The following is a 126,792-nucleotide window of genomic DNA, read 5'->3' as shown; positions in this document are numbered from 1 at the left end:
CGGCCAGTCAATGTGCTGTTGATTCAAGTCAAGCAGAGTTAGATCCAAAGAAATCATAGATTAATTTTAAGCTATAACTATGTGTAGGAGAATGTCAGAATTTTAGCCTTTAGATAAAATCTGTGTCATACTGGCAAACTTCTTGAGTGCACTTGATCCTTGTGAAGGCCTCTGTCATTTCCAACCCAGTAAGATTCAAAATTGTGGTCCTCAGCTTCTCTACAGATTAACCTCATGTTTTTCAACTTTCTTATGCCAGTAGTTAATATCACAATTCTGCCAGTTTCTCAAAGCTAGAAATCCTGATGCAATTCTTATGTGACTAAGAGGTCCTGCTTTATCAGCTTAAGGACATAATATGAGGTTGTATAGCTTTTGATAGTAAAATTAATAGATTACATTTGCATCAAGCTACCAAGTTTGTGGTCTTTTTATTTTTTATTTTTTTTTTATTTTTTTTTTTAATTTTATTTTATTGGTGCACTGTATTTATACATCATAGTGGGATACAAACTTTTGTAGACATACATGCACACATCGCCCAGTCAGCCCCCACCCAATCCCCACCCCATTCTCTCCCCATCCCTCCCCATGCTTGGCTTATTGGTTGACATCTAGTATTATAGCAATTTATCCAAAATTAAAAATGATAATCTCACATAACAGTTTCATTTGTCTGATACCATGCTTTTGATGACTTAAAGATAACATTTCAATATTTCTTTTTGCTTTCTTTCTTACCAGAGAATATTTTTTTCTTTTTTTTAGGTGAAACTATCATATATTTATTTTTCAGAAAAAAATCTATCCTGATATGGAATATGGACTCTAGATACCCAAAACAATCTCAAAGCAAAAACAAAGCTAGAAGATGTATATTTTCTGATTTCAAACCATATAAAGCTACAATAATTGAAACAGTGTAGTACTGTTCTAAAGGCAGATATATAGACCATTGGAGTTAAATACAAGCCTAGAGCTAACTTCTTCCCTATATTGTCAAGTTATTTTTGACAAGGTTTCCACGAAGATTTGGTGGTGGAAATAATAATCTTTTAACTAAATATTGTTGAAAAATAATAATTACATGGAAAAGAATAAAATTGGACCCTTACCTAATCCCACATACAAGTATTAACTCAAACTAGATAAAAGACCTAAATATAAATCTTAAGACTATAAACTTTTAGGAGAAAATCTGGGTCATAAAACCTCACAACATTGAAATTGGCAGTGATTTCTTGGATATGATTTCAATGGCACAGGCAACAGAAGAATATAGAAACTCCCTAAAAAATAAAAGAAAATATTGTATATCCAAAGACAATGTAAACAGAGTTAAAAGTTACTAATAGAATTGGATAAAATATTTCCAAATGCTATATTTGAAGGTATATTAATATTCCAACTAGAAATCCTAAAAATTAACAACAATAAAGGCAAACAATACAATTTAGAGATAGGTAAAAGACTAACATAAATAATGAATCTCCACAGATAACCAATCTTAGTTGTCTGTTGGATGGAAACTCTTGTTTCTCTGGTTCTGGTGAGTGTTACCTATTTCTTCTTTGTAGTTAATCTCTTTGAGTATTTTCTCTAGCGCTGGTTTTGAAGACATAAATTCCTTCAGTTTCTGTTTGTCATGGAAGCTTCTTATTTCTCCATCTAATTTGATAGAAAGTTTTGCTGGATAGGAAATTTTTGGCTGGAAGTTGTTTTCTTTCAGAGTTTGGAATATGTTACTCCAAGCCCTTCTGGCTCTCATGACTTGGTTTGGGAAGTCTGGAGTGATTCTAATTGGTTTGCCTCTGAATGTCACTTGGCCCTTTGTTTTTGTTGCCTTTAAGATTCTCTGCTTGGCTTCCACATTGGTCATTTTGACAATTATATGGCGTGGGGATCCTCTTCTCGGATCCTGTCTAAAGGGAGTTCTATAGGTTTCCTGGATCTGTGTATCAACCTCTTGCTCTATATTTGGAAAATTTTCTGCTATTACTTCCTTGAAGAGATTGTTGATACCTTTGGTATCACTTTCTTTTCCCTCCTCTATTCCAATTATTCTTAGGTTAGCTCTCTTAAGATGGGCCCATATTTCTTCAATATCAGATTCCTGCTGTTGGATATCTTTTTCTAGATTAGAAACTATGCATTCATTTTTGGATTGCTCATCTTCTAAGAGCGAGATTCTGTTCTCCATGTGGTCTAATCGGTTGTTTGTGCTTTGAATTGAGGCCTTTACTTCATTAATTGCATCCTTTATCTCTTTTTGGCTCTCTCTGAGTTCTTTTCGAAGCACCTCTATTATTTCTACAGTTATTTTCCTGATTTGATCTTCTAGAAATCTCTGATTTTCTGTTTTATCAGGTTCTGATGCTGTGGGGTTGTGCACATTCATTACTTCAGTGTTATTCCTCTTTCCCATGATTTCGGATGTTTGTGCCTTCTCTGGGTTCTTCCCTTGGGTCACAATGGCTTCACTTAAGGTGCTCTGGATCTCGAGTCTGTATTATCTCAGACCCTACTACTCCTTTACTGGGTTGTATCACAGAGTCTCCGACCCAGGGAGTCGATAGAGGCTGCTTTAAACTATGGGGGGTGCCAGGTTGCACGCTCTCCTATGGTGTGATATCTCTGCCACCACCACTCCCTCACTGGGTCAAGTCCCAGGAGGCACAATACTGGGATTTCTCCTCTGTGGCCCGCAATTTGACTCACTGTTCTTGAGTACGTAGATGTAGCTGTACTGGACTCGGTGAATTCACTGCTGCTGCCGCCGCCGGTGACAATATGGCGCCTCTGCCACGCCCTCGGCCATGAGGCTGGCGTATTTTTTCTTCTCTGGTTTTGATTTCCACTCTGAATCCCAGCAGCGTGTGCTGAGCTCAGCCACTGGGAGCTTTAAATGCTGTCTGCGCCGAAAGATCCCGCCTGGCTGTTCCGCATCGGCTCACCTCGGCTTGCTGTAGCCGTCCGCTGAGTTCGCCGCTGCCGCCGGCAGTATGGCGCTGCTGCCGCGTCCTCGGGCGCGTGTGTCTCCTCTGTGGCCCTGAGCTCTGTTCTCAGTCCGCTTTCTCTCTGGAGCCTGGTGGTTTTTTGTTTTTCTGATGATGGTGTTTTCTGGCTATGAAAGGCGCTCTTTTTGTGGTAATGGAGATTGGTTGTTAGCGGGACTCTTAAGCCCCGCTTTTCTCGGTCGCCATCTTCCCGGAAGTCTCCCAAGTTTGTGGTCTTAATGCTCCTGTCCTGCTTACTGCAAGATTCCCCCCCACCCCCGGGTATTCTTCCTCAGATAATTCCCATGAGCTCAAGAATACTTATCCAGTGTAAGGGTCAGTCCTAACTTTTAAAATCTAGGAGAATACATGAGGAAGTTTACTTAGACCCTTTAGAAACACCTTCAAACAATGTCTTTTTCAGCCATGGTCACACAAATGAGTGCATTAGTTTCTTATTGCTATGACAAATTACCACAAAACTCGGTAGCTTAATGCAAATTTGTTCTACTAGTTATGTAGGTCAGAACTCTGATATAGGTCTCATTGGGTAAAATCAAAAGCACTGGAAGGGCTACATTCCTTTTAGGGGGTTCTAGGGGAGAATCCCATTTTCTTGTTTTCTAGCTTCTAGAGGCCACCACATTCCTTGGTTAAAGGCCCATTTCCTATTTGACCCTGTTTCCACTCTCACATCTTTTCTCTGACCATGACAGGGAAAGGTTCTCGGATTTTAAAAAATGCCATTTAATCAGATTGGACCCACCTGTATAATCTAGATTTATCTTCTCATCTGTAGATTTTTAATTACATCTGCAAAGTTCTTGTGCCATGTAAGGGAACATATTCACAGGCTCTAGGGATTAGATGGCAATCTTTCAGGAGTCATTCTGCCTCCACAGCAGCCATCCCATCTTATTGAAGCCACATGAAGTACGTGGTCTGGTTATTCCAGTGCAGCCATTTTTCACAATCACAATTCCAGGATGTTAATGACTACCATGTGTCTTGTTTTAGCTATATAGACTCTCTCCTCTCTTGACCTCCATGAGCAAGGAGAAAGTTTCTATCTCTCCTGCTCCCAAGGCCCATCCCCATGTTCAGTGACATGTCATTCACAGGGAAACTTATCCTCATACAGGGCATTTTCCTTTGTTAAAGGTAAATAATAGGTTACCTCCACTGCTTAAAATACTTCAAAGCCTTCTCATTATGCTTATTACAGTGCAAAACACAAGCCCTGCATGATTTAGTCTTTGCATACGTCTCCAGTCTCTTCTCTTACAAATTTCTTCCATGCTTACTGTACTGTAGCTGTTTTGAATTTCTGTCAGATTCTCAAATGCACCAAGGTTTCCTTGCTACCTGGTCCTCTTATGTCCTATATTTTCACCTTAGAATACTCTTATTCATATACTCCATCTCATTAGGCCTCACTTTACATGTCACTTCAGCGATCCTTTCCCTGTGTTATCCATCTAATTTGTCCCTTATTCTTTCCCATAGCACCCAGATATTTCCTTATCATTTTCACTTATCAAAAAGTGTGTATACAGCCGGGTGTGGTGGCACATGCTTGTAATCCCAGCATTTGGGAGGTTGAGATAGGAGGACCTAAGTTTGAGGACAGCCTCAGCTACTTAGTGAGATCCTTGAAACTGAGTTAGCGACCCTTTTTCAAAATAAAGAAGAAAAAAATAGGGCTGGGGATGTAACTTGAAGGTAGAATGCCCTTGGGTTGCATCCCCACTACTGCAGAAAAAAAAAAAGTGTGTATACAGATTTACTAATTTTATATGTTGTTGATTTCCTTAGGATTATAACTTCAATGATAGCAGGAATTGGTATATTCTAGCTCACAGGTAGACAAATATTAGATGAATGAATTCCTATTGCTATAAGTGTAGGTTCTAACTCCATCCAATAAGATTATTAGCTTTTTAAAAAGCAAATATCATCTAATTAGAGCTTTATCACCTATAGCCCAGTAGGCAGTGTCTTCAATACAGGAGGAATGTGGTCCATAAATGTTAATGCAGTGAATCTTATTCACCAGACTCTACTTTCTCTTCTAATTCATACAGCATATTTATAAAATACATCTTTGTCTTCTGCCAAAAGAACTATTCACTGGTACTTATCTTATCAAACTTAATTTTATTCATTCTCCTAACTACACAACACTTTATTTTCTCAAACAATTTTCTAGTTGTTTCAGTTATGTGAATATAAGATGGTGTACGTCTTCCACTTTGGTTTCCCCGTGTTGGACCCAGAGGTGTTTAATGTTAAAGGAAATAGCTGTCATTCTAAGTGGAAAATAAAAAGCTGACTGATGTTTTATGTGTAGAGGTGCTATGCTTGTTTGACATGGTCTCTCTGATGATCATGTGTACTTTGATGAAGGTGGAGTTCCGAGATTGATTTTCAAATGTGGCAGAAGATAGACATCAGCGGTAGAAGCATGCCTCTGGTGAAGAAACTATTAATGATTGGCTGACTTTCAGAGATGAGTTCAGTAGAAAAAGACTATTTCTGTTTGGCTGATTTTAAAAAGTGGGGCCAGGGATGCATGCCTATTATACCAATATTAGGAAGGAGGATCACAAGTTTGAGCAACTTAGCAGGAACCTGTTTCAATATAAAAGGGGTTGGGGGTTGTATCTTAGCAGTAGACCACCCCTGGGTTCAGGCCCCAGTACCCTCTACACCTTTACACACAAAGTGGGAAGCTTGTCACTGATTGTTTATTTGTTTGCCTATTTTGAGAGGCCCATTTACTAAGGCAAGTTGCTATTCATCTATTAACTGAGATTAAAATCACTTCTGCTTGACAGGGCATGGTCATATGCCTGCAATCCCAATGGATGGGAGGCTGAGACTGGAGGATCACAGGTTGAGGCCAGCCTCAGCAATTTAGCAAGACCCTCAGTAACTTGGTGAGATCCTATTTGAAAATAAAAATATAAAGGGCTGGGGGTGTAACTCAGAGGCAGAATGCCCCAGTAGTTCAATCTTCAACATAAAGAAAAAAAGTCACTCTGTTAGTTTTACTATTGCTACCAAATACTCTTATCCAAAGTGTGTGTGTGTATAAAGTACATGAGCACACACAAACACACACATATATAACTTTTATAAATTTATTCAAGATATATTTATTGATGAACATGTTCAAAACTTTTAGATGCAAGAGGAAGAGATTTATTGCAGGTTTGCAGTAAAGCTAGAGCAGTTCTGCTCAAATGTCTGACTCTTCAGGAAAGATTCATGCCATTTTTTTTTCCTAATCTTCCAGGCATTTCTCATTTTTATTCTAACCAAGCAGCGATGTCAAGCAGAATGTAAAGATTTAACATGAAATGTCTCTTTGGGACAACTAAATGACATATTTTTAAATGACATCACTGCTATGGCTTAGGTATATTTTGTTCCCTAAAGTTTCAGGTGCTAAAGTCTGGAAATGCAATGTCACAACACTGAGAGGTGGTGGGGCCCGGTGGGAGGTTATCAGGTGAGTGGGGGTGTCGCCCTCAGAAGGGATTAATGCTCTACTTAAGGGAGTGGGTTCGTTTTTGTGGGATTGGATTGGTTTATCAGAGACAGAGTTGTTGTAAAATAAGCCTAGTTTTCTTGGCTTGCTCTCTTGCTTTTTCTCCTGCCATGTGACCTCACTCTTGCAGGTACTCTCACCTGAGATGCCATCCTCCATGTTATGATACAGCATGAGGCCCTTGCCAGATGTGGCTATCCCATCTGGAAAATACTCCCTCTAAAATGTGAGCCAAAACAAACCCTTTTCCTTATGAAGTACCCAGTCTCAGGTATTTTGTTATAGCAACACTAAATGTATTAAGACAATCACTAACATCATAAAATTTAGAAAAATGTAATTTTTTTTTTTTTTTTTTTTTGGTATTGAGGCTTGAACCCGGGGCTTTCTACCTCTGGGCTATATCCTCAGCCCTATTTTTTATTCTTTATTTTGAAGCAGGATCTCACTAAGTTGCGGAGGGCCTCACTAAGTAGCTAAGGCTGGAGGTGAACTTGTGAGATCCTCCTATCTTAGATCCCCAAGTGGTGGGATTACAATTGTGCGATGCTGGGCTTAATTATTAATTAGCTGCCTGTTACGATAAGCTATAGAGTGGCTCCTTGACTAGCTCACAGATTAGTGTTTGGAGTTTTGAGGGTTGTAATCCCAGCAGTGGATAAATCCATAGTAATGGATTTACCTGGGTGCACCTGGTAGGCAGGTGGGGTGTGGCTGGAGGAGGGTCTGGGATGTGGCCTTAGGGATTATATTTGAGCTCCCCTACTCGCTCTCATGATATGTGCACCATATCATGAGAGCACAGACCATAGGCTACCTCTTTCCACCTCCTACTGCCATGCCCTGAGATCCTTGGTCCTCAGCCTTACAGGAACTGAACCTGAAACTGTGAGAAAATAAATCTTCTTTCCTCTAAGTTACATGGTCAGGTCTCTAGATTATGGCTGTGGGAATGCTTACTGGAACACTGCCTGGCACACCTTTGTAGTATTTTCTTTCCCTACATTTTGTATTCCTCATACTCTGTCTCTTCAAATAATTTTCTAACAACTTTTTAATAGAGAAGATAAAAAGATAATTTAGTTTTTTCCTTTAGTGTGGTTGGTCAAACTTTCATATGACTGACTGAAATAGGTTAGTTTTTTTTTTTTCAGCTTCACAACTCATTGTTGATAATTTCTTATGATTATTGTCAAATTTGGATAAATATACAATAGGTTGTTTAATATACGACTTTAAAGAGTTCAGGGAGCTGGGCATGGTGGTGCACACTTGTAATCCCAGTACTAGCTGAGCACAGTTGTGCATGCTTGTAATCCCAGCATTCTGGAGGCTGAGACTGGAGGATCCTGGTTCCTGAACAGCCTCAGCTACTTAGTGAGGCCCTCCACAATTTAGTGAGACTTTGTTTCAAAAATAAAGAATAAAAAATAGGGCAGGGGGTGTAGCTCAGAGTTTAAATGTCCCTGGGTTCCATTCGAGACCCGCAAAAAAAAAAAAAAAAAAAAAAAAAAATTCCAGTACTTGAGAGGCTGAGGCTGAGACAGGAGGATGGCAGGCTCAACGCCAGCTTCATTACTTAGTGAGGACCTCTTCAACTTAGTGAGACCCTGTTTCAAAATAAAGAATCAAAATTAGGGTTGGGGGCCGGGCATGGTGGTGCACGCTTGTAATCCCAGCACTCGGGAGGCTGAGACTGGAGGATCGTGGTTCGCAGACAGCCTCAGTTACTTAGTGAGGCCCTCTGCAACCTAATGAGAACCTGTTTCAAAATAAAGAATAAAAAATAGGGCAGGGGTGTAGCTCGAAGGTCGAATGCCCCTGGGTTCCATCCCTAGACCCGCAAAAAAAACAAAACCAAAAACAAACAAAAAACAAAAGATAGGGCTGGGGGTGCAGTTTGGAGGTAGGATGCCCCTGTTTTCAATCCCTAGTGCCACAAATAAAAAAAGAAATGCATTCAGAATTCAGGGAACATTAGATTTCTTCAAAATGAATGACAGTTTTTAGTTTGTTGTAGATGATCTCATTAAATTCCAATGCAAAGACTTCCTTTTCTTGGCTAAGCATTGATAAACATTAAATCTTACATTTAAAATCTTATACATCCAATAGGAATAATTTCCAAAAGTTTAGCCTCAGGCTCCCTGAATTTCAACCCTTTTTCTCCTCCACTGTCTATGTCCTTTTAGTTTTAACTTTTACCATGTTGGGGTTGAACCCTGGGTCTCACACATGCTAGGCAAGCACTCTACCACTTGAGTCACATCTCTAGCCCACACATAGTGTGTGTGTGTGTGTGTGTGTGTGTGTGTGTGTGTGTGTGTGTGTGTGGTACTGGGGATTGAACCCAGGGGCATTCTACCTTAGAGCTATACCCCCATCCCGATTTTTTAGTCTTTATTTTAAACAGGGTCTCACTGAGTTGTCCAGTGCCTCACTAAGTAGCTGAGGCTAGCCACAAACTCAGATCCTCCTGTCTCAGCCTCCCAAGTACTGGGATTACAAACATGTGCCACCGTGCCAGCTCCCACACATATTTTTGATGCTAGAACATAAGACACATTCAAACAACTATAAGAGGTTTGCCCGTACCCCTTTGTTTTATAATCTTGGGTGGGTCCACATAATGAGTGGTAGGAGTATTCTTGGAAACCTGGAACAGCTGGCAATATCTTAACTACACATGAAAGAGACTGTGGGTTACAAAAATATATCCTACTAAACTCAAACCAAATGTATCCCTAACTCAACTCTAGCTAAATTTAAAGAATGCATGGTAGCTACTCCAACAGTACTAGATGAAAGGAAACATGGTAGAGGGGACCTCACAAAGGACTAATGCTTGTTGTTAAAACACCTCACTTTAAAATATTTTACAAAGCATATGACCATTTAAACATAAAGCTAGGGCTCCTTCCAGCAACTTGGAAAAGGGTGGTGCAAATGCAGAGCCCTGAAGCTGAAGCTTCGCTGGCTTTACAGTACATCTGCTTCAGCGTCTGGAGCCATCCTTTCATCCTCGGCTACTTTAAGCTCCTAGAAAGTACTGCTGACTGCAAGATGGGTTTATGTGGACCATATCTGTCAACATTTCTGAATTAGGAATTAAAACAAACATGTAAAATATTTATTAATTCATTTAAAGAACAATTATAAGCGTTACTCATTAACATAAGTAACATTTTTAATAAAAATATATTTTTCAAAGTAAAAAGAATTTAGCAAAAAGAGTGGTATTGTTTTACATTTCTGCAAATCTCTTTGTCCTAAAGAAGAGTCTCAGATGTGCTCTGCACTACATCCTTGACAAGAGCACAGGACATGTAGTCTCTGAAAAGTCCCAGGGTATTGCTCTTAGTGAAAGAAGTAAAGTCTTAACATGAAAATAAACTTGACCTTGTTGACTAAGCACTAATTAGTATAACTACATCTACTTTCTTGTTGCCTGAGGCTCCCAAGAATCCTTTCTCTATTTCGTATCTGTAGAATCAGTCCCACCTCCCAAATAAATGTCAATAATTGATTACTGTTATACATTTTGGCAAATGTGGAAATTTTTAGAAACAATTTTTGACAAGTAACACATCCTATGGAAGTTATTTTTTTCTTTCACTGACAAGGGAAAAATTCTCTTTCATTGTCTTCTCCCTGATAGCAGGGCTTTCTTCTTTAGAAACATGATCAAGACCAAACAATATTAGTGCCCTATATAGAGTTTTGTTTTCTTTTCTTTTCTATAGCATTGGGGATTGAACCCAGGACCTGCCCCATGTTACACACTTGCTCTGTCACTGAGCTACATACACTTCTATCCTCTAGGGGATCTGCTATTAGAACAACAGATTCTGAGAGTCACCAAATCCTTTCTGTATGCGAGGCATGTGCTAAGTGCTCTACATTCATTATTTCATTTACTTTTCACAATAATCCTAGGAGTCCGTCATTCCTATTTTGCAGAAATCATTCCTATTTTGATATGAGAGGTGAATGCCCCACGTTTCACAGGACTGGGTCAGGAATGAAGTCCAGATAATTCGATTCTGGAGCTGCTCGGGCTGTCTGCTGATAAAGTATAAAGGAGGGAGATAGAGCGAGATTCCTACAAGATGACTGTAGAGGTGGGCTGGGAGTTTAGGGTCGAGATAGCTAGAGACGCCCAAACTGGACGCAAGGTATTACTCTCCATTCCGGGACTTCTTTCTGCTCTAAACTCTGCTTTCTAAACTCTCGGATCCCTCTTCTCGATTTCAAGATTTACCTCCGTTGGTGGCGTCGCCGCTCAGACCCGACCGCCCCCGGGCCGGGAAATTAAGGCGCTAAATCCGCGGGGGGTGGTGTGTGTGTGGAGAGGGGGAAGACCCGTAGTAACCACAGCGACGGCGGCGCGGCGGGAGCTCTGCGCAGGCGCCGTGCGGCCGGGGCCGGCGTGCCCACGCGGCCGGCAGCCCCGCCCTCCTCTGGGCCCGGACTCCGGGGCGGGCGGCGCGCATGCGCAGTCGCGGGGGCGCGGGTGTGATCGGGCTCACGTAGCGAGGGCCGCAGTCGCCTCCTCCCCGGCGCGGCCGTCGCGGCCGTCGCGGCCTAGAGGTTATAAAAGGGCTAACGGGCTCCCTCTGCTGCCCAGTCGCTCCGCCAGCGGGCTGAGGGCAGCGATCGGCGGCCGGCCCGAGCGCAGGCGGCAGGACCCGAGGAGCGCGCTGCCCTGCTTGCTGTCCAGCTTCCCAGGTGAGGACTCCTGCGACCTGGGGGATGGAGGCCGCGGCCGGGCTGCGGGGTCCCGCTCGCGGTGGGCGGCGGGCCGGCGTCCCTCGCCCTGTGGGAGGGCTCGGGGGCGGCGGCTCCCGCTGCACACGGCCGCCCGGGACCCCCGCCCCGCTGCCCCCGAGGCCCGGCGGCCCCTCCCGGGCCCCCCGTCCCAGCGCTGCCGCGTCCCGCCTCCCTCCCCGCGGCTGCCGCAGCCGCCGTCCCCGCCCCGGGACCAGGACTTTCTTGAAGGTTCCTCGCCGGGGAGGGGTCGCCCCGTGGCTTTCCCCAGCTCGCGGGGTACCTGGTCCTCCCCTGGAGCCTGGGGGCGCGGGCGGGGCGCGGGCTGGGGCCGCCGCCGCCGCAGATGGCTCGCATGTGGCGGTGGAGGGGAGAGGAGGCGCCCCCGAAGGTCTGCGGCTTTGGAGAAGTCGTGGGGTTGGGGAAGTGGACGGGCTCGGAAAGTTCGGGCGGAACTCATCTGTTGCGCGCGGCGAGGCTGGCTCAGCCCGACGTAGCCGCGGGCGCCGAGTTCAGGGCTGCTGGAGCTGAGGGCGTCGCTGTCACACCATCCTTGTGGGGAAACTGGGGTTCTTTTCTTTCCTTTTTCTGTCCCCATAAGTCTTTCTAAAGGCACACGAGTTTCTGTACCCTCCCACATCCCCCTCCTCCTCCGAGAGTGTGCAGAGTTTAAAAGTCTACTTCGAACAGCCTGTGGTTGTGCGAGAATGTTGAGTTGGATTATATATATGACTGGCCCCCAGATGTGTGTTTCAAGGAGGAGGATGGATGGGACGATTTATGAGACGATTTCTTCTAGATAATCCAGCCTATTCAGTACAAGTTCAGTTTTTTTAAACTCCTGCGTCTTAGGCGTTCTGCACAGAGTGGAGAAGACTCTTGGAGTTTTGTGCTGTCTTAAGGGATGAAGCGGCAGCTAGGTTCCCTTTTAGGAATTGGTTTTAAAAGCCAAAGAGACTTGGCAATTTCGACTTAACTGTTTCTCCGAGAGCTGCTGCTCTTGGACTTTCCCTTGGAATGTGCTCTGAAGGGATGAAATAGCCACTACGTGAGCGGGGGAGGGGGGAGGCTGAGCGGGGGAGGGGGGAGACGTGGCAGCAGTGTTCTTTCATCAACTTTTTGCTCGTTTTTTTTTTTTAAGGTTCTGGGAAGAAACGTAGTTCCCCTTATAGGTTAAGCTGTAGCTTATGAATGGTGCTAGTCTTTTCCTAAAATAATCAGATGAAAAATTCAGTCTGCAGAGTTGGAACATTGAAAGTTAAGTTTAAGAACACTGTAGAGGGATTTGGGGGATCAAGTTTCTATGGAGAAAATAAGTAGGAAATAATCAAGAAGCTGAAAGTGAACAACCTGAATAGTCATTCCGTGATTTTTCTTTAAAAAAAATTTAACTTTGGCATAGAATATAATTTCAGAACCTTAGATTATGAACTTTATTTATTTTGTGGTACTGGGGATTAAACCCAGGGACATTCTATCTCTGAACTACACTCCCAGCCCGATTTTTTATTTTTTTATTTTTATTTATTTATTTATTTATTTATTTTGGTGGTATTGGGGTTCCTGGAAGCCCTTCTACCTCCGGGCTACACTCCCAGACCTACTTTTACATTTTTATTTGGAAACAGGGTCTCCTAAGCCAGCGCGCGCGGCTGGCTTCGAACCTGCGTGATCCTCCTGTCTCTGCCTCCCAAGCGCGGGGTTTACAAGCGTGCGCCATCACGCCCGGCTCCGGTTTTTTATTTTGAAACAGGGTCACACTAAGTTGCAGAACTTCTCACTAAGTAGCTGAGACTGGCCACAAGCCTGCGATCTTCCTTTCTCAGCCTCCCAAGTACCAGGATTACAAGCATGCGACCACCACACCCGCAAATATGAACTTTACATTTTAGTTTTTCACTTACTTTTTTACTTTTGTCACTTCAAAAATCATGTCAGTTTTGGTTTTAAAACATTGTGTATTAAAGTCCTGTCTGCGTTTTTGATAGCTGATAACATATTTCTTGGATTTACAGAGTCTAGGAAAAGAACAACTTTGTCTCTTTTAGATGGGTAATGCTATTTTTGTTGGCATATTGAATGGGTGTTATTTTTTGGTGCTGGGAATTGAACTCAGGGGCATTCTATCTCTGAGCTACACCCCCAGCCCTCTTTTATTATTTGGAAACAGGATCTTGCTAAGTTGTTGAGGCTGGCTTTAAACCTGAGATCCTCCTGTCTCAGTCTCCCAAGTACTGGATTACAAGTGTGTGCCACCATGCCCAGTTGGAATGAGTTTCATTTTGAAGTACTGAAAGCCAAAATTTTGATTACATTGGCCATTTGGTGTCTTGGTAACTTAGCTGGTAACACAGAATGAATAAAACCTATGACAGTGCAAATGACTGTTGGAAAGAGAAAGCTTTTTATCACCTGTGTAGACCCTCTCATTGCAGGTGGATCTTGGCTTTTGGGGAAAATATGGTAACAGAGTGAGTTGTATACAGACAAATAGTGTCTTTCATAGAGCAATTAAGTTCAAACTCCTGCTTTTATTCCAGGGATGCAGCAAGAATTGGAATAGCCATAAAACTTGTGAGCCTTCAATTCTCTGGAAGAAATGCCTTACTTAATGATTCGTTATCAACTGGGATATAATCACTGCTTAGATTGACCTGTGAGATGCATAGTTTCTACCTATTTCAAGGTCATGAAGTCCTTTGAAAATTTGCTGGAAGATGCGGACCTTGATCAGGAAAATGCAAATATACACATCTATATGGAATTTTATATACCATTTCCTGCCTCTCCAGCTGATCCATGAACTTCATTGTAAGACATATAAAACTAATGTTTAAGAATAGCTAGGCATCATTAGGCAGAATTTCTTGAATATTTCTGAAAATGGAGTTAGGCACATGAAGTCAACTGGATTTAAGTGTATAGATGACCCTAATAAACTTTTTGCTGAAAGTGTTTTAACAAAACTTAATAGGTTGTTAGAATTGTTGAGTTGCTAAATTGTGTAGTCAATGAAATGACATCTTTTTATATGTGCCCCCCCATATTATAATGTATCTTTGGTGTTTCGCTCTCAAAATAGGTTGGACATGAAGGTAAATAGGTATAAGTTGCATGGCCCTTGGATTAAACTTTATTGCTCTTCTCATAGTGAGATCTTGAATCTTCGAATTTAATCATAATGGGGTATTTATGTAAATTATGAATATATGAGACAAGCCAAACAAATTTTAAAGAAAGCTTTGTTTCTGTTTCTATTCAATGAAATTTATTTGTGTAAACTGAAACTATCCTGTCATTAGTTTTCTTCTTACCAAGAAAAAAAATATACTTGGATGAAAACTTAAGAAATTCAAAGCCGGATGTGGTGGCGCACGCTTGTAATCTCAGCATTTGGGAGGCTGAGACTAGAGCATCGCGGTTCGCGGACAGCCTCAGCTACTTAGTGAGGCCCTCTGCAACTCAGTGAGACCCTGTTCCAAATAAAAAATAAAGCCAGGCGTAGTAGCGCACGCTTGTAATCCCAGCATTTGGGAGGCTGAAACAGGAGGATCGCTGTTCACGATCAGCCTCAGCTACTTAGTGAGGCCCTCTGCAACTCAGTGAGACCTGATTTCAAAATAAAGAATAAAAAATAGGGCAGAGGGTGTAGCTCGGAGGTTGAATGCCCTTGGGTTCCATCCCCAGACCCGCAAAATAAATAAATAAAATAAATAAAATAAAATAAAAAGAAATTCAAAAGGATTCTCATTTAGGCTACTCTAGCAGTGTTTGAATTTGATACAGTAAAAAACATTTCTTTTCCTGATCTTCCTTTGGATAGTCAGTATACCTGGTTGGATGTTGATTAAAATACAGTACAGAAATTTGTCAGAGGTGAAGTGATGTGAATTGAACCCAGAGGTACTCTTTCAAAACAATTTCATTCTGAACTCATGGGCTTTGGCCTGAATAGATCATGTTCAAAGATAAGAATATACAAAATCTCTTTTGTATTAGGAATGATATTTGAGTGGTATTATAGGTACATAGGGGTATTTTTTTTCTCTTATGTATGTAGAGAGTGGATTGAACACGTTTCTCTAGATGTTTCTTATAGGAATAAAATTTAAACATTTTCTAGAGCTTTGTGTAAATGGGATTGTGTTAAACTTCAGTAAGACCCAGTAATTCAACAAGTAGATCCAAAAAATTAAAAGGCATTAAACGTTGTATAAAGAAGAAGAACGTATAGGTGGATGGAGGATCCACATGGGGGATATGTTCCAAGACCCCTAGTAGATGCCTAAAACTCAAATAGTACCAAACTACTATAAACTGTTTCTTCCTATAGTATAGAGTTATGGTAAATTTTCACTTATAAATTAGAAACAGTAAGAGATTAACAATGGGTTAAGATACAATTATAACAATATACTATAATAAAAGCTATGCGATATGGGCTTCCTTTATCTCAAAATGCAATATTGACCTTTTTACTTTGGAAGCAGTGTGTGTGTGTGTGTGTGTGTGTGTGTGTGTAGTATTGGGGTTCCTGGGAGCCCTTCTACCTCCGGGCTACACTTCCAGCCCTATTTTTTAATATTTTTATTTGGAAACAGGGTCTCTTAAGCCAGCATGGCTGGCTTCGAACCTGCGGGATCCTCCTATCTCTGCCTCCCAAGGTTCGGGGATTACAAGTGTGCACCATGATGCCCACCACACCCGGCTACTTTGGAAGCATTTTATGGTTTAGTTTTACATATCCAAATCACCATCATCAGTACACTTGTATACAGAACCCAGGGGCACTACTACTGACCTACACCCTTAGCCACATTTTATTTCTTACTTTGAAAAGAGTCTTGCTAAGTTGCTGAGGGCCTGCCTGCCTAAGTTGCTGAGGCTGTCCCAGAACCTACAATCCTCTTGTCTCAGCCTCCCAACTACTGAGATTACAGGCAAGAGCTACCATGCCTGCAACAACTTTTTGTTTATGGTGTATATTGGGTAAGTTTGACAGAAATACTAAAAAAATGTTAATACTGTTAAAGGAACATATCCATCACCCTCAAAAGAATTTCCTTATGATTTTGCAACTCATCCTTCCTGCTCCTTACTGCCTTCTCCTGTCCCCAAGAAACCTCTGATCTTTTCTGTCACGTAAGATTAGTTTTCTTTTTTGGTGGTGGTGAGGTGTTGGTCTGACCTATTACACTCAGCATAATTATTTCAACATTCATCTGTGTTGTTTATCCCTTTTTATGGCCAAATGGTATATTCTATAAATATACTATAATTTTTAAAATATATTTTCCAGTTAATGGACATTTGGGCTGTTTCATATTTTTGTCCATTGTAAAGCATTAAGCAACACCAAAGAATGCACGTATAATTTAACGTTCACTTCTTTTCCTTCCACTCTACTTGTCCTCTCAAGTTCCTAAAATACAGAGGACCTGTATCTGTTTTCTAGTGGGCTGGGCTTGTTCTTCTCACTGGCTTAGCCCAGAGTTGAGGTTTTCTGAGCTTTCTACTTCTCCAGTCTTTTCCTCTTCTATGTCCTTCAGGACACCTTTGGCAATAAATCCAACTATTCTTGAGTTCTTATCCCAGGTCCAAAGGTAGCTGATATTTCTTAAGTGTCTTGTGTGTGCCAGGTAGTAATTTGCTGTAAATTATTGTTTTAAATTACTTGTTGGCACATTTGGTCTTATATTTCAACACCTTACCTTTTTGCTTATTCTGGTTTCTGTTAAAGAACCACCAAATAAAGGTAAATATTATTGAGAAATCTTACTGATTTATAGTAAATTTTTTAGATTCTCTATCCTTATAACAAGAATCCGACCTTTCTTCTACATTAGGAAATACATACTTTTCTAACTAAGGCATTTGAAATACTTAAAAGATATATAGCTTAAAATATACAGGCTAAAAGTCAATGGTATCATCTTAATATGATTAATTTCTTTCTCAAGACTTTTTCCATTAGCTTACATTCATTTGTAAAATATTTCTGGCCAGGGGTACCTGATTTTCCTAGCTGAAACAGAAACATAGAACATTCTCTTTGGGCTGGGGTATCGATCCCTGGTTTTGATCCCTGGCACCACAACAAAACAAAACAAAAATAAAGATCGAGTTGATTTAACTGCATATATAAATTCAAATTCCCATTAAATTCTTGTAAAAAGTAGATTCAAATGACAATATTCATGAATTTTTTATTTCTGATATAGAAATAGCATTTGTTGGATTTCTAACAAGTAAAAAATGAAATATTGAGAAATATTGTGTTCTAGTGATAGGGACTAGAAGGGATAAATACATGAGAATTATTTACCTCTCATTGTTATTTTGCCTACAAAATATTAAATACAGGGTGGCAGGGAGACACTATATCCTTTAGTACTCTGGGTTAAATAGAAACCCAATTTCTACCTGCATATATGGGAATTTAAGCATTGTGTGGATAGAGAATTGTCTTAAAAACTGAGGTCAAGAACATAATTAAATTTCAGGAATATTTGTTTTCTTTTTTCTCTTTAACTTTTTCCCTTTTTGCATATCTCCTTTATATTTTAATATTTCCAGATAAGCTTTGTCCACTTTTTTTTTAACCTAAATGAGAACTTGGTCTCTAATTTCTCCTGAGATTTATTTATTATCGTTTAGGCATTCAACGAGTGACTGCCACTTCTTTCTCAGTTTCATTCCAAAATTTTCAGAAAAGAACATTGCATAACCACTTGTTAGGCATCATACTGTTTGTAAAATGACTGCTAAAACGGTGAGGATAAACTAAAGGTAGAACAGGGCAGCAAAAAAAGAAGGGGCAGTTTCTGATAAAGAGAATAGGAGCAGTGGGGGTGCCATTAGCAAAATCAGAGGTTGTGTATTAAAATGATTTTATGTTGTTTCTGTCTGAGAAGGAAGATTTGGGGCTTGGGAGGGTTCTTCAAAAGATGTCCTGTGTAGCACTTTTATTAAGGGCAATATCTTGACTTAGAGCTGACTTCTAACATGAATCATGAAAGCTATTCAGTGGGAATTATGTCAACAACTTGGGTTCACTGCTTAAGTATAGAAAGCTGTGGGAAAGAAAGTAGAATGATTTTAGGGTTAGCGATAGAAAAGCTAGTCCTTGTATTAAAGCCCTTGTCTGTCAGATCTAAGTCCTGGACATGTAGCTGACATTCTTTGGGATCAGAAGTATGACTGGAATTCATGGAATTCAGTTAAGATGAATGACAGTTTACTTAGGGATTTTAGGGAAGAATAGAAATATAACTAGTTCCATTAGTAATCACTCTTAGTTGTCTTGGAAAATCCATCTTGTTTTTAGGTGAAAAGGACATGCCAAGTCTTGATATGTAGCACGTTGTAATGGCCTGAATCCATGTTGGTCTTTTGTGCTGACCATGAAAGCTGTCAAAGAGATTAAAGTGTGAACACAGATGACAGGAGAACCAACAGTTGAATCTGAGATCTGTATAAGGGAAAATAAACCTAGAGCTTGAACCCTCTAACAGAAAGTTTGTAGCAAGTATGGAAGATATGGAGAGACTGTTTACAAGGAGCTTTGTGGAAAATTTTTAGTGTCAAAGAAAGCTTAGAATATCAAGCATTCTTTAGTCTGCCTAATTAATTTTTAGATGATTTGTCTGGGAATGATAAATGTTGAAACTTTTTCTTGGAAGAAAATGTGAGACTGAAAGGATAGCAGAATTATTTGCCAGATGCCCTCTTCTAGCAATTTATTGAATAACTTATATTTAAAAATCAATAAATCCTGATAACAACATTGTAAATATTTAGAGCACAGTAGAGTGGTTTTAAAATTTGTTCCCATGTTTGATTGACCTGTTGAGTGTGAAGGAATGTACTTTCCTAGAAGAAACACTATAGTAAAGTTTCTTTTCTTTTTTTTTTCTTTTCTTTTCTTTTTTTTCCTGTGGTACTGAGGATTGAATCCAGGGGCATTCAACCTCAGAGCTATACCCTCGACCCTATTTTATTCTTTATTTTGAAACAGGGTCTCACTTAGTTGCAGAGGCCTCACTAAGTAGCTGAGGCTGGCTGCGAACCTGGATCCTCCTGTTTCAGCCTCCCAAGTACTGGGATTATAAGCATGTGCCACCAGCCTGGCTGTAGTAGAGTTTTATGTTTGGATAAATACAGTATATTTTGCAGTTTATTTTTATCCAGGCCTACCTGAGAATGTTTTTAGTAAGATTTCTTCCATGCTATTTTTTCTTATAGTTTAAAAAAAAAGTAAGTAAACATTATGTTATAAAAATTATGTAATAAACACTTATAAACATATCATCTAACAAAGAACCAAATTATTATTAATAACTTATTCATACAGATAGGACAATAGGTTTTATTCCATTTATAGCTTTTCTTTGTGAGTTTCTAAATTCTGTGGGGGGGGGTACTGAGGATGGAATTCAGGGGCATTCTGGCACTGAGCTACATTCTTGGGCCTTATTTTATTCTTTTATTTTGAACCAGGGTCTCTAAGTTGCGAAGGGCCTAAGTTGCTGAGGCTGGCCACCAACCTGTGATTCTCCTGTGTCAGCCTCCCAAGTACTGGAATTAGAAGTGTTTGCCACCATATCTTGCCCAAATTCTTTATTCATTTATATATTAGCATCCTAGTGGCTTTTCTACTGATTTGTATGAACTCCTTAAAAGAGCTCTATTTTCTTTAAATGGTTTCCTAATTTATAGTTCATAGTTTGTGTGTGTGTGTGGGGGGGGTCTGGGGGTGGAACCCAGGGGCATTCAACCTCCGAGCTACACCCCCTGCCCTATTTTTTATTGTTTATTTTGAAACAGGGGCTCACTAAGTAGCTGAGGCTGGCCATGAACCGCGATCCTCCTGTCTCAGTCTCCCCAATGCTGGGATTACAAGCATGGGCCACCACGCCCAGCTTGTAGTTCATAGTTTTTTGATATACAAACTTTGTATTTTTACATTTCATCTGGCTTCTGATAAGTTGTTTTCTTATTTTTGTGTAGGAATTCCCTGCTTTCAGAGATCTTAAAACTTTGTTTTCTTTTATTTTCTTGATTATAACTGTTTAACCTGTCTAGAACTTATATTGAAGTATGGTGTATGGTAAAAACATATTTATTCTTCATACAAGTAATGCTTTGAATTTTTATATAAGCACTCTCTATCTTTAAATATTTTCAAGTTATACTTGAAGGAAAATATCATCTAGAGCTTCTTTTTAGTGATTTCTATAAGCTAATGGTTTTTGGTTTATTGGAAGTTTAAGGGCAATGAAAGTTGACAGAATAAAGTGAAAAACATCTTTTAGCAATGAAAAAAACCATCTTATTTGAAAAATATAAACTTTCTCATTAGAGTTAAAAGTTTGGACAACATTCGTGATTAGCCTTTTGTTAGTACAGTGAAAGCACTTGTATTTTCTGGAAATAGCATTTGTTCATGAAGAAAATTATGACAGAAAGCAGAGAAAATTCTAGACTCTTCAGACTACCCAGAGTTTTGAAAAAGGCTTATGCTTTGGCAGGAGCCCAGGAGAGGAAGTGTCTGCATCTGCTACATTCTAGAAGCCTTTCCAAAATCATTGTAAGGCAGCCAAGAAAGCAGTGGATTTCACTACTGTGTGGTTCTGGAAGTATCTGGAAGTTTGCAGCAAACTTGAGGGAGGAGATTTAGAAGTTCTTCCAGAATGTCATTTTTTGTGGTGATCTATTTTTATTGAGATTCAAGTTACAGGGAAAGTGGGGTTATTTTTCAACTTTTGTGGAGTAGGGAGCTTTCAGAATGGCTTTGACTGAGCCTGTTGGTTTAGGTGAAGTCACATGGGAAAATTCCGAGGTGCCTGCACAAAGAGGAACAGTGACAAGTCAGAGTAGCCAGTGGGAGCCTGATACTGGGGCAAACTGCACTGTAAGGGTAATTTATTCTCCTGTAAGGTAATCTTAAAAGTTCAGGTTTGTAGCAGAGAAGGCACAAGAAAAGAGTGTGAGCAGAGCATATGGGAATGCAGTGGAAAGCCTTTCCGTTGCATAGTTTATATCCTCATCCGAAAACGACTGCTGCCAGGGACACAGTAAAAACAGGCTTTGCAACTACCAGGCAAAGAAAAGAAAAGAAAAGAGAAAGAAGGAAAGAAAGAGAGAAAGCAAGCCATGTCTATGTCCTACACTAAATTTTTTTTTTCTATGCAGAACATAGTAGATAAGAGAAATAAGTCTAGGCCCTTTGAGAGAAATTACTAGTTTAAATGGACAGGGCCCGCGCTTGGGAGGTGGAGACAGGAGGATGGCACTGGTTCGGAGCCAGCCGCGCTGGCTTAAGAGACTCTGTTTCCACATAAAAAATGTTTAAAAAATAGGTCTGGGAGTGTAGCCCATGGGAGTGTATACCGGAGGTAGAAGGGCTTCCAGGAACTCCAGTACCACCAAAAAAAAAAAAAAAAAAAATATATATATATATATATATATATATATATATATATATACACACATATACACACACACACACACACATATATATATATATATATGGACAGGGCATTTTATTTTATTCTTTGGGAGTTCTCTTTAAAAAATAATAGCCTCATTGAGATATAATTCACATCCCATATACTTTATGCCTTTAACATTCGTGATTTAGTACTATAAGAATTGTTTAACCATCACCATAGTCAGTTTTAGAACAATTTTATCGCCCTCAAATCCAGAACTTTTATTTGAATTCATTTAAAAATTTGAATCCAGCCAGGCTTGGTGACGCACGCTTGTAATCTCAGCATTTGGGAGGCTGAGACAGGAGGATCGCGGTTCGCAGACAGCCTCAGCTACTTAGTGAGGCCCTCTGCAACTCAGTGAGACCCTGTTTCAAAATAAAGAATAAAAAATAGGGCAGGGAGTGTAGCTCAGAGGTCGAATGCTCCTGGGTTTCATCCCCAGACCCGCAAAAAAAGAAAAAGAAAAAAAAATTAAAATAAAAAAAATTTAAAAAAATAAAAATTTGAATCTATATAGGGAAAAATGTGGAACAAGTTAGGAATTTTAAGGTTAATAAGAAAACTCTAAAATATTTTTTATTTTTCTTTCTTTTTTTTTATACTGTGAATTGAAGCCAGGGGCATTCTACCTCTGAGCCACACTCCCAACCCTTTTTTATTTTTTATTTTTTGAAACAGGATCTTATTAAGTTGCTGAGTCTTTCAGACTGACCTCGAACATGGTATCCTCCTATCTTAGCCTCCCAAGTACTGAGATTATTATAGGCGGGTGCCACCATGCTCAGTTTGAAATATTTCTTTCCTTAAATCCTATTCTAACATCTTTAAATTATATCGGTAACGCTTAAGTTTAGTTCTTCTAATAAAGTATATTTTATGGAAAATCATGGTTTAAATCTAGATCACAGAGAACTTCTTTCAGTCCATGTGAAGAGCCACTTCTATTCAGTTATTCTGTAATAGTAACTAAGGGAAAAACAAACTGAGGTTAAAATTTTATGATTGGTGACCAGGTAAAAACAAATGTGTACATATTTCTTTAATATGAAATATCAAGGTATTTTATATGGAAAATAAGAAATAAGGTATTAAATTGTTACATCCATTTACAAAAAGTAACATCAATTCTGTAGAATCTGACTTTAATTTTGTTAGTGGGAAGATTATGTGGCCCTTCCTTAGTCCCTTTTTCTGTTTTTAATAATGGCTATATTTCTCTTGTAGGTGTGTGAACCTGTAACATTAAGTCTCCCAAGATGGTCTGGTGTATTTTAGTCATAGGGATTCTACTCCCCCAGTCTTTGGCCCATCCAGGCTTTTTCACATCAATTGGTAAGTCTTAACTGTTTTTTATTTGTGTCATTTTCCATTTAAAATTTTCATTTTTTCTTTAACTTTTTCTGATTGTAAAAATAATAAATATTCTGGTTAGAAGCTTATTGAAAATTTTGAAAATCATACCAAAGAAAATCACTGATTAGTAAGTTTAAATTGGAGCTGGGTGTGGTGGTTCATGCTTGTAATCCCAGCATTTGGGAGACTGAGACCAGAGGATCATGGTTCACAGACAGCCTCAGCTACTTAGCAAGGCCCTTCGCAACTCACCAAGACCCTGTTTCAAAATAAAAAAACCAAAAAATAGGGCTGGGGATGTAGTTCGGAAGCACAATGCCCATTCCCAGTACTGCAAAGAAAAAGAAAGCGTAAATTGGGCGTGGTGGCACACACTTGTAATCCCAGTACTTGGGAAGCTAAGACAGGAGGATTACAGTTCTGAAGCCAGCCTCAGCTACTTAGTGAGGCCCTCCACAACTCTGTGAGACCCTGTTTCAAAATAAAGAATAAAAAATAGCACTAGGGGTGTAGCTCAGAGGTAGAATGCCCCTGAGTTCAATCCTTAGGGGAAAAAAAAAGTCTATCTAACAACTAACTAAACAATTTACAGATGCACAGATATTCTACACATTATTTTCTAACTTATCTTTTCCATTTAAGAATGTGCTATTATCTGGGCAAGGTGGCACATGCCGGTAGTCCTGGTATTTAGGAGGCTGAGACAGGAGGATTGCAAGTTCTGACCAGCCTCAGCAATTTAGCAAGGCTCTATTTTGAAATAAAATAGCTGGGATGTATGTTGGCAGTAGAATGCCCCTGGGTTCAATCTCTAATACCAAAAGAAAAAGAATCTACTGTCTCATAATTTTTAAAAATCTTATTTAAAAACATAAAAATAAGCCGGGTGGGGTGGTGCACACTTATAATCCTAACATTTGAGAGGCTGAGATAGGAGGATTGCAATTCACGGCCAGCCTCAGCTACTTAGTGAGACCCTCTGTAACTCAATGAGACCCTGTTTTAAAATAAAGAATAAAAAATAGGGCTGGGGATATAGCTCAGAGATAGAATGTCCTTGGGTTCCATCTCCAGTACTACAAAAAAATAAAAATAACATAAAAATAGCATATTGGCAGCCAGGCATGGTGGCACATGCTTGTAATCTCAGTACTTGGGAGGCTGAGACAGGATCACAGGTTCTCGACCAGCCTCAGCTACTTAGTGAGGCCCTCCACAACTTAGTGAGACCCTGTTTCAAATAAAGAATTAAAAAAAAAAAATAGGACTGAGTGTGTAGCTCGGAAGTAGAATGTCCCTGGGTTCTATCCCCAGTACCTAAAAAAAAAAAATGTATATGTATATTGCATAGATAGATAGATAGATAGATAGATAGATAGATAGGACAGACAGACATAGATATAGATATAGATATATAGCATATTGGCCAAAGTGGAAAAAACACAAAAGTACAGAACATAGAATATAAGATTTCCCCATGTTTCCTTATTCCCAAAATATTCTTCATAGTTTAATAGGTATTATTTTATATATTGCTGTATATAGTCTTTGTTGTCTTAAATAAGTTGTTTTCCTTTGTTCCTTTGACCCTTATGGAATTTATTATAGAGCTAAAACAAATACTACATATTTATGACATTTGATTTCAAGATATAAAATGATGAGCCTTCTTTTTCTTTATAATTAATGAAACAGAATGTTTGTAACTTTTTAGTGTGCGTTTTGTTTATTGAATATAATTTTATTTCTAATTAATCTTGAAATAAAAGGTGAGGGAGAGGAGATGATAAAGAAGAAATACCAATCCTTAAAAACTAGTGTTGTTAAGCAGGGTGTGGTGGCTCAGGCTTGTAATACCAGGAGGGGAGGCTAAGCCAGGAGAATTGCAAGTTCAAGGCTAGCCTCAGCTACTTAGTGAGGTGTTCTGAAACTTAGTGAGGCCCTGTTTCAAAATAAAAGAATAAAAAATAGGGCTGGGGTTGTAGCTGGGAGGTAGAATGTCCCAGGGTTCAATTTCCAGTACCAAAAAAATAAAAAAATATAGTGTTGCTTTGTAACTTATATTTGTATGTGAAAGATAACTTGCCAATATAGTCCAAGTTGGCATAATTAAATAACTTGTAAATCAGATCTGGAACACATGATTTTTTTTTTTTTTTTTTTTTTTGGTGGTACTGGGGTTCCTGGAAGCCCTTCTACCTCCGGCTACACTCCCAGACCTATTTTATATATATTTTTTAATTTGGAAACAGGGTCTCTTAAGCCAGCACGGCTGGCTTCGAACCTGCACGATCCTCCTGTCCCCGCCTCCCATGTGCGGGGATTATAAGCGTGTGCCACCACACCCGGCGTGGAAAACATGATTTAAAACATTTGGGCTAGGTAGGACATGATGGCACGTGCTCGTAATCCTGGTACTTGGGAGGCTGAGACAGGAGGATCGTAGGTTCACAGCCAGCCTCAGCTACTGAGATCCATCACAACTTAGTGAGACCATTTCAAAATAAGGAATAAAATGGGATTGGGGGTGTGGCTTGGAGGTAGAATGCCACTGGGTTCCATCCCCAGTTCTGCAAAAAATAAAAATAAAAAGTTTGGACTTTAATTTATCTAAAGTATAAAAAAGGTGAAACTATGATCTTCAACAGATCTAATTTGTGCTAGTTAAATCCTCCAATACAATGAAGCATTCTTGCCAGGTATGGTGGTGCACACTTGTAATCCCAGTGCTTAGGCTGAGATAGAAGGATTGCAGGTTTGTAGACAGTTTCAGCTACTTAGTGAGGCCCTCCACAATTTAGTGAAACCGTGTTTCAAAATAAAGAATAAAATAGGGTGGAAGGTGTATCTTGGAGGTAGAATGCCTCTGGGTTCAATCCCTAGTACCTGAAGAATAAAAAATAAAAATCACTTGAGTTGATGAATATGAGTATTTGATAACTTTCTTCTCCTCTTTCCCTTCCAGGTCAGATGACTGATTTGATCCATACTGAGAAAGATCTAGTAACTTCTCTAAAAGATTATATTAAGGCAGAAGAGGACAAATTGGAGCAAATAAAAAAGTAAGTAATGTATTTTATTTAGTAAGACTCTGACTCCATCTAGATATTTTCTTTTTTGAGCTAAATACAATTTTTTTTTGGTACTGGGGATTGAACTTAAGGGTATTCTACCTCTGAACCCCCCCTCCCCAGCCCTTTCATTTTTTTATTTTGAAACAGGGTCTCTATAAGTTTCTGAGGGTCTCCCTAGGTTGCTGTGGCTGGCTTTGAACCTGAGATCCTCCTCCCAAGTACTGAGATTACAGGAATGGGGTCATCACACCTGGCTGTGCTAAAGTGATTTTTTGTATAGAAATTAAAACCATCTCTGAGTCATATATAACCAATTAAAATGAGCTAGAGCAAGAGTGTAGAAAATAAGGTTTAATTCTGGGCCAGGGATTATGTAGAAGAACACGGATTGAGGTAAGAATACGGATGGGTGATGAGTTATTGACTGCTGGAGCAGTTTTTCAATTCTGTTTATCTTTCTTCGCTTCTAGAGTTCCATGGTAAAGCTTATAATGATGAGTATGGTTAGCATTTAAAATTAATACATTTTTTTCTCAAATGTTAATTTACTTTAGTTGACCCAGGTTCATAGATAATCCTGGCCTAAGAATTTCTGTCTTTTGTTTAATGAGTATCTAAGTATCAAGGCTTTTGTCTTAAAACATAGTTTCTAGATCCTGATTGGTATAAATTAAGCCAGACTCAGTAGAATGCTCCTTTAGATCCAGTATTTCTAAGGGTGAGGTAGAAGGATCACTTGAGCCCAGGAGTTGTAGGCTGGCCTGGACAACATAGCAACCCCCCAACCCCCAAGAAAGTGGTATAAGTTGGTTTATTTATTTATTTACTTACTTATTTTTGGTGCTGGGGATTGAACCCAGGGGCACTTTACCTCCGAGCTATACCCCCAGACCTCTTTTTTATTCTTTATTTTGAAACGGTCTCACTAAGTTGTGGAGGGCCTCACTAAGTAGCTGAGGCTGTCCATGAACCTGCAATCCTCCTGTCTCAGCCTCCCAAATGCTGGGATTACAAGTGTGCGCCACCACACCCAGCTTTTATATAAGTTGATTTAAATGAACATGTAACTGAATTTGTATTGGACTAATTTTTACATTGTCTATTATTTGGCCTTAAAGATCTATGGGGAAATGAAATTTTTTACTCATACTGGAGGGATCAGATCTCAACTTTTACTAAGGTACGGGGGTATCATTTACTATAGCCATTTGGAAGAAATGAAACTCAACCAAAAAGCCTTACAGTAAGTTGGATACGGTAGTACATGCCTATAATCTCAGTACGTGGGAGACTGAGATAAGAGTATTACAGGTTTGAGACCAGCCTCAACAATTTACTGAGACTTGTTCCTTCCTCCCTCCCATCTTTCCTCCCTCCTTTCCTTCTTTCCTTTTTGTGGTATTTTTACATTTTGAAACAGGATCTCACTAAGTTGTGGAACAGCTCACTAAGTTGCTGAGGCTGGCTGTGAACCTATGACAGTCGTGTTTTAGCCTCCTAAGTACTGGGATTAACAAGCATTCACCACCACAACCTGTAACAAGGCCCTGTTTCAAAATAAAAACTAAAATAGGGCTGGGGGTATAGCTCAAAGGAAGAATGCCCCTGGGTTCAATCCCTAGTAACAAAAGAAAAAAGTCTTACAGTTATATTTTGCCATATTAGATTTATTTCTAAGAACATTTGTTCTTTAAAGATCCTTTCTAGTTTTCCTTTAAGAAGTTATATAGTTTTAACTCAAAAACCTCTAATCTTGTCTCCTTATTTCCAAGCACTTTACCAAATTGTGTTTTCCCTTATTTGGATGCATGTATATTTCTTTGTCTTACCTCTCTAGATGGGCAGAGAAGTTAGATCAGCTAACTAGCACGGCAACAAAAGATCCAGAAGGATTTGTGGGGCATCCTGTAAATGCGTTCAAGCTAATGAAACGTCTCAACACTGAGTGGAGTGAGCTGGAGAATCTGGTCCTTAAGGATATGTCAGATGGTAAGTCTGAAGAGAATGTTGAGCATGCACGCGCACCCCCCACATACACATGCGCGCGCACGACAGATTCGCATCCCAGAACATCAAGTGTTCAGTGTTGTAATTGAATTATTGTCTGGGTGCCTTTGATTTGACTAGAGTTAATTTACTCAAGATTCTGAATTCTTTGAGTTAAAAAATAGCATTTTCTACTGGTGACTAATGATTTTGTTTTGAAATTTACAGAAATTAATAGATTTGGCATGTGGCATTTGGCATTTTTGAGAGTAGCATTTTTATTTTAGGAGTGACTTCAGACTTTAAAAATTTATATGTAAATCTTTATTTTTGATTAATTTTTAAAATATTGGGAATGGTATTATAAGGTGCTAATTGGGTTCTACCTAGTATTTTGAGTCTAAGATTATTTTATTCAGCATAGGCAATGAATTAAAAAAATCAAGGTTGGAGATATCAATAATGAAAAATGTGTATGTGGGGGGGTACTGGGGTTGCTGGAAGCCCTTCTACCTCTGGGCTACACTCCCAGACCTATTTTTATATTTTTATTTGGAAACAGGATCTCTTAAGCCAGTGCGGCTGGCTTCGAACCTACACGATCCTCCTGTCTTGCCTCCCAAGTGCGGGGATTACAAGAGTGCGCCACCATGCTGGGCCAATAATGAAAAATTTAAGTGAAACAGTAATACTGTAGTCAAAGTGTTGAGGTATTTTACATATTTTATAACTGAAAGCAACCTATAATTTAAGACAATAAAGGGATTATGCTTAGCTCTAGTAGAGACTCAAATATTTGTTGAATAAATAAAGGTGTCTCTTCCTCCCCAAAAAAAAAGAGTGGAGGGGAAAGCTGAGCTAGCTGTACAGATAAAATACTACAAGACAGCTGGGTGCAGTGGTTCATGCCTGTAATCCCAGCTATTTGGGAGGCTGAGGCAAGAGAATGGCAAAGTCTAGGCCCACCTGGGAAACTTAGAAGACACTGTCTCAAAAAAAAAAAACTTAAAGGGGATGTAGCTCAGTGTTACCTCTGGGTTTAATCCTAACTACTGCAAAAAATAAAAATAAAAAAATAAACCAGCTCCCAGAGTGCTTACTATTGTTTGTAAACAGTGAGGTAAATTGTAATAGGCCCCCTCTTCTGCATTTTTTTTTTTTTACATTCTGCAATTTCAGTTATTCACAGCTCAAAAGTATTAAGTGGAAAATTCCAGTGATAAACACTAAGTTTTAAATTTTGTATCTTTCTGAGTACTATGATGAAATCTCATGTCCTGCCATCAGAATCATAAGTTTGTCTAGGATATCCCTGCCCATAGTCACTCACTAGCCCTTTGCTATCAGGTCATCATCGCAGTATCATAGTGCTTTGTATTCAGATAATCTTTATTTTACTCAATGGTCCAAAAATGCAAGAGTGGTGATTTGGATATGCCAAAAAAATCCATGAAGTGTTTTAAGTGAAAGGGTGAAAGTTTTTGACTTGATAAGGAAAGGAAAATATACTGTAGTAAGAATGAATCTACCTGAAATTGTGAAGAAGGAAACAGAAATTCATGCTTGCTTTGCTATTCCATCTCAAACTATAAAAGTAATGGTAATAGTGTATAAGTGCTTACTTAGGATAAATATTAAATTTGTGTATGTACTTATAGGAAAAAAACAGTGTCTATATAGGGTTTGGTACTATCCATGGTTTCAAGCAACCACTGGAATGTATCCTCTGTGGGTAAGGGGACTAGAAACCTTGAAGAGAAGAATGGTGGTATGTCCTTGACTACATGTACACACACAAAACTTGTGTTATATGTAGTTAGGACCTGTACTTTTTTGGGGGGTATTAGAGATTGAGCTCAGGGATGTTCCACCTCTGAGATACACCCGTATCCCTTTTTATTTTCTACTTTGAACAGGGTGTCACTAAGTTGCTTGAGGGCCTTGCTAAGTTGCTGAGGCCTGTCTTGAATCTGTAGTCTTCCTGTCTCAGGATTACAGGCATGCACACTGTGCCAAGCTGACTTCTAGTTCTTTTTTTTTTTTTTTTGGTGATACTGGGTATGGAACCCAGGGGCTTTCTACCTCCGGGCTACACTCCCAGACCTACTTTATATTTTATTTGGAAACAGGGTCTCTTAAATCAGCTGAGGCTGGCTTTGAACCTGGGTGATCCTCCTGTCTCAGCCTCCCAAGCGTGGGAATTATAAGCGTGCACCACCACACCCGGCTTCTTGTTCTTTTATAAATATATTTTTTTCTCTTTTTATTAGAGGGGATTTAAGCAACTTCTTGGGTAGTTGCTTTGTTTTGGTGTTTTTGTTTTCTTCATTTTGTTTTATCTTGTTTTGTAGTACTGGGGATTAAACTCAGGGTTGCTCTACCACTGAGCAATATCCCAGACACTTTATTTTTTGAGACAGGGTCCAGGTTGGTCTGAAACTTGTTATCTCCTTGTTTTGAGGCATAAAAATTATTAGTGACTTCTGTAAAACTTGCTTGTAAAATTCCATGTGGAAATTACTACTGGGAGTTAAGTCGTAAAACTTAAAATATACTTGAACTTTAGTCCTCTTCTAGCTAGTTGTTAGTTTGTCTATTTTCATTAACAGAAGAATGCCTGATCTTTTGCTCATCAAAGTATAAATAGTTGAGCTGGGCGTGGTAGTGCACGTTTGTAATCTCAGTACCTGGAAGGCTGAGACAGCCAGCCTCAGCAACTTAGTGAGGCCCTCCATAACTTAGTGAGATTCTATTTTAAAATAAAGAATAAAAAATAGGGCTGGAAGTGTAGCTTGGAGGTAGAATGCCCCTGGGTTCAATCCCCAATACTGGGGGTGGGGGGGAATAAATATATATATACAAACACACATATACATATAAATATATTTGATTATAAGTTAATGAAAGAGGGAAGTCTCAAACCTAATATTTTTACAGTGATGACAATTATGTTACAAAATTTTAAATCAGTTTGGTTTTACTTTTGGTTTCTGAAAGAGTATTTAGCATCCATATTCCTTAGGAATTGTATAATTATATAATTACATATATAATTATATTTATATAATATCAGTAATTGGTTTGTTAGTTTCATTGTTTTCTATATTTTATGTAAATTCTCTTTTTTTAAATTTTTTAAATTTTTATTTTGCCGGTCTGGGGATGGAACCTAGGGGCATTCGACCTCTGAGCTACACCCCCTGCCTTATTTTTTATTCTTTATTTTGAAACCGGGTCTCACTGAGTTTCAGAGGTCCTCACTAAGTAGCTGAGGCTGTCCGCGAACCATGATCCTCCTGTCTCTGCCTCCCAAATGCTGGGATTACAAGCATGTGCCACCACACCTGGTAAATTCTCTTTTAATAAAGGTTTTATATATAGCAAATCTTGATTGTTGAACAGTATTTGACAAACCTTTCTGAATATATTTCAGGCAAACTAGTTTAGCTTTGTGTGTGTGTGTGTGTGTGTGTGTGTGTGTGTGTGTGTGTGTGTGTGTGTGTTACTGGAAACCCTTCTACCTCCGGGCTATATTCCAAGACACCTATTTTTTATGTTTTTATTTGGAAACAGGGTCTCAAGCCAGCACGGCTGGCTTTGAACCTGCGCGATCCTCCTGTCTCTACCTCCCAAATACGGGGATTACAAGCGTGCGCCACCACACCCGGCCTAATTTAGCTTTTGATCTTTATACGATTAGCATCTTTTCCCCTCAAGGGATTCCACTAAAATTTATATGTTGCATATTTATATAGTGTGTGGCACATGGAAGAAGAAAATGGAACTTTAAGAGTGTAGGTTTTATGTAATCTTTGTATTTGGAGGCTGAGACAGGAGGATCACACATTTGAGGACAAGCCTCAACAATGTGGGGAGGCTTTTAGCAACCTCATAAGTCTTTGTTTTCAAACAAAAAAATTAAAAGGGCTGAGTGTGTGTCTTGGAGGTAGAATGCCCAGGCCTCAGAACCACAAAAAGAAAAATTAGAAAAGTATAGGTATAGGTTTTACTTACCAATTGCTATCTGAAAGTAGACTTGATTGTAAATGAGTGTCATTTTCAAATACATTAACATGTTTATTTCTCAAGTTTAGTGGAGGCACTTTTTGTTTCTTGCTATGTTGTATAAAAACTCAATTAGTATGTTAGTTGATCTTGCCTACTAATAAGATAATTTATGCAGTGACCTCAGACTACTTAACATTTTCTTATTTGAAAACTAAAGCATATTAGGAGTATGTCAAATATCATTCAATATATTTAATTTTTTTCTTGATGAACATGTGGAACTTTCATGGAATGGTAGAACACGATTGATAAATTTTAGGAAAGCTCTAACAAAGGCTCTATTATGATCTACAGTCTTTATTAACAGCCCCCCCTTCTGTTTCCAGGTTTTATCTCTAATCTGACCATTCAGAGACAGTACTTCCCCAATGACGAGGACCAGGTTGGGGCAGCCAAGGCTCTGCTGCGTCTCCAGGACACCTACAATCTGGATACAGACGCCATCTCAAAGGGGGATCTCCCAGGTGAAAGATTCCCCCCCGTCTGTGGGACGCATATCACCAGGCTGCTCTGTTCCGGATAACAGTAACTTTACAAGACTTACATTTAAAAATTTTAAACTAGTTTGTGTCTCAGCCTTTGAGGACAAAAGAACCCCCCCTTCATCTAGGATTTAATAGTTGTAGACATGTTTTTAGCTTGTTACTCTGAAAGCTTCCATTTATAATAAGGGACTAAGTCAAGTAGCCAGTTTTCGTGTGTTAGAAAAAGACAATAATTTTTCTTTTTCTTTTTCTTTTTTTAAAGAAAACATGATACTACTTTATAAAGCTGTAAGGGAGTAAAATAAAAAGTCAGTGCTTATATGTTCAATAAGTAAAAGCCAAGAAGTGCCGGGTATACACACATTTAAAGTTTATCATAGTAGGCTTTTCTGACCTATTTTGGCAAAGCTCTCTTTTTGTAAGTTACATTTGGTTTCATGGTAATTTTCTCATCTTTTCTATGAATTCATAGAAAAGATGTTACTACTGTTATTATCTCTTGTCACTATCAACTGGAGAAATAAAATTTGTTGCCTCTGTTCTTACTAAAATTGGTTTTCTCAACAAGGATAAGACAATGAATGAGTTGTTTATTGAGATGTTTTTCTGCTCATCTTCCACCATTTTGAATAAAAGTATAAACATTATATAATATTAAATAAAATTTCTATTAAAGTAGATTATAAGTCAGACATGCTGGCTCACACTTGTAATCCCAGTAATTGAGAGGCTGAGACAGGAGAATAACGGGTTCATGGCCAGTCTCAGGTACTTAGTGAGGCCCTTTGCAAATGAAATCATATTTTCAGACAAAAATGTTTATGCTAATATTCATAGTGCCATTACTCATTAAAGTTCAAAAAGTGTGAAACAACCCAGATGTCCCAGATGTCTGTTAGCTGATGAATTAAATATTATCTGTTCACACAGTGGACTATTTGTCAATAAAAGGATACCACAAATATATGAACCTTGGAAATATCATACTAAAGAAAAGGGTTCGTCACAAAAGATGTCACATTTTATATGATTCCATTTATATGAAATGTCCCCCATAGGTAAATTTGTAGAGTTAGAATGTAGATTAATCATTGTCTAGGGCTGAGGTTGAGTAGAGTAGATAATGGTAACTGCTGATGGTAGCAGGGTTTCTTTTAGGGATGATAAAAACGTTCTAAAATTATGACTGTGATGGCCATTGAATAACTCTGTAAATATACTAAGAATTATTGCAGTGAACTATTACAGTTCAGTGGGTGAACTCTGTGGTATGTAAATTGCATGTCATTGATGCCATTTTAAAAGGAAGATAAAAGAAGGAAACCAGGTGACAAGTTAGCCACTTCCTGTACTTCATCTCTTGTCCAGGTGGTTTAGGAGTAAGATAGTATGCCTCAGATGTGGTATCTGCTGTGTTACAGAATAGCGTATTTCAACTTAATTGATGTTTGCTTTGGGTATGATGGCTGGTAGTCTTAAGTTTTGAGTTTTTTAGGTACCTTTTTTTTTTTTACTAACTGTGTGATTCCTGTCTTGCTACATTACCTTGTAAGTTGTTCCTTTGTTTATGTAAGTGGGGTGATTTTGCTTTTTCTACCTCAGGATTGTTGTAAAGTTAAATTGAAAGCGAAGTAGCACTTTGGTAGCTATACAGTACTAAGTAAATGCAGAGTAATATGAAAATGTCTGAAGCTCTCTGTATTTCTCCCCCTCCACCCCCATAGGAGTAAAACACAAATCTTTTCTAACAGCTGAGGACTGCTTTGAGTTGGGCAAAGTGGCTTATACAGAAGCAGATTATTACCACACAGAACTATGGATGGAACAAGCACTAAGACAGCTGGATGAAGGCGAGGTTTCTGCCATAGATAAAGTCTCTGTCCTAGATTATTTGAGCTATGCAGTGTACCAGCAGGGAGACCTGGATAAGGCTCTTTTGCTCACAAAGAAGCTTCTTGAGCTAGGTATGTTATCTGGGCCCAATTTAAGGTTGTAATTGTACTGGGGATATATATTACCTATCTCTGTTTGTTTGTGTTCATCCATCCATTTGTACGTATGTATACCTTTGGTACTTTTTATCTGTTAAAAGTCAAAAGTCTTGCTGGGTGTGGTGGCGCACGCTTGTAATCCCTGCGCTTGGGAGGCTGAGACAGGAGGATCGCGCAGGTTCGAAGTCAGCTGCACTGGCTTAAGAGACCCTGTTTCCAAATAAAAGTATAAAATAGGTCTGGGAGTATAGCCGGAGTTAGAAGGGCTTCCAGGAACCCCAGTACCACACACACACAAAAAAAGTCAAAAGTCTTCTCTTTCAGACACATTTTATCCTCTGTTTATTGTCAAAGTAAACGGCAACTTGTTTTTGTCATCCAATCATACTACAACAGTGGCTGTGTTCTGTGCTCTCTATTCTCTAGGAATTTCAAAATTGGATCTTACCAAGCTAAATAACTCAGTAAAAAAGGTTTATTCACCATGATGACATGTTAAATGTTAATCAGTTTCTTTGAAGAATGTTATTGGTTTATTGCATTTCATATTCAAATGTTAGAAAAATATGGGGTCTTATGAGAATTTTACCACTAGAGTTTTGAACAGAGATGTAGTGTTTCTACAGGTACGGTTCAGGGACCACATACAGCAGAATTACTTGGATGCCAGTTAGAAATGAAAAATTCCTTAATTTCTACTTTGAGTCTTACTAAATCATAATTTTTGGAGGTGGAGTCCAGAATTTACACAATAATAAATTAAGGCAACCTTTGGTATATAATGAAGTTTTGGGGATGTTCTGTTTGTAGTATTGGGAATTGAGCCCAGGCTGAGGCTCATTTTACACTTGTGATCCTCCTTCCTCAGCCTCCCCAGCAGCTGGGATTATGGATATGTACCACTGTACTTGGCCATACTGAAGATTTAAAATGTAAAGATATACAGACTTTATAAATGTGAAGATATAAGTGGGCGTGGTGGCACACTCTTGTAATCCCAGCATTCAGGAGGCCGAGACAAGAGGATTGCAGTTTATGGACAGCCTCAGTTACTTAGTGAGACCATCTGCAACTCAGTGAGACCATGTTTCAAAATAAAGAATAAAAAATAGCGCTAAAAGTGTAGCTCGGAGGTAGAATGCCCCTGGGTTCCATCCCCAGTACTGCCCCCCCCCAAAAAAAAAGTGAAGATATGTGTATGTTAGGAAAGTAAAATAGCTCAAAAGACTGATCATCTAAAAGTGAACTTTTTATTTACTGTGCTTTTATTGGTGCATTATAGTCTCAAAAGTATAAATCATGTTGACAGTGATATACAAAAGGGAACTTTTTTAATTTTTTTGGTGATACTGGGGTTTCTGGAAGCCCTTCTACCTCCGGGCTACACTCTCAGACCTATTTCGTACTTTTTTTTTATATTTGGAAACAGGGTCTCTTAAGCCAGTGCAGCTGGCTTCGAACCTGTGCCATCCTCCCTTCTCCGCCTCCCAAGCGTGGGGATTACAAGTATGCGCCACCACACCCGGCGTTACAAAAGTGAACTTTTGATAGTTGGTTTACTGCTTAGTAAATGGGTGAATTAAGGTGTTAATTCAGATCTTTTTTTTTTTCTTCAGTATTTTCCAGTGAATTTCCTTGTGACTTAAAACATACTTTTGTACTCATTGTCAAAAACAGAAAAAGATTTAGAAAAGTCATTCCAAAGGTGCACATGAATTTTTGTTTCATTGTGATATACATTCCTCTTTTCTTCACACAAGCATTTTCCCTTTTGTAAAATTAGGCTTTTATTGTATATTATGTTATATCTTATAAGCAGTTTCTAAAGAACAAGAAATATTTTACCATCTAGGAATAGATTTCCTAACATTTCAATTAACGTCACAAGTGAAGTCTCTTTTCCTGTTCTGCCTTTTTTATTTTTATCTGTGTGGTTGTTTAGATTTTTTCTTTCTTTTTTAACTGAATGGGTGGTGCAGTCCTTTTTTTCGTCTACTAAAAGGTAGCTAAAAACTATCACTAGCAATTCTGAGGCAGTCAGTGGACTGTGGCTTATTTGAATATTACATCTTTAGTTTCCTTTTTCCTTCTTACTTAGAAATTTGGAGCTGACATCCACTGAGCCCTCAAATGTAGACTGAGTTTTGTATTTATAACCTATCTGTGGTAAGGGTTTCTTTTGAACTGTATGCTTTGTCTTTACCATCTAGGAATAGATTTCTCCTAGATTTCTAGTGATTACTCTCAGTCTCAGAATTTTTTTTCTATTTCTTGAAATAAGTAAAATTAGTAAATTTTTAAGATTCATTAGTAAATTTTTAAGATTCAATTTTTAGTAATTTTTAAGATTCATTTGACATCAAATTGAACATATTCCTTTAGCTAATTAGTAAGTTCTCGAAGTAGAAGCAATAACTGCTATCTTGAAATAAAAGGCTGTTTTTGTCTCCAGAACTGTTCATATATAGGGTGACTTTATGTCCTGATTTACTTGGGAAAGTACTAGTTTATACCTATTGTTTTGGTAAATTAATTTTTATTAATGCCTCCTCCCTCAAATTCTGGTTTAGAAGATAAATTATATGATCCCCTATACTTCCATTATTGTATTGTGATACTTGAACAACTATAAACTTACCCATGAGTTTGCTTTATTTCTCTTCTAATAGATCCTGAACATCAGAGAGCTAATGGTAACTTAAAATACTTTGAGTATATAATGGCTAAAGAAAAAGACACCAATAAGTCTGCTTCAGATGATCAGTCTGACCAGAAGACCACACCAAAGAAAAAAGGAATCGCTGTGGATTACCTGCCAGAGAGACAGAAGTACGAAATGCTGTGCCGTGGGGAGGGTATCAAAATGGTAAAGTGGAAAAGCCAATTGTGTGTGTGTGTGTGTGTGTGTGTGTGTGTGTGTGTGTGTGTGTGTATGTGTTTTACATAGTTTTAGAGAGAACCAGAGTTCTTTTATACTTCAGCCTATGTGATAAAAATCAGAATAATTGTTTAAAATATATTATGCCCATTACCTTTATCACAGTTAACATGCTCCAGTTGCTAGTAAAATATTTAATATGAAACTTATGAATCATATACCATTACATACATTCATGGCAATAAATTCACAGATCAAAAGAGGTTTGCTTTTGAGGGTGAAGAATCAAATCAATTTAAGGGAAGTGATCATTCTTATATTTGATGCAAAAAAGCACACTATTCTAATGTTTTATGAGCCATAAAAGATTCATCTGTTATGGTTTTGCTCCTTTTCAGTCTTAAAAATTTCTTAGTCAGCCTGGCATGGTGGCACATATAATAAGTACTTGGGAAGCTGAGACAGGAAGATCAAAGTTTGAAGGCTAGCCTCAGCATTTAATTAGGCCCTCCACAACTTAGACCCTATTTCAAAATAAAAGACTAAAATAGCTCAGAGATAAAATGTCCCTAGATTCAATCCCCTGTACCAAACAAAGATTTCTTAATGAAATGTTTTAGGTCTATTTAAGAAATACTCAGCCAGGAACAGTGGCACATACTTGTAATTCCAGTACTTGGGAAGCTGAGACAGGAGGGTTGCAAATTTGAGGCCAGCCTCAGCAACTTAGCAAAAACCCTAGCAACTTAGTTAAATCCTGCTTCAGAAATTTAAAGAGCTGGGAGTGTAGCTTAGAAGTAGAATCTCCCTGGATTTAATCTCCAGTACCAAACAAACAAGCAAACTACTCAAAATGCTGATGTTCAACAGATTTTGACGTTTAACATTTTTAACATTTCTCCTTCCTTCCTTCCTTCCTTCCTTCCTTCCTTCCTTCCTTCCTTCCGTACCGGGGATGGAACCCAGGGGCATCCTAGCTCTGAGTGACACCCCTAGCCCTAATATTTTTTTTTATTTTTTTATTTTTTGGTGGTACTGGGTTCCTGGAAGCCCTTCTACCTCCAGGCTACACTCCCAGACCTATTTTATATTTTATTTGGAAACAGGGTCTCCTAAGCCAGTGCACGTGGCTGGCTTCGAAACTGCGCGATCCTCCTGTCTCTGCCTCCCAAGCGCAGGGATTACAAGCGTGCGCCACCACGCCCGGCTTTATTCTTTATTTTTGAAACAGGGTCTCACTGAGTTGCAAGGTGCCTCACTAGCTGAGGCTGTCTGCAAACTGCGATCCTCCAGTCTCTGCCTCCCGAATGCTGGGATTACAAGCATAAACCACCACAACTGGCCCATTTTTTCTTTAAAAAACTCAACTATGTCTGTAAATATTTTTTTATTTATTGTATGTTTATATTTATGTACTTATAACTCAGACTGCTAGCTCCTTAGGATATCAATAGATATTCGGCCCAAACTGAAAAAGTTCCAAGTCTAAGGAACATTTGTTAAAGAAAGTCAGGCATAGGTTTTGTTTAGCCTCAGGACTTCTCAGAGCCTTTTTATTGATAATGTACATCATTGTGGATATAATATGCATGAGCAAAATTAATTGACCATGGAGCCTTCTTCATGTGAGCTGGGTGTGGTAGTACACATTTATAATCCTAGCATTTGGGAGACTGAGACAGGAGGATCACAGGTTCGCGCCCAGCCTCAGCAATTTGTGAGCCTCTCTGCAACTTGAGACCCTTTTCAAAATAAAGAATAAAATAGGTCTGTGGATATAGTGTGGATATAGCTCACAGGTAGAATGCCCCTGGGTTCCATCCACAGTACCACAAGGAAAAAAAAAAAAAAAAAAACTCTAACAGTAACTAGCCATTTTTACACCTAAAGAATCCCCAGTAGTTCTATAATATTATCATATGTGTAGATAGTATTCAGATTTCCAAAAGTAAGCACTTTTTTTATTGCCCTTTATAATTCTTAAAGATGAGAACAAAAAAGAACTATGTGCACAAAACAGGAGCCTGCTAATTTGCCAGTTTGTTAATAGGACATATATATGTTCATTTTGTCCACAATCAAAGGAGAACCCTTTTTTTCAAATGATTAAATTTATCTCATTATATAAAAGATTTATTTGATATAAAACTAGGCAAAGTACAAGAAAAATTAACATAAATCATTTTTATTATATTGCTTAATAATTAACACTATTCCTGTTATAGTATATGACACACTCTATTTATTTATTTATTTATTTATTTATTTATTTATTTATTTATTTATTGTGGCGCTGGAGGTGGAACCCAGGGGCTTTTCTACCTCCGGGCCATACTCCCAGACCTTTTTTTTAATACTTTATTTGGAAACAGGGTCTCACTAAGTTGCTGAGAGCCTCACTAAGTAGCTGAGGCTGGCTTTGAACCTGTGTGATCCTCCTGTCTCAACCTCCTAAGCGCTGGGATTACAAGCGTGCGCCACCACGCCCGGCTAGACACATTTATTTAATCAAGAAAAGAATCAGTAGAAAATTTCATTAATACATGACTGAAGGGAACATTTATTTGCTTTGTTAGCTACTCTGTTTTTCTATGGTACTATGGATTGAACCCAAAGACATTGTACCTCTGAGCTACATACCAGTCCTGCCCATGTTTTAATTGAAACTGTATCTCACTAAGTTACTGTGTTCTAGTCTTAAACCTGTGGTCCTTTGACTCAGCCTGACAAGTATTGAGATTACCATACAGATATGGTATGTGCCACCATATCTGTCTTGACTGCTATATTTTTATACCCCCTAATAAAAGCACCTGGCTGCTTTCTCCCCTTTCCTTTCCCCTTCCACTCACTCCTTCCTTCCTTCCTTTCCTTTCTTTTCTTTTCTTTTTTTCTTTTCTTTCTATGTAGTACTAGGGATTGAACCCCAGGGACATTCTACCTCTGAGCTACACCCTAGCCCTTTTCATTTTTTTTTTTAATTTATTTTGTTTTGAAATAGAGTCTCACTTAGGTTGCTGAGAGTCTTGCTAAGACCGGTCTCAAACCTATGATGCTCTCCCAGCCTCCCAACTACTGGGATTATTTTAGGTGTGTGCCACCATGCCTTGCCTAAACTTTATTTTGATGAGAGAAAGATGAAAAGAGAAATCCTACCTTTTCTTCCTAAAGACTCCCATCTCTCCCCCAGAAAAGTCATTAATTAAAATTTAAAACCCTAAAAGTCCTGTTTAATGCAAAATATTTTCAGGGTACTGCTTCTTTTTGTGTATTCTTCCAGAGATATTCCATGTATATGCAAAATGATTATTGCTATTTATCTGCATAGGAATTAAGTATTAACGATATTACAACTGTAATATACTTACCATTTTTTTTAACGTTATGTTTAGACTCCTCGGAGACAAAAAAAGCTGTTTTGCCGCTACCATGATGGAAATCGGAATCCTAAATTTATTCTGGCTCCCGCCAAGCAGGAAGATGAATGGGACAAGCCTCGTATTATTCGCTTCCATGATATTATTTCTGATACAGAGATTGAGATTGTCAAAGATCTAGCAAAACCAAGGGTAATCTTTTTTTCCTTTTTTCTTTTCAACTTATTGTGCTTCTGTATCTTTTTTTCTTTATAAGGTAGCAGATATGATCGCTGATAGGACACTAACTCCACTGATAGTTTTAGATACTGTTGCCTCGACACAATGGAGTTGCTAACTATGCTGTGTTTGTGCCAGTTTTTCTTAGTTTGTTATCAACACAAGTGACTCTACAGCTGGGTTTTAAATACTGCATTATGAAAATCAAATGAGATTTTTATTCACATGTACCAAATTTGTGTTTCATTGTCTTGCCGAAAAACTTTTCTATAAATTTTGTAGTTGTAATTTCAGAAGGCATTCAAAGCTCAGCTTTTTCATACCTTCTACATTACTTTTGTTTGTTTGTTTTGTTTTGTTTTGTGGGTCTGGGGATGGAACCCAGGGGCATTCGACCTCTGAGCTATACCCTCTGCCCTATTTTTTTAATCTTTATTTTGAAACCGGGTCTCACTGAGTTGCAGAGGGCCTCACTAAGTAGCTGAGGCTGTCTGCGAACCACGATCCTCTAGTCTCAGCCTCCCAAATGCTGGGATTACAAGCATGCGCCACCATGCCTGGCTCTACATTACATTTTGATCTGAAAGAATATTTGAGTTGTCAGTAAATTCAGTGGCAACACAATTTTATATTCTTTTGTAGTATCAGGATTATTCTCCCACTTAAAAAGAAGTTTGAAATAATTATCTTGGCTGTCATCTCTTTCCTACTATTTTTAACATTTATGAGTTCTTTTCATGTACCTTTCTGTAATTCAAGACTATTTCACTGTATATGTTATTGAGTGGAGATTGACCTTAAAATGAGTTTTAAACAGTATTAACCTTTGTAAATGGTTCTGTCACTAAAAGTTAAAGTCAGAGGTTTTGGAATTGATCATTAATTGTAAATAGCCATTCTTATAAGTTATACTTCAGATTTTAGAAATTTCTCTTTTCCTCACTGTCACATCCTTTAACCACTGAAAGGGCTCTACTTTCCAATCTCTTTTGTTTATGTACCCTCTGTTCATGCAACACAAAAACAAAATTTTTTAAAAATCCTAAAACCTAAGGAAACAATTGGCTTTTGCTGCCCAGCACAAGGTGACTGGAAGTGTATGGAGTTGTTTCCTCTATTCACTCTCCTTTGGGGGAAAAAGAAGAATGAGAAAGAAAAAACCAGAATTTTGTCTGGTTGGATAAATATGATTCATTTTTTGTCTTGTAATGCAACTGTTTTGATGGTTGGCTTCACAGCTGAGGCGAGCCACCATTTCAAATCCAATAACAGGAGACTTGGAGACGGTACATTACAGAATTAGCAAAAGGTAAGATGTGCTGCGTATTTTCCCTCTAATGAGTATTTTGTACATCCTACAGGAATTTTTATTTACTCAAGGGAAGTAGGTCATGTTTAGTCTCCAGCTCAAGTCACCGCCTTACACATACATACACACAGGATTACACTTAGATAAACTACTTTGTGTTTCACAAGCTTTTCCTTTTAACTAGAAGTTCTATTTTTAATCTTTAATTGGTATGTTATGTTGAGGAATTAATATGCTTTGTATTTTTCTTAAGATCAAATATCCAAGAAATGGCCTGATACTTGTTTTCTTTTTCCCCTTTTTTTGCCAAAGTGGGAAATAAAGAAAAGCAGCAGCCTGGTTAATCTGGTAAAAAATAATCTTTGCTTACACCCTTCTCTGGTGTTCTCAAGTGCTGCAGTGAGTCACATCACCCTTCATGGGGACTGTGCTGGCCTTTGTTCTTATATTTTATAAAAGAGGATTGTCATTATGGAGTAATCTTTATTCTTCCTTTTGGAGTTCATATTGAAGAAAAAAAATCTTGTTGACTCCCACGTTGGCATTGGAAAGAACAGTTATTGCTTCTGAACTCAGTCATCAAAAATTACTTGTGAACTTAGTTGCCTTTTACTTTTAAAACCAGTTTTATGTTGGAGAGTTTTTTAAAATGTACATAAAGCAACTAGGTTATTTTTCCAAAAAATATTTGAAGAATATTAAACTTCTAGATCGGGGAAACTCATGTGAAACCCAGTGCTATAAAGTCATTTACATATAATTTCAAATTATTTTTTTAAAAAAAGTGAAAGGACAATAAATCAACAAAAATCTGTCAACCCATGTTCTTTTGATTTAGAAGTGGTTGTTCTTACGGCCACCTTCTAAATGTATTTTGCTGATTTGAAACCATTGTTTACCATCCAGACCAATCTGAATCCTTCCAATCACCTGTGGCTTGGCAAAACAAAACAAACAAAAGCCAAAAATTGCCTGCTACTGGAGTAAGTCCTTGTCCTTTCTCTTTTTTTGTAGCTGAGCCGAGCTACAGTACATGACCCTGAGACTGGAAAATTGACCACAGCACAGTACAGAGTATCTAAGAGGTAAGGGAGTAATGGAGAGAATTCTAGTGATATATGGATCATTTTCTTCCTTGAGAATTTAATTTTCACAAAATCCATGATATGGCTTCTAAGACCAAGATTGTTAGCTGTAGGTATTTGACAACATCTGTGCTTGAATTTACATAGTAAACCAATAAATAGACATGGCCGTGGGGCCATTAATAGACATCTTCCAAAGTAATTTATCAGATTACAAGTGCCCAGTAAGACGCGTCAAACCCTGATATATAGAGTTGTATTCTCTATGGAAATACGAGAAGTTCCCAAAGACCCTTATGGAGGTGAGTCTAATTTGAACCTTGTTGTAAACACGGGTAAAAAAATTCTCTGTGTCACCCAGTAACTTTAGGTATTAAGGAAAGTCAATGCCTTGAATGTCTACATAATAAAGGCTTTGCAAGTCAGTTTTAAATTCCTTGCTTTTAACAATGTTTAAGGAGAATGTAATTAGGTTGTTAGCTGATAGATCACTAAAATATTTCTTTTTAAATAGAGCACTGTATAACATAGATATATAACTTAAAGAGCTCACATGATTGATCAACATTATTTTAACAGAACTTTTTTGCTGACTTATATGAAGAAGATGTCTTAGGTCTCATAAAAATGAAAACAGAAGTATCATTATAATGAATTCTGTTTAATTCTAACCCTAAATATTTATCCGCAGATAACAATAGCTAAAGATAAGTTCCACCCATCTCATTAGGTATATTTAAGCATATTTTCATTTATATTTGATAGTGATTAATATTGTTTAGGTTAATGAGTACTACTAATAACTGTAGTAATGTAGTCCAGAAGACATTAACACAGATCCTTATGTTACAGAGAATTTATCTTTTTACCAATTATATAAATATTTTTATTTTAAAAACATATGATGACTAGAAGACTTTCAGGTATAAAATGTTTCACTATAGGACAGGACTTCTTAATCTCAGTACTATTGACATTTGAATCAGATAATTCTTTGTTATTGAGGGCTATCTTGAGCTTTGTAGGATCTTTAGCAGTATCTCTGGCATCCACTAGATGCTCCTAGCACCTTTTTGCCAGTTGTAACAATTAAAAATATTCCCAGACATTGTCAAATGTTACCTGGTAAGCTGAGTCCTCATCGCCATCTCCAAGGACTCCACTCTGTCTCTGTTGAGAACCACTGTTCTAGGATAAGAATGGAATGAAAATGAAAGTTCCAGAGAAAACAATTATGGTGTAAAATTTCTAAGTATTAATAATTGTATCTATGTCTTATAAATGGATAATAGGCATCAAATCATTATGGTGTTTAGATTTCACTAGATACACTTTAAAAGTAATCAGTTTCCAGAAATTACCAATATCTTCAGGGTGACAAGATGAACTGATTTGAAGCTGAAAATTTTAGTTACCAATTAAAAAATAGTAAGTACATAGAGGGTTTCGTTTGTATGAAGGGACTGGGGATCAAAGTCAGGGCCCTGTGCATTCTAGGCAGGTTCTCTACCACTAAGCTACATCCCCAGCTCACATAGATATATTTATTGATGCATTGTAAGTAGTAGTGGGATTCATTATTAGAATTTGTGCATGCACATTATCTAATTTAGTCAATTTATCCCTCAGAACCTCTCCTTTCCCTCCTCTCCTCACTCCCCCTGGTTCCCATCGTCTACTCTGCTGGTCTCCCTTCTGTTTTCATGAGGAGCACACACTCCCTCTTTTGTTACCTTTTTTTCTCTCTAACTTCTACATGAGAAAAAATATACTACCCTTGACTATCTGAGTCTGGGTTATTTCACTAAAAACAATGCTCTCAAGTTCCATCTATTTTCTGCAAAGGACAAGAGGTATATAGATTTTTAGCAGGTAATTTAGAAAGTACCCAAACAAAAAAATTTAAAAACTGTAAGTCATAGCCAAAGTACTACAAAGGTTAGACAGAATGCATTGATCTAATATTTCCTTACTCTTTTTTGAATAGAGTTATATGTCCTTTATACATTAACCTTAAACATCACTATATACATATTATGGTTTCCTAATTGTGCCTTATACCACAACTTGCCTTCTTGCTCCAATAAATGTCAGGGGCAAACTTTGTTGTTTGTTTGTTTATCTCTTGCTAGGTTTATGGCTAAGATTCTTGTAACAAAAGAGAGATTAATAAGAAGAAAGCATATGAATTTATTTTAAAACAAGTTTTACATGACGAGGGAGCCTTCAGAAATTAAGTCCCAAGGGATTAGTGATTCTTATGTATTTTTATGTTAAGTTTGATGGAGTGGACAGTCATGCAGAAGTATGATTGGGCAAAAGGGGAATAACCCAACGGTGATAACCTGGAGCGAATTTAGCAAGGCCTGTTTGTTCTGATACGTCTGGGCAGCTCTGCATCTTTGTGAATAAGACCTTAAGGTCTAAGGAGGATACCTCAGGGGAAAAAATTGCTGTTTTAAAGGGAGGCCAGAGAATTCTTTCATAGCCTGTGCTTTGGGGAGAAGTGTAGGAAAAGGGTACAGAAACCTTCTAGCTTCCTAAATATCTTCAAATACCAGGGTGCCGTATTTTAAGGTATAGTGTCATGAACCCTGTCAGAAGAAGTGAAGAAAATTTAAATTTGCCGTAATAAGATTTTTAATCATAGGAGCCAGTTATCTTTAAGAAACACTAGTAGATGATAAAAATTTGCAGAAACCAATTTCAGTAGACATGTTTTAAGATATACTATATGAGCCGGGTGTGATGGCACATGCTTGTAATCACTCATCTCAGTTTAGGAGGCTGAGACAGGAGGATTGCAGGTTGAGGCCAGCCTCAGCAACTTGTGAGGCCCTCCACAACATTGTAAGACCTGTTTCAAAATAAAGAAGAAAATAGGGTTGGAGATATAGCTCAGAGGTAGAATGCACCTGGGTTCAATTCCCAGTACCACACACATGCACGCACGCAGGCATGCACGCACGCACGCAAAGACACTATACGATGCTTCTGAGCATTGCAGTTATGCCTAATTTTTTTATTTTTTATTTATTTAATTTTTTTTTTTTTTTTTTTTTTTTTTTTTTTTTTTGGTGGTACTGGGGTTCCTGGAAGCCCTTCTACCTCCAGGCTACACTCCCAGACCTATTTTATACATTTTTAAATTTGGAAACAGGGTCTCTTAAGCCAGTGAGGCTGGCTCCGAAACTGTGCGATCCTCCTGTCTCCGCCTCCCAGGCGCGGGGATTACAAGCCTGCGCCACCACGCCTGGCTACAATTAAGCCTAATTTTAAGTTAAGCTAATTTTATGTTTTATTATAGAACATTGTTCATTTCTACAAAGATTAGCTTCCCTTTTAAACCATTTAAACATCAAATATGCTTTTTTACTTTTTTTAATATGCTATTTTTCAGGGGTGTATTGTAGCCTCACATCATAATGTAAATCATGTTGACAGTGACATACATGCACACAGCACTTGGTGCCCTCATCTGCCTACTTCCCAATGCAGAGTACTGAGATTGACAGTCATATTTTCACGTACGTATACACAGTAATAATTCCATTAATGAACCTCACTTTTTCTCCTCCCCTCCCCGTAGACCACCTCCCTGGCTCCACTGAGGCTTTCCTTCATTATCTGAAGACCCCTGGTATCCTCATTACTCCCTTGCTTGCACATATTAGAGAAAACATATACTTTCTGTGATTCGCTGAATTAGCCCCCTTTTAAAGGGGTTCTTTCTTTTGTCTTTTTTGGAACCGGGGATCAAACCCAGAGTGCCACACCTGCAAAGCAGGCGCTTTGCCACTGAGCTACATCCTGGCCCCTGAATTAGCCCCTTTTTAAAGAATAAAGTAAACTGTCATATATTTTATTAGAAATTGTTGCATGGCTTTAGACATCTTTTCTATCATAAAGTTAATAAGTATTTAAGTTCTCTAGATTTGGATGCTTCCAGGAAGCATATACAACAAAGTTACATGAGTTAAAAGATTTATATTTAAAATTTTTTTTTATTTATTTGCAGGTAGAACTCGGGCATTCTACCTCTCAGCTACACCCCCTACCCCTATTTTTATGTTTTATTTTGAAACGGTCTCACTAAGTTGCAGAGGGCCTCACAGGGCTGCTGTGAACCTGCGATCCTCCTTTCTCATCTCCCAAGTACTTGGATTAGCGTGCACCACACGCCCGGCTGAGTTGAAAGTTTTAGAAAACATTTTTTTGATGCACGGCTGTACTCAGTCTTGAGAGGCTAAGACAGATGGATCTCAGGTTTGAAGCCAATGCAGGGTAACTTAATGAGACCCTTTTTCAGAATAAAAAAGTAAAATAGAGCTTGGGGGTATAGCTCAGAGCTAGAATACTACTGGGGTCAGTCTCCGAGTAGCACACACAAAAATTAAAGTAACATTTTTGGAAACTTGCCATATGTCAGTGGACCTTCTGAAGGAATATCCAGCCCCCAGTCATTTAACTCTTACCAATCAAAGTAAACCACTGTTAAATATTTCAAACTGAGTTTATAAAGTATTCTAGTTTTATGGCTCTAAGAAGCAGCTTTATTAAGTTTCTGAGAAGAATACAACCATTTATATTATACATTATAAATGACAGCAGAACACATTTAGTCAGTAGCACTAGAAGCCTCTGAATAAGACCATAATAATTTCATTTATGCTCAGCAAGCTATGTAGTGTGTGTGTGTGTGTGTGTGTGTGTGTGTGTGTGTGTGTGTGTGTGTTTAAAACAACCTAGTGAAAATTTTCATACTATATGACTTTACTTTGTATTTTTTAAGGAAAATTGTTCGGCAACCCTCTCTATTTTTTTGGTGGTACTGGGGTTCCTGGAAGCCCTTCTACCTCCAGGATACACTCCCAGACCTATTTTATACATTTTTTAATTTGGAAACAGGGTCTCTTAAGCCAGCTGAGGCTGGCTTCGAACCTGTGCGAGAAATATATATATGAGAACTAGAAATATATATATGAGAAACAGGTCTTAACTGTTAAAGAAGAAATTATCCCCATAAAGTATCAAGTGTACAAAGTGTCTCTGCACAGATACATACACATGTGTTTGGAAGGGGTACGGAGGATTGAAGTGTAGAGTCTGTGCATGCGCGGCAAGTGCTGTACTACTGAACTACAGCCCTAGTCCTGTATTTTATATCCTAATAAGTAAAAAATTTTCCACTTCTCTTTCTGTGTCATGCTGGGGATTGAACCTGGGGCATTCTGCCTCCAAGCTACGCTCCCGGCCCTTTTTACGTGTTATTTTGAAACCATACCTCACCGAGCCGCGCTGCTTGCTGGGTGTCTTGTGATTCTGCTCTTTCAGCCTCCCAAGTGCTGGGACTGCCACCAGGCCTAACAAGTTTTCTACTATTTTAAGATTCTAATAGCTGTATTGAGGCATTATCACATATATACACACACGGCAAATCTGAATTTTGAAGAGTTTTATAAGTAAAATAAATGAAAATTCTGTTTAAAAATTACAAGATAAATTACAAGATGCAAAATGGAGAATAGTTTATGAGTTTTGATGCCAGTTAATATAATGATCCTTTTGCTTTGGGAACATCTGTAGTTTGAAAAGTTCTAGAAAGAATTTCAAAAAACTTACTTTGAGAAATTTCTAAGGGATTCCATCATCTTGTGGGAGTAAAAATTATTCCAACATTCCAGCAAACGGGATTCTTTTTGGCAGAATATGTGTGGAAATCCTTTACTGTTTAAAAAAATTCTTTCAAGTTTAAGCCAGGGATAAATGGGCACACCCCTACTCCTAGTTAATCAGGAGGCTGAGGCAGGAGGGGCACATAAGACCAGGAGTCCCAGACCAGCCTGGTTTTCTATTTATAATATTACTAATCATCTTTAACTTTTGTCAAATCTTATCTGTCAGTATTAAAGACAAAAGGCTTCTGGGTGCTGCAGCACATACCTTAATCCCAGTACTTGGGAGGCTGAGACAGGAGAATCACAGATTCGAGGCCAGCCTCAGCACCTTAGCAAAACCCTGTTTCTAAATTAAAAAAAAAATTATTTAATCAGAGAAATGGAATTTTCCTTTTTTGTTTTATTTATTATTATTATTATTTTACTTTTGCTGTACTGGGGATGGAACCCAGTGGCATTTTACCTCTGAGCTACACCCCCAACCCCCTTTTTTTAAATTCTTTATTTTGAAACAGTGTCTCACTGAGTTGCAGAGGGCCTCACTAAGTAGCTGAGACTGTTGGTGAAACATGATCCTCCTCCAAACGTGTGCCACCATGCCCAGCAAGAATACATTTGAAATTATAAGGATTATTATGGTGAAATACACTGGCAAACCACAAACCCTCCCATATCGAGATCTGGAGGAAACCAACATGATGGAGGGACCAAAACTGGTGGCATACCTCCCACCTTGCATTTTAAAAAAAATTGATCATCCACCTCAGACATAAGAACAGTGGAACAATTGGTAGGTTTCTAGTGGCTCCAAGACTACTGTGTGATTATAGGAATCATCAGAGCCCCCACTCAGGGCTTCCAGACCTGAAGCCTACACATTCAGGGCGTGCTGCTGCTCACTGCAGTTGAGCAGGGTGGCTCTGCCACACTGCCGCAGGCAGAGGCGCTGGTGCCCTCACCTGGATTCTGTCCTCGGCTCTGCTGTTGGATTGAACCTAACCTTGGACAATCATAAGCCTCAGTCTATCTTGCCTATAGGTAACCCCCATAGTTCTTTAATATTCTAAAAATTATTTCATTTCTTCTCTCTTTCACTCCTTCCTCTCCCTTTCCCTTTCTCCCTCCCCCCGGCAAATTCTTTAAATTGTAGAAGGATTTCACTAAGTTGCTGGCGCTGGCCATGAATCCATGATCCTCCTGTCAGAGCCTCCCAACTGGAATTACAAGCATGTGCCACCATACCTGGCTTGAAATTATATTTTTAAAATATAAAATTCTCAAACCTACAGGAAGGTTGAAAAAATGTACAATGGGCACTTGAAGTGCACCAGCTAGATTCCACAGTTAATTTGTTTTATTGGTGTATTATAATTATACATAATAGTAGAATTCATTGTGATATATTCATAAATGTACATGACAGTATTTAATGAGTTTCATCCCCCAGTTTCTCCCCTCCTCCTGATCACCTTCCTCTCCTCTACTTATTTGTCTTCTCCTTTCATGAGCTCTTCCTCTTATTGACTTTCTCTCTAGCTTCCATATAAGAGAGAAAACATAGGACCCGTAACTAAGTCAGGTTTATGCCACTTAACATGATGCTGTCAAGGTTTCAACCATTTCCCTGCAAATGTCATAATTTTCTTTATGGCTTAATGAAGCTTTATTATGTATATATATGTACCCCATTTTCTTTATCCATTCATCTATTGACAGACAGCTTGACTGGTTTCATACCTTGGCTACTGTGAGTTGGAATGCTATAAACATGGCTAGACATGTATCCCTATAATATGCTGACTTTAATTCTTTTGGATAAATTCCAAGGAGTGATTTAGCTAGGTCACATGTTATTTCTATTCCTAGTTTTATGAGGAAACTTCAGAGTAGTTGTACTAATACACAATCCCACCAAGAATTTCTTCTTTTGAGAAATGTCTGTTTAGACCCTTTGCTCATTTATTTATTGGTTTTCTTCTTTGGGGGTAAGTTTTTTATTTTTTATATATTTTGGATATTAATCCCCTATCAGAAGAGTACCTGGCAATGATTTTCTCCCACTTCGTAGGCGCTATTCTCACACTTTTTTTCTTTGCTGTGCTGAAGCTTTTTAATTTGATGCTATCCCATGTATTAATTGTTGGTTTTATTTTTTAAGGAAGTCATGGGCAGAGCCTCTGTGTTGCAGTGTTGCCTCTGTGTTCATCCAGCAGTTTCACATCTAGTCAACTGTCTAGGTCTTGAATGTATTTTGATTGTGACTCATGCGGGGTGAGAGGGATCTAATTTCATTCTTTTACATATGGATATGTAGTTTTACCAATACCATTTGTTTAAAAGGCTGTCTTTTCTCCAAAATTCATGTTTGTTTGTTTTGTTTGTTTGTCTGTCTGTCTTTGAGTACTGGTGATCGAACCCATGGGGTTTCTGCTGCTCACTACCTCCTCTCTACCTCCTCTCTCCCCAGCCCTTTTTTTTTTTTTTTATTTTGAAAGAGTCTTGTTAAGCCAGGCGCGGTTGCGCACACTTGTAATCTCAGCGCTTGGGAGGCTGAGATAGGAGGATCACACAGGTTCAACGCCAGCCTCAGCTACTTAGTAAGACTCTCAGCAACTTAGTGAGACCCTGTTTCCAAATAAAGTATAAAATAGATGTGGGAATATAGCCCAGAGGTAGAAAAACCCCTTGGTTCCACACTCAGTACCACCAAAAAAAAAAAAAAAAAAGGAGGAGGGGGAGGGGAAGAAGAAAAAGGAGAAGGAGGAGAAGGAGAAGGAGAAGAAGGAGGAGTCTCGTTACATTACTGTGCACTGGCTTTGAACTTGGAATCGTCCTGTCTCAGCCTACCAAGTAATGGGATTATAGGTGTTCTCCACCATGCCCATAAGGTTTCTCTGGATTTTGGTGATATCTCCTTTTTGTCTCTAATTTTATTAATTTGGGTTTTTTCTTTCTTTTGTTTAGTTTGGCTAAGCATTTATCAGTCTTGCCCATCTTTTCAAGGAAGCAGACCTTCATTACACTGATCCTTTATCATTATTTTTATTTTCTTATTTCATTAATTTCAGCTCCAGTATGTGTTGTTTCCTTTCTTTTATTGGTTTTGGATTTGGTTTCCTAGGACCTTGAGATGTATCATTAGGTTTATTTCAGATCTTTCTGATTTTTTGTGTAAGGTACTCATAACTATAAACTTTCCTCTTAGAACTGCCTTCATACTGTCCCCAAAGATTCTGTTATGTTATATTTTTATTCTCATTTGATTCTAAGATTTTTAAGTTTCTCCTTATTTCTTCTATGACTGATTCATCATTTAAAAGAATATCATACAGTTTCCATGTGTTTCTAGTTTCCATAGTTTTTCTTGCTGTTGATTTCTAATTTTGCTCTGTTATGATCTGATAAAAGGAATTATATGGGTTTCTTTTTTTTCTATTTGCTAAGACTTGCATTGTGGCCCCAAAAATAGTTGATTTTGAAGAAAGTTTTATGAGAGCTGAGAAGTATATTCAGCTATTGTTGGATGAAATACTCTGTAGATATCTATTATATTTATTTGACTTTTAGTATTTGTAGGTCTGAAATGTGTCTGCTGATTTTAGGTCCAGATGATCCATCTATTGGTGAGAAAGTTGTGCTGAAATCATGTAGTATAATTGTATTGGGGTCTTCCTGGGCCTTTATGTCACGTGGTATTTGCTCTATGTTATTAGGAATACTAATGGTTGGGGCATAAGTATTTACCATCGTTATTTCTTATTGGGTTGTGTCCTTTGCCAGTATCAAGTGACCTCCTTTATCGCTTCTGACTACTTTTGGCTTGGTGTCTGCCTTGTCAGATAGAGTAGTTGCTCCTGCCTGCTTTCAGAAGCTTCATTTGCCCGGAATATCATTTGCTTTCCTTTCACTTTCAGTCAATGGCTCTCTTTGCTGAGAGGAGTTGTCTCTTGCCAGCAACATATAGTTGGACCTTGTCTTTAATCCAACCTGCATTTTAATTATAATGTGTTGTGGAGAGGGTCTGTTTTGCTCTTGTCTTTTTGGGAATTTAAATGTCTCCTATAGCCGGGCGTGGTGGCGCACGCTTGTAATACACACGCTTGGGAGGCAAAGACAGGAGGATCGCTCAGGTTCGAAGCCAGCCGTGCACAATGGCTTAGGAGACCCTGTTTCCAAATAAAAATGTAAAAATAGATCTGGGAGTGTAGCCTGGAGGTAGAAGGGCTTCCAGGAACCCCAGTACCACCAAAAAAAAAAAAAAAAAAAAAAAGAACTGGACAGGTAAACCAGCAAAAGTGCACATAAGCAGGTACAGCCAGCTGGGCGCGTGGCCCATGCCTATGACCCCAGTAAGGGAAGCGAGGCAGGAGCTTCAGACTCAGGGACAGCCCCGGCAACATAGTGAGACTGTTTCACAACAAAAGTCGAAAAAGGACTGGAAAAGGACTGGAAACGGAGCTCGGAGGTAGAAGGCCCACGTTCAAACAGAAAAGGATATAGTTTAATTTAGCCCTTTGCATTTAGTTTGGTTCTAATCTAATTTAGTTTGGTTTTAATCCAGGAACTCACACCTGGAGTTCCACCATAAAATTCACCCGTTTGAATCGTATAATTGAGTGGGTTTTACTCTTTTTAGCCTTGGCAGCCATCACCATTATCTAACTCCACAACACTTTTGTCAGCCTCTCGCCCAGAAATCCTCTGCCCGTTAGAAGTCATTCCCCAATTCCCTCAACACCATCCCCTGGCAACTCTAATCTGCTCTCTATATCTATTGATTTGTCTGTTTTATAGCTTTTATATACATAGAATCATATAACGTGGCCTTTTATATATCTACCTTCTTTCACTGAGTATGTAAAGTTCCATCCATGTTATAGTGTGTACTTTATTCCTCTTTATGGAACACTAATATTCCATTTTATGTATCTGTTCATCAGTTGATCAATATTTGGATTGTTTCTTTTTGGTTGTTATTAGTAATGCTGCAATGAATATTTCTGTACTCGTTTTGTATGGACACATAATTTTTATCAGAGTATATACCTAAAAGTAGAATTTCTGGCTCATATAGTAACTTTTTTGTGGTACTGAGAATTAAATTAAACTCAGGGGTGCTATACTTTAGAACTATGTCCCCAGCCTTTTTTTTTTTAATTTTTTTAATTTTTTTTTATTTTTTATACAGGGTCCCACTGAGTTGTAAAGGATGACCTCAGACTTAAAACCATCCTGTCTCAGCCTCCCAGGTAGCTGAGACTGTGGTATGTGTGATTGAATTTGAACTTTTTTGTGTGTGAGGTAATGGGGATTGAACCCAGTGGCTTTCTACCTCTGAGCTACACACCCAGCCCTGTTTTATTCTTTATTTTTGAGATAAGATCTCACTAAGTTGCTGAGGCTGGCCAGGAACCTACAGTCCTCCTGTCTCAGCTTCCCAAGTACTGGAATTAAAAGTGTGCACCACCATACCCTATTTGTGTTTTCATTTTGAGGAAGTGCCGAGCTGTTTATCATGATTGTTAATTATTTTGTATTTTCACCAGTAATACCTGAGGTTTCGAGTTTCTTTGCATCTTCAATATTATAACTATCTCAGTGAATATATTTGGGTTCTTTTATAAAACCTATTTTTATACACCTCAAGTATTCTTACTATGAAACCAAAATTTTAAAACAAGAACTTTGGAGGTGATGGATATTTACTACTTATTATGGCAATAGTTATATGTGTGTGTGTGTGTGTGTGTGTGTGTGTGTGTGTCCAAACCCATCAAAATGTACACATTAAGTGTATATAATTTTTTTTTTTTTTTTTGGTGTGTGTGTATGGTACTGGGGATGGAACCCAGGGGCATTCTACCTCTGAGTGACACCTCCAGCCCTATTTTTGATTCTTTATTTTGAAACAGGGTCTCACTGAGTTGCAAAGAGTCTCACTAAGTAGCTAAGGCTGGCCGCGAACTGCGATCCTCCAGTCTCAGCCTCCCAAATGCTGGGATTACAAGCGTGCGCCACCACACCCTGCTAAGTGTGTATAATTTTTGTATGTCAGTTAGACCTCAGTAAAGTTATTTGTTAAAGGAGGTTCTGTTGTTGGCTAAAATCAACCAGTTAAGAGCAGAATAAAGTTAGAACATAGACCTACCTACCAGATCAACAAATTCCTGGTTTGGAGGTAGTTCTACATCATTTTGGAACTGACTTTATCTCAGTTTCGTAAGAGGGATACAATTGACAATTTTAAGCTTTTGAGTAATCATGGCTTTAATGCCATGACTTTCTCCTCCTCTACATATAAACTTTTTTTCTATTTTATTGGTACATTGTAATCATACACCTTGTTGAAGCTCAGGGTGAGAGATGCATGCATGCACACAGTCCTCATTGAGCCCTCCCATAGTTCCCTCATTTCTTTCCCCTCCCCTCCTTCCCATGCTCAGCAGTGACGGGTTTTGATAGACATCATGACCATTGAGATGTTTCCCTCTTCCCCCTCCCATCTCCCTCATTAGGTCCCCTTCTTCACTCAACTAAGTTTCTCCTCTATCTTAAGTTCCTCCTATGTCCCGTTTTCTCCTTAGCTTCCACATATTAGGGAGAACATCTAACCTTTCACTTTTTGTGACTGACTAATCTCACTTAGCATAATGTCCTCCAGTTCTACCCATTTCCCTGTATAAGACTTAATTTTATTTTTCTTTATTGCTGAGTAGAATTCTATTGTGTATATATCCCATAGTTTTGTCATCTATTTATCTGTTGATGGACATCTCAGCTATAGTTTGGCAATTGTAAATTGAGCAGCTATAAACAGACATGTATACATTACTCTGGTAGTCTGGTTTCCATTCTTTTGGATAGATACCCAGGAGTGGTATAGTTGAGTCATACAGTATGTACATTCCCATTCTTCTGAGGCTCCTCCACACTGGTTGAGTTTATTGGGTCTTCTAAGTATAGTATTCATTTTTTCTACAAACTTATTTTTATTTAAGAAGGTGACATGAATGTTTCCTATAAAACATTATCATTATATAGATGTAGATAAAGACCCTTTGACCTCCACCCCAGTCAATTCTCATATCTAATGTGGAAGAGACAATTATTTTCACTTGGTATGTATTTTTCTAGAATATTTTAGAAATTTTCAATTTAAGCCTTGGCACACTGTTAAATACCTATAGTACCAGCTTCTTAGAAAGCTAAAGCAAGAGGATTGCTTGAGCCCAGGAGTTGGAGACCAGCCTAGAGAACATAGTGAGACCTTGTCTGAGAGAGGGAAAGAGAAAGAAATTCTTTTTTGGAAGCCCTTCTACCTCTGGGCTATACTCCCAGACGCGCGCGTGCGTACGTACACACACACACACACACACACACACACACACACACACACACACAGAGAAACAGGGTCTCTTAGGCCAGCGAGGCTGGCTTCAAACCTGCACGATCCTTCTGTCTCAGCCTCCCAAGTGCAGGGATTACAAGCGTGTGCCACCATGCCCGGCATGAGAAAGAAATTCTTAACGTATATAGCCTTACAGTAATGCTACTGTTTTTATAGAAACTATAACAAATGAGATTAATTTTTCCTTTCTAGCCTCTAACTATAGAATGTGATATACTTTAAAATTATTCATGTAATAAAAAGTTCATTAAATAATCAGATTAACTAAAAGCCTTTCAGTATTTATTGTCCTATATTTTAAAGTTATAATTATTGATCTTCATGTATTGAAGCAGTATCAGTAATACTAGTATTTTCTTCTTGTCCTTAGTGCCTGGCTCTCTGGCTATGAAAACCCTGTCGTTTCGCGAATTAATATGAGAATCCAAGATCTAACTGGACTAGATGTTTCCACAGCAGAAGAACTACAGGTGAGTAATAAGCTCAAGTTAGGTAGGTAGGTAAGTAGGTAATTATCCTCAAATTAGCTTAATAGTTTAAGAGACGCCTCAGGTGGTAATTTCTGACTATGAACAGGTAGTCCTTGATTTGCATGATAGTTCAGGACTGTAAAAAGTAACTCCATAGCCGGGCGTTGTGGCGCACGCTTGTAATCCCAGCATTCGGGAGGTTCGCGGACAGCCTCAGCTACTTAGTGAGGCCCTCTGCAACTCAGATCTGGTTTCAAAATAAAGAATTTTAAAAAAAAATAGGGCAAGGGGTGTAGCTCGGAGGTCAAATGCCCCCCCCCCCCCCCGCCCCGGTTCCATCCCCAGACCTGCAAAAAAAAAAAAAAAAAAAAAACAACTCCATAATCTGAATCATACAAAGTAATTTTAATAATAAGTGGGAAAAATTGATTGTTCTGTGATCTTTCATGGACTGTTTTTGACAAATTTTTTGTCAAAATATGAAAAACTGTTGAGTATAAATGTACAAGGAAATTAAATATATGTAACACTAACATATATTAAGTAAACTGCATTTATTTTTTTATTCCCCAGGCCAAGTCTACCTGTCAGGTGGCCAGGGTGAATTTTGGCATCTTAAAAATAATTTTTTTAGCTGGGTGTGATGACACATGCCTGTAATCTCAGTATGTGAGAGGATGAGACAGTTTTGGAGGTTCATGGCCAGCCTCGGCATCTTAGGCTCTCCACAACTTCGTGAGACCCTGTTTCAAAATAAAAATAAAAAATAAAATAGATCTGTGGGTTTAGATAGAGTGAGGCCCTCAACAATTTACTGAGATGCCCTAGGTTCAATCCCCAATACCACAAAAATAAGTAAATAAATACTTTTTGTGTATAGAAATGCTACTGCGGATTGAACTCAGGGCATTTCACTAAGTTGCTGAGAGACTTGCTAAAGTTGATGAGGTTAGACTCAAACATGTGATCCTCCTGTCAGCCTCCCAAGTGCTAGAATTACAGCCATGTGCCACCACATCCAGCTTTTATTTAATTGAGATATAACTGATATACCATAAAATTCATTCTGGTATGATAATATTCACTCTAACAAGAAACCATATTCTTACCCTTTAAGAGATAACTCCCTATTCCCTGGCAACTACTACTCTATAAGAATCACTATATACTTACATATTATAGATATTTTATATAAGTATAATCATCTGCTATATGATTTTTTTATATCTTGCTTCTTTTACTAAGTATTATATCAAGGTTTGTTCATATCAAAGCATGTAAATAACATTCCCTTTTAAAATAAAACACCTGTAATGTATCTGTTCATCATTTAATGGACATTTGGGTTATTATGGCTATTAATAATTCTGATATGAACATTCATGTACAAGTTTTTGCATGAACAAACATTTAAGTTTCTCTTGAGTCTGTCCAAGGAGTGGACTTGTTGGCTCAGGGGGTAACTCCACATTTAACATTTGAGGAACTACCAAATTTTTTCAAAGCTGTACCTTTTTTTTGGGGGGTGCTAGTGGTACTGGGGTTCCTGGAAGCCCTTCTACCTCCGGGCTACACTCCCAGACCTATTTTTACATTTTTATTTGGAAACAGGGTCTCCTAAGCCAGCGTGCGTGGCTGGCTTTGAACCTGCACGATCCTCCTGTCTCTGCCTCCCAAGCGCGGGGATTACAAGTGTGCGCCACCACGCCCGGCAAAGCTGTACCATTTTATAACCCACTGGCAATATAAGAGGGTTGCAGTTTCTTCACATTCCTGTTAACACTTGTTATTGCCCATTTTTTAGTGTGCCTGTCCTAGAGAATTTGATATGCTATCTCATGATTTTCATTTGAACAATCTTTTTCATGTGCTCTGTTTTCTTTGAAAAAGATGTCTATTCAAATTTGCCACCCATTTTCATTGAATTGTTTTTGGTATATTCTGAATGCCACACCTTTATCTGATATGATTTGCAACCCATTCTGTGAGTTGTCTTTTTTTTTTTTTTTTTTTTTTTAATGGTGCTCATTGCCACAGGGGTTTTAACTTTGTTGAAGTCTGATTTGTCTGTTTTGTTGTCATTGCTTGCCTTTAGGTTTTTCTTCTTGTTGGTACTGGGTTTAAACCTATGGCCTTGCTTGTACCAACGACACACTTTTCCACAGTGCTTCACTCCTGACTAGGAATTCTGTAGTTCAGTCTCTTACGTTCATGTCTTTGACCCATTTTGAGTTAATTTTTGCCTTCAGTGCTGTAAGGTAGCAGATCCAGTTTCATTATTTTCATGTGGATATCTATTGTTCCAGCAACATTTATGAAAATTTTCTTTCCCTACTGAAATGTCTTGGCAATCGTACTTGTCAGTTGTCTTTGTACTTTAAGACAGAAATATTGAGAATTAAACTGTTTTTGTAAAAATGTATTAATAGTACTATCTCTTTTTGTCATTTATAGGATGAGAATTCTATGCCTTATTTCATACTTCTAAGTTTGGATACACTTCCAACATTTTTATCCTCTGTGCTTTTGGTATTATGAAATATCTCTGAGGGTTCTTACTGTAACCGTTTTTTTCTGGGTCATCTTTTTTTATCACAGTCACTTTCCTCAGGTTAATAGGCTAACCTTTATTGAATTTTTCTGGCTGCCTAAGAGTCTCTTAAACAGCAACAGTACCAATATTTCTCTTGTCAGCTGTGTCTTCTATATCTCCACTTGTTGGCCAACTCCCTCTTCCAGTTACTCATTTTTGTAAAATTCATACGGGGTTATCACTGGGAGATTGGAAGGTGACAGTTACATGCTTTGCTGTCTGTGTATGACCTGAGTAAAGACAATAACCAGTCACTTGACTGCTTTGAAAGAGCGGAAGTGATTGGTCATCACGGAGCATGTGCAGCTGTTACTTCACGTAGTAATTTATGAACTAAAAAACCAGCAGCACAATCTGTACTTTTACTCAGTTAATATACAATGGCAGTTAAGATTTGAACTATGTTGTTGGGGGACTGGTATTGTTAACAAAACCATGGTAACAGATTTATGCATATTTAGAACTGTGCCAGGCAGGACTGCCTGGGTTCATATCTGCTTAAACTGCCATTCTGTGGTACTCTACAGCTTCCTTGGTATCTGATTAGTACTAAAAACCCTGTGCCTTTCTTTACATATTTTGTTTTTATTATAACCTACCCAACATTCACTGCCTCTTTCAGGGAAATTAATACACTTTTACTTAATAAACTGATCTAACAATATCCATAAGGAAAACACTAGAGTAATCATTTACATGTGATTTACACGCTGCTGAGGACAGCACTCCTACTTTGTCAGCAACACCTTTTTTTTTTTTTTTCCTGGTGGTGGTGGTGGTACTGGGAATTGAACCAGGGGCATTCTACCTCTGAGCTACACCTCTAGCCCCATTTTTATTTTGAAACATCATCTAAGTTGATAAAGCTGGCCTCAAACCTGCAATCCTCCTGTCTAGCCTCCAAGTACTGGTATTATAGACATGTACCCCATGCCTGACTAGCCAGGCCAAAATATATATCTTCTGTGTGTATGTATGTGTGTGTACACACATACACACACACAATACGTATTTTTGTCAGCATTTTATGTTGTGATAGAGAAGTATTAAGGAAGGTACCATTCTTCAAATAAAAAAACTAAAATAGCCGGGCGTGGTGGCGCACGCTTGTAATCCCCGCGCTTGGGAGGTGGAGACAGGAGGATCGGCGCAGGTTTGAAGCCAGCCGTGCTGGTGTAAGAGACCCTGTTTCAAAAATATAAAATAGGTCTGGGAGTGTAGCCCGGAGGAAGAAGGGCTTCCAGGAACCCCAGTACCACCCAAAAAAAAAAAAAAAAAACTAAAATATTCAATATTACATACATTCTAAGAAAGCTGGAATGTGAAATCAGACCAGGTATTTCTCTCCTGCTGCCTTACACTGGGATGTTGTTAAAACCAACTGATGTCATTAGGCCCTTTAGCAGGATGACTAAATCACTGTGAGCTAATTCTGTTTTTACCTTAGCAAAGAAAAAATATGTAAGGAAAGGGATTTTATTAAAGTATATTGGGGTTGCCAGAATTTGGGGCTTTCAAAAACATATTTAATTTAAATTCCAAAGAAAAGTATGAGAATAAATAATAGAATTCCCAAATTTTTAGTTTACATTATATACTAGGGAAAAGCATATCCTTCAGACTTTTGCTAAAGAAAAGCATATTAACTAAGGCTCTAAAAATAACACATAATAGCTCCCTTAGTGTTTTGTTTTTGTTTTTGCGGTACTGGGGATGGAACCAGGGACATTGCACCTCCAAGATACACCCCCCCAGTCCTATTTTTTAGTCTTTTTATTTTATTTGAAACAGGGTCTCACTGAGTTGCAGAGGGCTTCGCTAAGTAGCTGAGGCTGTCCACGAACCGCAATCCTCTCGTCTCCACCTCCCCAGTGCTGTGATTACAAGTGTGCGCCACCATTTAGTTTTTTTATCTTATTTTCTTACTCTCATTAATTTTACTTCTTTGCTCTTCATTTCTCTTGAACTTCCTAACCATGTAAGCTGCAGCAGGCTCACAGGTTTGGGAAGTGACTTTGACATTCTTTCATTCACACTCTTTCTTTCAGGTAGCAAATTATGGAGTTGGAGGACAGTACGAACCCCATTTTGACTTTGCACGGGTAAGTAAAAGAAGGGAGATCTTAACAAATCCACTAAAGCTTAATAAGCATTACGTTGTTAAAGAAATACTATTCATCACACTTGTTAAAAATTAAGGCCAGTTTTGTTCAAGGAGGGATGATTGTTATAGGTATAGGGAATTGTGAAGTGGGGTTTTGCAGGAGAGATTAAGCTTAATTCCAAATACAATAAGGAAAAGTGGTTTTTTTTTAATCTCCAAAGAACAAGAGTGGAGTCACTAAATGAAAAATTATTTAAGAGGTATGAGAAGACTTGCTGGAGAAAGTCTGAAGCCAGAGCCTAGTTGGGAAGAGCCTAAGAAGAATTTGGTCAAAAAGATAATATCAATATATTGACTATTCCTTTGGCACACACCTGTAATCCCAGTGCTTGAATAGCAGGTTTGTGGCCAGCTTCAGGAAATTAGTGAGGCCGTCTTTCGAAATAAAAAATAAAACAGGACCACGGGGTGTAGCTCCAAGGTAGAATGCCAGTATCATACACACACACACACACACACACACAAACACACACACACACGCACGCACACACAGTAGTCTCTTTGGAATTTTTGGAAGTAGATATTCTGTTCTGTGAAGCCTTACTTAACAGAAAAAAAATAAATAGATACTGAGTAAAAGTATTGTAAGATAAAGTGCATTGATGAGCTTGGGAAAAAAGTAAAGGATATTCCCAAAGACATACTGAAGAAAGACACCTAGAGACCAAATTTAAAGGTGCAAGAAAGTTTTACCCGCTCTATGAGCGGACCTACCAAATGCTGGCTGTGGATCCAGAGTCCCATGGATAACAACTAAATCTCCAGAAGGATTACACTATCAGTGAAGGAAAGAATGCGTTTAAAAATCATCTGCTTTGAAGCAGGAGCCTAAAGGGTGCTCTCTGTTTCCAGCCTGGCAGGGGTGTATACAGAGAGTTGCTTCTGGAGTTCTAAAGTATTATCCTGCCCTTAGATGAGTCTTAGAACTTGAATTTTCATTACTCTGGAAAAGAAAAAATTAATTTAAAGTTGTTTAACTTGATAGTGCTTCTTAATCTGGCAGAAACAAATCTGGTTATTTAATAATTGGCACTCATTAGGCTAACATCTGTTTTTCCCAGGGATTTTTTTCAAAAGTATTAAGTGTATAGCTAAATCAATAAACACTTGAGCAGCTAGTATGTACACACACACACACACACACACAAGTTAGTGAGACCCTGTTTCAAAACAAATAAAAATATATTATACACACACACACACACACACACACACACATATATACATACATACATACATACATACATACATACATACATACTGGACATAATAAGGGAACCTTTTGGAGTTATCTTTGGCATATTAGCTTATTATTATTGGTGTTTGGTTGCCATTTCTAAATTTTGTATCATTGAATTTTTTGTTCTTTTCACAGAAAGATGAACCGGATGCTTTCAAAGAGCTGGGAACAGGAAATAGAATTGCTACATGGCTGTTTTATGTAAGTTATGATTACAATTTATATTTTAAGTTGTTTTTTTTTTTTTTTGGTGGTACTGGGATTCCTGGAAGCCCTTCTACCTACGGGCTACACTCCCAGACCTACTTTTTTATACTTTTTATTTGGAAACAGGGTCTCTTAAGCCAGCGCGGCTGGCTTCGAACCTGCGCGATCCTCCTGTCTCCGCCTCCCAAGCGCGGGGATTACAAGCGTGTGCCACCACGCCTGGCTTAAATTGGGATTTTGATCACATGTCCCATTAATTTAAATGTGTTCAGTTAAGTTTTATTTAGCATCCTAGTTTACAGTTTTTACAACAGAATTAAGAGTTTTTTGCGTTTTCCGAATTTTTACATTTGTAATATTTGTAATATATATGTTAGATATAGAAATTCGGGGGGAAAAAACCCGAAGAGAAAATTAAAATTGATTATCTCAGAATTTAGAGATAATCAATGTTTTAGAGTATTAACTGTTTAGCCACATACAAGACTATATATACATATATATGTGTGTGTATATATATTATTTTAGTAAACTTTTTTCTGAAATAAAATTTTTATTGAAATATATCATATTGGGACCAGGCATGGTGGCACACGCTTGTAATCCCAGCTTTTTGGAGGCTGAGACAGGAGGATCATGCATTGCATACAGCCTCGGTTACTTAGTAAGGCCCTTTAATACTCAATGAAACCCTGTTTCAAAATAAAAGAATAAGAAGTGAACAGATTGGTAATTAGCACCCAAATCAAGAAGTAACATATTATCCAAATGTGATGGCACATGCCTGTAATAATACTACTTGAGAGGCTGAGACAGGAGGGTTTCAGGTTCAAGGACAGCCTTAGCAATTTAGTGAGACTCTCAGCAACTAAGATCTTGTCTGAAAATAAAAAATAAAAAGGGCTTGAGTATAGCTCAAAGGTAGGATGCTTCTGGGTTCAATCCCCACTACCAAAAGAAGAAAAAAAATACAGAACATATTGCAGTACCCCAAAAGCCTCATCAACAGCAACAACTCTCACACTGTTTAAAGTTTCAAAACAGTATGATCTTAATTTTAGGTTTCCCAAAGTTGTGTATTCATACGTGTTAAAATAAATTTGTTTTGTTTTGAATGGTGGATGAACCCAGGGCCTCACAGCATGCTGAACACTCTACCACTGAGCTACATTCCCAGCCCCCAAAATAAATTTCAATCATAATTGTTTAAAATAATGGTCAATAGCCGGGCATGGTAGCGCAAGCTTGTAATCCCCCCACTTGGGAGGCTGAGACAGGAGCATCGCACAGGTTCAAAGCCAGCCTCAGCTACTTAGTAAGGCTCTCAGCAACTTAGTGAGACCCTGTTTCCAAATAAAATACAAAAATGGGTCTAGGAGTATAGCCCAGAGGTAGAATGCCTCTGAGTTCCACCCCCAGTACCACCAAAAAAATAAAATAAATAAAATAATGGTCATTGAGCCAGGAGTGGTGGCACATGCTTGTAATCCCAGTATTTGGGAGGCTGAGACGACAGGACGATCGTGGTTCGCGGACAGCCTCAGTTACTTAGTGAGACCCTATTTCAAAATAAGGAATAAGCCGGGCGTGGTGGCGCACACTTGTAATCCCCGCGCTTGGGAGGCAGAGACAGGAGGATCGCGCAGGTTCGAAGCCAGCCGTGCGCGCTGGCTTAGGAGACCCTGTTTCAGAAATATAAAATAGGTCTGGGAGTGTAGCCCGGAGGTAGAAGGGCTTCCAGGAACCCCAGTACCACCAAAAATAAAAAATAAAAAAATAGGGCTGGGCATGTAGCTTGGAGGTAGAATGCCCCTGGGTTCCATACCCACAGTACCTAAAAAAACAAACAGACCACTCTCAGCCAGGTGTGGTGGTGCATACTTATAATACCAGCATTTGGAGGCTGAGAGAGGAGGATCCAAGTTTCTGGGCAGCCTCAGCTACTTAGTGAGGCCCTTTGCATTCAGTGAGACTGTTTCAAAATAAAGAATAAAAAATAGGACTGGGGGTGTAGCTCAGAGTTAGAATGCCTGCTGGGTTCCGTGTACTGCAAAAACTAACTAAAGAAATAATGATCATGCCTGACATAGCACATGCCTGTAATCCTAGTACTCGGGAGGCTGACGCAGGAGGATCACAGGTTCAAGGACATCCCAGCAAGAAGCAAGACTCTTACCAATTTAGTGAGACCCCATTTCAAAAATAAAAATAAAACTAAGGCTTGGGGTATAAATTGGAGGAAGAATGTCCTTGGGTTCAATCCCAGGTACCACATACAAAAAAAAAGGTCATTTTAGTATTCTCTCTCACAGCTGGGAGGATGACTAGGCTCATCTCATGGTCTTGCTCTAGAGCTCTCATGCATTTGCAGACAGATATTAGGGTCATCTTAAAAGCATATCTACTGTTCTGACCAATCCATGTGGCCTGGGCCTCCTCACAGTATGGGACTGGATTTCAAGAACAAGCATTCCAAAACAACATGCATTTCCGAAAGTACATGGCGTTTTGATGACCTTAAATTTTTTTGCTGTATTAATTGAAGCAGTTATAAAGGTCTGTCTAGCTTCAAGGTAAGGGGATACAGACCCTACCACTTGCAAAAATTGCTTATAGAGATTGGGGTGTGGCCTAGTGGTAGAATGCTGCCTAGCATGCATGAAGCCCTGGATTCTATTCCCAACACTGCAAAATAAGCAAATCAACAAGAACAACAACACATGTAAAACTTTGGGATATATTATACTTGGATGTATGTATTACAACCTGCCACAGGTTGTAACCTATGGCCAAAGCAATTCTCAGCAATAAAAACCATACTTCAAATAAACCGACAAAGCTACAGTAATAAAAACAACATAGTATTAGCACAAAAACAGACACATAGACCAATAGAGCAGAAGATACAGAAACAGATTCATACACTTATAGTCAATTGATTTTGACAAAGATGCCAAAAATATACATTGGAGAAAAGACAGCCTTTTTAACAAATGGTATTGGGGAAACTGGTCATTCATTTGTAGAAAAATGAAATTAAATCCCTCTCTCTCACCTTGCACAAGAGTCAAGATGGATCAAAGACCTGGAAATTAGGCCAGAGACTTTTAAATTACTACCAGAGGGAATAGAGCCAACACTCCAGCATATGCACAGGTAGAAAGTCACTTACTAAGACCCCCGAAGCTCAGGAAATTAAAACAAGAATTAATAAATGGAGCCGGGCATGGTGGTGCACGCTTGTAATCCCAGCATTTGGGAGGCTGAGACCTGGAGGATCGCAGTTCACGGACAGCCTCAGCTACTTAGTGAGGCCCTCTGCAACTCAGTGAGACCCGGTTTCAAAATAAAGAATAAAAAATAGGGCAGGGGGTGTAGCTCGGAGGTCGAATGCCCCTGGGTTCCATCCCCAGACCCACACACACACACAAAAGAATTCATAAATGGGATGGCATTAAAGTAAAAAGTTTCTTGTTCACTAAAGGAAACCATCAAGAGTCTAAAGAGCCTACAGAATCAAAGATATTTGCCAGCTTTTATTCTGGTAGAGAACTAATACCTAGAATATACAAAATACTTAAGACTCAACATTATAAAAACAAATAACCCAATCAAAAATGGGCATTTGAACTAGACATGAAATGTCCAACATCATTAGCGATCAGAGAGATGCAAATCAAAACCACACTTAAGACTCCATCTAGCCCCATTTAGAATCGCAATCATCAAGAAATCAATAAGTGCTAGTAAGGATATGAGGAAATAGAAACTTATTATACACTGTTGGTGGGATTGCAAATTAATGCAGCCACTATGGAGATTAGTGTAGCGATTACTCAGAAAACTATGCATATCCATGTTATAGAAGCACAATTCACAATAGCCAAATTATGGAACCAACCTAGGTGTCCACGGACAGATAGATTACAAAATATGAAATATATACAAAATGGAATTCTACTCAGCAATTAAGAATGGAATTATTATATCATTTGCAGGAAAATGGATGGACCTGGAGAACCTTATGTTCAGTGAGATCAGCCAGTCACAGTGAAGAGCCATGTTCACTCTCATATGTGGAAGCTAGGAGTAATCAGGATACAAGAGGGGCTCTCAGCAGGGGAGGAGAAATCCCAGTGGAATGAGGGAGGTGGTCTGGGAAGAGGGAGAATTAATGAAGGAAACACTGCCATGGACCCTGTGTACATATGTGAGGACACTCACGGCATTCTCAGTATAACGTGTGGGGAAAGAGCCGGGGGAACGCCCGCCAGTGCTGTGTACATCTAGGCCTCTATCACTTGAACAACGTCATGATGTGAGACTATAAGACTAATGCATCAATGAGAGTATTTTAAATGTATTTTATAAGTAGTTTTGCTTCTTTCAGTGTTCAGTCTCTTACCACCACTGGAATTTTATGAAACTGCATCTCTCTGCTGTCCAGAGTATCTTGCTCCCTACCAACATCCGTCTCTGCTCAGCCTTCGTATTTCTTCCTCTCTCCCTGCCTCCTTCCCCATCTCCAGTCTGACTCCTCACACTCTTACCTTACCTTCCTACCTGTCTTTCCCCTTTTCTTTCCTATTTGCATTCCTCACACAACTCCATCTTGTTTCTGAAAGGATGTAAAGATACTAAGACTCCTATAAAATAAATTAAGCATGGGAGAAATATCACAAAGGGAAAACCAGGAGCGAAGCTGGTATACTGTTTGATGCTGTGAATGTTTTTATACTTTCTACCGGTGAACTCCACAGAGGTTGAAGCCCTTTATCCCATTTATAAGTGTAATGTTTGTCATACTTTTTGGTCTATACATCTTCCATTTACCAAATTGGCAATACTGCTGTTTTAATTTGCATTTTTATTAAGTAGGTTAAGCATCTTTTCAGATGTTTTTGAACCACTAGTGTTTCCTAAGTTTGTTATTTTCTTCTGAAATAGTTATGTAGCATTTTAATTCATTTAGTATTCATTCCTTTCATTATTTAAATACTATCTGCAGGTGAATCTTATAGCATTTATAATTTTTTTTATCATGTATAACTTTTAAATGTCTCCAAGATGAATTTTCTTACTTTTGATTTAAACTATCTGATATGAAGGTCATATCTTCTATTCTTTGGGACAACAATGGGTAGCAAATCTTTTTGTTTTCAGTGTTTATAAGTCACTAGTTTTAGATGAAGCTCTCTGAAAGAATTTGGTCTATTTATACATTGTTCTTGTGTTGCTTTTTTTTTAAAAAAATCTTTATTAAATGATCTATGTTTCTATTGCCTTATTTATACATGTGCCTTTTTCAATTTAGAAGGTACGTGTTTTTATTCTAGATTACCTTCATGGCTAACTTTATATAATCCTTTAATCTTCTAGTTTTTAATGATGTTGATTTTTATTTTCTTGTTTAAATAAAAGTTTAAACAAAATATTTTTAAGCACCTAGTGTTCTTGAGTTAGTCTTCTACACACTTAACATTAGCAATGAGTAAAAGACAAGAATTCCTGCCTCCATGGAGATGATTCTAGTACAGTAAGATGCATAGTTAGGCCTCTCTTACTTATTTGTTTTAAGTCATTTAATTTTCCCTCTGCCTATGAAAGAAGTGCCTATCCAAAATTATATTCTCCTCTCCCTTCCTGTTTTGATAATTGTTCTTTGGCTATTTGTAGTTTTTTTTTTTTTAACTTGTGAATGTAAACCTCAACAGTATTTTATTGTGTTTTTTAAAAACTGAGTATGCATGCCGAGCGTGGTGGCGCACATTTGTAATCCCCGCGCTTGGGAGGCAGAGACAGGAGGATCGCGCAGGTTCGAAGCCAGCTGTGCACGCTGGCTTAGGAGACCCTGTTTCCAAATAAAAATGTAAAAATAGGTCTGGGAGTGTAGCCCGGAGGTAGAAGGGCTTCCAGGAACCCCAGTACCACTAAAAAATAAAATAAAATAAAATAAAATAAAATAAAATAAAATAAAATAAAAAACTGAGTATGCAAAGCCCAGCTTTGTCAGTGGAAGCCTGTATGCTGTCCTCTGCTCGCTCCTATTCAGGAGCAAGTTCTCCTCGCAGTGGTGTTTCTTGTTATTCCAGCACTGATGACAGTGCCCTTGTCTCTTACAGATGAGTGATGTGTCTGCAGGAGGAGCCACTGTTTTCCCCGAAGTAGGAGCTAGTGTTTGGCCCAAAAAAGTAAGTTTGGTTGGTTGTGAGAATTTTTGACTTTTGTCTGGTTTTTCCCCTGAGGAAGAGATGCACTTACATTTCATGGTCTCATTAATAAATTAAAATTTTAAAGTAGTATACTTTAAGCCGGGCATACGCTTGTAATCCCCGTGCTTGGGAGGCTGAGACAGGAGGATCACACAGGTTCGAAGCCAGCCTCAGCTACTTAGTGAGGCTCTCAGCAACTTAGTGAGACCCTGTTTCCAAATAAAATATAAAATAGGTCTGAGAGTATAGCCCAGAGGTAGAAAGTCTCTGGGTTCCACCCCCAGTACCACCAAAAACAAAAACAACAACAACAAAAAAAAATACATAGTATACTTTAAGGACTACATTATCTATAAGTAAAATTTTGCCTATTTATGGCACAATATACCATAGTACCTAAAAGTAAGGAACTAAAGATTAGTATTTAAAAGATTTTATTTCTAAAGTTGGTTTTCATACAGGTTTTTCCTTTTCATTTTGCTATTGCTAGATTTGTTATCCTTGTTTTAGCAAATCATTTTTGAGTCAAGTAACATTATGACTAACTTTCATACAATCAAGGAAAGTTTTGTTTTTGTTTTCTTTGTTTTTTTGTGTGTGTTTTTTTGCGAGTTTGGGGATGGAACCCAGAGGCATTTGAACTCCGAGCTACACCCCCTGCCCAATTTTTTTATTCCTTATTTTGAAACTGAGTTGCAGAGGGCCTCACTAAGTAGCTGAGGATGTCCGCGAACCGCAATCCTCCGGTCTCAGCCTCCCAAATGCTGGGATTACAAGCGTGTGCCACCACGCCCGGCTCAAGAAAAGTTTTGAAAGTAACGTAATCACTCTCAAATTAGGGGAAGATACAATGGTGCCAGAGAGAAAACAGAAGAAAATTTAAGTGCTGGGGAAAATGGTAACCTGACATTTCCTTTGGGGATCATTTTGCATTGTTCTCCACAGGGAACTGCTGTTTTCTGGTATAATCTGTTTGCCAGTGGAGAAGGAGATTATAGTACACGGCACGCAGCCTGTCCAGTGCTAGTTGGAAACAAATGGGGTAAGTATTTCCTGTATTCTATGAGAATTGGTGATTGTTATCTTGTTTTGATACTATTGTAATCTTTACCTTAAAGCAAAAAATACCCACCCACCTATAGATTTTCCTAATACGACTTTAACATTGTATGGGTTTCAACCAAGTAAGTCTCTGATCTTAATATGAATTTACATTCTTTATATCTTTTTTTTTTTTTTTTTTTTTTTTTTTGCGGTACTGAGGATGGAACCCAGGGGTATTCTATCTCTGAGCTACATCCTCAGCCATACTTTTATTCTTTATTTTAAAACACGGTCTAAGTTGCAAAGGGCCTCACTAAGTAGCTGAGGCTGTCTGCGAACCACGATCCTCCAGTCTCAGTCTCCCAAATGCTGGGATTACAAGCGTGCGCCACCTCACCCAGCTTTTGCATCATAGTTTTGACGACAGATTTTACTTCTAACTCCGTTCCTACTGTTATTTCAAGAAATACTAACTGGCCCAAAGCTGAATAAGACATCTTCCCTTCAAGAGTAGTCCAGTGTAGTGCTAGTGGACAAATCAGAGAACAGTGCAGTACATACTCATCAAAGGTGTGAACAGGAGATGGTGATTCCCCAAGTTTGGGAAGCCTTCTTCAAAGGCTAGCTTATACATATGGTCCTCAAGATGCAACAGTAACTTTCCAGGCACGTTACAGGCCAGGACTAGTGTATGAGGCTGGAATAGCACTTAGGGGAACTCCTCTCAGAGCTATGCAAGTACAGGGTTGCCCGTATTAGAAAAAAGTGGAAAAGCCAGACATGGTGGTGCACACCTGTTAAGTCCCAGAACTTGGAAGGCTGAGGCAGGAGAATCACATGCCCAAGTCAGCAACTCAGCAAAACCCCCATTTCAAAATACAGAATAAAAAGGGCAAGGGGTGTAGCTTGGAGGTAGAATGGCCCTGGTTCTGTCCCTAGTCCCTCCCCCCCCCACATATACAGTGAAAAAGAAACAGGTGTAAATTAATTGTAACATACATACATTAACATTCGTTTCAATGTATGTCACTAGCCACATGTGTCTAGTGACATGTATGAGAGAGAGCAAGATGGAGTAAGGTATGTTTATCTGGATTTAAAAATCTCTACTGATCAGAATGGTTCAGAACTACTATACTACAGTAAAGGAGGCTGGTCAGGTGAGATGAGTTTTGGGGGTCTGTTTTCTGTTGTCTAAGTGGGGGATGTTGAAAAGCTGGAATGCAGCAGCAGCCAGAGGACTGAGGAACAGAGAGACGTTAGGAGAAGTGGCAGTTGGATGAGTAAAGACCGGATGTAAGAGTCAGTGAAGTCTAGAATGAAGTACCTAGTTGGGATGTGTTGTACATGTCGATGCTAATGGTTGGGCTCTATGATACCAGAGATGAAGAAATAGAAAATTAATTATTCAGGGGTACATTTTTTAAAAGTATCTTAAAAGCCAGGCACATGCTTGTAATCCCAGCATTTGGGAGGCTGAGACAGGAGGATCGTGGTTTGTGGACAGCCTCAGCTTCTTAGTGAGGCCCTTTGCAACTGAAGGAGACCCTGTTTCAAAATAAAAGTATAAAATATAGAGCTGGGGATGTAGCTTGGAGGTAGAATGCCTCTGGGTTCCATCCCCAGTGCCGGAAAAAAAAGTATCTTTAAAACAAGGGGCCATGTATGGTGGCGCACGCTTGTAATCCCAGCATTTGGGAGGCTGAGACTGGAGGATTGCAGTTCTTGGACAGCCTCAGCTACTTAGTGAGGCCCTCTGCAACTCAGTGACCCTGTTTAAAAAATAAAAAGACTAAAAAATAGGGCTGGGGTGTAGCTCGGAGGTAGACTGCCCCTGGGCTCCACCCCCAGTACTGCAAAAAAGAAAACAAGGAAACATCATGATCCCTTAATAGCAGCGACTGATCAGAGCTGTTCCTCCAGATTGGCATGTTTACATTCATTTTCTTTAATGTCTTTGTATTTTGAATGCTGTACTTTGACAGAAGGTTCTGCCCTGTCTTCCTGCATCATCATCCCATTTGTGTCTCATTTCAAGCCTCACATTGAACATTTAAAACTTTAGGGAATGCATAGACTCTCAAACATAACATATATACATTTGTTGTACATATGCATACGTGAAATATGTATAAATAAAAAATCTTCTAGCCTGGCGTGGTGGCGCATGCTTGTAATTCCAATACTTGGGAGGATGAGATAGGATCACACAGATTCAAAGCTACTTAGTTACTTAGTGAGGCTCTCAGCAATTTAGGGAGACCCTATTTCCAAATAAATATAAAAATAGGTCTGGGAGTATAGCCCAGAGATAGAAGGCCCCTGGGTTCTATCCCCAGTACCACAAAAAAAATAACTTCTATGTTTTCAACCTTTAGCAAGTTTTTAAGTAACTTCTGCTTTGATCTATTTTGGCCTAGAACTTTTAGTACATGTTGAAACTTCCTTATACAAGGTAAAATAATAATAATAATAATAATGTATCTCTTTCTCTCGCAGTATCCAATAAGTGGCTCCATGAACGTGGACAGGAATTTCGAAGACCTTGCACCTTATCGGAGCTGGAGTGACAAGCCGGGCTTCCTTTCTCTTGTCCTCGAATTACTGTCTGACACACACGGTTCCTAGTTTTAACTTTCAGGAGTTTACAGCTGACTAACACTCCATGATCGACAGTCATGAACCTCATCCAAGTTTCATCTGTGGACAGTCACTTACTCTGTGGGTTTTTAAAGTAACACTAAGTCACCACATTGTATTAAAGGTGAATTGGCATCACAGAAGATAAGGCAGAGTTAAAAATGAGGAATATTTTAATTGTATGTTATATAGTGAACATTTTGGTCAGATACAAAATATAACTTAAGCATCATGATTTCAACATTATACTGCATCTCGGTTGCGTAGTAGGCCAGAACAGACAGATGCCTTCAAGTGTATTCCTAGGTGTTACAATAACCTCGTCTTCCTCTCATTTTCTGGATCTTCCTGAACACTAGTAAGTAAACCAGGACTCTAACCTGGGTCCTACATGAAGTTTGCCCCTTCATACATTATTCAAAGTTGATTTTCCCCCAAGTGTTTTTTTAAAGAGAGTATATCATATTTTTATAATCCCCTTGTCCATCAAAACTCTTCTGTGGTGAATTAAATCTGAGTTAAAATATGTAAACAAAATTTTTAAACAAATTTCTGTATAACACTAGGCCTTCTTAATGAAAATGCTCAGTCTTTTTCTTTTTCCTTTTTCTTAAGTGACTGATTTTTCTCAGAAATTTTGTTTCCTAGTGTCATCCTTGCCTCTTACTCTCCTGCAGCAGGGGTGGTACTGGCCTTCTGATGAACTATTGTGCCTTACAAGACTGGAAGTTAAAAAAGTACAGGTCCTTTCAGTGATGAGGGAATTGACTTTTTACAAGTAATCTTTTCTTAAAAAGCCTAAATGTGTGTTTTTTTTTTTTTAATTCTGAAATTGTGTTGTGACAACAATGACCTATTTATGATCTTAAACCTTTTTTTAAAAATGTTTTCTGTTTTCCGTGTGGTATTTTTTATATTTAATCTGAATGTCTGAGAGAGCGATAACAGGCTAATTCTACTTTATGTTACTACGTCAGTACATAGGACTTAGGCTTGTACTCTTGGTTTTACACTCACACCAATGTCACATTGTTATGGAAGAAAACTTTAGGTTCTCTGAAGTTTCAGATATTTTAGCATTCAAAATATTTCCTTTGGGCTAGGGGTGTAGGTCAGTAGTGGAGTCTGCCTGGCATGTACAAGGCCCTGAGTTTGATCCCTAGCACCAAAAGAAAGTGTTTACTTCAGAGAGAGTGATCCTGCTATGAGTATAGGGTTATTACAGTAACGGTGCTTAAGGCTTTCTTCTATTCAAAAATAGGGTATTACACATTCGGGAGGCAGAGCCTGGAGGGATGATTGCCATTTGCAGACAGCCTCGGCTACTTAGTGAGCCCCTTTGCAACTCAATGAGACCCTGTTTCAAAAGGAAAAAGACTAAAAAATAGGACGAGAGGTGTAGCTTGGAGATACAATGCCCCTGAGTTCCATCCCTGGTACCGCAAAAAAAAAAAAAAAAAAAAAAAAAAGTATTGCACTGTAAAGCTTTGCGGTATATTAACTGATCTTATAAACTAACTTCTTACATTATTTATAGTGAATCCCATTTCACACAAGTGCTCTTTTAAATATGTAAGGAAATTTTGGTTTAATTTTGTAGGAAAATAGTTGTCTTTTTTTTTTTTTTTTTTTTGGTGGTACCAGGGTTCCTGGAAGCCCTACCTCCGGGCTACACTCCCAGACCTATTTTTACATTTTTATTTGGAAACAGGGTCTCCTAAGCCAGTGCACGCGGCTGGCTTCAAACCTGCACGATCCTCCTGTCTCTGCCTCCCAAGTGCGGGGATCACAAGCGTGTGCCACCACACCCGGCCGAAAATAATTGTCTTTACATGTACATAAAAGGAATCATAAAGTTCCTCTGTTGGACCACAAGTAGTTTAGCAAAAAATATTGAGAATTAAGTTCAGAACTTTTATTCACTCAGATTTTGTTATCACTGATACTTGTTTTTTTGTTTTTTTGTTTTGTGTGTGTGTGTGTGTGTGTGTGTGTGTGTGTTCATTTGCTGTACTGGGGATTGAACCTGAGGCACTTTACCACTAAACTCCCAGCTCTTTTATTTTTTATTTTGAGACTGGCTCACTAAGTTGTTGAGGGTGGCCTTGAAATTGTGATCCTCCTTTCTCACCCTTCCAAGTACTGGCTTTATAGGAACATGCTACCACACTGAGCTATAGATCACATTTTATTTTTTTTCAATACTGGGGATTGAACCCACCTCTGAGCTCACTGCCAGCCCTATTTTTTTTTTCCTTTATTTTAAAACAGAATCTAAGTTGCAAAGAGCCTCACTAAGTAGCTGAGGTCAGCTATGAACCTGCAGTCCATCTGTCTAGCCTCCCAAGTGCTGGGATTATAAACATGTGCCACCATGCCCAGCTCTATAGATCATTTAAGGGGGAAAAAAAAAAAACTTTCTTAGGTGTGTTTTAGTGGAGGAGCACACACAGGTTTAACAGATAAAAGTTCCTGGTTTCAGTCACTAAAAAAAACAAAATTCTCTTAAGATGGAAGCAACAGGTAAACCACGTGGTCTGGCCTCAGTAATGTCTCTGGCCTTGGGAGACACTTCCAAGTGGGAGCGCCAAGAAGGGCTTGCCCAAAGACTGAGCTGTTGCTAAGAAAGAATAGAATAATGGGCTTAACAAGTAATATTACTTCCTTTATTTGGTGCACATACTCAAATGCTAAACTTGTTTTAAGAAATAGTAAGAAACCTTCAAGAATAGGTTTTTGTTCACTAGATGAAATATAACCAATGTAAACAAATGCCCCAGTAAGATAGCTTAATTTAACAGCAGTCTTCTTAAAGTTTATTTGTTTGATGAAGGATGGGATTAAATCGGTATGTACGGCCGGCGTGGCGCACGCTTGTAATCCCTGCGCTTGGGAGGCGGAGACAGGAGGATCGTGCAGGTTCGAAGCCAGCCTTTCTGGCTCGAGACCCTGTTTCCAAACAAAATATAAAAAATAGGTGTCTGAGAGTGTAACCCAGAGGTAGAAGGATTTCTGGGAACCCCAGTACCCCCCCACACACACACACACCAAAAAAAAAAAAAAAAAAATCGGTATGTATGTATTAGTAACCAGAACTTGAGGTGATTGTTTTAGTTAAAAGCAGGTCCTGCTGGGCATGGTGGCACAGGTCTGTAATCCCAGTACGTGGTGGGCTGAGACAAGATCACAGGTTCACGACCATCATTAGCAACTTACTGGGCCCCTCAGCAATACTGAGACTCCTTTTAAAACTAAAAAGGGCTGGGGGTATAGCTCAGAGATAGAATGCCCCTAGATCTCTAGGACCACAGACTCGGGATTAGTGTTGCTCTTCCATTTCCTAAAACAGGATATTGACTAGAAGCAAAGCTAGTTTTGTGGCGATTTTTATGCTTCTGTGACACAAAAGCCAGTTAGAAAAGCCATCTACACCTTTCTCCACTAGTTTAGCTTTTAAAGTCTTAACACTTGTTAGCATTTTATTTTCAGAAATGCAACATCTATCGTTTCAAATCATCCACACAGTCAAACTTGCCCTCTTTCTACAGCCAAGTATAAAATACACTTATGAACTTAAAGTATTTGAGCTTATAATTCACTTAAAATGTTAAGTAAAAAAAAATTAATCCATCCATCCTTCTTGTGCTGTGGTCTTGTATCACAGACTGATGAGAAATCTGGATGCCAGTACTGTCTGTGGGCTCACGGTACCGCAGTTCCTGAATCTCAGGATTATATGGGATATGGGTGCTTTTTGATATATCTGAAGGATTTTCCTGATGTGAAAAATAGCAACTACATAAAAAAAACAAGAGAGACTAGATAAAATGAAATTAGCAAAATGTCTTAAGAGTGCTAAAATTTTAATAGTGTGAGTTCTCCAGATTCACCGATTTTCCAGATAACTTTATGTTAAAGGGACATAACTAAAAATATTGCTCAAAGTAGACTGATCAATCCATCATTCTCCATGAGAGCGTGAGTCACTTAAAATGTATAAAACCACACACTCCATTAAATTGGGTGTAAGTGATGAGTATGTGCTCCATGAGAAAGCATTTCTATGAAGTGAATAATAAATATTGTTAGGGAAAAAAAGATGGAAGCAGCAAATTCAAAACTAGAAAAGTAAGATGGAGGATCAAGGAATGGAGACTAAAATTAATGCCATTATGTGCTTTAGCAAATAGAATGAAAATAATACCTATTTCAGAAGGAAATTATATATTCCATATCCTTCCAAATTTCCTCATTATATTCAACGAAGAATCCCCCATGGAGATCAGTAAGCTTCCTTTTAGAGTTAAGTCTTATACAGAGTCCTCCAGTGTTTGATAATTACTAATCATTTTTCTTGCCAACTAAGAAAGGAGGGGAATCCAGTAGAAAGCTTGAAGTCTAGTTGTTGTCACAATTTATGATGACCTTTCAAATATAAGTAAAAATTAGAATTTCCCTAGAAAATATGGAAACTGATTTCTTCAACTCTAAACCTATCCTTCAAGATTAGAAGTTTCATCATAAGCTGGGCGTGGTGGCGCAAGCTTGTAATCCCAGCATTCAGGAGGCTGAGACCTGGAGGATCACGGTTCGCAGACAGCCTCAGCTACTTAATGAGGCCCTCTGCAACTCAGTGAGACCCAGTTTCAAAATAAAGAATAAAAAATAGGGCAGGGGGTGTAGCTTGGAGGTCAAATGCACCTGGGTTCCATCCCCAGACCTGCAAAAAAAGAAAGAAGGAAAGAAAAAAAGAAGTTTCATCATTTATTAACTTATTAACTTTAAATATGGAGTTAACTAAATATTCACGAGAGCATCATAACTGGCAGAGTAAGTAAATGCAGTAACTAGAATAACTAGGTAGTAACCTAGTAAGAGCACAAGAGCAACTTCAGGATCCTTTGGTTTAGTGGAAAATGCAACTGTCTACTTCAGTAAATATAATAGCATGGTTATTATGGTGTGAGAATTGAGAAGAATTATTGTAAACAGTAGAATAACATGCTGATATATCAACTAATTTGTATGTATGAATTTAGTCTTAAAGCTAATAAGAATCTTATCTATACATAGCCATGTATGACCACCAAGTGTCCACTAAAGTCCACATAGCTGAAAAATGAACTTAGGTGCAAGACCCTCCGGGCTAAATAGTTGCATGGCTAGGAAACTTAGAGCGTAATACTGAGACATTCTCCCATGATTAACTGTAAACCATTGGACCCGGAAGAGACAGTCATGAAACAGATTGCCAGGAAAAAGCAGATTAGGAAGTGACATTTTAATCTGACTAGCCAGCAACACAAGAACCAGTATTCCTTCTCTTGGGCAGCACCCATCTCTACTGTGGCAAAAGTGGGTGTTAGTAATGATGGGTAACTTGGAAAGGAATGAACTATCAAAACTAGACTATCATAAATTACCAGATTTAGCAGAATAAAGTAGATTTTCTATTTTCCTAATGTGCCTGGTTATTACTTGGCTGCTTGCTTGCTTCATTTTTGAAGACTTTTAAGTTTGTTTTTATTTTTATTATTTATTTATTTATTTATTTATTTTTTTTTTTTTTTTTTTTTTTTTTTTGGTAGTACTGGCGTTCCTAGAAACCCTTCTACCACCGGGCGACACTCCCAGACCTATTTTATGCTTTTTATTTGGAAACAGTCTCTTAAAGCCAGCGCGGCTGGCTTTGAACTTGCGTGATTCTCCTATCTCCGCCCCCCAAGCACGGGGATTACAAGCGTGCGCCACCACGCCCGGCTAAGTTTATTTTCTGTATAAATGTAGTCTCCAGTTAAATATAAAATTTGACACAGGAAAATGGATGACTAATTTACTGTGGATATTGTATAACTTATCAAATGTATAGGCAGATGTTAAGAACTATCCAGAAGGAGCAGAAAGTCTGGTTTCCCTACCACCCTAGCCTGTTCTCCGTCTGCTGCTTTTTGAGGCCTCTACAGCACTCTTCTGTTGAAATTTATGGTACAAAGCAAGATGATCGCAGATGAGATCAACTCAAATCTGAGCAAGTAAAATCCTTAAATTTGTACTTGGTCTTTTCAATTTCATAATAGACTTATTTCTAATATAAAACTTTTGACTGAGCACCTTGTAGAATATAGAATAAAACATTTTAAATATAGAGTTCCATGCATTTTTACATTCCAGTGCCTTTTAGGGAAGATTGTCTCAATTTTCTTAGAAAAAGCATTCACTTAAAGTTCACAGAATTATGACAATACTTTAATGAATATACTTAATTTCTATTTCAGTGTAGGTTTTACATGGGTTTAGATATAGCATGATTTAAATTCTATATAAAATAACTTCTAACAATAGGTATTACTGATCTTATCCTTTAGTACCTGTATAATAAATCCTATTGCTATTGTTATATATCAAAAGATGAAATAACTTACATAACAGTTAAATTTGGTTATGTCCTATTTTTATTTACTTTAAAAAGGGAAAAATGAGGTTCTGTTAACATGAAACACCTTTTAAAGGAAAAAATAGTCCTTGCTAAAAATAATCAGTGCTGTCTTTCCTGCATTTCTACATTCCCATTTTTTTTAATGGGAAAGGTCTAGAAAATTGAAGTAATAATAAAAGTAGACAGTGCTGCTCAGAGTGCAGTTTTTAGATGAGCTTCTACAGGCTTTATTACTATTCTATGGTATGTTAAGGAGCTTACATCAAAATGAAAGTAAACTACATCAATAAGTTATTTTATTCTGTTTTTTTTCTACATAGCAAGACTTTCTAGGTGAAAAAAAAAAAGTAATGTGTTATTTACATTGTGGTGCATACTCCTTAAAACGAAACCCAGCATTTTTAAAATAACATTGCTCAATTCCCTTCTTGAACTGAAAAGAGTATAACTTATTTCCAACTTTCTAACTTGTCTGGGAGCTGCCTGGAGAACCAGGTTCCTAACTCCGAGCTCCGAGGAGGGAAGGAAACAGCCGGGGAAACCCTACAGGACTGTAAGCCATCACCCTAGGCTGATCTCAAGGCTCAGAACGTACCCTGGCAGCAGTGCAGTCATCAAAGACTGGGAGAGAGGGCTGTTTCCTCAAATGCCTCATATTCAGTCAGAAAAACAACTAGGCAGACAAGGAACAGAAGCCTGGCCTTGAGAGGGAGCAAGGGCGGTGGAGAGCATCTCTGAAGACAGACCTTAGAGAATAAGCCTTAACACGCCTGTCTATAGTATGTTCAGCTAAGAACAAAAAACGACACAAAGTCGTGAAAACAATACGTAAACGAAATGAGACCGCTGACAGAGATGTAAGATGGAGCTTAAATCCTAGAGCTGACGTATACGGTAACCAAACGGAAAAGTTCACTTGAGTAGTTGAGCAGCACAGCCAAAGGATGTTACGGGGAGGCCTCAGGATAACCGTAAAGAAAAGGGAACCAAAAAAGAGGCCACTAATGGGAAAAAAGAGGAAGCATCAAAGGGAAACCTTCCCTATCAGTAATTTATTTAAATATAAACAAATTCTCCAAAAGACTTAGATCAGTATAATGGGTTTTAAAAGAAAAGGACTATCTAAAAGAGATTCAAGCTGGGTGTGATGGCACACACTTGTAATCCCAGCTTTTGGGAGGCTGAAACAGGAGGATCGCACTTTGTGGCCAGCCTCAGCTACTTAGTGAGGCCCTTTGAAACTCAGACCAAATTTCAAAATAAAGAATAAAAAACAGGGCTGGAGGTATAGCTCGGAGTTCTATCCCATGACTCCCCATCCCCAGTACCGCAAAAAAAAAAAAAAAAAGAAAGAAAGAAAGAAAGAAAGACTCACTGTATATATAAAGACATAGACTGAAAGTGAAAGGAATACCAAATCCCAATGTGGGTTTTTGATAAATAGGAAAACACCTAAAACTAATGATGAATCTCAAGGGAAGCCAGGCATGGCCGTGCACACCTGTAATCCCAGTGCTTAGAAGGCTGAGACAGAAGGATCACAGGTTCAAGGCCAGCTTCAGCAACTTAGCAAGAGCCTTAGCAGCTTAGCAAGATATTGTTTCAAAATTAGGAAAAAATAAGGGTGCAGGTTGGGAGTAAAATGCCCCTGAGTTTCATCCTCAGTACCAAAAATAATCCCAAATAGCCAAGAATCTAAACAAAATAATAATGGAAGTCTCATAAGGATTTCAAATTTTACTACAAAGGTACAATAATCAAAATAGTGTGGTACTGGCCTAAAGACACATACAGAGAACTGGAATAGAATTTTAAGCCAAGAGGCAAATCCTTCTGATTCAACAATGAAAGAACCCAATTTTTTTTTTTTTTTTTTTTTTTTTTTGGTGGTACTGGGGTTCCTGGAAGCCCTTCTACCTCTGGACTACACTCCCAGACCTATTTTTATATTTTTATTTAGAAACAGGGTCTCCTAAGCCAGCGCGCGCAGCTGGCTTCGAACCTGCGCGATCCTCCTGTCTCCGCCTCCCAAGCACGGGGATTACAAGCGTGCGCCACCACGCCCGGCAAGAACCCAATTTTTTAAATGGTCAAAACACTTGAGTAGACATCCCTCCAAAGAAGAGACGCAAATGACCAATAGACATGTGAGGAGATGCTCATCATCAGGAGTCACTGCCATCAGGAGTGTTGTGGGCGTGGAGATTCCCAGCTCTGCACTCTACGCTTGTGGGTACTGACACCGAAGGAGAGAACTCTCCAGAAACTGCCCTTTGATAAACATAGAATGGGATCCTGGTTCGTGGACAGCCTCGGCTACTTAGGCCTTTTGCCACTCGGTGAGACCCGGTTTCAAAATAAAGAATAAAAAATAGGGCTGGGGGTATAGCTCAGAGGTAGAATGTCCCTGGGTTCCATCCCCTGTACCACAAAAAATAAAAATTAAAAAATTAAAAAAACATTAAATAGGCTTTTTCTTCCATCTTTAACTGCCTGCAAAGGTATGATTAATCCCTTGCCTGAAGCAGGGAAATCAGTGTTTTCAGCCTTCTCCCCCATCTCCATAAGCCCTGGACTGTGTCATGACAGTTTTAGGGACTCCCCAGACTGAATGTCCAGCTTGTCACATTCATAGACTGTACATACAGGTCCCAGCTTTCCTTCGGCCGCTCCAAAGCTTACAATGAATCCTAGAGATGAACTCCTCCAAGACCCTTCCCCAGTTACTCCCAGAGGCTTACCCTGTTGGCGCTCACCTTGCACTCCCACAGCATCCCCAGCGGCCTGCCGCACACAGAACTCCTAGGCCAGCAGAGACTGAGGGGGCTTGTCCAGGGCAACCATGTCCTTCCCAGCCACATTTGAGCAGCATCATACAGGGAGTGACAGACTCGGATGTTTCATCTCATTAGGGGAAATGTGTACACACGAAGGTCTAAATAAAACAAGGACTAGGAGTAAAACTGCAAGTGAGTGTCTTAGTTTGGGTTTCCCCAAAGCAGTCCCTGAGAGAAGGGTCGCATGCCAGTAGATACTGGAGAGGCGGCCTGAGAAGAGGGAGGAAGGAAGTCAGTAGACGGTGTGTTACTACTATGGGCACCTGGACCTTCACCAAGCAGGGAACCTTTAGCAACAGTGTAAAAGCTACACCTTGGAATTCTCTCTTCTCCAGGGTGAAGGACACCTATCCCATCAGAAATACAACCAGCCAGCGTACCCAGATAGAGCAGAGGTGGCCAAGATATCCAGAGAAAGCTTTCAGGCCAAGATAGGATGACAGTACTGGCGGTGGGACTCTGCCCAGCGTGCTACACGGTAGAGGTAGAAGGCGCAGCACCCAGAGCAGTCACTCCCATGAGACAGACCACATGCATGAGGACTGAGAACTAGCACTCAGTGCGGCTGGAGCAGCACCAGCACATAAGGAATCAGTGTCCTTTGGGGGCCGAGGACCTGCTTGGAAACTAGGCAGGCCTGTGCTCAGGTCCCAGCTTAGCCACTCACAATCTGCACTCAGTATCTTCATAAGTACAGTGGTGACAATGAAATTAATCTACTTAACAGAGCTCTTAGAAATCTAAGGAGAACATATCTACCACCAGGCCAGGCGCAGAGTTAATGCTTAGTAAGTGGTGGTCACTGTTAAAACTATTGAGCTAAATTCTATATAAGAGAGAGTCAAACTGAGCCATGCAGGATGAGTCAAATTGGACCAGGCAGAGGAAGGCTTTCCAAGAGAGGAATGTTGTCATTAATGACTGTTGAAGCTGGAACCATAGGTCACGGGTAGAGAGCTTACCTAGCCTATGCAAGGCCTTGGGTTCCATCCCCAGCATGGCGGGGTGGGGTGAGGGGGACTGAATCCTCCTCCCTGAATGCTTCTCTGCCATTGTAAAGCTTCCCCTGTAGGACCCATACCAGCCTGTCTTCTTCATCCATCCCGACCTACAGTGGGTCCCTGGATTCCCATGGCCACTCTCTCCATTTGCAAGAACCACTGTTAAGTCACAGTGGGGCTACTTTATACAACATGAACTAGAACACCCCAGTACAACAGGAGCATGAACTCACACACATATGCGCACACGTGGAGCCCTGTGAAACTGGTGGGGGTGGGAGAGAGGGGGCAATTAGAGGGATGCCTGACCTACGCCCCAGAAACACAAACACAGCTTATACTCACTCCGTCCTACGAGGTCGACACATAAAGCCATGTTGCTCAAATCGCCAGGGATTCCTGGGAGAGGTAAACTTGTTAGATGAAACAAAGATGCGGTGACACTTAGGAGCTGAATCTTTCAGAAACCTCCAGTGGTCAGGTTCTCTGAGATAACTTGTTTTTTTTAAATAAGTATTTTAGACTCGTGTTCATAGCTGGTACCAGCACTGTCCTCACTTCCTAACTCCCTAGCCCCCACCCCTAGCTCACAGAGCTGCAGCAGGGGAGGGGAATAAGTACAAAGGTCTCTATACCAGGGCTGAGACAGAGCAGATAACCCTCCAGCCAGTGGTAAAGTGGCTGCAAGAACCGTTGGCAAGAGCACCCTCTGCTGGAGAGGTGGAGAATGCTCATCATCACAGGCCGGCACTGTGAGGCTTCCTGACATCAGCCGTGTTCAGAGGCCTTCTGACCTTCGGATCCCCATACACCCCTTTCAAACATCTTGTGCAAGAAATTGCTCAGACCCCAAAACAGATCCGTGCTCACAAAGTACAGCTATCAATGCTCTTCAGGAGGCAAGTGAAGCCTATCTTGGGCCTTTCTTGAAGGCACCAAACTGTGTACTATCCATGCCAAACGAGTACCAATTATACCAAATGATATTCAAATAAAATGCTGTACATGGGGATAACTTTAAAATCCAGGATGGGGCGTGGTGACACACACCTCTAACTCCAGGACTTGAGAGGCTGAGACAGGAGGATCACAGGTTCCAAGCCAGTCTCAGCAACTCAGTGAGACCCCTCAGCATCTTAGACTCTGTTTCAAAATAAAAAATAAAATAGGGCTGGCGGTGTGGCTCAGAGGTAGAATGCCCCTGGCTTCAATCTTCAGTAACACAAAAAGAAAATATCCACTACAATGGGGAGCATTTCATGCTGAACAAACATATTTTGTTTCTCTTCTTCCTGTTTGGTAATTCTGAACATTAGCTCCCCACTGACAGAATTGAAGGAGGAAATAAATCTATAATAAATATTGTAGAATTCTGCATATCTTTTTCAGGAATGGACAGAACAACCAGACAGAAAATCACCAAAGAAAAAGAGCAGTTGTATAAAAGTATGAAACAATTAGTATAAAACAATTAGATTCAACAGACATATACAGGCTGTTCCATCCCACAGTGGCAGCACACAGAACATTCTCCAGAAGTGACCATATTCCAGGCCACAAAACAAGCCTTAATAAATTTAAAAAGGTTAAGATGTACAAGTTATCTTTTTCAATCAAAATGAAGAGAGCCTGGTGTGTCACATGCCTGAAATCTCAGTACTTGGGGGGCTGAGACAGGAACGTCACAAATTTGAAACTAGCCTTAGCCAACTAACCAAGATCTTGCTTCAAAATTAAAAAAAAAATTTAAAAGCTCTAAGGTAGGATGCCCCTGAGTTTAATCCCCAGTAACACACACACACACACACACACACACACACACACACACACACACACACACACACACGGAGAGGGAGAGAGAGAAAGCATTAAATCCAAAGAAGGAAATAGTGTAGAACAGAGATGAATGAAATCAAGAATAGAAAAACACTAGAGAAAAACAACAAAATTAGTTTTAGTTCTAAAAATATCAACAAAATTGACTAACTTTTAAGTAGAATGACTAAGTAGAAAAGAAGACAAACTACTAAAATCAGAAATGAAAGTGGGGACATTCCTACTAATTTTGTAGAAATAAAAAGGGCTACAGGGAATACTGTAAAAGCTGTGCACAAGCTCAACAGCCTAGATGAAATTCACAACTTCCCTAAAACTACATGCTCTACCAAAACTGAATAATGAAGGAACAGAAAATCGGAATAGATCTACCACTTAGTAAGGATTGAATCAGCAATCCAAAGCTTCCCAACAAAGAAAAGTCCTGGACCAGATAGCTTTGTTGATGAATTCTAGAAAACATTTCAAGAATTGCCAGTAATCATTCTCAAATTCTTCCCAAAAGTTGAAGAGGAAGAAACACTTTTTTTATTCCAAAAGTATAACGATACCCTGATCCAAAGTCAGACAAAGACACTACAAGAAGACTACAAACCAATAACCTTTATGAATATGGACGAGAATGTCCCCAATAAAATGCTAGGAAATCAAGCTCTGTAACAAATTTACAAGATTTCTGTCCCTCAGTCCAGTGAGACTTATTCCTGGAATGCAAGCATGGCTCAACATAAAAAGTATCCATCAGTGTGATATACCACATTAATAGAGTGGAGGAAAATGAACACGTGATCATTTCAGTTGATACAGAAACGCTAAACAGATTTCAACACCCTCTCATGGCAAAAAAAAAAAGAAAGAAAGAAAAAACGCAATAAAATAGGAATAGAAGCAAACCATCTCCACACAATAGAGGCCCTGGATAAAAACACCCTCACAGATAATATCAAGCGAAATGGCGAAAAGACTGAAAACTTTTTCCTAAATTCAGGAACAAGAATGTCAGACTTCATCATTACTCTTCACCATAGTATTGGAAGTTCTAATCAGAACAGTTAGGCAAGACAACGCACTCACAGGTATCCAAATTGGAAAGGAAGAAGTTAAATTATCTCTGTTCATAGAAAGCATGATCTTATATATAAAAAACAACATTTTACACACACACACGACTTAAAATCAATACACGTGTCAGCAAAACTACAGGAATAAAATCAGCACACACAAAAAAATCAGGTAGAGAACACTAAACCCACAGCTAGGAAGAGGAAGGAAATAGTAAAGATGAGAAAAACACTATTGTGGGGGTGGGGCTGGGAATTGAACCCAAAAGTGCTTTACTACAGAGCTACATACCAACCCTTGGTTTTGACCCAGGGTTTTGCCTTGTTGTCCAGGCTGGCCTGGAACTTGTGATCCTCCTGCCTCGGGCTAAGTAGCCTGTCTATCCACCACCATGCCTGGCTGTATTTTTACACATTAACAGGTGGTAACCAAAAAATAAAAAATTAAAAAATCCATTTACAATGGCAACAACAACAACAAAAAATACTTAGGAATAAACTTACCCACAGAAGTTAAAGTTGTATACACTGAAAACTATAAAGCATTGCCAAAAATTCAGAAGACAATATAAATAAATAGGAAGATATCCCGTGTTCATAAAATGGGAGGATTTAAAGCTTTTGAGAAAATAATATCCAAAGTTATCTAGAGATTCAAAGCAGTTCCTACTAAAATCCCAATGGCTTTGGGTGGAGGGATTGAATCCACGGCCTTATGCCTACTAAGCACACACTCTTCCATTTAGATACACCTAGTCCCCTATCTAGAATATTAAGGGGCTGAAGTAAACAAAATAATCTAGAAAAGAGAGCAAAATTGTTGGATTCATACTTCTAATTTCAAAACTTACTACAGTATCGAAAGCAACCAAAACAGTATGGTATTAGCTTAGAAGTAAATACATAGATCGAAGGAGTGGAAGAGAGAATCCAAACATATCTGGTCAAATGATTTTGACAAGGGTGCAAAGACCATTCAGTGGTAGAAAGGACAGTTTTTACAACAAATGGGACCAGAAAAACTGGATATCCATTTGTTTAAAAAAAATGAACTTAGTCGGGCGTGGTGGCGCACGCTTGTAATCCCCGCGCTTGGGAGGCGGAGACAGGAGGATCGCGCAGGTTCGAAGCCAGCCACGCTGGCTTAAGAGACCCTGTTTCCAAAAATAAAAAAAATAGGTCTGGGAGTGTAGCCCGGATATAGAAGGGCTTCCAGGAACCCCAGTACCACCAAAAAAAAAAAAAAAAATGAACTTGATCCTTTAGCTTACACCATATACAAAAATTAACTCAAAATTGATCAAACCCCATACCAATAAATCAGACTTTCTAGGGATGGGCCTGGACATATTTTTTAAACTCCCTAGATCTAGCCCCAGTGGATCAACACATCAGTATATGTGGCTCATGAACTAGTCTGAAGCTAATTTTTGAGCTATTTCTAGCAATAACAACAGGATAATTATCTGGATTCCAAGGTAACTAACTTTGAAGGTCAGTGCTCATTAGCACATTGCTGATGATATTGGTTTCTGGCCACATTACTTGTAACCCTTTCTCATATAGAAAGGGAGAATTTCTAATCATTTCAAGAATGAAGTAAAAAGAGGGCATTTGTGGAAAGAAGAAAACATTTGGTAGGAAGTGTGGCTCAAACTCCTGGAATTGACATTCAGAACTACTCTGTTCTCATCACTACATTTCCATCCAAGATGCCAAATTAGAATACCATGGCATGAAGAGGCTGATTTCTAGAATGTGCTACGAATTTAAGTAGTGAATGCTGGATTTTTGTAAATAAACAACGCAATTTATTTTTATCTGGTCCAACAATGATCTATTTCTCATTCAAAAAACTGATCGCATCTCTCACCACAAAAAAAAAAAATAAAGAGAGATTTACCAGATCAGCAACCCAAGAGCCCAAACTTGGACTCTCGGTAGAAACAAGTCAAAAGAAAAAGGCAATGTCCTAAATTTAATCACAAGGGCCTGAGGATGAAGGAGAAAGGGAGAAGGTAAGGTAATCAGTTTAGAAGATATCAGATTGTTTTTCATTCCTGAAAGTATGCTGAAACGTGTGTTTTGTGTGTGTGTGTGTGTGTGTGTGTGTGTGTGTGTGTGTGTGTGTGTGTATGTTACTGGAGATTGAACTCAGGAGCATTGTACCTCTGATCTATACCCCAGCCCTATTTGTTTTGAAACAGAGTCTCACTAAGTTGCTGAGGCTGGCTTTGAACCTGAGATCCTCCTCAGTCTCCCAAGTACTGGGATTACAGGTGCATACCACTGTACCCAGTGTACGTTGAAACTTTGACATAAATCCCAGTGGGAGCCAGGCATGGCGGCACATGCTTGTAAACTGAGTACTTAGAAGGCTGAGACAGTAGGATTACAGGTTCATGGCCAGCCTCAGCTATTCAGTGAGGCCCTCTGCAATTTAGTGAGACCCTGCTTCAAAGTAAAAAATAAAATACAATAGGACTGGGAGTGTAGCTGGGAGGTAGAATGCCCCTGGGTTCAATCCCCAGTACCTCAAGGAAGAAAAAAATAATCTCAGTGGGGACAGGAGTCTTCTGTACCCTGCTTGCATATGGATTCCTGACTGTTAACCCTAAGCAATCCTGAAGCAACAATGACTTCTTACGGTCCACTGTCCTATCCCAAAGCTGTCCCTACTTCCCATTACCCTGCCCCTCTTAACTATAGTCAATGTTCATTCAATGTACACAATTTATGCTCTCCTTCCCCAGATTTTATAAAAACACTCTTAACTACAGTTCTGACAGATGTGTTTCCTAACTCTGCTGCTGGTACTTGGGAAACTTGTCCTGGGACCTGGTCTTTTTGCTGGCTAGCAACCATAACTGTTTAATCAATGATTTCATTCAGCCGGGCATGGTGGTGCATTTTTGTAATCCTAGTATCTGGGGAGCTGAGACAGGAGGATTGCAGGTTCATGGACAGCCTCAGCTACTTAATGAGACCCTGTTTAAAAAATAAAGAATTAAAAAAGAGGGATGGGGGTGTAGTTTGAAGGATAGAATGTCCCGGGTTTATTCCCGAGTACTGAAAAAAAAATGCTTTTATTTCAGTGATCCCTTGATCCCAAGGGTTTTGGCTTGACAATACATACAGCAGGAATACATTGGCTTCATTCTTTACGTATTTGAGAAACTCCCTAGTTGATGATAGCCTAAATTTTCATTACGTGAAAATAAAGCATATTTACATTCTCAAATTAAAACACTCCAGTTCCTTCTTAAATATAAAAAGTATGACAGCTAACTCTGAAGCAACCAAGAAACTTGATCAAAACAGAAGAGATTCTAGACCCAGAAGCGCCATGGACAAGATGAACTGTAATGTTCCTGCCAACCCAGAAGATTCGCAGTTCCCAACAAAAATACTCAGGCCTTAATCCTGGCAACATAAATAAAACTGTCATGTCAGTGCTTGTGTGCGCGTGCCTGTGTGGTACTGGGGATTTAATTCCAGGCACATTCTGCATAATTAGCCATATTATTTAGCAATTTCAATCATAGCTATATACCCCCAAAGAATTGCAAAGCAGGAACTCAAACAAGAACTTGTGTAATATTCATAGCAGCTCTAGTCACAGTAATGAAGCATCGATATCTTCAGCATGGGTACACCTGAACACAGGCTAAGTGAAATAAACTAGACATGAAAGGGCACATTTTGCATGATTCCATGGATATGAAAGAACTTAGAAGAGCAAATTTATAGAACAGGATAGGGTAGGGCCAGAGGTTGAGAACTGAGGAGTTGTTTATGATTACAGTTCCAGTTTAGGATGATTAAAAAAAAGTCCCAGAGATAGTGGGGATGGCTGCACAACACTGTGAATGTATTTAATACCATGGCATCACACTCTCAAAAATATATGTTATGTTTATTTTACCACAACAAAAACAATGTTGGCACCAAGGAATGGGAAAATACTCTGAATAACTCTACCAACAGTTGCATCAGCAAAAAAAAAAAAAAAAAAATCCTTCTAAAAAACTGTCTAGTTTTATTTGCCATCTTGTGTTTATCAAGGGCAACTAAAGTTGCTTTCAGTCATATTGATTGAAACTGAAGTCGTTAAAATATAAACCTGGATGACCTAGCAAATGAACTTCCAGAAAGTCAGAAGGCTTTTAATCAAGCAAGACTGGTCACATGTTAGTCAAGTTTTATATACTATATTATGTAAAACTATGACAAGCTTCTCTTTAAATTTTGTTCATATTGTTACTCATGTTTCACTATTATCCCAATAACATTTTACAAATTATAAGATTTTACAAATAAGACTTTTTTTTTTTTTTGCGGTACTGGAGATAGAACCCAGAAGCAATCTACAGCTAAGCTACACCCACAGTCCTAGTTTTAGTCTTTTTATTATTATTTTTATTATTATTTTTTTGGGGGGGGTCTAGGGATGGAACCCAGGGGCATTCGACCTCCGAGCCACACCCCCTGCCCTATTTTTTATTCTTTATTTTGAAACCGGGTCTCACTGAGTTCAAAGGGCCTCATTAAGTAGCTGAAGCTGTCCGCGAACCGCAATCCTCTGGTCTCAGCCTCCCAAATGCTGGGATTACAAGCGTGCGCCACCATGCCCGGCTAGTCTTTTTATTTTTGAAACAGGGTCTCACTGAGTTGCAGAGGGCCTCACTAAGTAGCTGAGGCTGTCCACGAACCGGGATCCTCTGGTCTCCGCCTCCTGAATGCTGGGATTACAAGTGTGTGCCACTGCGCATGGCCAAATAAGACATTTTTAAAGGAAAGCACTTTATATGTGTGGTCTTTGTGATAGTACCACCCCCCAACACTTTTGTGTGGTACTGGGGATGGAACCCAGGGGGTTTCTACTTCCAAGCTACACCTCCGGACCTTTTTTATATTTTATTTGGAAATAGAGTCTCCCAAAGTTGCTGACAGCCTCACTCAGCTGCTGAGGCTGGCTTCAAACCTGCAATCCTTCTGTCTCAGTCTCCCAAGTTCTAGGATTACAAGCGTGCGCCACCAAGCCCAGCTTACGCACACACTTTTTGAAAAGGAGCTGTGTTTTTGCTTTAATTAGGTCTCACAAATGTTGCCACTGGCCCTGATGACAGCCAGTGACAGCCTGGCCAAGTTATTTACCCTCTGTGTCGCAGTTTTCTCACCTCTCAAGTGGGAATATTTATCCTGCTTCATCAAATTGATGAGGGGGGGGGGGAGAAAGAGAAAGAAGTGGCTTGAAAAAATAAGTGCTTTAAAATACTAGGTGATATTAACATTTTTGTATGTGGATTGTACTGAAGATGGAACCCAGCATGCTAGACAAGTACTCTGCCACTGAGCTACATTTCCTAACTAAAATGAAGAAATCTGCCAGTGATAGAGGCTCACACCTGTAATCCTAGCTACGGGAAGGCTGAGGCAGAAGGATCACACGTTCCAGGCCAGCCTAGGCCTTAGCAAGACCCTCGGTGACTTAGTGAGACCCTGTCTCAAAATAAAAAATAAAAAAGGCTGAGAGTGTAGCTCAGTGGCAGAGAGTCCCTAGGTTCAATCTCCAGTTCTCTATATAAATAAATTTAAAAGGTGAAGACATGCCGGGCGTGGTGGTGCACACTTGTAATCCCAAGTGCTTGGGAGGCTGAGACAGCAGGATCGCACAGGTTCGAAGCCAGCCTCAGCTACTGAGTGAGGCTCTCAGCAACTTAGTGAGACCCTGTTTCCAAATAAAATATAAAATAGGTCTGGGAGTATAGCCCGGAGGTAGAAAAGCCCCTGAGTTTCACCCCCAGTGCCACACACACACACAAAATAAAAATAAAAATAAAAAAACAAAGATTTAAAAATAAAATAAATAAAAGGTGAAGACATTTGTCATTTTCTATGCGACTTCGAGACATTTGAGAAAGAAGCAAAATTATTTCCATCCATAAAGGTATCATTTTGGCAGACTAAGGTCATATGTGATTATGTGATGGTATTTCTTCACGGGACTAAAAGCAAAGTATAAGGAAAAGCAATGCTGAAACTCCAGACTTCAAGAATCGACTATCTTAAAGCCTTGTTTCTCAACAGTTTTGCTAGTGAACTCCCAGACTTATTTTTCCTCCCGGTACTGGGGATTGAACCCAGGGACATTCTGTCTCTGAGCTACATCCCCAGTCCAATTTTTTATTCTTTATTTTGAAGCAGAGTCACACTAAGTTGCGGAGGGCCTAAGTATCTCAGGCTGGCCACGAACCTGGATCCTCCTGTCTCAGCCTCCCAAGTACTGGGATTACAAGCGTGTGGCACTACGCCTGGCTCAACTCTCAGACTTTTAAGATGCTCGAAGAAAAATCCCCACCAGGAAAGCTCAGTTTCTCCAGAACCATCCTTCAGCCACCTGTACATCCTGGAATCTTAGGATCAAACACCTCTGAATAGATCCTGCTGAGAATCGGCCCCAGCAGCAGGGTGACTGCATTGAAGAACTTTGCCAGATTAGAGGATTTATGAGTCTGAGATCTAAGGAGGCACTGAGGCAGAAGAAGCTGGGCCTCAGATCAAACTCATATTATACTACTAAGAGCAGGTGCTCTGAGATACCTTGCCTGCTGGTAAAGTGGCCTTGTTAAAATGGAGCCCTTTCAAGTCCTCCCAAGTCTCCTCAGAGACCAGTGAAGGGGGCTGGCCTAGAGGTGTGGCGAGAGCCTTGGGGAAGCTCTACGTTCAAGAGGCTGGCCCTGGCACCGAGTGGGAGCCAGGAACCTGCTCCCAGGCCCTAGGAGTGGCCGGGTCCCCACTCTGGCTGTGGAATCCACCTTCTCCCTGGCTGTCCCTCAGACGGGCCCTCCCCTGCTCACCTTTGCCCTCGAATTGCCCTGATCTCATCCCAACCTCCATAGCTATGTTTAAAGTCCACCTCTGGGGAGCTCAGAGATTGAGCGTGCCCAACAGTCCCGTCCCGTCCTGCCTCACATCCGGCCCGGTGGGCTGTGGGCCTGCACTTCCTGGGACACTGGCTGGGGTTTGAGGAGAACGCATACCCACCTGGCCACAGGATGAAGCTGGCCACCGGCTTCTTGATTCTGTGGCTGGGCCTGACGGGGGGCCTGGCTCAGAGCGACCCCAGCCCCAAAGCAGAAGAGTCCTATTCTGACTGGGGCCTGCGGCACCTGCGGGGCAGCTTTGAATCCGTCAACAGCTACTTCGATTCCTTTCTGGAGCTGCTGGGAGGAAAGAATGGAGTCTGTCAGTACAGGTGCCGATATGGTGAGTGGGCGGCTCCTCCTCCTGGAGCAGCTGTTGGGGCCATTGGCAGCCCACACACTTTATCCTGCTCTCTGCCCCTTAGGCAGCATTGCCAGATTGAGTAAATATGAATATAGAACGCCTGCTGGTGAAATCTGAAATCCAGATACATGACTGATTTGTTAGTGAAATATGTCCGAGGAAATATTCAGGATCTGCTTATCTTGACGAATTATTCCAATGTTCCTAGCTTCCTGTGTGATTTAGGAAACCATTCCTGGGGCCATTTTACTGAGTTTGCTGGGAGAGAGAGCTTAAGAAAGCAGGGAAGCGAGGCGTGGTGGCGCATGCCTATGATCCCGCTACTTACTCGAGAGGCTGAGACAGGAGGATCCCAGGTTCAAAGACAGGCTCAGCAACTTGTTGAGGACCTCAGCAATTTGGTGAGACCCTGTTTTAAAGTATTAAATAAAATAGGACTAGGGCTATAGCTCAGAGGTAGAATGCCTCTAGGTTTTAATCTCTAGTAACACACACACACCAAGGGCTAGGGAGAGAGTGTGGGGGTCTCAGCTAGGGAACTGAAACCCAACCTTCAGAGAAGATGCTGCCTGGGGGTAACTGCGCTGAGCTCAGCTTGGAAAGGATTCTCCCTTTCCTGCTGCAAAGGATGGCAGTGCTGATCAACTGAGGTCTCCTGCCCACCAGGGATCCCAGGCGCTGGCAGATTTGTGGACTGGTGGGAATGACTGCCCCTCCTTGACTCCGGGCACACACCAGGCTGCCCAAGAGGAGCACTGGGCCGGTTCCCCCTTCACTGTGCTCAGAAGACAGTGTGAAGCGAGCAGAACTCAGGGCCCTGGGTCTCCCAGTGAGCAGCACAGTGTCATTTCATATGTCAGTGGAAGAAAAGGTTATTAAGTGTGGTACAGGGGATAGAACCAAGGCATTGTGTGTGTGTGTGTGTGTGTGTGTGTGTGTGTGTGTGTGTGTGTTAAACACACGCTCTACCCCTGCGATTTAGGTTTTTTTATATGTATTCTTTTTGTCTGTGTGTGTGTGGTACTGAGGATTGAATCCAAAGGCATTTTACCTCCAAGCTACACCCCCAGCCCTATTTTACTTTCATTTATTTATTTATTTATTTATTTATTTATTTATTTTTTAGGAACAGGGTCTCACTAAGTTGCTGAGGCTGGCTGCAAACCTGCAATCTTCCTGTCTCAGCCTCTGAAGTATTAGGATAACAGGCATGTGTCACCATACCCTGCCCCTAAACCACGTGAGCTCAGAGGTGGGGCAGATTAGACCCACCCAGTTTGCACTGATGAGGCAGAAAAGAGTTAACTCACTTCAAATGCTTGAATCACAGGTATTTTCACTAATACCTGTGATTTATCAAATCGTTAACAGCAGGAATTTTTTTTTAAGATATCAAGAACCAAACCCTCTTTCTTCTTTAGCAAAGTGGCATCAAATGATTTTAGCAAATCTGACCAAATTATGTAGGTGCATGTGTAAACATGTAATAACAAGTCCTACTATTATTTGTAATCATGAGGTACCAATTTTAACCATCCTCACCCTAAAAGAAAAACTTAGCAAAGTCTGGTTGCAGATCCCCTGGCTAGGTGGGGCTCTGGTGGGGGATGGGACTAGTCAACAGAGAACAGGAAGGCAAATAAGCCCTTTCACTCTGCAAAACAGCCTGCTCAAAGGGGACTGGAGCCCACTTAGGAAAATAGGGGTTATGTCCTTTTACCTTTGAAATTCTGGGGAGATAAGAACCAGAGAGGATGCTGCCCCAAAAGGACAAAATGTCTTCTCAAATTGATCGTGAATCAAGGAATCTTTTGAACAGACGGCACCTAATCACCAACTGTGCGTCTGTTTCTTTTAGCTTGCTCTGGATCATGCTTGCGGTGCACAAGGCTTCTCTTCCCAAACTGAAGCACTCCTGGGCAGTTACCGCCTCACCAGACTTGTTTAAATAGATTGCTGGCCCCACCCCTAGCGTTTCTGATTGGTAGGCTTGGCCAGATCATTTGCATTTTAAAGATTTGCAGGTGATCCTCACAGCTGGTCCTGGGGCTACCCTAAGGGAGGAAAACTGCTTTAAAACCTGCAATCTTTTGCCAGAATGAATAGTTAAACAACAGTCTACAAGAAACACAAATGCTACATTTGAGAGGCACATACCTACTATGCAAAGCAGTGGTTCTCTACCTGGGGTTGTTTTTAAAAGTCCTAATAACAAACCAATTAAGCCAAAACCACTGTGGGTTGTGCCCCAACATCAGCATTTTAATGTTTCCCAGATGATTAAAAAGTACAGGTAAAGGGGCTCCTCCAAAACGTCAGTCTAAGAAAACGTCAGCCCACAGGTTCAATATCCAGACAGGTAAAGGTATGTTTGTATCCTGGAAGCCCACAGGAGCTTGTCCACGTAGTTTCCCACGCTTCTTATATTTAAACCAATTCATTTTCAGTTCAACACACAAAACCTGTACTTAAACGACTGGGCTGTGTATATGATAGGATTGAGTGTGAGTCAGAGCAACACACCACCACTGATCTCGGGGTGTGTTACCAATACGAGCAAGAATTCTCTGTGAATCTTTTTTATTTTTATTGTATGTATGCATGTATGAATAGATGGATTCTGGTACTAGAGACTGAACCCAAGTGCATTCTAAGCTCTGAGCTAAACTTCCAGCTCATTCATTCATTCATTCTTTCTTTCTTTCTTTCCTCCTTCCTTCCTACTTTTTTTTTTTTTTTTTGGTGATACTGGGGGTGGAACCCAGGAGCTTTCTACCTCCAGGCTATACTCCCAGACCTCTTTTATACATTATTTGGAAACAGGGTCTCACTAAGTTGCTGAGAGCCTCACTAAGTAGCTGAGGCTGGCTTCAAACCTGTGCGTTCCTCCTGTCTCAGCCTCCCAAGCGCTGGGATTACAAGCGTGCGCCACCACACCCGGCTCCTTCCTTTCTTTTGATAAAACAGGTTCTCACTAATTGTCCAGGCTGGCCTCAAACCATCTTCCTGTTTCAGCCTTCCAAGTACTTGGATTACAGACATGTGCCACCAGGCCTGGCTGAGAATCTTATTATTATTATTATTATTATTATTATTATTATTACTATTATTATTATTGGAATCAAACCCAGAGGTGTTCTTCCTTCAAGCCACACTCCCAGTCCTCACGAAGGTCTGGCTAAGTTGCTGAGGCTAGCCTTGAACTGATATTCCTGTCTCAACCTCCCAAGTACTGAGATCACAGGTGTGCACCACCATGCACAACTAGAATCTTTTTTAAAATACAGATTTCTTTTCTCGGTCTGTGGTAGGACTCTGGAGCCTCTTTTTTGGGGGAGTGGGGAATAGGGAGGTATGCTGAGGATTTTACCCATTGCCTCACACATGTTAGGCGTGTACTTTACCTCTGGGTTACATCCCAGGCCCGTGGAGCTGCACTATTAATTTAGTCCTTGAATCAGACTTTGTGAAAGCCTAATAATAGAACATTCATGGGTATAAATTGGGAGGAGATTCTATTGATGATAACCTTGGCCAAGTTACTTAACTCTCTCAACTTCAGTTTCCTCAGACATATAAAAAGAAAGTTAATAATACCTACTTCACAGGTTATTGTGAGAATTAAAGAAAACATATATAAGGAATTAGTGGTAGCCAGGCATGGTGGCGCACGCTTGTAATCCCAGCATTCAGGAGGCTGAGACCAGAGGATCGCAGTTCGCGGACAGCCTCAGCTACTTAGTGAGGCCCTCTGTAACTTAGTGAGACCCGGTTTCAAAATAAAGAATAAAAAATAGGGCAGGGGGTGTAGCTCGGAGGTCGAATGCCCCTGGGTTCCATCCCCAGACACCCCCCCCCAAAAAAAAGAATTAGTAGTATGTATGGATTATGGTAGGTGCCAACAAATTTTATAAATGTCATCAGACAGTCTGGTGAGCAGGTTAATAGAATTTAGATTTTTCTGGTTTGTCTTTAACATAAAGTAAAAAAAACCCCCCAAATTTCAGTGTCTGGACACCACCCCCACAGCTTCTGGAAAAAGTGCTTTCTGCAATGTCTTCGTCTCTGGAGGAAGGTCACTGAAGCCAAGGTTCTGTTTCTTGTAAATACTGTCCGCACTGCCACACCGAATAAATTCAAGGACCTCAAGATGAATTTCTTCTTGAGTTTAGTTCTAAGGGGAAAAAAGTATCTTAAAAGTAACTTTTAAAAAAAAATCAATCCTTTAAAAATAATTTAGTTCACAAATAAGAGTATATATTAAATACGAGCATATATTGATGGAGAACAACACGACCCTTTGATCTATGAATGCATGTAGAAAGAGTCAGTCAAGCTACTTAACACGCCCATCACCTCTCCAAATTACTTTTTTTTTTTTTTTTGGTGAGAATGTTAACAATCTATTATTTTAGCAAATTTGAAATTTCGGAATGCTATTCTATATTAAAACAAAGAAAATCCTGTTATTCTTGATAACAGAAATGGAATTGGAAAGCATTATACTGAATAGAATAAACCAGAGAGATAAATATTATACTACCTCATTTATAGTTTGTCGTTTGTTTTTATGGTGATACTGAGCATTGAATCCATGGGGCTTTCTCTTTCCGAACTACACCCTGGCCCTTTTCATTTTCTCCTTTTAAAACAAGATCTCGCTCGGTTGCTGAGTCTTGCTACTTGCTGTGGCGGGCCTCAAACCCGTGGTACTCCCGGTTTGGCCTCCCCAATTCTGGAATTAGAGGCCTGCACCACCATACCCAACTATATACACATATTTTAACCCAATCTTCTGGCGATGGATACTTAGGTTGCTTTCATGTCTTGGCTATTGTCAATAATGCTGCAATAAATATAGTCATTTCAAGTCCTTTGGATATATACCAGTAGTGAGATTGCCAGATCATATGGCAGTTCTATTTCAGTTATCCGAGAAACTTACATACTAATTTCCAAAATGGGTTTCCTTTTCTCCATGTCCTCACCAACACTTGTTATCAATGTCATTTTGATAAGAGCTATTTTAACAGATGTGAAGTGTTAGTTCATTGTGGTTCCCTGATTTGTATTTCCCTGATGACTGGAGATGCTGAGCACCTTTCATTTACCTGTCGGCCATTCATACATCTTCTTTTGAGAAATGTCTGTTCTCAAGACAAAAGTCATTTGCTCATTTTTAAGTCAGGTTATTTGTTTTCCTGTTATTGTGTTGAGTTTCTTTATATATTTTGGATATTAGCCCCTTATGAGATGTAGGTTTGCAAATATTTTCTTCCAATCCATAGATTGTGGCTTTAATTTTTCCCTTTGGTGCTCAGAATCTTTTGTGCGGGTCACACCAACCTTTTTGTTTTCCTTTGGCTTGGTTTTTAGAGGCCTTTTTATCTCTCTGAAACCTTAGAGCAAAATTTTTGAACCTTTGAGTTTTTGTGTGTTTTTCCAGGAAAGAATTCGCAGCCTTTATCATATTCTTCAGGGGATTCACAGGCTGAAAGAAGAAAATAGCCTCTGGCTTAGAAGGCAAATAGACTGCCCTGTGCTAGGATGATCAACTTCCCAGTTTGCGAAGGGAAGCTCCGGGGATGTGACGTTCAGTACCAAAACAGGGGCAATGCCGGGCAAACCCAGACAAGTGGGTGGACCTACCTCTTGCAGCTTAATCCATTTTAGTGACTGAAATACAAAATCCATTACACCAGTAAAATAGACACTGTCTGGCTTGGTTCCATCTGTATGTTGCTAGTGCGGTGTGCCAGGGGATATTCACTTCAAGTAGCCCGCATCCTCCCGAGCACCTTTGGGTGGGGAGAAGAGACCCACTCTGCTGGTGGGTCAAGGTCACTACCCTCGACCTAGGACAGAAAGTCCCACACGTTTTTACTGCTCTTTCCAGTGATAACTCTGAGAGTGAAAGAGGGCTGGCCCGGGAGGCAGGGTGTGCGGCTGGAAATGGAACTCCTGAGTTTCATGGTCACCTGTTCCTCACCTCCCTCCTGTTGTCATTAAGGTGTTTTATGGTGTTTCACTTTATTCGGAAGGTTTTATGTTTTATGTTTTACTCCAATCTGTCAGTTTCTTTTTTATGGCCTCTGATTTTTATGTCTTGATTATAAAACCATCCTTGCATCAAGATTATAACAATAGTCTACAATTTTTTTTTTCTGTGAAAGCAGTCGTGGCAAACGTATAATAGCCGAGTGTGGCTGAGTTCTAATAAAACTTCTTTATGAGCACTAAAGCTGGGATTTCATAGAACAAAATATTAAAACGTCATAAAATATTATCCTTGTTTGGCTCCTCCCCCTCCACACAGCAGTCATTTGAAAATATAAAAACCACTTTGAGTTGGCACTTTACACAAAATAGGCAGGGGGCTGGGCTTAGCTCTCATTTGCCAACCTGGACAGAGAATTTCTTTTCTTTTCTTTTTTAACGGGTCTGCGGGTGGAACTCAGGGGCATTCTACCTCTGAGCTACACCCCCTGCCCTTTTTTTTATTCTTTATTTTGAAACAGGGTCTCACTAAGTTGCAGAGGGCCTTACTAAGTACCTGAGGCTGTTCCGTGAACCCCGATCCTCCAGTCTCAGCCTCCTGGATGTCGGGATTACAAGCGTGCGCCACCACACCCAGCTTGCACAGAGAATTTCAAGTTGCCCACCTGCTGCTTCTAGAAACAGCCTGAGCTGTTATAGTATACATAATATAATATAGCACATTATTGATGCCTAGACTTAAGGCACCAAACTGTAAGCTACTCAAACTATAATTTGAGGATATGATATATTATTTCTTGATTCAAAGTATTGCTTTTTTGGGAGAAATTATACTTCAAGGTTCACTCCTAAGCAGAATTTTTATAGTTAACATAAACTATTAAATACTATAAAAAAATCTTTATCACCGGCAGACCAGATAGGAATTTTATTTCATTATCCTGATATCATTGTTATCTTCTATGAGTCCTTGGGTTCAAGAAGGCAGAAGGTAATCCAGGAAGGCACATTTGTCTGCTACAAATATCCTTCACTGACAAAATTATTCAAAAGACATCACACCATTAGATTTAAACATCCATTCATTTAAGTTTTCTTCCTGCCTGGTGTGGTAGCACACTCCTGTGGTTCTAGTGACTCAAGGAGGCTTGCTTGAGCCCAGGAGTTCGAGGCCAGCCCGGCCAACAATAGTGAGACCCTGTCAAACAAACAAATAAACAAACAAACAAACGCCACATACACACTTGAGAATTTTTTTCTAATATCTATAAGTGTAGTATATGTAGACTGATCTAAAGAAAAATATAATCACTATTCTCATTCCCAAGAGATAAAGATATTTAATGATTGTATGATTGTTTTCACATGTGTTATCTGATTACTAATACTGTTTAGTACACTTGACCTATTTCCTCATTCCCTGTGTTACACACACACACAGCAGGTTGATAGCATTATCAGTGGTAAATTATATTTCTCAAGAACTTTAAAAAGTACCGCAGAGATTCCTGGTGGGCTGGCATACTCCATCATTAAGTAAGTATTACAAATAACCAGGAATGCTGGGTGAGACAAAAGCATTAAAAGGAATAGAAAACATGGTTTTAACAGAACTCGGTGAAAGATCAATGCATGAATTTAAAAGAACTAATTGGAATTTTTGTGGGGGGAGGAACTGGGGATTGAACCCTAGGGCATTATGTCTCCAAGTTATACCTTCAGTACTATTTTTTATTTTTTATTTTGAAACAAGCTCTCACTAAGTTGCAGAGGGCCTCTCTCAGTAGCTGAGACTGACTCCGAGCCTGTGATCCTCCGGTGTCAGCCTCCCAAGTACTGTGATTACAGTAAAAACAGATATTTAAACAAAGCTTTTATACAGTTTCTCATAGCAGCATGGTCTACAATAGCCAAGAGAAACTATTCAAATGTCTACTAAGGGATGAATAGATAAACAAAACTGTGGCATATGCCATAGAATGAAATTTTCCTCAGCTGTACTGATGAATACTATAATACAGGTGAACTTTGGAAACATGCTAGATGAAAAGAGGGAGTCACAAAATGTGTATACTGTATGATTCCACGTCTTTTCTTTTTCTCTTTCTTTCTTTCTTTCTTTCTTTTTTTTTTTTTTTTTTTTGGTGCTAGGGATTGAACTCAGTTTCATTCTACTTCTGAGCCACACCCCCAGCCCTATTTCACTTTTTCCTTTGAAACGAGATCTTGTTAAGTTGCTGAGGATGGTCTTGAACCTGCAAGCCTCCTGTCTCAGCCTTCCAAGTACTGGGATTACAAGTGTGTGTCACCACGCCCAGCTGTGATTCCATTTCTTTGAACTCTTCAGATAAGTAAATCTAGAAAGCCAATGAATGGTTTCCAGGAGTTGGAGGAAGGAGGGATTGAGGATTGTTATGGGGTGCATATTTGTGTCTCCGCCAAGTTCATACATCAAGACCATAACTCACGGTGGGAGAGTTTTAGAAGGCAATGCCTTGGGAGCTCATTTAGATGAAGTCTTGAGTGAGACCCCTCCAATACCTTGGAACAAATTAGTGCCCTTAGAAGAGGAGACGGTAGCTCTCTCTTAACCACGTGAGGGTACAAGGGCACCACAGCCATCGGCAACCCAAGAAGAGGGTCCTCACTCTGGCACGCTGATCTGGGATCCCCAGCCTCAGAACTGAGGCCACCCGGCCTACGGCACTTTCTATTCTAGCAGCTCAGACCGACTAAGATGGAGAATGGTGGCGTAATGAGAGCAAGGTCTCCTTTGGGAGTGATGGACATGTTTTGGAACTAGACCGAGGTAATGGTTACACAACACTGTGAGTGTATTGGATTGTATACTTTGAAGATGAGTATTTTTATGTTATGTGAATTTCATCTCAATAAAAAAAGAGAATTGATTCCACCAAGAAAATGAAAAAAAAATACACAGAATGGGAGGGAAATATTTGCAAACCATATATCTGATGAGCACTTGTTTCCAGTGTAGAACTTTTACGACTCAGCAGTTAAAAGAAAAATAATCCAATTATCAGTCGGAGAGAGGATTTGAATAGATTTTGTTTCCGGAGAGGATATACAAATGACCAATAAGCATGCGAAAAGATGCTAAATATCATTCATTTTTAGGAAGATACATATCATAACTGCCATGAAAGACGACTTCACACCCACTAAAATGGCTATCATCAAAAACACAAATGATTTCAAATGTTAATGAGGATGTAGAGAAATTGAAATCCCCATCTATTGCTAGTGGGAATGGAAGTGGATGCAGCCACTTTGGAAAACAATCTGGCAGTAACTCAGAATGCTTGGTTACCGTGTGGCCCAGCGACCCCGCTCCCACGGAGAAATGAAACGTACGCACTCATGTAAACCTGTACCTAAATATTTGTAGTATTACTCATCATAGCCTAATGTGAAAAAAAAAACAAATGTCCACCAAACTGATGAATGGATAAACAATATACGGACTATGTAATACTTTTTGGCAATAAAAAGAAAGAAAGAGCTGGGTGTGGTGGCACACGCCTATAAACCTAGTACTTGTGAGGCTCAGACAGGAGGACTGCAGGTTTAAGGCCAGCCTCAGCCACTTAGCAAGATCCTCAGGAACTTAGTAAGACCCTGTTTCAAAATTAAAAAAAAAAAATGCCTGGGAGTGTAGCTTAGAGGTAGAATGCCCCTGAATTTGATCCTCTGTACAAGAAAGAAAGGAAGGAAGGAAGGGAAAAAGGAGGGAGGGTGGAGGAAGAAGAAAGGAAGGAGAGAGAGGGAGAGAGAGAGAACTAATATTTACTGCCATGTGGATGAACCCTGAAAACATTATGCTAAGAGGAAATCCTAGACACAAGATGCCACATGCTGAGATACTTGATTCAAGTGAGATGCTCCGAGTCTGTATAGAGACAGAAAGCGTATTCATGGTTGCCTGTGGCTAGAGGGGGAGAGTGATGACTAATGATACGGGCTTTTTTGAGATGATAAAAATGTTCTAATGGAATATGGTGATGCTACACAACTGGGAATTTGCTAAGACCATCGTATGCATTAAAAGGGTGGATGTGTGCGGGGGTTATATCTCAAAAAATCTATCGTAGAAAAAATGTAACAAAAAAAAAGACCCAAACCAGCCAGGTGTGGTGGCGCACGCTTGTAATCCCCGCGCTTGGGAGGCGGAGACAGGAGGATCGCGCTGGTTCGGAGCCAGCCGCGCTGGCTTAAGAGACCCTGTTTCCAAATAAAAATATAAAATAGGTCTGGGAGGGTAGCCCGGAGGTAGAAGGGCTTCCAGGAACCCCAGTACCACAAAAAAAAAAAAATCCAAATTACAGTGTGCACTGCAATAGTTATGTATTATTGAGCAGCGAGCTGCCCCCAACCTTAAAGTAGCAAGCACAGTGTCTCGTGTCTGAGGGTCAGGACTCCTAGGACTCTTCTGGGTAGCTGAGGCTCTGAGTTTCTCCTACTTGTGCTGCCAGCCCTGAACATGTGACTGGGCTGTCGGTGCTCCTTTTATTTTTTTTTTAATTTTTTATTGAACATAAATGGTATACATTTAAACTATACTTGGTGCCCTCTCCCCCACCCGCCCCTGTTTTCCCTTCTCCCCTCCCACCAATGATTGTCCAGAGTAACCATGCCATTTTCATAATTTTACACATGTTCGGATTTAGACCCTCATTAATCAAGTTCAGTCTTCCTCCTCCCCTATTTTTCCATTCAAGCTTTGCTGGTATTTCCCCTCCATTACCTGGAGTACCACTGGTATCCTCTACGTTCCCTAGTTTGGGCATATTAGAGGGAACATATGTACCTTCTCCTTCTGTGCTTGGCTAATCTCACTTAACATAATGCTCTCCAGGATTTTCCATCTTCTTGCAAATAATATTATTTTGTTCTTCTTTATGGCTGAGTAGAATTCCATTGTGTGTATTTCCCAAAGTTTTGCAATCCACTCATCTGTTGATGGAGACCTGGTTGGTTCCATATTTTGGCTATTACTAATTGTGCTGCTATGAACATAGGTATGCATATGTTGCTGTAGTTCTCTGGATTCAACCCTTTTGGAAAAATACCCAGGAGTGGTTGGCTGTTGGCAGGAGACTTGACTCTGCCACACAGGTCTTCCCACAGGAGTGTGTGTGAGGCAGAGCTTCTCCCAGAGCCAAGAATGATGATGGGAGAGAGAGAGAGAGAGAGAGAGAGAGAGAGAGAGAGAGAGAGAGAGAGAGAGAGAGAGAGAGAGAAAAGAGAGAGAGAAACGAGGCACAGAAGCTACACTTTTTTTTTGCAGTATTGGGGGATTGAACCCAGAGGCATTCTACTTCCAAGCTATACTTCCTATTTTTATTCCTTATTTTGAAACAGGCTCTCACTAAGTTGGGGAGAGCCTCACTTAGTAGCTGAGACTGGCTGCAAACCTATGATCCTTCTGTCTCAGCCTCCCAAGTACTGGGATTACAAGCGTGCACCCCCACGCCAGGCAACTACACTCTTTTATAACCCAATTTTGGAAGCAGCATACCTCGAATTCTACCAATCCTGAGACAATACACAGAGTATAAACATCTCAACATCCAAGACATGGGGATCACTGGGTCATCTTGGACCATAATTTTTTTTTTTTTTTGTACTGGGTTTTGAACTCAGAGTCATTCTACTTCCAAGCTACACTCCCGTCCTTTTTATTTTTTAAACAGGGTCTTGCTAAGTTGCTGAGGCTGGTAGCAAACCTGTTATCCTCCTGTCTCAGCCTCTCAAGTACCGAGATGATAGGTGTGTGCCACATACCCAGTTTAGACTATAATCTTACACCACATATTGCAACAAATTCTCAAACATAATGTGGCAGGAACTGCTCATTGTGCCCTCATATTGAGTCTTCTCTTTTCTGCAGTCATCGTCCCTCCTCTCAGCTTTCAGCTGGGCTCATGGCTGCCTGATTGAATCAAGACTCCATTTTTTAGCCCTTCTTTATGTTGAGGGTTTGACATTTGATTAAGGTCTGGCCAAAGGGAAGAAAGAGGAGGTGATATGTAGATTCTGGAGTGTGTTTATTAAATAGAAGGACTGGATCCTTTTAACTTTCTATCCTGAGCCAGGCATTGTGCCAGCCACTTGTTATCCCAGTATTTGGAAGACTGAGACAGGAGGATTACAGGTTTGCAGCCAGTCTCAACTACTTAGTGATGCTCTCTGCAACTTAGTGAGACCCGGCTTCAAAATAAAGAATAAAAAAAAAAAAAAATAGGGCTGGTAGTGGGGCTTAGAGATAGAATGCCCCTGGGTTCAATCACCAGGACTGCAAAAATACATACATACATACATACAACATAAAAACATAAAATCAAAAATAACTTTCCATACTGCTGCTGGTAATATGGATGTGATGACTGAAGCGCCATCTTGGACCATGAGAGCCAGGGCTACACATAGGACTGGTAGAGGGGAAATCCGGGAGCAGCCTAGATTCCAGAAGAGCAAAAATATCCCATACTAGCCTTATGGTCCTTACTTTTTGTTTATGGGTCTGAATGATATTGGTAGAGAGGAGATGTTTCATTCAGAATTCTCACTGCTATGACCCTAAATACCTGACAGCCACAACTTAGAGAAAGGAAGATTTATTTGCTCACAGTTCTGGAGATTTCAGAGGTTTTGGTCCATGTTAGGCCAAGTCACATCTGTGGAGCTCAAGGCATGGCCATGGGAAGCAGAGAGAGTGATAAAGGGGTCTTTGGACAATATATATTCCCCAAAGACACTCCCCCCATCACTCACCTCCTCCGGTCCTGTCCTACCTGACTACCTGCCCATCTTATCATCCAATCAATCCATAGATTTATCCACTGATGAAGTTAGAACCCTCATGACTCAATTTCTTCATCTCTGAACATGTTTGCATTGGAAATACATGAGCTTTTCCAGGGAATATTCTATGTTCAGACCATAAGAGGGGACATAATAAACATATGGAGAACATGACAACACTCTACAGAAGGACTAAAGGAAAATCTAAGTAAAACTAGGATAGTATTAGGCCCATGTCTTTAAAGAATATTCTAAAAAGACAATTGTCTCCAAATTCATCTATAAAGTCAATGAATTTTTAAGAAAAATCTTGATGATATTTTTTGTAGAATTTACTAAGTTGATTCTAACCTTTATAGGCCAGAGTGAGGTACAAGAATAATCCAGGTTATTTTAAGTAGTAGTAAGGAGGAAGGAATTGAAAGCACAGACTTAGTATATAAAGGTTAAAATAGAAAATGGGTACAAAGGGGCTTTGGCTGTACCTGAACTGTTGCATTGAATTAAACAAAAAATATATATAGCAGGTTTATCAAATGTTAACATCTATTATGTTTGTTATACAGAGGGACATGAGTGTTTTTTTTTTTACTTCTATTCAGTTTCAAAACATTTCATAATAAAAGTAAGTAAAATCCAGGCATAGTGGCACACGATTATAATCTCAACACTTGGGAGGATTGCAGATTTGCAGCCAGCCTCAGCTACTGAGTAAAGCCCTCCCAAATTTAGTGAGACTCTATTTCAAAACAGATAATAAAAATAGGACTGGGTGTGTAGCTCAGAGGTAGATTGCCCCTGAGTTCCATTCCCAGTACCACAAAAAAAGTAACTAAAAGTAAAATTTCTGGTAGGAGAAGATTAAAGGAAATAAATAAACAAGCAAATTTGCCAGTGCCTCACTCTGAGGATTGTTATGGTATTTCCTCAGTTTTATGCTGTCTTTTATCTCCTTTAAAAACAAAAAAGGTAAAGATGTAGTCATTGAACATGGGCTTTGGAAACAAACAAAATTTGACATTATATCCTATTTCTCTTACTTAACTGTATGACCTTAGGCAAGTCATGAAACTTCTTAGTCCCTACTTTCCTTATCTAAATAATGGGATAAATCCTGGCATGGTGGCCTACACCTATAATCTCAGTACTTGAGAGGCCGAGATAGGAGGATTGTAGGTTCCAGACCAGCCCAACCCAGCAAGGCCCTCAGCAACTTAGTGAGACCCTGTTTCAAAAATAAATAAACAACCAAAAAATAGGTCTGGGGGTGTAGCTTAGAGGTAGAATGCCCTGGGTTCAATCCCCAGTAACACACACACACACACACACACACACACACACACACACACACACACAGAATGGGATAAAATGCCCACTGCAGATGACTATCCTAAGGTCATCTCAAGTCAAAGTTATCTTTAACTATAATGACTGCCATTAATAAAGCCTCTCTCTACACATTTGCAACATTATTCTAGGTAAGGTCATAGAATAACATGAAAGCCATGTAGGAGAAACCAAGAAAGTCAAACCTTTTGGACTATGTTTGCTTAGTTCAATGATACAAATGCCTAAAATATTGTATCGGGTGTTGTCTTTGTTCTTTGGCTAATAATGTTTTGTCTGCATCTGTGGAATCTTGCTAAACTTCCTTCACCAGCCTGAAGCACTTCCATGGTGCTGTTCAATTCTGCTTTCGCGTGTGGCCGGCTAGTGCTCTGTTGCTCTTGCTGTGCGTGATCGAGGTCTCACAGCATCCTGAGTAATTGCAAAGTGTGGCGTTTGCTTTGATTGTACTGTGATCTTTACCTTCAAGTGCACGCGGTAGGGAAATGTCAGAAGTGTTATTAAGGCGGGCGGGGCACGCCTAATGGGGCCCGGGTCGCGGGACTCTGGGCCCCGGCCGAACTGCGCGTAGCACGCCAGACCCCTGGAGAAACCAGGCCCAGTAAGACGCTGGGTTCTGGGCAGGGGTCGCGCGCGGCGCACAAAAGCCGGGGCCTGGGTCGCGGGACCCTGGGCCCCCGGCCGAACTGCGCGTAGCACGCCAGACCCCTGGAGAAACCAGGCCCAGTAAGACGCTGGGTTCTGGGCGGGGGTCGCGGGCGGGGCACGCCTAATGGGACCCGGGTCGCGGGACAATGGGCCCCGGCCGAACTGCGCGTAGCACGCCAGACCCCTGGAGAAACCAGACCCAGTAAGACGCTGGGTTCTGGGCGGGGGTCGCGGGCTGGGCACGCCAGATGGGGCCCGGGTCGCGGGACTCTGGGCCCCAGACCGAACTGCGCATAGCACGCCAGACCCCTGGAGAAACCAGGCCAAGTAAGACGCTGGGTTCTGGGCTGGGGTCGCGGGCTGGGCACGCCAGATGGGGCCCGGGTCGCGGGACTCTGGGCCCCAGACAGAACTGCGAGTAGCACGCCAGATCCTTGGAGAATCCAGGCCCAGTAAGACGCTGGGTTCTGGGCTGGGGTCGCCCGCGGCGCACAAAAGCCGGGGCCTGGGTCGCGGGACTCTGGGTCCCGGCCGAACTGCGAGTAGCACGCCAGACCCCTGGAGAAACCGGGCCCAGAACAGAAAAAGATAAAGAAAAATATCGGAGAGGTGGTAAGAAAGCCATTATGGATGCCAGGACACTGGAGATGCAGACAAAACTTACCTAAATGCACTGGAACTTATGGAAAAATTCGCCGTGAAAGAGGACTGCTATTTCTCTATATTGTTAAGAATCTCAGATATCACATATAAGGAGAGAGTTTAGCGGAGACCAAGGAGAAATGCGGTGTTGAAAGAGTTCTTCGCGATGGTGGTAGAGACTTGTATTCAGGAGAAGCAGAAACCGGATCTTACCAACTTTATTTTTTTGGAGAAATTACACCAAATGTCGAATGCTACCATCACGCATGCTTAGGAACACTGGACAACATTCAGAGTGGAAAAAGAGCCTGGGAAGGATTTGAAACGGTGGAGGCAGTGGCAATGCCAGTGGCCAATATTCGGGGGAGGCAGAGATCTGATACATTACAACTGGAACCTTTGAAATACTAACCACAGAGACAGTGATCGGAACCTGCTGAGGGGTTAGGCGGGCGCCGGGGCCAGTGGCCGACATCGGAGCTTGCTGTGAGGCAAGGCCACTACTGAGGCCTCCGTGGCCGGGATTGGAACCTGCAGAGGGGTTAGACCGATGCTGGGGCCAGCGAGGCCGGCATTGGAGCCTGCCATGATGCAAGGCTTGTGCTAAGGCCTCCGAGGTCGGGTCCGGAACTTGCTGAGGGGTTAGGCCGGTGCTGGGGTCAGCGAGGCCGGCATCGGAGCCTGCCGTGAGGCAAGGCCGGTACTGGGGCCTCCGAGGCCAGGATAAGAGCTTGCCGAGGGGTTAGGCCGGTGTTGGGGCCAACGAGGCCGGCAGCAGAGCCTGCCGTGAGGCATGACCAGTGCTGGGGCCTCCGAGGCCGGGATCGGAGCATGCCGAGGGGTTAGGCTGGTGCTGGGGCCAGAGAGGCCGGCATCGGAGCCTGCCTTGAGGCAAGGCCGGTACTTGGGCCTCCGAGGCCAGGATAAGAGCCTGCCGAGGGGTTAGGCCGGTGCTGGGGCCTCCGAGGCCAGGATAAGAGCCTGCTGAGGGGTTAGGCTGGTGCTGGGGACAGCGAGGCTGGCATCGGAGCCTGCCTTGAGGCATGACCAGTGCTGGGGCCTCCGAGGCCAGGATCGGAGCCTGCCAAGGGGTTAGGCCAGTGCTGGGGCCAGCGAGGCCGGCATCGGAGCCTGCCTTGAGGCAAGGCCGGTACTGGGGCCTCCGAGACCAAGACAAGAGCCTGCCGAGGGGTTAGGCCGCTGCTGGGGCCAGCGAGGCCGGCATCGGAGCCTGCCTTGAGGCATGACCAGTGCTGGGGCCTCCGAGGCCGGGATCGGAGCCTGCCGAGGGGTTAGGCCGCTGCTGGGGCCAGCGAGGCCGGCATCGGAGCCTGCCTTGAGGCAAGGCCGGTACTGGGGCCTCTGAGGCCGGGATCGGAGCCTGCCGAGGGGTTAGGCCGCTGCTGGGGCCAGTGAGGCCGGCATCGGAGCCTGCCGTGAGGCAAGGCCGGTACTGGGGCCTCTGAGGCCAGGATAAGAGCCTGCTGAGGGGTTAGGCCGGTGCTGGGGCCAGCGAGGCCGGCATCGGAGCCTGCCTTGAGGCAAGGCCGGTACTGGGGCCTCGAGGCCAGGTTAAGAGCCTGCCGAGGGGTTAGGCCGGTGCTGTGGCCAGCGAGGCCGGTATCGGAGCCTACCGTGAGGCAAGGCCAGTACTGGGGCCTCCGAGGCCAGGATAAGAGCCTGCCAAGGGGATTAGGCCGGTGCTGGGGCCAGCGAGGCCGGCATCGGAGCCTGCCTTGAGGCATGACCAGTGCTGGGGCCTCCGAGGCCGGGATCGGAGCCTGCCGAGGGGTTAGGCCGCTGCTGGGGCCAGCGAGGCCGGCATCGGAGCCTGCCGTGAGGCAAGGCCGGTACTGGGGCCTCCGAGGCCAGGACAAGAGCCTGCCGAGGGGTTAGGCCGGTGCTGGGGCCAACGAGGCCGGCATCGGAGCCTGCCTTGAGGCAAGGCCGGTACTGGGGCCTCTGAGGCCGGGATCGGAGCCTGCCGAGGGGTTAGGCCGCTGCTGGGGCCAGTGAGGCCGGCATCGGAGCCTGCCGTGAGGCAAGGCCGGTACTGGGGCCTCTGAGGCCAGGATAAGAGCCTGCTGAGGGGTTAGGCCGGTGCTGGGGCCAGCGAGGCCGGCATCGGAGCCTGCCTTGAGGCAAGGCCGATACTGGGGCCTCGAGGCCAGGTTAAGAGCTTGCCGAGGGGTTAGGCCGGTGCTGGGACCAGCGAGGCCGGCAGCGGAGCCTGCCGTGAGGCATGACCAGTGCTGGGGCCTCCGAGGCCGGGATCGGAGCATGCCGAGGGGTTAGGCCGGTGCTGGGGCCAGCGAGGCCGGCATCGGAGCCTGCCGTGAGGCAAGGCCGGTACTGGGGCCTCCGAGGCCAGGATAAGAGCCTGCCAAGGGGCTAGGCCGGTGCTGGGGCCAGCGAGGCCGGCATCGGAGCCTGCCTTGAGGCATGACCAGTGCTGGGGCCTCCGAGTCCGGGATCGGAACCTGCCGAGGGGTTAGGCCGCTGCTGGAGCCAGCGAGGCCGGCATCGGAGCCTGCCGTGAGGCAAGGCCGGTACTGGGGCCTCCGAGGCCAGGATAAGAGCTTGCCAAGGGTTTAGGCCGGTGCTGGGGCCAACGAGGCCGGCAGCGGAGCCTGCCGTGAGGCATGACCAGTGCGGGGGCCTCTGAGGCCGGGATCGGAGCATGCCGAGGGGTTAGGCCGGTGCTGGGGCCAGCGAGGCCGGCATCGGAGCCTGCCGTGAGGCAAGGCCGGTACTGGGGCCAGCGAGGCCGGCATCGGAGCCTGCCGTGAGGCAAGGCCGGTACTGGGGCCTCCGAGGCCAGGATAAGAGCCTGCCGAGGGGTTAGGCCAGTGCTGGGGCCAGTGAGGCCGGCATCGGAGCCTGCCTTGAGACAAGGTCGGTACTGGGGCCTCTAGGCCAGGATAAGAGCCTGCCGAGGGGTTAGGCCGGTGCTGGGGCCAGCGAGGCCGGCATCGGAGCCTGCCTTGAGGCAAGGCCGGTACTGGGGCCTCGAGGCCAGGTTAAGAGCCTGCCGAGGGGTTAGGCCGGTGCTGGGGCCAGCGAGGCCGGCATCGGAGCCTACCGTGAGGCAAGGCCGGTACTGGGGCCTCCGAGGCCAGGATAAGAGCTTGCCGAGAGGTTAGGCCGGTGCTGGGGCCAACGAGGCCGGCAGCGGAGCCTGCCGTGAGGCATGACCAGTGCTGGGGCCTCCGAGGCCGGGATCGGAGCATGCCGAGGGGTTAGGCCGGTGCTGGGGCCAGCGAGGCCAGCATCGGAGCCTGCCGTGAGGCAAGGCCGGTACTGGGGCCTTCGAGGCCAGGATAAGAGCCTGCCGAGGGGTTAGGCCGGTGCTGGGGCCAGCGAGGCCGGCATCGGAGCCTGCCGTGAGGCAAGGCCGGTACTGGGGCCTCCGAGGCCAGGATAAGAGCCTGCCAAGGGGTTAGGCCGGTGCTGGGGCCAGCGAGGCCGGCATCGGAGCCTGCCTTGAGGCATGACCAGTGCTGGGGCCTCCGAGGCCGGGATCGGAGCCTGCCGAGGGGTTAGGCCGCTGCTGGGGCCAGCGAGGCCGGCATCGGAGCCTGCCGTGAGGCAAGGCCGGTACTGGGGCCTCCGAGGCCAGGATAAGAGCCTGCCGAGGGGTTAGGCCGGTGCTGGGGCCAACGAGGCCGGCATCGGAGCCTGCCTTGAGGCAAGGCCGGTACTGGGGCCTCTGAGGCCGGGATCGGAGCCTGCCGAGGGGTTAGGCCGCTGCTGGGGCCAGTGAGGCCGGCATCGGAGCCTGCCGTGAGGCAAGGCCGGTACTGGGGCCTCTGAGGCCAGGATAAGAGCCTGCTGAGGGGTTAGGCCGGTGCTGGGGCCAGCGAGGCCGGCATCGGAGCCTGCCTTGAGGCAAGGCCGATACTGGGGCCTCGAGGCCAGGTTAAGAGCTTGCCGAGGGGTTAGGCCGGTGCTGGGACCAGCGAGGCCGGCAGCGGAGCCTGCCGTGAGGCATGACCAGTGCTGGGGCCTCTGAGGCCGGGATCGGAGCATGCCGAGGGGTTAGGCCGGTGCTGGGGCCAGCGAGGCCGGTATCGGAGCCTGCCTTGAGGCATGACCAGTGCTGGGGCCTCCGAGTCCGGGATCGGAACCTGCCGAGGGGTTAGGCCGCTGCTGGAGCCAGCGAGGCCGGCATCGGAGCCTGCCGTGAGGCAAGGCCGGTACTGGGGCCTCCGAGGCCAGGATAAGAGCTTGCCAAGGGTTTAGGCCGGTGCTGGGGCCAACGAGGCCGGCAGCGGAGCCTGCCGTGAGGCATGACCAGTGCGGGGGCCTCTGAGGCCGGGATCGGAGCATGCCGAGGGGTTAGGCCGGTGCTGGGGCCAGCGAGGCCGGCATCGGAGCCTGCCGTGAGGCAAGGCCGGTACTGGGGCCAGCGAGGCCGGCATCGGAGCCTGCCGTGAGGCAAGGCCGGTACTGGGGCCTCCGAGGCCAGGATAAGAGCCTGCCGAGGGGTTAGGCCAGTGCTGGGGCCAGTGAGGCCGGCATCGGAGCCTGCCTTGAGACAAGGTCGGTACTGGGGCCTCTAGGCCAGGATAAGAGCCTGCCGAGGGGTTAGGCCGGTGCTGGGGCCAGCGAGGCCGGCATCGGAGCCTGCCTTGAGGCAAGGCCGGTACTGGGGCCTCGAGGCCAGGTTAAGAGCCTGCCGAGGGGTTAGGCCGGTGCTGGGGCCAGCGAGGCCGGCATCGGAGCCTACCGTGAGGCAAGGCCGGTACTGGGGCCTCCGAGGCCAGGATAAGAGCTTGCCGAGAGGTTAGGCCGGTGCTGGGGCCAACGAGGCCGGCAGCGGAGCCTGCCGTGAGGCATGACCAGTGCTGGGGCCTCCGAGGCCGGGATCGGAGCATGCCGAGGGGTTAGGCCGGTGCTGGGGCCAGCGAGGCCAGCATCGGAGCCTGCCGTGAGGCAAGGCCGGTACTGGGGCCTTCGAGGCCAGGATAAGAGCCTGCCGAGGGGTTAGGCCGGTGCTGGGGCCAGCGAGGCCGGCATCGGAGCCTGCCGTGAGGCAAGGCCGGTACTGGGGCCTCCGAGGCCAGGATAAGAGCCTGCCAAGGGGTTAGGCCGGTGCTGGGGCCAGCGAGGCCGGCATCGGAGCCTGCCTTGAGGCATGACCAGTGCTGGGGCCTCCGAGGCCGGGATCGGAGCCTGCCGAGGGGTTAGGCCGCTGCTGGGGCCAGCGAGGCCGGCATCGGAGCCTGCCGTGAGGCAAGGCCGGTACTGGGGCCTCCGAGGCCAGGATAAGAGCCTGCCGAGGGGTTAGGCCAGTGCTTGGGCCAGTGAGGCCGGCATCGGAGCCTGCCTTGAGGCAAGGTCGGTACTGGGGCCTCTGAGGCCAGGATAAGAGCCTGCTGAGGGGTTAGGCCGGTGCTGGGGCCAGCGAGGCCAGCATCGGAGCCTGCCTTGAGGCAAGGCCGGTACTGGGGCCTCGAGGCCAGGATAAGAGCCTGCCAAGGGGTTAGGCCGGTGCTGGGGCCAGCGAGGCCGGCATCGGAGCCTACCGTGAGGCAAGGCCGGTACTGGGGCCTCCGAGGCCAGGATAAGAGGTTGCCGAGGGGTTAGGCCGCTGCTGGGGCCAGTGAGGCCGGCATCGGAGCCTGCCGTGAGGCAAGGCCGGTACTGGGGCCTCTGAGGCCAGGATAAGAGCCTGCTGAGGGGTTAGGCCGGTGCTGGGGCCAGCGAGGCCGGCATCGGAGCCTGCCTTGAGGCAAGGCCGGTACTGGGGCCTCGAGGCCAGGATAAGAGCCTGCTGAGGGGTTAGGCCGGTGCTGGGGCCAGCGAGGCCGGCATCGGAGCCTACCGTGAGGCAAGGCCGGTACTGGGGCCTCCGAGGCCAGGATAAGAGCTTGCCGAGAGGTTAGGCCGGTGCTGGGGCCAACGAGGCCGGCAGCGGAGCCTGCCGTGAGGCATGACCAGTGCTGGGGCCTCCGAGGCCGGGATCGGAGCATGCCGAGGGGTTAGGCCGGTGCTGGGGCCAGCGAGGCCAGCATCGGAGCCTGCCGTGAGGCAAGGCCGGTACTGGGGCCTTCGAGGCCAGGATAAGAGCCTGCCGAGGGGTTAGGCCGGTGCTGGGGCCAGCGAGGCCGGCATCGGAGCCTGCCGCGAGGCAAGGCCGGTACTGGGGCCTCTGAGGCCAGGATAAAAGCCTGTCAAGGGGTTAGGCCGGTGCTGGGGCCAGTGAGGCCGGCATCGGAGCCTGCCGTGAGGCATTACCAGTGTTGGGGCCTCCGAGGCCGGGATTGGAATCCTGCCAAGGGGTTAGACCGGTGCAGGGGCCAATGGCCAGCATCGGAGCCTGGCGTGAGGCAAGTTCACTCCTGCGGCCTCCAAGGTCGGGACCAAAGCCAGCTTAGGGGTTTGACCGGTTCAGGGGCCAGCGAGACCAGAACTGGGTCCTCCCATGAGGCAAGGCCGCTGCGTGAGCCAGCGAGGTCTGGTTCAATCCACTGAGTAGCCAGGCCACTACTGGGACCATCAAGAGTGGGATTGGTACTTGCAACGCAGCATGCACAGAGAAATATCGCAGAAAATATAAATCAGACGCTTCTCTTAATCAGCAATAACTAGGAGGAAAAGGGCAACAGGAAGAGGTTGAGCTATAGAAAGGGCCCTATAGTGAAGCAACTAATGTGACCAATCAGAGGGTATGTAATACTGGAGGACGGAGCCTCTTTAAAATGCAGGAGGTACATAAACAAATGTATCAAAGTAAATCACCAAAGAAGTGTGGGATGGAGGGAGGGGGAGGGAATGGGACGGGGGCTGGAGGAGGGCTAATTGGATGATGTGTGCTTGTATATCCTCTCAAGTCTTGTACTCCAATGTGATTGATATATGACTACAATGCACCAATTTAAAAAATAAACTAATTAAAAAAAAATAAAAAAAAAAATAAAAGAGTATTATTAGTGCTGGAGATTAAACCTATGGCCTTGTGATGCTAGGCAGGTACTTTATCACTGAGATTTGTATCCAGCCCAAAGATTTTTCTTTTAATAACTGTTCTATCTAGAAAATATACTGACTGTGGAGTATGTTTACCCTCTTTAATTAGAAAATGCCTCATTTATTTTGTAAATATGGCAACATCTTTTGAGAAGTATAACTAGACACTTCTAGTTGCAAAAAAAAAAAAAAAATAAGTGTATCAATATGTAGTTCAAACCACCTGGTTCCTTTATCCTTTAGCTATTATTTTCATATTATTATCATATTAATATCATATTACCCTATTTCTTTTTTTCTTCTTAAAACAATGAGCAGGCAACTGTGCCTGTGCAGATGGCAGAGTAAGTTAAAGACATTGAGGAAATATTAACACTGAAGGAAGCAACCATCAGTTCTTCAGGCACGCACTTACAGAATTTTCTAAAACAATGCAGCAAAACATACTCTATAGTGTTATAGTTTCTGAGTTAGAGATCATTACTAGTTTCAATAGTGGAAGATGAAAGTGTGAATGGCTGGATAGGGCAGTGATAGTACCTGGAGGATAGTTAATGTCCCTAAATTAAGTAAACAAATGGATAAAATTTTGGTTTCATAGCAAATGAGAATTTTTAAAAGAATGGTATAATTTTTTAAATTTTCTACTTTAAGAAAATATTTGAACTTAGACATAATTTTGTTAGCATACTTAAAGTAGTGAATATATTTTAATAAAATTTTAATTTTAATTTAAAATTACCAGCTATCAAAAAATTCTAAACTTATATTATTTTTTATTATTCTCATAATAAACTATCAACATCTTAAAGCAACACAAATTTATTATCATATATGTAGAAATCAGAAATCCAAAATGGATTTTGCTGATCTAAAACCAAGGTGTTGGTAGGGTTGTGTTCTTTCTGGAGGGGTTGTGTTCTTTCTGGAGGCTATTGAGAAAAATTTATTTCCTTTTCTAGTTTTCAGAGCCTGCCAGTGTTCTGTTATCTCATAGATTCCGTCCTCCATCTTCAATGCCAGCAATGTTGCATTGAATTTTCATATCAAATCACTCAAGTCTGACTCTGACCCTCCTGCCTCTTCTTTGTGGACAAGGCACTTTGTGATTACATTGAGTCCACCAGGATAGTGAAGGTATTCTTTCAAACTCGTGGTCAGTTTATAAGCAACTTTAATTCTTCCTGGCCATAATGAATAAACACGTTCCAGAGATTAGGATATGGACTTCATTGGGGATGACTATTATTCTTATCACAAGATGATTGATAAAGTAGTAAAATGACAGAAATTGACACAAAGTGAGAATGATACAAGACTGTAAATAAGTTGATGGGGACATAAAATGGATACAGGAGTTAAATCAACATGAAAATTCACAATACTGAGGTCCTGATACATTGTCTTTGTGTTAGTTCCAAATCAGTAAATCTCAAACACTAAATTTAAATCATACTTACAATTGCTATAATTTTATGACATTTTTAAGAGATTAAAAGAATCCAAAATAAGCTAGTCATACCACCAATAATTATATAATACTCACTGCCCCACTAAAACTCTATATCCCATTTCTATTAAATTAAGTACTTAGCAGACTTGATTGCCCTTAAATACTAACACTATTTACATAGAGCTATTTACTGCTTAGGCCTTACTTTCCTCTGAATAATGAGACAAATTCTGTATATTCTTTAAACATTTTCCTTTTGTTACCAGCCTAGTTTTTTATATTTCACTCATCTTGTTGCAGTAAGATGAGTCTCAGTTTACACTCTGTTGAACACATTTTCTCAGTATGACATTCTACTTGGTAAATATCTCCATGACAGTAGGTATATTCAACTATAGTAAAGAAGTTTAAATGTTGGTGAAAATATGGATGCACATCCATGCTATGCCATGAGATTAATATACATTGAGAATAAGCTTCTGTCATCAAATTTACATACATTTTGTGTGTGATCTATAATGGAATTCATAATTCATATCATGCATAAAATGAAAACAAATTAAAATCTTAGCAGAACAATTGTCCTTTTTTCTGTGTGTTGTATAGAGATTTAACCCAAGGACATCCTACCTCCCAGCTACATCTCAGCCATAATTTATTTTGTATTTTGTAATAGGGCCTCACTAAGTTATTTTGCACTGGCAGAGCCTGCAATCTTCCTGTCTCAGCCTGCCAATACTGGGATTGCAGGTATGTGTGACACTGAACCCCACTCCAACTATTTTGATACTAACAGTCTTATTTTACTATATATAGATATATCTGGTATTCTTCTAGTGCCTTCAAGTGCAGAATAAAGTGGGCTCTAAATCTACACTCATTTTACAAACAAAAAAAATTGAGATATAGAGAGACAAACTGACTTTCCAGTGATCTCAGAGTTGATGACTAGCTATCTGGGATTTCAATTCAATTAATCCAACTTTGTGCTTTTAACCACAAAACAATGTTGCTTTTAAGAACTTAAAAATAAAAACAAAACAAATAAAAACATTCATTATCATTATAGAGAGACCAACATGACAAGTTTTTTTAATAAAACTTACTATTTTGCATAATTGAGTCTACTGGATATTGTCTCCAACCTATAAAGTTGGAGTAAAACTGAAGCTATAGTCATTGAAGGGAACCTTACATTCATCCAGAAAGTTCCTTTCCCTGAAGGGTTCTTCTCCTCTTCTCTTATGAATCCCTTATAATGAAATCCTGGAACAAGTGTCATTTCTTTACAAAGGCTCATTTCTTGTCCTATCCTGTCCCAATATCTTAATAACGTTTTTGGATGTTAAATGCTTCAATAAAATGGTACTCACTTGTTTGTAATTAGTGTGATTATTTGATGAATATGAATATCTTCTATCAGATTGTAACATCCAGACCTATCCTGGTGCCAGTACATGATTAATAAGCGTTTCTGGAATACATGAATAAAATCTTAGTTACAGCCAGGCATGGTGGCACATACCAGTAATCTAAGTCCTCGGGAAGTTGAAACAGGAGGATTGCAGGCTCCAGGCCAGCCTGGGCCACTTAGTGAGACTCTCTTGGATCAGAAATAAAAAGTCTTTAGGTTCAATTTCAGTACCAAAACAAACAAAACAAAACAAAAACTCCACAAAACAAATTCGTTTCTATGTATTTTCCATTTATTTAATATTCTCACTGATAAGCACTTTACACTCCGGTGATAGGATGAATTAATTTATTTTAGAAATAGAAAACTATTCTCAAGTCATTGTTGCAAACAAATTCATTAGCCTTATCACCTGAGGTGTAAAGTGCTTATCAGTGAAAATATCAAATTAATAGAAAAGACATAAAAACTAAGTTGTTTGTCGATTGTATTACTATTCATATCACTCCCATGTACTCTTAAACCTCCTGCCTCTCAGTCGAATAACTTTTTACCTTGATTCTGCTTTTGCCACCACTGTGTGGTCACAGGCAGAGTTGACGAGTGGTGGAGCAACACACAACCAGGTTAGCTGGTCCCATTGAAGTGCATGACATACTGGTGAGCAGGCCCTTGGAGGGGACTGGCAATTAGATCATCGCCCCCCTCCATTCACTCATGCTCTTGTCAAGGGCTATCCTTCTTTTCCATTTGAACACATAACACTGCTGCCACCCTTCTCACTTCTAACTGATGTCCTTGACCTTATTTTGCTGCCAGAGGGCATCTTGCCACCTCCTCCTCCACTTTTACTCATCCTCTGTCCTCTCTTCTGCTGCCAAAGATGAATCATCTTCACTCTCAGACTCCATCCTGCTATCTCATGACTGTGCAGGCTTAAGTCCTCCAGTGAGTCTCCTTTCTCTCTTGCAACTTCAATTTTTTCCTCTTCTACTGAATGCTTTCCTTTTATTTACAAGCATGCTGATATTTCCCTATGTTGAAAAAATAAACCTAGCCAGACATGGTGGCACACGCTTGGAATCCCAGCATTTGGGAGGCTGAGACAGGAGGATCGTGGTTCGAAGACAGCCTCAGCTACTACTTAGTGAGGCCCTTTGTAATTCAGTGAGACTGTTTCAAAATAAAGAAAAAAAATAGGCTGGGTGTGGTGGCACACGCTTGTAATCCCCACGCTTGGGAGGCATAGACAGGAGGATTGCCCAGGTTTGAAGTCAGCCGTGCTGGCTTTAGAGACCCTGTTTCCAAATTTAAAAGTATAAAAAATAGGTCTGGGAGTGTAGCCCAGAGGTAGAAGAGTTTCTGGAACACCAGTACCATAAAAAAAAAAAAATAGGGCTGGGGTGGAGCTCAGAGGTAGAATGCCCCTGGGTTCCATCCCCAGTACCGCAAAATTAAACAATAAATAAACCTATGAGTCTGTTTTATCTTCCAGTCATGGTCCTGACTTGCTTTTTCTAACAAAGTATCTTGAAAGGGTTTTTTGTCTATGATTCTTACCACCAATCCTAGGTTATAAATGAAAGTAAATACATCATGATTCTATGCATTTTGCTCTCTCTCTCTCTCTCTCTCTATATATATATATATATATATATATATATATATATATATATATATATAATATTTTGGTGGTACTGGGGGTGGAACCCAGAGACTTTCTACCTCCGGGCTATACTCCCAGGCCCATTTATATTTTATTTTGGAAACAGGGTCTCCCTAAGTTACTGAGAACCTCACTAAGTAGCTGAGGCTGGCTTCGAACCTGTGCGATCCTCCTGTCTCAGCCTCCCAAGCGCGGGGATTACAAGCGTGCGCCACCATGCCTGGCTTCAGTAATTTTTAAAATTAAAAAAACTATAATGACTTAAATCTCTTTTATTTGTCTAAGTATAATAAGTTTGAAAGATACGTTAGTAACTATATTGGGGGAAAAGTACTTATGGGTATATGACTGGTACTGTCTTCTTAAGTCAAAAACTTTTATTTGAATAGGTAGATTTTGAAAAAATTTACCAATGCAGATTTTTGCCTGTTGATCTCTGAAGTTGTATTGAGTACAGATGAGAACAAATGTTACTATTAATTAGTCAAAATCTAATACAAGCTAGAAGACTGTCATTGTGATTATTTTAAGGCTCCACTGCGCTAACGGCTATATAGCTTGTCCTGAAGCCCTGTGGGCTGGAACATCCATCTCCAGTTGCAACAAAGGCTTAACTCTTCCTTAGCCCAAGATTTGCCTGTATTCAACCCTGTGACAAGCGCCTGCATGTGTTTTGGTGGAATGGCTAGAGTTAGACAGAAAGAAGGAGAGTAGAAATCACCTTGTCAAAGAAACAAAAAAGGTAATGAAAGACCTCAAGAAGCAGTTTCAGAAAATGATCAAAATGGATTAAAATTTTGTTTTATGCAGAATTCAAAACTGAGTTATTTTCTTAGCATTTTTTATTTATTTTATTCATTTATTTAGTGGTATTATGGATTGAACTAGGGGCATCCTACCTTGGAGCCATACCCCAACCTTATTTTTTAAAAATTGAAACAGGGTTTCACTAAATTGCTGATAATCTCATTAAATTGCTGAGGCTTGCCTCAAACCTGAGATCTTCCTGTCTCAGCCTCCTAAGTCCTGAAGTTACAGGCGTGTGCCACCACCCTTGGCTTCTTTTAAATTTTAGCTTTTATTTTCATCCAAATAATACATATTCACAATTTTGTAAAAGAAGTTTATTAGGAAAAACAACAGCTTGCTTGCCTTGCCTTTTTTGCCATTAATTCTGGCTCTGTAGGGGCAACCACTTTCAACTCTTTGAATGGCTTCTCCTGTTATTTTTCTTTTTATTACAAAAATAATATGATCTTGTTACTTATTTTTCAATCTCACATATTTTATTGAATCCTATTGTGGCAGAGTAATCGGGCCTTTTATCCCTCTACTTCCACTCCCACACAATTTGTTCTTTCTCATTTTCCAAGCACAGTTATATTCTTTTGTACTAAGTCAATATGCAATGTTAACCATGTTGAGCTTGTGAGTGGGCATTTTTTAAATTAATTAATTAATTTATTTATTTATTAATTTATTTATTTGGTGGTACTGGGGGTGGAACCCAGAAATTTCTACCTCCAGGCTATACTCTCAGACCTATTTTATATTTTTTTGGAAACAGGATCTCACTAAGTTGCTGAGAGCCTCACTAAGTAGCTGAGGCTGGCTTTGAACCTGTGCGATCCTCCTGTCTCAGCCTACCAAGCAGTGAGTGGGCATTTTATGTGCATATTCAAGATGGCTATTTGCATATACTTAAAACAATGTCTATGTGTATTTATATTTAGGATTTCAAATAATGATTCAATGCATTCATGTTATAATTTTTAATGTTTAAGTTTTACAGTTGAACTTATAAATTTTACTATTTTATCCCTAATCCATTAGTATTAAAAGGCATACATAAGAGGTCCTTTTGTCAATGTTTGGTCCCATTTGATAATTTAGTTAATTAAAATTCTGTAAATAGATTGAAACTTTATATCTATTTAATGTTTTTATATATTTTGTTTTGCTAATTTGCCCAAAATTTAATCCTAATAAACCCCACCAAAGTCAAGTTATATGTACATTTATTCTCCAGTTACCTTAACCATTCTGACAAGATTATTTTCTAAAATTCTCTTAACTTTACAACAAAATTACTCAAGACAAAATAAAATACTCCAGAATATTATTAATCTATTCCATTCACTAATCTGTTAGGGTGTGTCTTGGTCAGCATTCTCACAGCCATAATCTAAATACCTGACCATGAAATTTAGAGAAAAGATTTATTTTCTTATGGTTTTGAGTTCAGTCTATGTTTAGCTGGGGACCTTGGATCTCAGGGCATGATGGCAGGAAGCAGAGAAAGCAAGCACATAGGCCGTGCGCCTCACATCAAGGAGGCTAGAAGCAAGAGAGTGACCAGATATCCTGCAGAAGGCCACTTCCCCACGGACCCACCTCCAGACACGCCCTATTGGCCAGGGTCACCACCCACTTAAATGCATTACAGTGAATCCATGTACTGCTGGATTAGAACCCTCAGGACTCAATTATATCCGCTCCAAACATTAATAAATGAGCTCTTTAAGGGAACATTTTTATATCTAACTATAATAACATGATAATTTATTAAATAGCAAGTTAACATATGAAAATGTGTACCATAAAAGAAATTTAGTGTATTATTTAACATTTTATCCTAAACTTTCCAGAGTTAAAAACTATTACACTAAGTTACCTCTTACCAAGCATATTGGTATTCTTACTCTGCAAAATTGTACTAGCCTAGGTCCAGACCTAAAATTATTATTATTTTTAAGGCAGGTCCTTCAAATAAACAAACAAAAATAACAACAGAAACTCCACAAGGACCTTCTAGTTCATGTGCCTTAGATTTAAGTTACTCATTGCTTGATATTCAGGTTTAATTCGACTCTGAATTTCTCCATCCCATAACCTCACACTCAAGTTGTTTCATCACTTGAATGAATTGTTTATTAATCACATTCTGAATTATTTTAATATTCTTCAAGTTTCGTAGGTATCAAAACTACAAATATTTAAATGACATCTAATTTTATTTTGTATTCTGATGTCTCATTGTTATTCCAAATGACAATGAATATGTAAATTTTACTGTAGTTTAGCCATATGATGGTATAAGATTATATTTCCAATCTTGGAAATCTTTTTATTGTATTCACTTTTATTTTGTTATTTTGCTCCTGAAATAGCTTATAGATTCTAAGAATGCTCTTAATTTCCTTTTGTTTTTACATAATGTTAAAAGTACTTGTGGTACTTTGTATCTGCTATTCCAATGCCAAAAATTAGTTTAGAAATACTTAGATTAATTTATTTTGTTTCCTCTTTAATAAACGTTTGGCATGTTATAAACCTACATTTTCATGTCTAAATTTCAATAAATATAAAATAAAACATTCACTTAATTGTTAAACTTTTTTCAGTAATATAGTACATAAAATGATGGTACATTTTAGAATGAATTATATCTTAGAATAGATGAAATAATACTCATTTATTCTAAAATGTTCTAAAAGGGGTGTAAACCTACTTTTATGTGCCAAACACCTCAGGTCACAAGGCATTTCCATGCTCTAGTTTCAAGCTGAAGTGGTTGTTCCCTGATTCTGCTGCCTTCAGTTTGTCCTAATCATAAAACTTCCTTTTAATGTTATTTCTGAAGCCACCTTCACTCCAGACTTGAATTCCCTCTCTTCGGGATTTCACATCTCTTCCTTCCTTGGCTTATTTGTTCATTTGAGAAATATCATCCTCAAGATCTTGAATTTCTGAAAAATTTTTAGTTTGGATTTTACTTAATTTTTTAAAATAATTTCCTCTTGCCCTATTGATTTGAGGTGAGAGGGCACTTACTAATTAGATGTTTATCTTAAAGAAATTTTCTTTTTTCTTATCTTTACCTCTATTTTCTTATCTCCCTTTGTCTTTCTTTTCTGTTTTCAGATTGACTTTCTGAAATATATCTTCCCAAATTTAATTCAAATAAAAAATTGCCATTTTAATTTCTGGCTTTCTATGTTTAATTCCCAAGAGTTCTTGCTTACTTTTCAAATGTTTCTTTGATAATTGTGTTCTTTTTTGCTCTCATGTCTCGTTTACCATGTCAAGTTTACTAAGCTATAGATGTCCTTTTCTGTTCCCTGTATTGTTCTTGCTTCCTCTGAGTTTCTTTGTTTGCTTGTTTGCTTTAATAACTTAGATTCTTTCCTCGGCTCTCTGGGTTAAGAGTGAGGTACTGTAAATTTGATCAAAAGATGTGTGAAATGGTGACTCGAATAGTTGGATGGATCATCAGGTATGAATCTGACCTTGCTGTGTGACCCTTAAACTCAGGACCTTAAATCAGCCACTTTCCTCAGAGAGAATTTCTCCAGCCAAACTGTCAAAGATCAGAGCTGGGTGCAGGAGGGTACTGAGGAGAGGGCTCTGTTAATTCTACTGTTGAATGATGGGATATTGCCTCTTCTCTGCCCTGCCTCTGGGTCTAAGTCTGGAGCCTCTCATTTTGGCATATCCTTTCCAAAAAGAAAAGTTGTGTCTTTAGTCTAGATTCTTGGGTGACAGTGGAGTTGGGGGAGGCCAAAGCTTAATTGAGTACAGTCTTGGTATTTTGTGTGTGGGGGGGAGGGTACTGGGGATCAAACCCAGGCATGCTATACCACTGAGCTACATATCTGGCCCTATATTATTTTATTTTTACTCTGAAACATGGTCTCATTAATTTGTTGAGGGCTTAATTAAGTTGCTGAGGCTGGCCTAGAATCTGTGAATCTCCTTTCTCAGCTTCTTAACAACTGAGATTATAACTATGTGTTACCACACCAAGTGTGATACTTCTTGGTGCTTCTGATAGGATATCTAGGTAGAGGTAAAGGTATATAGATAGAAAGGTATAAAAATATACTTTAGTAAATTAATTACTTTTTTTTCTCTTTCCTTCACTCAATATATATTTATTTTGTATTTTTCCTGCATCTATAAGAGACAAGATCATCAAAAAGCCATTCACAGTTCCTAGTTTTTCAGTGTTTAGAGATAAGCCAGTAGAAAAACATTAAAGAAATCATTTCATAGTTAATTAACAAATTGCATTTTGACTAAGTGCTGTAGAATAAAATGCAGTGCTGTGAGAATAGATAAAAGGGAATATCACATATGATGATGATGATGAATGTGTGTGTGTGTGTGTGTGTGTGTGTGTGTGTGTTACTAAGATTTAACTAGAAAAAAATGTGAAAGGAAGGGTGACACAGAGAGGAAAGACATCCCTAGAAGAGCGAACAGGATGCTTAAGGCATTTCTGGCAGAGGGAACAGCTTGTGTAACTCAGCAGTCCTGAAGCTGGAAGAAAGTTGGCTGGTTTAGAAATGGAAGAGAAACCTGAGTGGTTGGAAGACAGTGAACCAATAGGGGAGTCGCTGAAGAGAACAAAGGGCTGGGTGGGCCCCATGTGCAGGGTCCCCAAAGTCATGCTAAGGATCTAGGGAGGGACTTGACCCTCTCTCAACTCTGTTTTATGATTATTTCAAATTGTTTTTATGGTTTTTAAGTATACTTTGGTTTTTTAAGTCTACTTTTGCTGGTGAATTGTAGTATCACATCATAATGTAGTTCAGAGTGATAGGAACAGACATGCATTCAGCCCTTGGTGAGCTTCCCCCACCCCAGCTCCCTTCCCACTCCCCCTTCTTCCTGTGCATGCTATTGGGGTTGGCATTGATCATTTCATCTATGCACATAATGTTAATAGACGTGTTTTCTTAATGAATTATCTCTCCTCCCACCACTACCTACCCAAGACCCCTCCATTACTCCACTGGGGTTTCTCCTCCTTAGTCTAAAGTCCCCTTTTATCCTGATTACTACCTAGGTTCTGTATATGAGAGAAAACATATGACCATGTTTAAAACACTCTGTTTTAAATTAGGCATCATGGCACATACTTGTAATCCCACTAGGGAGGTTTAGGAGGATGGCAGGTTTCAGCCTCAACAATTTGGCAAGTCTATTAACAAATCAGTGAGACACTGTTTCAAAATTAAAAGAAAAATAAATAAAATAAGGCTGTGGATGTAGCTTGGAAGTAGAATGTC

General features: G+C 40.7%; 2 protein-coding genes across 6 annotated transcripts in view; both read left to right on the top strand.

Annotated features, from left to right (window-relative positions):
• Positions 1–23,068: 23,068 nt before the first annotated feature.
• On the top strand, positions 23,069–73,223 carry P4HA1 (prolyl 4-hydroxylase subunit alpha 1; the record flags this gene model as incomplete). Of its 3 annotated transcripts, none has more annotated exons than XM_080693782.1 (14): positions 23,069–23,144; positions 26,131–26,227; positions 28,077–28,228; positions 32,620–32,757; positions 34,503–34,742; positions 37,439–37,635; positions 41,040–41,216; positions 43,567–43,637; positions 57,094–57,193; positions 61,835–61,888; positions 63,326–63,391; positions 69,520–69,588; positions 70,555–70,651; positions 73,153–73,223. In XM_080693782.1, the coding sequence occupies 14 exons, from the start codon at positions 23,069–23,071 to the stop codon at positions 73,221–73,223; spliced, it is 1,605 nt and encodes a 534-aa protein (XP_080549908.1). The 3 variants fall into 3 exon arrangements, with proteins under 3 accessions (XP_080549908.1, XP_080549909.1, XP_080549910.1); XM_080693783.1 differs by lacking the exon at positions 43,567–43,637 and adding an exon at positions 42,482–42,552; XM_080693784.1 differs by lacking the exon at positions 61,835–61,888.
• A 20,299-nt stretch (positions 73,224–93,522) lies between these two features.
• The window catches only part of PLA2G12B (phospholipase A2 group XIIB), a gene marked incomplete at both ends in the record, with an annotated part of 44,352 nt that continues 11,082 nt past the window's right edge, over positions 93,523–126,792 (top strand). For 2 of the 3 annotated variants that reach the window (XM_080694365.1, XM_080694364.1), the window contains one exon: positions 93,523–93,765. In XM_080694365.1, coding sequence (XP_080550491.1) covers positions 93,523–93,765 — 243 coding nt within the window. The remainder of the gene's footprint in view (positions 93,766–126,792) is intronic. The other variant, XM_080694366.1, reaches the window with a different exon arrangement.

This window comes from Muscardinus avellanarius (genome assembly GCF_963383645.1).
Source record: "Muscardinus avellanarius genome assembly, chromosome: 4".
In the NCBI taxonomy this organism is placed as follows: domain Eukaryota; kingdom Metazoa; phylum Chordata; class Mammalia; order Rodentia; family Gliridae; genus Muscardinus; species Muscardinus avellanarius.
This window is presented reverse-complemented; position numbering and strand designations above follow the sequence as displayed.